The sequence below is a fragment of the Lagopus leucura genome, unplaced genomic scaffold, assembly GCF_019238085.1.
Source record: "Lagopus leucura isolate 7727_CA_CO unplaced genomic scaffold, USGS_WTPT01 Super-Scaffold_100022, whole genome shotgun sequence".
Taxonomy (NCBI): domain Eukaryota; kingdom Metazoa; phylum Chordata; class Aves; order Galliformes; family Phasianidae; genus Lagopus; species Lagopus leucura.
Window position 1 is genome coordinate 3723156 of NW_024962275.1, and position 131641 is coordinate 3854796.

The 131641-nt window shown below is 43.6% G+C and overlaps 4 protein-coding genes across 11 annotated transcripts; 2 read left to right on the plus strand and 2 right to left on the minus strand.

The window, feature by feature from the left end:
- Positions 1–1588: 1588 nt before the first annotated feature.
- SPACA9 (sperm acrosome associated 9) lies at positions 1589–6815 on the minus strand. Of its 2 annotated transcripts, XM_042878659.1 has the most exons (5): positions 6750–6815; positions 6125–6287; positions 3466–3668; positions 2956–3094; positions 1589–1727 (listed from the first exon to the last, which is right to left on the minus strand). In XM_042878659.1, exons 2-5 carry the CDS (start codon positions 6266–6268, stop codon positions 1719–1721), a joined length of 495 nt encoding a protein of 164 aa, XP_042734593.1. In that variant the 5' UTR covers positions 6269–6287; positions 6750–6815; the 3' UTR covers positions 1589–1718. The 2 variants fall into 2 exon arrangements, with proteins under 2 accessions (XP_042734593.1, XP_042734592.1); XM_042878658.1 differs by lacking the exon at positions 1589–1727 and having other exon boundaries at positions 1784–3094.
- Positions 6816–6971: 156 nt separating this feature from the next.
- AK8 (adenylate kinase 8) lies at positions 6972–69948 on the plus strand. Its single transcript, XM_042878657.1, has 13 exons — positions 6972–7052; positions 8131–8215; positions 12170–12219; positions 12854–12967; positions 17812–17880; positions 24464–24545; positions 26177–26248; positions 26769–26966; positions 29713–29844; positions 31614–31703; positions 44442–44583; positions 67402–67482; positions 69505–69948. The coding sequence occupies exons 1-13, from the start codon at positions 6975–6977 to the stop codon at positions 69752–69754; spliced, it is 1443 nt and encodes a 480-aa protein (XP_042734591.1). The 5' UTR covers positions 6972–6974; the 3' UTR covers positions 69755–69948.
- A 2754-nt stretch (positions 69949–72702) lies between these two features.
- Positions 72703–84758, minus strand: GTF3C4 (general transcription factor IIIC subunit 4). 5 transcript variants are annotated; one of them, XR_006180507.1, is made up of 6 exons: positions 84471–84574; positions 81862–83682; positions 80328–80458; positions 79304–79392; positions 77962–78402; positions 72703–76130 (listed from the first exon to the last, which is right to left on the minus strand). XR_006180507.1 is itself a non-coding variant. In XM_042879036.1 (5 exons), the coding sequence occupies exons 1-5, from the start codon at positions 84522–84524 to the stop codon at positions 78338–78340; spliced, it is 2160 nt and encodes a 719-aa protein (XP_042734970.1). In that variant the 5' UTR covers positions 84525–84758; the 3' UTR covers positions 72703–78337. The 5 variants fall into 5 exon arrangements, 1 of the variants encoding a protein (XP_042734970.1); XR_006180506.1 differs by having other exon boundaries at positions 77432–78402; XR_006180505.1 differs by having other exon boundaries at positions 72703–75168; positions 75972–78402.
- Positions 84759–84877: 119 nt separating this feature from the next.
- Positions 84878–127454, plus strand: DDX31 (DEAD-box helicase 31). 3 transcript variants are annotated; one of them, XM_042879037.1, is made up of 20 exons: positions 84878–84963; positions 86005–86258; positions 86413–86488; positions 86947–86990; positions 87442–87512; positions 88098–88162; positions 89074–89118; positions 90674–90715; positions 92207–92271; positions 93014–93133; positions 93504–93610; positions 94228–94463; positions 94753–94926; positions 97023–97082; positions 103039–103089; positions 104825–104964; positions 109678–109759; positions 115274–115385; positions 119090–119270; positions 127013–127454. In XM_042879037.1, exons 1-20 carry the CDS (start codon positions 84925–84927, stop codon positions 127164–127166), a joined length of 2118 nt encoding a protein of 705 aa, XP_042734971.1. In that variant the 5' UTR covers positions 84878–84924; the 3' UTR covers positions 127167–127454. The 3 variants fall into 3 exon arrangements, 2 of the variants coding, with proteins under 2 accessions (XP_042734971.1, XP_042734972.1); XM_042879038.1 differs by having other exon boundaries at positions 86002–86258; positions 115274–115384; positions 119088–119270; positions 127013–127099; XR_006180508.1 differs by lacking the exon at positions 115274–115385 and having other exon boundaries at positions 86002–86258; positions 127013–127099.
- The last annotated feature ends 4187 nt before the right edge of the window (positions 127455–131641 follow it).

A 131641-nucleotide genomic window follows, 5' to 3' on the forward strand; every position in this document is an offset into this window, starting at 1 on the left:
TGCACAGCTCTTAAGAAGCGTGCTGCTGGAAAGCTGAATGTGCCAGTGTAAGAATGGCAGGTGTTAGCCACAGAACTGTGGCCCCAAGGTACAGCAAGAAAGAAGAAAGAAAAGCTACTATGTAATAGCTTGGTACTTTGTAAACCTGGCTGCGAACAATAAATACGCAATAGGCACCAGGGGAGGAAATCACTAACTTTATTTCATGTCTTTTAAGCACTTCTGCTGGTTGATCTTGCTTTACTTGTACTGCTTCGCTACCAGTGCAATAGGCTGGAGTTTGGAAGTTACAGAGCTTTGTGGGGGAAGCATTGGCATTCAGAGCCCTGTATCAGCATTTGGGGCTGCAGGGCCGGACACTTAACTTGCACACTCACAGAAGTCAGAGGTGAGCCTTACCCCAAAGCAGTGATGGGTGCTGGGATGCCCTAAGCTGTGCTGCCCTGCAGCCCTCAGCATCTGAAAGGAATGAGGCGTTTACTTTGTCAGCGTACATCAGCTCAGTGCCAGCAGTCTCTTGAGATTTTATGCTCTCAGAGGCTGAAGTAGAACTTTATGGCACTTCTGTGCTTGGCATTTACATCCTGTTTATGTAAATGCCTCAAACAGCTTGATTTGTAAGAGAGAAAAACAATTCTTGCTGTATCTTTTTCTCTTTTGAAGTGTCCATCCACTCTGGAAGAGAAGAACTTGTATGGAAATTAAGTAATTTGTCTCTCTGTTTTTGTGAGGTTTAACTTTGTGTCTTTCCTACAGATCCTGGTCGTGTCATTACCAAACCCCAGACTGCAGTTTTATGTGCTCGTTTTCCTGCTTGTGTCTTCAGATTTTGCTTAAGACTGATTGAAAGGATAAGGCCAGGTTAGAGACGACTGCTAAGGTCTGTGAATTGTGTTTGTTGTGTGTGTCAGACCTCTGTCAAGCACGAGTGCTAACAGCGGGGCTGGAGAGGCAGCAGCTCTGGTGGCACTGCTCTGACGTGCAGTTTGTGCTGTCATGTGCTGTGGGAACTGAAAGGAGCTCTGGAGTGGAGGGTAATTGCACTCTGATCAGAGCCTGCATATTCAAACTGAAATGTCTTGGCAGCTGGCGCTGGGACAGCCAGAAAAGAGAGCTGGGAATTGTATCCCTGGTGTCCCAACACTTGTTGCCCTGTAGACAACATAGCTGTGCTGGGTTTGGAAAACTTTCCAGGCCAGCAACTGTTATCAGACACTTGTCTTTGCAACACGAAACACAATGAGGCAGCTGCAGACAGCTTTGATTCCCTTCCCCCAAAGCTGCCTCTGCAACACAGCTCCCTAATGAAGCACATCTTGCTGCTGTGGCCCCGTTAGTGCCCTGGAGTCTGTGTCATCTCAGGAAGGTTTTGGAGTTCAGTTGGAGTGCAATGCCTCATAAAAATCAGCTTCTTCTCCAGATGGGCAGATGTATTAGAGAGCAGCACATGGAGGCAGGGGAGGAAGGAAAGTGGAGAAGAAAGAGGGTATGTGTGAGGAATCACAGTGCTCCTGGAACTACTTATTTCATCTGAGCTATCATTCCTTACTATGTTCCCTCCTCTGTGTTGTGTTAATTTTCCCTTCTTTTTTGGCTGCTTGTTGCCAAAATCTGGTCGTAAGGCAACAGCTTTCCACAATTTGAGCAAACTGAGCCAAGTATGCAAGGGGAAATTGTTTATTCAGGAGTGTCTTCCAGCAGGAAGCAAAGAACAGGAGCTAATTTGCCTGTGGGAGGGGAAAAGAGCAGTCAGATACAGGGAAGACATTGCATTAGTGAGATCCTAAGTTTGTAGCTAACTGCATTTGAATAAAAGCACCACCACAGATGCATGTCAGCTGCAGGGAGTGGGGGCTCTGTAACTGCTGAGCCCCCAAAGAGGGCTGGGAGGAAAGCTGCTCTCAGCAACTGGGGAAAAGATATTGTGCTGGAATTGCAAAGGGCTGTTATAAAAGCAGTGTGAGACCACTTCCAGTGCCTTTCAGTTTTAATGAAGTAGGTGTCATAACGCCCTTGAAAATCAAGGAAGCTGGGTTCTTTTCTTGAAAAGGGGGAGAGGCTTTTTTTTATTTTTATATAACTTGCAGTCTGTAAAGAAAGGAACCATCTGAAAATGGCCACTGCTTTCTCAATCTCTGCTTCCCTTATATTCCCATTAGTCATGCTTAATGAAAAGGACCTCCCATTAGCTTTGCCTGGGTCTGGGGAGGAATCCTTTATATTTCCAGCTCTGCTGACAGCGAAGGAGTCAAAGTGGACATAAGGAAAATGTTCTGGTTGGTGTTACTGGTGATGATGTGAGGATCTGCAAGGACCCTGCAGAGCCCAGGCAGTGCAGCTAAACCATGCTGACCTTTCCTATAGCCAATGGCATTACAGTCCTGTCGACACTGATTCTTTGGTCCAAAAAGCTGGTGATTTCCATGGGATCAGCTGGGGTGGGGAAATCTTAGGGATAAGCCCAGTATGATTAGAATATGATTGCTCCTCACTGTTACTCTCACCACAATACTTGTCAAAGGGACCATAAGTGATAAAGGTGCTTCTGTTGAGATCTGACATTCAGGAGGAGAGTGGAAATAACAGCAAGGAAGAGGAAGATAGATCTGCCAGGACTAACTCTTCAGATCTTGGATTTGCAGCGTTCATTTCACTATCTTTAATCAGCCACCTGATTAAAGGTGGTTAAGTGGAAGATACACGACCTCCAATCCTTTAAAAGGCATGTCTGCCAGGTGGTTTCCAGGGGCCTTTAAGTTTCCCACAGTGGTTTTCTCTGTCAGTCATGTGCTTCTTTCTGACACGCTTATTCCCCTGCACTTGTACACAATCTTTGTTACTAACTGAGGTCTGAGCTTCAGGATGGACGGAAGGTGTTTGGGGGGAAATGGCTGCCCTAGATGGTGCATCCTGGGGTGCCCTCTTCTCAGCACTTGTATCACTCACGTTACACACCATGTGCCGTGGCAGCTTCTCAATGTGGGACAGCCACTCCTTCACGCCATCTAGGACAATGGGGATGAGGCTCACCACACCTCCAAAGTGATTCTTTGCTTCGTCGCAGCTCAGGTGATTCACAACATCGTGAGGATATCTGTGGGACAGAAGGAAGCATTCATTGAGTAGTCCAGGCAACGCAGCCCTGGTGAGTCCAGCAGTGCCACCCTGAGCCCACGGGGAAAGGTGGAGATGTAGGCAGCAATGTCCCCAGAGCAAAAGGGTGCTGATAGAACTTGAGAAAGGAGCTGTGTTGTGCCTGCTGGACTCAGCCTGCAGGAGTTCAAGAGCAAATACAAACATCTGCTCCATGAAATTAACTACACACAGAGCAGGAATAGCAGGGAGGAGCCAGAACGATGTCATAACAGAAACCAGCAGGGAGGTCAGGTAGGAATATGCATTCTTGTGACAGTCTTCCTGTATCCACAATTGCCTCCACAGAACTCAGCTGATGGAAAGACGTACTTGGCTCGGATGGTGCTCAGATCATTGCTGTGGTTAAGGAGCAGCTTGCATCTTTCCAAAATTTCATTGGTTGTGCTGTTACCACGATGCATAGTTTCCAGCTTGTGGCAGAGATTGCTCAGGTCATTACAGATGTTTAGGAACATGGTGAGGATACGCCTGTCCGTTAAGTTGTTACAGTGGTGGTCCATGTAGGACTGTACCTGCAGAGTGCAACGTGGGGAAAGAAGGGGTCATGCATGTTAAATTACACTGTGATATGCTGCGAAGTTGCTTAAGTCAGTGAACAGCAGATACTTTCTGGTGTGACTGAAGGAATGAGCCACTATGGAAAATGATACAGAGGCAAGCAGTAAGCTTTCTAGGGCATGCCTGAGATTGTTTGCTCATCGTTCATCACAGCTGAAGAGGGCTGGGGTAATGGATCTGCTTGTCAGCACAGCAACAAGCCTTCCTTCCTTCCCTCTTTGGAGAGTAGTATGGCAGTACTGCAGCCAAAAACAGCTCTGCTACGAGCACTGCAAAGTTGGGTTGGGTGTAAGCAGGGGAGTTTACTGTCTTCTGTACTGCCACAACTGCTTGCATAGAATGGGGTGGGAGATGGGGGTGGTGGCCAAACTGGGAGTGTTCTGGAGTAAAGCATGGATGTGCTTGCATACATGCACGTTGTTCATGGTTCTTTATTTGGCACTATTAGCTGTGACAACAAAATTAAAAGCATTTAACCTGAGTTGTCCTTACTAACCTATTATAGCAATGACAATTCCCTATTTGCCTTGAATGGTTTTGTTTCTCAGAGTAAATGGCACTGTGTGGTGAAAGACTATGACAAGAGATTCAGTATCTGCTTCAAAAGCATTACAGATGCTTCAGACTTGAATGGTAGGAATGTAAAACACAGAGGGGGGGTTGGCAGCCATGGCTGGACTGTAACACCTTCAGTGCTTTCTGTAAGACTACAGCATAAGAATGAAGGAACCGCTCCACCACCAGCATGCTCTGTGCATACAGAACAGCCATGCTATACACCAGGGCAAATTCTCAGCAGGTTTGTAAGAGAAATAAAGAAGGCCCCTAAGGATCCATTTCCGCTACGAATTTTTCCTTCCTCTGTGTTCATGCTGTGTTCTGTCCACGTGAGTGGCAGGATTTTTTTTTTATTGCTGCTCTGAGCAGAAACAGTCCTAAAGAGAATCGCGTTTTAGCCTGGGTGTTCATCAACAGGATTACAGGACTTCTTTCTGTCCACATCAACAGAAGAGAGTTAGTGCACCAGGAGGGGACCAGGACAACGTGAGCAACAGCTTGCAGTGACCACCAGGTTCTGCAGCAGGAGTTGCTGGCTCTTAAGCTGCAGCCTGGGGAGCTCAGGGAGAGCTGGGCTAAAGCCATGAGCACAGCCAGGCTCGGCGGAGGAGGCACTTGCTGGGTTATTTGAGTCTCCGACTGAAGCAAGTGACAGCACAGGTATTTGCTGGTTTTATTCCTATGCCCTCCTATATACAATTCAAAACAAGATTGGGATAAGGCAGAAGAATGGCAGTGAAACTAAATGTGTGACTGTTTTTGTCCCAGTGAAGTTTCTTCGTTTCAGTTCCCACACAAGAGCCCACCACCACGTGCTGTACCGATGTTCCCTGCTCTCCCCAGTAACAATCTCTTCCTTTTTCTCTCCTTTCTCTAAGGTGACATGGTGACATCCCTAGGGCTACCCATGCAGTAAGGTTTGCCACTGCTGAGTCCACATCCCTGTATCACTGTATCACTGTGTCAGTGTCACTGTCACGTATGAAGTAGTTGCTAGGAGGTTTCATCCCTACAAAAAGCAGGTCTTCCACCCCACCAGGAAGCAGAGTCTGAGCTTGCTCTATGCTTCTACAATACCTGTGCTTTTAAAAACAACATAATGCTATACAAAACTTCAATGTCTATTTTTTTGGGGGAAAAAAAAGAAATTAGCTTAATGTCTGTGAGAATACCCTTCAATGTTAGAACAGTCAGCCCTCTTCAGTTTCTTAATCCTAATAAGAGCTTGGCCTTCAGTCTGGCTTTGGCATGCTTCTGGTCTTTGTGCCTGGGTTCTGCTTTCTCACATCCACTATTCTAGTTCTGTTTGGATTTTTCTTCCCCCTTTGTTTTCCAGTGATTGAAGTTTGCACTACTTAAAACATCCCCTTATCAAAATTCCATGACATTTAACTTACCAGCCCAGAAAACACCTTAGCCCACTTGGGACTTTCAGCCCTCGATCCATCATACTATCTCTGTAACACAGCCATTATTTTTAATAAGCCCTACAGAAAGATACAGTAGCACCAATACCAGGGGAAGAGGCAAGCAGGCTGGTTACTGCAAGTTAAGGATTACAGATTCCATGTGTGGCTGAGGAGGAAGGGTTGGTTTGTTTGTAGTACCCTGTATTTCTGACTATGCCTCAGCAGTGAAATGACAGCATTAAGCTAAATTCTACAGCAATGCTGAGCAAAGTACTTCCTTTTCTGTCACTGGGAAAGTCTAACAGAGGTGTTCCTTTCCCCTGCTTAATCTTTTGCCACTGCTTCACAGTTGTGCACACACATTAGTACCAAGTTTCTGTGCATTCTTGCATCGCTGTGCCCAGTTCCCATCAGCAGAAACCTTTGTGCTGAGCGTTCTGTACCTGGCTGATGCTCGCCACGGGCCTGATCATGTCGTGTGCGTTCTCTCTGGTGTGTTGCAGAGCTCCAATAAACGTGAACTGCTGCTGCAGGAAGAGCTTGTAGTTGTCTTCTATGACTTTTAGGGTATCCCTTACCTCATTCATCTTTTCCCACTGTTGGAATCTGGAAGAAAACGAGAGAAAAGCAGCTCCTTTTTAGAAATGACACGATTCTACGTGTGTAACTCTATGTTTCAGCAGAGTTGGAAAGCAGCACCACCACCAGAAGGATAAAAAAGAAGATATACGACGTCAAAGCACGGTGGTCCCCGGGCCCCAGGCAGTAAGTCATGGCAGCGGTAACGATGCTGGAAAAGAGGCAGAGAGCCCGGGGGGCCGCTGACAATCAGCTGCCATAAACCCGAGCGGGGCTGCTGTAAACATAACGCGGCACTGCATCAGTCACGGCGCTGGGAAATGGCCGCAGGGAGAGCTGTCGTTTTTTTGCCCGTGTGAAACCATTGCCCGAGGGGGAGCGCGGGGCAAATGGAGGGCCTCTGCCCGGCACCGCAGGTGGCTCCAACGCCCCCCTCACTCCTTCACCGCCGCAGAGTACCGGGCCGGGCCTCCCCCTGCAGCTCCGTACCGGCGTGTGGGGCCGCGCGGGGCAGTGGGGCCTGGGCCGGGCTCAGCACGCACCCCGAGCCGGGTCCCTAGCAACCGCCGCCGCCGTCTCCGTAGCAACCGTCGCCGTTCGATGACGTCACACTGCAGCGTCTCCCTTACGTTTCGGGGCGCGTGTCGCTGCGTCGCATTGCAGTGACGTCACTCCATAGCAACGCAGCGCCGCGGACGGTTGCTAAGGGCGGCCATGGACGCCCCCGCCCGGTCGTGGCCGCCGTCGGTGGGCGACTACGCGGAGCGACAGGGGCTCTTCCGGCTCCTGCAGGTGAACGGGGGCGGGGAGGGGCCGGGGGGGCCCGGCTTTCCTCACAGCCTCCGGCGTCGCAGGGAAAGTGGGCACGTATAGCTGGAGTGCCCGCGTCAAACTGAACCCCGATGTGCAGAAGTGAATGAAATGGAGGGGAGGCACGTGAGGGTGTGGGCGCGGAACGGCGAGGGTCCATCGCTGCCGGCCTGAACAAGTTCGATAAAGCTCGGTTTGCTCGGCTCGCAGCTCGAACAAACGCTGCAAAGCGATGGTCGTGGGCTGAACTTACGAGAAGCCGAGCTTTGTGCTGTGCTGTTTGCTGCTGGGTGGGAAAGGAGACGGTCGTTCACTCAGCACTGTTTGAGATTTGCTTTTAATTACAGAACTCCCAGCTGTGCTGAAGTTCCTGATGAGAAAACGGATGGAGTGGTGTTTGCTCATAGAGCTGCAGTCAGCAGAGATCTGTGCTGCTGGAGGAGCTTCAGCTCAGCTCAGCTCCTCCACAGCCTCCATTCTGCAATAAGAGAACAGGATCCAAAATCAGAGTTCAGAAAAGGGCTTTAAACCTTTTTTTCCCCTGCTAGTTTTATGGCAGGACAGAGGGCAGCAAGATTAAAGCAGCAAAATGTGCTGCTTTTGTGGTTTTGATTGCTTGGTTTGGGGCAGTCGTGTGTATTTCCTGTGGGCCCCATCTATTCCACTGCCCTCTAGGCTCGCTGGGCACTTGTGGGGATGTGCCACAGGTTTAACTTGCCCCAAAAAGGCACGAAGGAGGCTGGTTTGGTGTTGTCCGTGTGGGTTGATGTCAGTGCTGGCTCAGCCATTGCAACACTGGGGCAAAACCCCTCAGGTCTCCATATGTATCATAAATAAGCAAAAGCAAATTGCTGTGGGGTTTTCATTTAATTCATTTCTTTATTTATTGTAAAACCATATTTTGCTTTTTCAGCCTCTCAAATAGGGTCTATATTCCCTGCTTTGTCTGTTGAAGGGGACCTAAGAAAATGAGTGACTAAGATCCTCATCACCACCTTGTTGTAACATTGCTCCTGTGGTGACTTTAATTTTCCTCTGACTTTGTTCTGTTGTTTTTCAGAACATGCTTGAAGAGCTGTTAATTCATAAGCCGGAGGACCCCGTTCAGTTTATGATAGAGCATTTAGAGCAGCACAATGATGATGGTAAGTGAAAATTGAGAGACTAGAGACAGTGCAAGGCCTTATTTGCAATGAGCTGCTCAGAAATGGCATTTTGGTTGGCAAAGGGTGGATAAAAGGTTTCAGACCGTTCCCTGGAAGGAATAAAAAGGATTGAGCATTATGCAGTGGTTATAAATAAGGTGCTTTTAATTTCATCATCATCTTTTTTTTTTTTTTTTTAGTGGGTAATCTAATAAAAAACACACTTATAACAGTTATAACAATGAAACCCTCTCAGGGAATAACAAAGAGTTCTATTGTATCAATTATTAATGCGTTCCGTGCCCCATCTGATATTTCCTGTTGTCTTTAAGCTCACTAATTACTCCTTTTGTCAGGTGTAAATTTGGTTTCCCATTCTACCTGGGCTGGCAGATTCTCTGGTTTTTGATTAGTGAGTTACTAGCTGTTGTTAATGAGTTCCGCCGCTCAGTGGCATCTCAGATGAAGGAACAGTGAGTGTGCCTACTTGTGTGGATAACAAAACCTGCTAAATTGAATGGGAAGGCTGTGCTCTGCCCAATAAAAGCATGTACACTCAATCAAATTATTTGATTTACAAACTGTTCACCCTTAGGCAGATTCTATTTGGATATGCACAACGGAACTCTAATTTTTGTTCTGCGTGAGCTGTCAGGAATAGCTGGCGTCACGTTGCTTTGATGTTTCTTTAAAACCAGAGTAAACCATTACGAAAGTTCTGCTGCAGCATCAATGAAGTCATTACCACTGGAGGTGCTCTGAGATCTTCATACGTCGTGGTAGGGATCAGATGGATGTTGATTGAAACCCCGCTCAGGATCAAAACCAGAAAGAAATGTCCAATCCTGCAAATTGTGCCTGACCCTTCCTGGTGTGGGCAGCACCAGTAATCAATCTGTTTTATTGGCCCGTGGGCAATTTGCAGAGGAATTGCAGCTTGATAGAATGCTGATGAGATTTCTCTGCATTACTCGAGCATTTGTTGCTGAGCCCCACAGAATTATTTGAGCGCATTTAGGCGGGCTGCCATTTTGTGGCTTCAGTTCTTGGAGGCTAAAGATAGAACTACAGCAGTTGTTTGTCAGAGGAAAAATGCTGTCTGCTTTTGGTCTGGAATGAGCTATTAAGAAGGGGAAGGCGCTCCAATTAAAATTAGAGACTAAATGTTGTTTTAGAGATAAATTATATGGAAAGTAACGTAACAGAAATCTGTAACAAGGTTGATTTTACCTTTTTGATCACGGCAGAAGGTGCTGACTATTTAGAAGAAAAAAAACCCTTATTAGAGCCATCAGTAAAGCAATGAATTTTCATGATCCTGCCTTGCTAGACAGCTTTAGCCCTAGAGAAAATTTCAAACAGAGACGTGTGGAAAAGGAGTATTGCGTCTATCCCAGGTGTGAAGTTAGCAACCCTTTTTAATTAATAATAAGATCTAAAGTACTCTTAAAAATATAAACAAGTCTAATGATGATTATAGCTCACAACTGCCTCCGAAAGCTCCGAGGTCAGACGCACACCAATGGGTTTGTGCTTCCAGTTCTGTGATGTTCTTCTTTCCTGTGATCCTTCTGGAAGCCCTAACGAACGATACGAAGATTGAGAATTCTTTAATATACAGAGATGTGAATTTTGTGTGTTGCATCTTGGTTTTTGTTAACAAAGAGAGCTTTCAGGATCCAAGCAGCGTTTCTGTGAGCTTTTGCTTCACAATTCCTCTGAAGGAATTTAACACAGTTCTGTAAGAATGTTCTTCACATACTGTGTGCTGTTCCTCTTTGGCATGGAATTTCCCTTATAAATCAAGCAGATTTTATTGCATTAATATTAATTGTAGACTCTTTTGGACCTAAATGGAATGCAGAGAGTCCAGCCGTATTTCATTATTCCAGAATTCATTTTGTTTATTGCTATGAGCATCCTTGGATGTTAAAACTTTATAGTGCTTGGAAGAGTAAATCCTGTAACATCGGGACTAAACACAGGATGAAATGTGATTTGTTGCTGCAGGAAAAGTCCTTTTCCAGGCTTTTCTCACTTTGTTTAGGGATGGAGGTCCGGACCTGCAGCATTAAGCACCGACTGTCTGCTGATGGGAGGGGGTTAAACATGACATCCAGCCGTGTCCTGCTTGTGCCCTGGTGTCAGATGTTTGGGGAGAATGCTTTAGAAGAGCCTTACAAGTGTGCAAATGAGTAAATCAGTGAATTACGCTGCCCCATCTGCTGCGAGTCACTAAGCAGAGAGAAAACCAGATTTAGTACAAAGTGAGCATTTACAGTAGCCCTGGGCAATATTAAAGCATGATATGGTGTATATAATGGTATGTTTCGTTTTTTATCAAACGTTTGTCCAAGAAAGCTGTGTATTAAAGCTTCAATACCTAAGGGTTTTCTTGTGAATTTTAAATCACGCTCCTAGTTAAACCTCAAAAGAATCTGTGGATGGAAAGGTTTTTTGATTTTCTTTGAAGTGGTTTGAAGAAGTTGATTAGTGTTGGCACCCGAGCACTCTTTTATGACGCTGTTTATAAATAATTCCTAAGTATCGGGCTGGAGTTTCAAGGTGTTAGATTAAAAAAAAAAAAAAAAAAAAAAAAAGCCCTAGGATTTAATCACATTACATTTGAAAGAAATTAGGTGATAAAAACAGCTGATGTATCCTTTTAAAGTATTTTTCTACATTGTGTACTAGTTCTGTTGCACTTGCAAGAACCAATAAGGGGGAGTTTTTCTTAAACCTTCCGAGTCGGAGGACTTTGTAAAGATGAATCTGTAATTTGGGTTTCATGTATGTTTAAAAATTGCACCTGCCCAATAACTGGTAAGTGCGTGGAAGGCCTCATAAAAATACAGTTCACATCCTTCCATGTCTGCTGTCATCACACGCTGCATTTCCCTCGGTTACCAAGAACTGAAGAGGTTTGGGGGTGAGCAGATCCCTCCTCTGTGCTGCCCTGTGTTACTGCTGGTAAAGCCCTTGTCAGCCCCTTCTCTAGATGATCCTTTTTTTGTTATAATTTTCCTGAGAAAACATCAAAGGCATTAACAGAAAATGTCAGCTCCAGGGATTGCAGCCCAAAATATGGTTGTGCAAAAAGTCCCAAATACTTTCCTGAGAGTTGCTCCATTTTCCCCCTTTTCTTTTTGCCTTGCTCCTGCTCTGTTCACATTACAGCTATCAGTGGCAGGATTGAGAATTCTCCCCATCTTGGGTGGGGGACACACAGCAGAGAAATAACAGCTTACAGAGAGGGGGAAAAAAAAAGGCCTTTCAACACTGACTTGAGAACATGAAGGCAGCTGTCAAAGCGCAGAGGAAAAAGTGCTTAGTTTTGCAACATCTAAATCTGCTTTCGACCCTGACACGGCTGTTGAGTTGCAACTAAAATGCAGAGTCTCCTTTTTTTGTGATGGGAGCCAAAAGCTCTGCCAAAGTTTGGTGGTTTTGCTACCGTATTTCATAAGGAAAATGAGAAGAGATTAGATGATCTCCGAAGATCCCATCCAATGTCAACAACCCTGTGATTACAGCATTAGTCACTTTTAAGTAGTCCTGCAAACGCAAACTATCTTCTTTTTTTCATTGCAAAATATGCTCTAAATCAAACTTCTGGGAATAGAAGTCAAACTGAGATAAGAAAATGTTCCTGTTTATGCTCTGGTTCACCCCATAAACTATTTATCTGTTGGAATAGATAGAAATATGCTTAAGTGACGTGTTTAGTTAGGATATCAGTCTATTTAGCCTTGGAGGTTAAAGACAGACCGAGGTGGCCCTGGCTGAGTGTTCCCCCTTCTTTCTCCTTAGCCCAGTCCTGAGCTTTACGTTCAGGCAGATTTCCTATTGAAATAATTGTTTCTATGTGCTTATGGTTAGGCTGTGCAATAACAAGGAAACAAGTTTGGATTCTTCTGTTCCACATCTTAACATTGGCATGTTCTCATTTCTTAGCTCCAAGGATTTTCATACTCGGTCCACCTGCTTCTGGTAAAACTACAATGGTAAGTGTGCTCTTTTCAGGGCTCTGACACTCCCCACGTACCTTCTTGCTTTTTACTTAGCACAGCACTTGTGAAGATCAGTTATAGAAGAGCACAAGGCACGTTGAAGGGTGCCATTCATAGGGTTATCTACCATAACCCGTAAAGTTAAATGGGAGCATTCCCTTGAGCTCTGTGAGAACCTGCAGGGTAGTGGTGGTGGTAGTGCTGTAATACAGAACTCTGCGTGCCTTTTCAGTGAACCTGGGAGGAGTTTGTGGTGTTCCCACATTGCTGGTTGCTTTGTTGGCATGGCCGGCTGCCTCTCTTGTCCACACTGAAAATGTCGAAGCTGTGTTTGAACCACAGAGAGAGCTGAGCGCAGAAACTTCACAGATGATGGTGCTGTGTGCATGCTAGGAAGAATGCTTTCTTCTTTAAAATCCGTGTTATAGTAAGGTAGATGAAAAAGGCCTTATTCAAAGCTTTAGATTCTTGAACGTCTTTGTATGATACTGTTTAAAGTTACACACATAGTCTGCTTGTTTAAATTGAAGGTGAGGAAAGCTCCCTTTCTTTCTCGAGTCTGCTGAAAAAATGCTGCATTTTCTTGCCAGATATTTCATCCTGTACTTTTTTTTTTATCTTTCCTCAGGCAATACGGCTTTGTAAACATTTGGATGCCATACGTATCTCTCAGGAGACTTTGCTTTCCAAGGAAACATTAGCTCTGACAAAGGAAGCAAAGGCATATAAAGAAAGAAAGCAGGTGTGTAAGAGGATATAATAATGGTAGCTCTCATGGCACAGAAGGAGAATTATGTGGCATTTCCATGATTTCCACTGCTATAAGTTGAGCAGATCAGAGTAAGTGTTCTTGTATCTATGGAGGTTTATGCATCAATTTATGTTTACGTAGGTGCAGGGTCCTTCCGAGAGGAAGGGTAGCCTCTGCTTGATAAGAAGATATCTACAAGTATAAGAATATGTCAGGGCATAGAATTAGGGGCGAGGGAGGAAGAAAATGTAGAATAATGGAGATCTTGAAAACATCAACCTTGGACATGAGTTGATAGAACTGAGAGAAGCCCAGGAATGCTTGGTACCATTTAAAGAGCGTTTCATTATATCATCAAACAAAGCACCTTCTGGTTTCAGCATATTTGGTAATCTCCATAAAGTAAGCATTAATCTCTGAGGCTTCCTTCAGTACAAAATATGTACACAAAGAACTCTTTTTTGATCTGACAGAGCTACTTAGTCGTGCACATTTGATTTCTCTGTAGCATGACACGAATAACTCAGTGCATCAACTCAAAATTTGAATGACAATTCAGTCAGTTGTTGAAAGCTGTAGAAGCTTTCAAACTGAGGCAATAGCAGTAACTCAGGAGATCATTCCATTCCCAGGTGCACTTTGTCCAGCTGTGAGTGCACTGTTTGCTCTATTCCAGGTTTTCCATTGAAAGCAGCATGTTTTTCTGTGACCATCTCTAGCAAGTCCACTGCTCTGAGTTGCTTTTCTCCTTCATCGCTTGTTTTCATGAAAATTGAAAGAATTTCATGTCTGTAAGAATTTCGTATCCCTACTAAATTTGATTTGAATTGGCCAACAGATTCAGAACTCACTAAGATGGTAGGTTGTGTAATTTCAGAGTTTTGGTTTCCTGGGAAAACTAAGTTGAAAATGGAGTGGTGTCTGTTACACTGAATTGATGAGTGAAGGTTGGAGATACCTCAGGTGATATATTTAAAGATGTGAGAGGAAAGACATTGTTGAAATCATGGAATATGCTGGCAAAATGTTTGCTTTTGGCTGGGATGATAGAAAATTATTCTTACTGAGCATTATGTACTTTGAAATTTCAGTTCTAATTATTAGAGATTGTTTTACTGGATTCATAAATTTCAGCTTAGATGGGGGAGAATTTAAAACAAAAATTCCCGTTGGTTTAATTACTCTAATTATTAATGTATTTCAGACTATACAGATGTACTTTCAAGGGTGTCCTTTTGGGCTTATTTGGTTTAGAAAGATGGATGGTGTGGAAGATGAAAGGCAAAAATGTCAAGGCTAATCAGGTAGTGAGGGCTGTGAGGAGTGCCTGAAGAGCAGGATTTGTTGGTGTTTCAGCACTGTGCAGTTTGCCTTTGTTTCTGAGATGCTAAATGCTAAATGTTAAATCGCTCACTCATTTCTTTTGTTCTTTCACACTAATTTGAATCTTCAGATGTAACTCCTGACGCTGGGAGGGAACTCCTTGCTTCCTCTAAATCAGCTGAACCTTTGGAGTAACTTAACATGTAGGCAGAGCAGCATCTCAAGAGCTGTGTGTTCTCTTCCTGTTTCATGGCTGCTGGCTACATCTACCTTAGCAGTAACTGACCCTAGGTTCTTCTGAAGCAAGCAGTAAACTTGATTCCTCTAGCATACGTAACATCCATTAGCACTAATAGGTTTTGAGTGTCTGTTCAGGAACAGAACAATAGCTGTTTATACAATCTTCGATACAACCAGGGCATTTAAAACGTTGTACTGCTGGCCAAAGCAATTTAATAAATGGAGAGAGGAAAAGCATGAACTAAGACTGGTTCTGAGAGTCTAGTGTGAAGATCACATGGCACAGTTTAATGTGAGAGGAACGTTCTGTGTGTGCAGGGTTTCTGGGGCTACATTAACCCCAGTGCCAAAGGTCATTTGTTTTGGGGTCAGTAGGCCAATGTTACCAGATTGGGGCAAATGCTCCAAAAAGGTCTGCAAATATTTGTTCTCGTATTTTACTTCTCTTTAGCTATGCTTTCATCCCTTTTGTGTTCACTTCTAGGAAGAACAAAAAAGAAAAAAAAAGCATGAGAATTCGTGGTATTTAAAGTATGTGATTATTCTCTTTAGCTCAATTTTTAAATTTGGACATGCAATCATCTACTAACACACCTGGCCACTTACTAATGAGCACAGCTGAAGTAGTGAATTTTAAATATTGACTGTTCAAAGCAAAATGTGATCATTCTGCATGTAAAAGTATTCCAAAAAGAAGTAAAATATTTGAATATTCAATAAATTTGAGGAACCATGAGCTACCAATAAATATTCCATGAACAGAAAAAGAGGCTACATTTTTTGATAAATCATTGCAAATTATTCCCTCATCTCTAGTTATTATAATGTTAATAGAAAGCACCTTCAGGTTTTTCCTATAGTGGAGTCTAATGATGTGCTACTGCATGTTTCACTTCTCCTGTTAGATGGGTAAAATAAGAAGCTGACAGAGCTGTGCTGCTAGCTGTGGGCTTGTGAGATGGGTGTGCTTTGAATTCAGTACTGAGTTACAGGTGTTTGTGTACTACTGCATCATTTAGAACTGCTCTACGGTTGCATCATATCCTCGTAATTTCTTGGAAGGCATAGAAGAAAGGAAAAGCCACGGTTTTATGCATGGGCTTTATCCTTTTTTATGCATGGTCAGTGTTCTATTCAAGCAGTCACTATGAACAAATGAATAGGAACTGTTCCACTCTTCTGTACGCATTAAAAAAAAAATCAAACTAAAAAAAGCCCATCCTTGTTGGGTATTTTTCTCTGATCAGTCTAAATGCACACACTCATGGTTTTCAAAATGCTAAGCCAAGTTTCTCGTGCCTTTTGGAAGGTTTGACATTTCAAGCAGCTTGTCTTTCCATTAACCAAACTGGATTTTGGTTCAGGCTCAGAGTGCCTGCAATCAGATGCACTGCTGTAGTCATCAGATGGGTTTGTATCATTTCCATTCTTGCAGATTCCTGGGAGGAGAAGTCCTGCTTTATCATGATGTATTCACGTGTTAATGTGTGAATGTGCTTTATAGACCACATGTGCTTTGGACTTAATGGTTTCTAATGCAATAATCAGGTGTTCTACAAGCCAGCTGTTCAAAGTGGTTCTGTAGGCAGCTGCTCAGTGGGAGGAAAACTGCCCAGGAAATGAGGCTGGAGTTTGTGCCACAGAGAGCAGAAGTAGCTAAAGCACAGAAATACCTGTGTGTCACCTGAACTGCTTTTGTGCAATAAACCCTGCTCAAAAGAGTGCTAAGAATACCGCTGCACTGAAAGAAGGTAGTATAATTTAAATTGCTTTGGCAGAGCTTAGCAGAGTGGACCCCTGGCAGTTGCTAGCCCGTCTTGACATGACACATCAAAGGAGTAAGCAAGACGCTGGCTGTTTCTGATAGCAGCATGATGCACCTTTGGAAGGTGACAGACTCAAAGCCACAGACCCAGGTTCCAGCAGCGAGAGACGGCGGGAGGCTTTGACACACCGTCCTGTGGGACCTGCTGGCTTTCAGGAGACGAAGCGATTCCTTTCCCTTTCCTCTTTCACCTGCTCGAATGCTGCCTGATGAATGGCTGACAATACCACAGGTGCTGAGGCCTGGGGACAGCAGAGATGAACAAAACAAGGAAAGCAGTGCCTGGCTGGGCCACCTTGTTGCTTCCCCTGCTGGGCGAGGACTGTTTTCTGCAGCGCTTTCTCTGCTCTACTTTAAAGTAGGAATCGTGTGGTAGTGTGTTCAGTGCTCCTGGTGAAAGTGTTTTGTGACTAGTGTGCTAGGAGACCTTCTGCCACACTTCCACCAGGCCTGTTTACATCCCTCAGTACGATGTAAGCCTACAGAAATGCTTTATTTCAGGATCATGTCCATCAGGCTATTTGGTTAGACAAAGAGATGGGAACCCACAGTGTATGCAAGTGCTTGGAAGAATGAATCTGGTTCACACTGTCAGGTGAAAGATAATTCCATGCCTCGGGAGGCAGGGAATCTGACAGCAGCATTTTTTCTAAGCGATGGCAAAATGAATGAGGCTGAAGCATAGCATTCAGCTGAATGGTCATTGACTCAGAGTGGCTGGGAAAATATTAAATCTGCAGAGGAGGATCTTCGTTCTCCTGCCCAATAGCAGATACCACGTTACAAAACGTCCGTACGTGTGGGCAAAGTGGAAGTCACAGAAAGAAAAGCCGCAGCAGAAAGTTTTGGGACGTCTCATTTCAATTCCATTTGGAACTTGTGCGTTGAAAATTAAACCAACATTAAAATGAACTTTAACATTACCATTTATTTTAAATAAGCTTTCTGGAAATTGAAAGAGAGTTAACAGAAACCGAAGCAAACTGCCTGAAAATGAGGCTGTCTTCATATTTCTGTTGTTGCCGTTCTGCTGAGATCATTCCATGGCTGTTCATTTCACTAATGCTGTGTGCTGATGTGACGTAGGGGGTCTGATAATTGCAAAAGAAATTACATGTGGATGTGATATCCTTGTGGATCCCTTTGCCAGTTTGATGTCCAACATGGTAGTCAGCGTGCAACATTTGGCACTGCCAAATCGGTTGTGCAAAGTACATGGAGGTGGGCTTGGGCAAGCAGAAGTGTGCTCAGCTTCCCTTCATTTTTATGCCTTTATTAACTCTCTGATCTATTATGTTAACGACTTGGGGCTTACGCAGTGTTATTTATATATTTATTTCAAGAAGACATCTCAGTTCACCTTTAACCGGAATATGCCTGCATGATAAAATTCCTTTTGAACTCAATTGTGAATATGCAGCCTTCTTTTTTTTTGTTCTTTCTTTAGCAAATTCCCAACGTGCTTTGGGCCAATCTGATCCGGGAACGTCTGTCAAACGTGGACTGCATCAAACAAGTAAGAATTGCTCCTCGGAGGACCAGTGGATAAGCACTTACACAACTCGTGCATAGTAGTTAGCATTCTGAGTCCTGAGCAGAGGAGGGAATAGGGGCAAATCTGTGGGGGCTCGGGAGCGGATTGCTTTCTTGAACATCAGCAGAGGGAGTTTGGAGCTTTATTAACAGGATAAAGGGGAGGATGAGAGTATGCATATGCTAATCTTTTAGCACTGAGATGATCAAAGGCTGAACAAGTGTAGCTTTGTTGATTGCCTGGGGCAACTGGCAGAGTTGAAGTGGACAAAACAGATAAACAGAAAATATATAAAAATCAATATGTTAAGGCTTTAACTCTTATTGAGGAAAAGGGGAAAAAGAGTCTAATGCTATTCATTTCAATTTGCTTCCTTTCTTACTGAATCTTTTGTTTCTTACCGTGTAACACTGAATTTGAATATATTCTCCTCTGGGTAATAATTAATATGTTCACTGTTAATTACACAAACAGGCAACTGCATAGGTTTGGTTGTACCCACAGATGGGTGGCTTTCCTTCTCCCCTTTCCACTCCAGTATGCTCGATCTTAATGTAAGTAGAGACTGTTAACTTGGAATCAAAGGAGACCTTAAGTAGATTAATATTGGTTGAAATTAATGGCTGGACTCAACAAAAGCAAAACTTCCTTTCTGTGTTTCCTTTAAAATCTCAGGTGTTGTCATGGCTTGTTGACTCCACAGTCAGACCATTATAAAGGATTATTGGTGAGAGACAAATCTGTAAGGATAAAAACCTCTCCCTAAACGGTGCCAGAATTATAATGTATATTACTTGTTGAGAGGAAAAAGCCCATTGACCAAAGCAGGTGTTGCACTCATGAAGGACTGAGCAACATTTCCAGAAGACAGTACAAGTGCTTAGAAGGGTTGCTCTGTCTCTTCAGCTGGTGGTCATAGGCCAGCTGGTACTTCTGACCTTGCAGGGATGTGGCAAGCTCACAGCTGTACTGAAATGTGTTACTCCTTGATATCATTCTCTACCTTGTTGCTTCAATAAAGCAGGGCCAGTAATTAATATTTCACTGAAGTGTGAAAATTGCTTCTTGAATTTGACCCAGCATCAGCCCCAAAAGAAACTGAACATGCTGAAACCTTATGTCCCATGTTTCTAGATCTGTAAAATTAGCAAGAAAAAGGAGCAAAACTAGCAAGAACTCAGATCATTGTTTTCTGCCCCTGACTGAAAGTTTCTGCCTTACAGCTCAGGTGATGTAAATGATTGCTATAAAGGTCTTGTGCGGCAATGCAAAGTCAGTTATTTCAGCCTAGGCCACTGGTGGAGCTGTCTTTCAGTGGACCTGCCTTGTGTAAGCTAGATCAGATGGTCAATTACAGTCTATGAACTGTGGAAAGGATAACTTGATCAGGATGGTAATGAATAGCTGGAGATGTAATCTCTTAAATTGTTCTTTCCTGGCAGGTTTGCTAGGGGACATCTGTCTGTGTCATATATCTGTTGCAGAACTATAGCTGTAGCAAAATGGGTGGCATGCTGCTCTCCTTCAGCAATGCTTTAGGACTAGCAGTAACTAAACTGTGACCTATCCTGTCAGATAACCCACTGTATGTATGGGAATTGAATTTAAAATTCTGCCTGCTGGTATTTAATGTTACTGAGAAAAGTCATTAAGCTGAAATAAAACTTGCCAGGTTTGGAAGAAGCGAGCATAGTGCCCTTATTTGTGTGACAGTGCCCTTATGTGTGGAGGGAGAACCTCAGTATGGAAGTCCTTCCATTCACATCTGTAGAGAAAGCTGTGAAAGAGTAAGAATAAGTTAGGGTGGGTGATTTTTGAACATTTCATTGAATTTGTAGCATAATCCAGGTTTACCGAGAGACTGACCGTAACAAAAAGCTGGGGTGCATCGTTGGTTTGCATTAATATTTACAGATGACAGTACTTCTGCTCCCCCATAGGAACACGTGCAATTGTTTTATGACTGGTAATGTATGAATCAAAGGCCTGGCTTGTCTCTAGGTTATAGTTTTCTAGAGGTATGGATCCCACTGATGGTAATGGGGCTGAATCTCTGCAAATTTGGAGTGATGAGTTGAACCCTGCACTTTTAAATTACACCAATATTTGCTTACATGGAGAATTATTTAGATACTCTCAGCTGCTCTAAGTGGTTCTCATTTTTAAGTACCAGGTCATGCAAAGTCTGAGTGAGGTGACAAGATGGTTCAGATGCCAGCAGCTGCACTGTGTCCTGCCCACGTTTTGTGCCTGCTGTTATCAGAGCAAGATGGAACTGGCAGCTCTGGATGTGTTACAGGAGCAACAAAAGCAAAAACCTTTATTTCTGAAGTTTCCCTGGCATTCTGAAAGAATGAAATTCTTCCTATTAGCCTAAGTTAAGATTTCAGCTATTTTTAGGAAATAAGCATAACTGGCTTTTCGAAGTAGAGATGGATATTAAAACCATTTTGTTTAATAGAGAGTAATCTACGATCGCTAAAACTTCCTCGCGTTGTGCATGTCTCCTCCGGGGGAGAGGGGATCTAGAGATTTCAATTGCCATATTCCCCCTGTATGAGTGGAAGTCATGCAGTGGATTTTGTTCTTCGCTGAGCAGATTTATGCCATCTCTCTCAAAGCATGAGTCAGCCTTTTTTTTTTTTACTGAAAATGTTAATAGATGAGGAGCTGGATGTTGGACACAGTACCACCAGCTGTTTGTTTTATTTCTCCTTGTGGTGTCATTGAGTTGGCATTAATTGCGCAGCTTTCATCCCACTGACAGTAGGAATACAGGATTTTTTGTGCCATTGTTTTGACACTCGCAGGTTTATAGATGTCACAGGCATTCTCTGAGGAGAACATTTTTATTGATCAACGGCTCTGCTGGAGACTGTGTTGTGTGTTCTTCTAATACAAATGTCGTTAGGACTGCGAAGGATCAGATGGGTAGGTCTTCCAGCTCACACACAGAAAACTTATTGCAAGCATTATGTTAGAACCTGGGACTTGGGAAGTTGATAGGAAAACTTTTCATCTTTCAGGGTTAGTACATGTTGGTTATAGCACCTCTGGCTGCTGTGTAACTCCCAGTGCTGGGACTGAGGAGGGAAATCACAGAACTGGGGAAAGCTGGTGAGGAGATTGCTACATGATGAATTGGTGAGAGAGAGCTGAGCAGCCTTCATCCTGCCTCAGACCACTTTGAAACTAAGCTTAGGCTGGTGATGCACATGAATAGAGGCAGAATTACATCTGATTGGTATTAAACTATTCAGAAGGGTGGTGGTTGCCATTGAAAGAGAAGGAAAAGAAAGCAATGGCTACTGGTTCTTCTGATCTTGCCATGACAGATAAAGATCATCATGATGTCTCTGTGAAACTCCATACCAAAGATAGTGAGGGTCTATTTTTTTTCAAGCACAATGTGGCATTTTTATATCTTCATAGTTAACTAAAGCTACAAAAATACTTTGCATGTGGGAATGAGGGGTTTCTTCCTAATGGAGAACTCGGTAAAGTTGGAGCTTCTTCCATCATCTGTACTCCTAATGCTGACAGGCTGCAGGAGCCGGGTTGGCAGTTTGGGATCCATTCTGGCAGAACTATTACTGATATCGTTTTGTTGTGTTATTTTCTGTCCCCTTTCTTCAGATGGCAGAGAAGGATGGGGTAATTTTCACAACCACTGAATGATGATGATGCGGAGAATCTGTTGCAGTGATCTGCTTTCCTAAGGGCCAAGCTGGTTGTGCCCTTTGGTTGCCATGCTTGTGGTTAAGATTTCTTTCAGAGGTGCCATGTAATTCAGAGCTACATCTGTGTGCTATCCCTTTGCTGTCTTCATTATTCCAAGCCAGTCTCAGTTCTGTCTTTTCTAAAGCATTTTAAGGCTGTGCTGGTCAAATAACAAGAGAGAATTGAACGTCTAGGTCATTCTTATTGGGGTGGAAGGTGTGAAAGTCTGTAGGCTTGGTCTTACAGCTGAGAGCAGTGTGCCAGTGAAGGAATGAGATCTACATTTCAGAATGACCTTGAGGTTTTCCTTTGCTCCAGATGCCTTAAATCTGGAGAGGAAAGTGATGGCTTTGAGCGTACTTCCTTGTCACTGAATTTTGGTGTGGTGTGGGTCTCCAAGGAGCACTTCACTTGGCATTAAGGCACCAGCAGAAATTTGTATTTACAGCATTCTTCATGGGGGAAAGGATGGAGGTTTGCAGTCGGTGACCACAGAGTAAGGCACCGTGGAATTACTCGTTTTTAGCCTTTGTTCAACCCTTGATGTGATAAAGTGCAATCGTGCTTGGATGTAAGGTTACTGCTATCAAGAACAAAAAATAGATGACTTCTTAAAGAAGCAAATTTACCATGTGAAGTTACTAATTACACTTTAATGATAGTCAGGAGGGCAAAAAAGACCAGTGTTTGCATAAAGCATGATAGGCATATTTTAAGTCAGGTCTTGCTCTGCTGTGTGTTGCTTCCTCTTGCTGGTTCCCAAGCCACACTCCTTTTTACTCTTTTTTTTTTTTTTTAATAATTTTTTTTTTATCTGTGACATCTGCTTGGAGCTTGTCCCTCCTGTGATACCATACTACTTGCAGCTGTTCAGACCTCCAGCTCTGAGCTGTGCACGGGGTGCCCTGAGCATACGGCCTTTTTGATGTGTGATAAAACAGAACCAAGCCACTGGGGGTATGGAGAGGGAATGCAGCAGAATATCAATAAACCTGTTCTGAACAAAGCTGCAGCTCTGTGGTGGAATAGACATTTCACTGAAGTGTCAAGTAGATGGATAATGTATTCTAATTAGGGACTGACTGATACCCTGCAACTCAGAGACCTTTGGAAATAAGATCCAAAATGCTAACTATTTCTGTAGCAAGTGGTTATTATGCATTTGTTTAATGCCTTGAAATGTATTTGTTGCAGGAAGCCATTTATTGAACTACGTTTTACTGCACTGCAAAAAACTTTCATTTATAAAATTCCTTATTGCCTGCTTTAAGGACCTTTGAAAGGAGTATAGAAGCATCTTGAAGCTTACGCTGTTAAAGAACAGGCTTCTGTGTTTCCTGCCTGTTGCTCAGGATTTGATTTTGAGCACTAAGCTGTAGTGACACCAGAAGCAATGGTTTTGTGGCATGCTGGATATTTTTGTATTTTTTTTTTCCTTCTGTTTAAGTTTCCAAAAGCGCTGTGCTTGGACTGAAGAAAATGAGCCAGATTTGTAGTCTGTGTAAATAGGCACAGATTTATTGCCTTCCAACCTCTGATGCCATTTCTCCTAAGAAGATTCGGGCCTGTATAACTCCATACAAACACAACATATTCAGAAGTAGCACTGAAGTTCCTTGCATACAGCTCAAAATACTGTGCAGCCTTGCCTCCTGCAAGTCCCAAGGGATAAATTGATTTCTTAGCACCTGCGTGACCTTAGGCAGTGGTTCATTCTCATTCGATAGAGCAAACACTGGGAGTGGCAGAAATGGCTCGCGGTTTCTTAAGGCTCTTATTTTCTACAGCTATCAGCAGGATGACATGTTCCTGAAACCAGGCTAATTAAGGAATTTGAAGTAGTCTACTCTATTTTCGTGTATAATTGGAATGTCCCAATTTCCTCTTACAGAAGTCATGGAGATATGCGAAAATGCTTCTAAAACCTTTGGACCCCATACTGGCAGAGCTTCAAATTTATGTGGGAGATGAGAATGATTGCTAGCTAATGCAATATTAAAGTGTCTTATTTCAGTACAAAGATGGTTTTCCCATTTACTGTAGTATCTCAGAGTTGTCTGGGGGTATGGGATGTAGTGACGAGGACGCCTGGTTCAGGCACTGATAAAAATGAGAGAAAGTCCCAAAGATTCAGCCTTGAGTCTGGGAAGTGATTACTTCTCAAATACTGCATCACACAGAAGCAGAGTGAGGCTGCTGCTCTTCTCTGCTATTTTGCAAATCCGTAAATGTTTTTTTAAAGATGCTCAGTCCAACACTTAGCTGGCTATAACAAGGACTTAAGGGAGCAAAAGGCTCTTTTTTCTTTTTCCTTTCTTTTGCTCTGTTGCTTCATTAGCTTTGGGAACGCCGGTTCCATTACTGTGAGTTTCCCTGTATAATTTAAGAAAATAATGAAAGCGTGCATGTTTTCCTCGCTGTTCTTGGCATTAAATCTGTCTTTAGATTTGTTTAGCCTCTTTTTTTATCCACAGTGTGGGCCGGTATCCTTTTGAATATTTCAAAACTGTAGAAATTGTTTTGGGGTTGTTTTTATTCAAGAGAGAAGTTTCCTTTTATTTAAGACAAGTATGGGGAAAAAACAAAACAAAACAAAAAACAAAAAACATTTTTGCTGCAAGACAAAAGTGCCCACTGGACTGTGCTGGTGGTGATAGTGCGTGCCACTGCACAGAAACACCAGTGCTCCATGTTTGTGTTCTTCTCTCATAGGCGTCTATAACAAATATTGTGCAGCTGTGATAGAGAATGAGGCAATTTGTCTGCAAGCAGCGCTGATATTTAGTGCTATTTTTTGGGTTTTCTCTTCCAGTACCAATAACACTTTCGTGGTTCTGTTCAATAGGGCTGGATTTTGGAAGGCTTCCCTGAAAATCAGGAGCAGGCACGGTTGCTGCAATCATCTGGCATCATTCCGAGGCACGTTGGTAAGCAGTGCGAGGTTGATGCGTGGCTGCAACCAGCAGGTGAAAGCCTCCAGTGTTCTTCCCCAAACATCCTCTTTAAATTCAGTATCAAAATTGGAGACAACAGAGTCACCAGACAGCCAAAGGATGTTTCTGTGTAGTTCAGTTTCACTCAGAACCTTGAGTTAACCTGGAAATCTTGAGATCCTGTCTTTCATACATGAACCCCTGTCTTCCTAAATGTTAGAGAGAGAAAATTCCTGCAAGTATCTCTGAGCAGCTGTATGTAGCCTTGCTTCAGTACTAGGCGTGGGTCTGAATTTTTTATGATTTCAATCTCTAGATCTCTAAATCAATCTCTAAATCTGTTTGGTGATTCTCAGATCAAAGCAATTTCCTCATCCCCTAAATACAAATTCATTCTTCTGCCGAATTAGAGAATACAAACTTCACAAACTGCACCGAGTGAAAAAGAAGCATCGTGATTTTAGACTTGATCTTCACCAGTGAGGATGAATTTGAACTTGATTTGAGAGGAACGTTTCTTTACTGAAAAAGAGCTCACAAACACGACCTGTCCAGCTGCCATTGCCATCTAGAACAGCCAGCTGTCCCGAAGTCATACAGTTAGAGAACCTATTTAGATGTAAGAAATGATTGCAATTGCCTGGAATACAGTGTGAAGTGATAGATGTACTGCTTTTCAGTGGATGCTGAACTTAACACAGTGTTAGAGAACTCAGATTGTCACTTTGGATTTGATTTGGATGAGGTTTGACTGCTAATGAAGAATTTGGAATCACTGCAATAGAGTCAGGCAAAAATGTTTAATGTCTGGTACTTGCATGTATTTTTAATATAGCTAATAACATTTGAAGTCAAGTTTTGCTCACAATTATATCTGTGCAACCACGACCTGAATGAGAATCTTAAAGCTCAGTCTGTCTAGTTAATCAAAAAGAAGATTGAGAGGAGATGAGATTTACAGTGTATGAGTACCTTAATAGGGAGAAAAGTGTCTGAAAGTGTTATTTGATACTGTGAAGAAACTCTTAAGAAGAACTGGTTTGAAACTTGTAATCAAATGCACTGAAAACAGTAATTAAATTACAACGTTTAACTGTGAGAATGATGAGCTGAAAGCAACCGGGGAAACTGACAGATTCTCCATCTTTTGATGCTTTCTAATTAAGCTTGAACAGTTTTCTGGGAGGTTATCCAAAAATAAGTTTCACTGGTTTCACTACCAGAATAGCTGGGTGTAAAGGAATTGCTCGTGGTGCAGAAGAGAATCAGTGTTGGGTGATCTGTGGCTGCTTATGTGTCCTAAATTCTGGATATAATGTAAGTGAGAAAGAGCCTTGTTAATGGATGTGGTGGCTGGGATAGCCAGTGCTCTTAGGTTATTATCATTATGTATTTTCTCCTGCTATACTGTTTAGGAGAAGGAGGAAAACTCTGATTAAAGTGAAACTAATTATTTGCAGTAGAACACTGGGAAAGGACAATGAGACAAGCAGAGACAAGTGCGTTTGAAATGCATTTACCCATCTTTAAAACTAGAATATAACTGACCAGCCGCAAGAAATAAAGCAAATAACTACACTTCTTTTCTTTCTTTTTCTTCCTACTGTTTTTTGGTGGGGGTCCAGTTGTGCTCTATGCTGCAGACACTATGCTGATTGAGCGGAACAGTGGGAAGAGGCTCGATCCCCTCACAGAAGGTGCAGTGTTTGTTTCTTCCTGTTCTTGGTTAGAAACGAGGCTAGGATACGTCTTTTAATACATCCCTTTAAAAAAGAGAAGAAATCTATGATTATAAATGCAAAATTTATAGAGTTTGGAAAAAATGCGTTCGCTTTATATTATTTTCTGTGCCAGAAAAGTATGGCAAAATGTAAAGCTCACTATTGATTTTGTAAACAGCAGAATATGGCAGTACAGAATCATGAAGGTTAGGTCTGTCCATATCAATTTACATCAAGCATCTGTGCTGGATCCTGATTTTTTTCCTGAGCTTCAGGCATGCTTTTGCATGTCTTCCATTGAATGACTGTCACACAGATTTAGCTCCACATCATCTCTCGAGTAGCTGTCAGTACAGCTAAGAAGTGTGTTGCACAGATTATTGCTTGTGCTACGATTTGAAGCTTAAACGTAGACCTTGATATCCTCTATGAAACTGGAGCTGAGCAGCATAGATGAAATCATCCTCTTAGCTCCTAATTACTCTCTAACTTCCAGAGGTGTACCACACGACCTTTGACTGGCCAAGTGATGTGCAGATACAGCAACGTTTGGTGAAACCAGATGTGACTGAGGAGGAGATGTCAAAGCAGCTGCTGGAATACCATAGGAACTTCCCCGGGGTGTTCCACATCTACCACAAAATTCTGCGATCGATCAACGCAGACCAGCCTTGTGTGGATGTCATCTCACAAGGTAATTGGGCATGTGTATGGCAAATGGTAGTGGACAAACTGTTCTCTGAAAGGTAGCTCCTAATTGTTCTAGGATTAAAATCAGTCAACGTGGATGGCTCCCAGCTGAGTCGTGTTCTCTCTATGGCAGAGTTTGGGCTGTTCCTGATCATTATTTTCAGAGGGCTGCGTAAATGCAGATAACCAGAAGGTCTTGTTTGCACCCTCCTGTCAAGGAGCAGCTTGCTCAGCACAGCAATTGTCAGTTACTTCTTTGGGGGTCACTTAAAGGCTGCATGGTGGCTCAGCTGCTCACCCCCCAAAGGCCACTGCCTTCCACAGGTCTGATAAGAAGAAGGAGTCGTTGAAAGCTGGTCACATTTCATGATTTAAAAGCTGCTTGTGCTTGTAGCTTTTCTCTTCAACAATCCTTGTTTGCCTCTGCTTGACTGTAATGCAATCTGACTTCTAGTGTTGATACTTGAAGAAGAAAAGAGGGAAATTGCCAGAACACCCAGCTGATAATGTACTTTGCAGCTGCCAGTCTGTAGATGATCTGTTATATCTCAGCAATTTTGCATCTCATAAAGGTCTTTTTTTTTACTGACAAGTGCAGCACTTTTAAGATAAACAAGTAGGAAGTTTATATTCTGAATTTACGCATTAATTACCTCTAAATTACTTAATTAAATTTAAAAGTTCGTATCATAATTCATAAAGAATTCATGCCTTGAATTGTAAATAAAAATGTGAGTGCCTGAATATTAATTATTATTAATTAATAATGTAGTGAGATAAATTGAAAATTGGAATGAAAAAATCCTCTCCAGATCCTTTTTTCTGTAGTGCATCAAGCAGCCAGATTTTTTTTTTTAAAGAATAATTAGATGTGGAGACTGTCTAGGGGATCATTACTCCTAATTAACTTGGTTATTTACTGCAAATTAAGCATCATTTGTAAGCAGGGTGCTTTGCCTGTAATGTTTGTGCTTTTCAATACACAGGGTTATGGAAAATGTTCAGAATAACTAGAGCACTCCTTGGTTAGCTGATATTGGGCTCTGCAGCAAACAGACTTTGCTGCTGCCATTTTCCTGTTTGGTTTTGATTCTGTGGTGGCTTTTCTTAAAGTATTTGTATTACTGCAGACAGAGATTAAACAATACAGAGATGTCAACAGCACTGGGATTTTAATGGATTGTTTTATACAAGGATGAGATTTTGCAGATTCCTGAATTTTAGTGGAATTACTGCTGGGATGTGTGACATCACATCCAGTCCATGTCGTGGTGTTGCAGCACGGCTTGCAGTGCTGGAAAAAGAGATGTGTGTGATCCTATGTGGTTGCACTTTGAGGTAGTTTCTCAATTCTCTGGATTCTCTAGAATAGCAGAGTGGGAGCTTTCTTGAGCTGCTGTTTTATTAATTAGTCCATAATGATACCTCCATGTCCACAGGAGGGTCCTTAGAAAAATTGTTAGTATGCAGCAGCATGTTAACAGCAGTAATTCAAATACTTATCCTGATGATGTTCTTCATCAATCCTTTTGCATTATTTCAGTATAGAACTATGATTCATACAAATCCCAATGCCTGCCCTAATAAGATTCTATTTTATTGCAAGGACTCTTTAGAGCATAGACCTATTGGGATTGGAGATGCCTGGGCTGACACTTGGCTGCAGGTGCAGAGTAAACTGAAGAAGTGCAGGTGTGCTTATGCAGCTTCTAAACATGGGTAGCAATGGCAGTCAAGATGCAGTAAGCATGAAGTTGAACCTTTCTGTGTGGATCTGTGATGCTGGAAAGCTCAGGTAGCTTATACTGCAGCTTTAGCTGCTCTCCTTAGTGTTATTTTTGGCCTGAATAGGGGTATGGAAAGTAAGACTGCTCAGCTGTGTACAAATACAATCCTAGTTTGTCCTCACTGTCAAGCCATTTTTTGCTATAGCATCTTGGTGTCTACCAGGTTCTACTGTTCTACTGTGGCAGAGTTCAGGTCTCTTTAATGCAGCTACAATTATACTCCATGCATCCTGTGGGCCTTCCAAGCTCTTGTAATTTGTACATTGATACGACTGTAATTTCTAATATGCAGTAGAAAATGCTGAAGAAGGAATACCATCCAACACAGAACTGAATCAGACAGAAGAGATCAAATAGCCTTTCCACGTTATGCAAGAATGATGGACAAAGAAAGAAACTTGTGCTCAGTTATGTGTTGTCAGTGCCATATTGTGACATGATACATTACAAGTCTGTGATAATGTAATTAGGAGTGTGTTAATCACAAACGATGCTCTGTAAATGTCATATTAATTTAACATCCTGAGTTTTTACAGTTAAATATTTGTTCAGAAACTGCAGAAAGTATTAAGTGTAATTATCTCCCTCTGTAATTTGCATGGTAAAATTGTACCTATCAAGCAAAAAAAAAAAAGACTTCTGCTAAAAACAACATGGTGAAAGAGCAATTATTAATTGAATCTGCTCTTTAAAATGATTTGATGTCTGCTGATGAAAGGAGGTACAGGAGCCTAATGATGGTAAGATTTCTAAAGTGCTTCTCAGTGGAAGTTGCTGACACAGGAGTTTTATGAGTCTTGATTTGGGCTGCAATCTCTGGATGTTTCTGTGGTAAAATAAACGATGATGATGATTACAGCCTTCAAGGGAAAAAAAAATAGAAGTTAATGTTTATACTATAAGTTAAAAAAACTGAAGAAATAAGGTATGAGCAACATTTCTTGCCTTTCTGTCCTTTTCTAGCTCTTACCTACGTCCAAACCCAGCCCCGATCAGCTGCCCCTTTTACTCCACGTATTCTCTTTTGTGGCCCCCCAGGCAGTGGGAAGAGCCTGCAGGCAGCACTAATAGCTCAGAAATACGGCGTTGTCAACAGTAAGTTCTCAGTAAATATGCACTTTGCTCAATTCCTCCTTTCTGTCTTTTTGATCATTTATCTTCTGCTGTCTGCCTTTCTTACTCGCACCCAGAATTTCTCTGCCCATTGCTATGGATGTCAGATTTTTGAGGGAAGTGAAAAATATTTCAGTGTAGAAGTATATACCAACAGAACAAACATTCTGTGACAAACCAGCTCTAATGTTTTTTTAGTCATCATTTTTTATATCCTTTACATCAGTGCTTTTTCACATGTTGCATTCTTGTAGTGCCGTGAATTCTTCAGTGGATCGGGGGATTGTGAGTGATAGCATTGTAGCTGCAGCTGTCTGACTAAATTTGGGGCACTTTTAAGATAGAATTTGCTCTGAAATTGTACGTTTTCTTTCTTTTCTGTCAGAAAATTCAGTTTGAGGCTTCCTGGTTCCTGCTTAACATGCTGGTGTTAAAAAGTGCTACAGTACAGGCACTCAGCTATGTGATGGGATCAGTGTAATGTGTGTCCACATTCCATAACATTTTCTAATGCTGGAGTAGCCATCAATTATTTTAAACAAATGTCTGATTTCTGTAATATTTACCAGCTGGCAATATCCTCTTGGTGAAGTAAAATGCTGATTCGTTTCACTAGTCTTCCTTCAGCATACACCAAACAACAAAGAAACAAACCAGAATTAGGGAGGTAGTGGGGTTTTGCTTTTCTTTCTTTCTTTTTTTCCTGCAAGTTTGGCACAGTGTTTTCATCTAGGTCAAAATTTGCATTTTTAAAAATAACTGCTATGTAAAAGAGTTGCAGCTCTTTCTACTAAATACCACTGCCACTGCTTTACCCACCCATTACGTTTTATTGTAAGTATACTTTAAACCAAATATTGCTAAGAATTGTCTATTTAAGACAAAGTCAGAAGACCATCATTTTTTCATCAAGTCAGTGGTGCTGCTGGTGTTGGTGCCACTGATTTCAGGGCAGAACTGATTTACAGCTGTTGGTTGAAAGGTTGTGCAGTAATGCATGCTGCTATCCAGTACTTACCAAAAATGAAGTGGAATTAGGACGTGCTGTGATATCACTTAACTTCTCCATACCTTGGTTCCCTCTCTGTAAAACGAGGGAACACGAGCTCATATGGGGCAGCCAGACACAATAACTCAATAACTCAAGTCCAAAAGTGCTGTACAGTCCAAAATGGTGACATTTCGTGCACTGCTGGCCTGAATGGAACTTTCAATCTGTGTCTCCTGGTATTCTGTGTATTTGAAGTCAATGACAAGATTGCATTAGCACAGTTTTTAAAGTATAATTCTTGCATGATCATTAAATGACCCAGGGAGTCACTGCCTCGAGCTGCGTATGATCCTGCGCCCCCAGCAGTGCGGTTCAGCTGCTGTTCAGCAAGCGAAACTTTTTTCCCCTAATTATAACTTTATAAGAAGTGAAAAACACTAGCAATCCCTTGAGTTACTATTTCAGTAACATATTTGATTAGTATCTTTCCCTCTGTTTTTAATATGATCTTTGCCAAATGTATTCTTTTTTATTCGGTATTCTCCCCTGCTCAGTCTTTTTGCTTTTTCCTCTGCTTGGCCAAAAAGAAAATAATCCTAAACAACAAACCCAAAGAACCTACAACTTTTATTTTATTCAGTGACCTTATTCCAGTATGCAGCTTCTGTGTTGTGCTTTTTTTTCTTTTTTTTTTTTTTTTTCTTTGTTGGTTCCTTTTTAAAATTTAACCTTGTGTCTTTTTGTTCTTCCTTCCTCTTAGTTTGCTGTGGGCAACTGCTAAAGGAAGCTGTTGCAGACAAGACAAAACTTGGAGAACTCGTTAAGCCTTATATTGACAATGGATACCCAGGTAGGGCACCTTGTTGTCTCATTGCACTGTAGTTACAAATTAATGGAAAAAGATCAGTGATGAATGATTTTTTTTCTTGATTGGAGTATGCATTACATTGATCTGGAGGCTGCTTAATTCCATTCATTAGATGTGACTTACAGTACTACACAGTTAAAATAAACAACAGAAGTTAGATTTTTAGGCTCCTCAATATGTTCAAATAGTCCACTGTTCCAGTGAAATTCAGTATTTTTGGTACACATTCCATAATTTAATTCCATGTTTTTTATCTCTAAATCCAAATCAAAATTCTGATACAGATGTGCAATTTAACAATATTTAAAGTGCCTCCTAAAGCACAGTATCCTGTTTCACTTTTATTTCAATTTCAAGTAGATGATAATAAGGACTGCCTGCTTTTATGTAGGTAGGTATCGACTTATAAAATGCTACTGTAGGTTCATCTGGATTCACACAAGCATTTTTAACTCAAAAATAAAGTTTCCGTGTCCTTCATTTCTTATTAGCCTCTATGGTGGTAGGAGGGGCATACCACAAAGAATATTTAAGTATATATTGCTTCTGGATGATGGTTCTGCAAGTGATTTCAGATAAATCATAAATACTGTAAGCTCCTTAGGGCAGCAGTTTAAACTTGCATGTTTGTTAGCTTTCTTGCACAAAGATAGTTCTCTGTGGTGGATATTAAAAATCAAAAAAAGATCTATAGTTCTAAAATATAAATTGCATTTCAGCACGGTTCAAGCATGTTTATTTTGCCAAATTACAGTGGCCTGGAAGAGGAATTTTTAGTCCTATTTCTAGCAACAGGCCACCCGGTTACCAATGAGACAAATGCAGGGGGAAGATCTTGCTGAAAATTGAGCAATCTCAGTCCAGTTTTCGTATTGACAGAACTTTGAACAAAAAAAGTCTTCATTGTTTTTTTTTTTGCTTTTTGGCCAGCTGAGCCATTTGGTGAGATGGAAAGCTTAAAAGGCTGTCTCTTTTTTTTTCCTCCACAATAGTTTAATTTTGTGACTGAATTACATAGATCTGAAACGTGAGCCTATAAAATTAACTGATCCCTCAATACCATATGAACAGATTCAGTACTTTCCTTAGCATTTCAAAAAGACCTTTGGCAGCCTGCAGCTTTGGGTATTCTGTCTCTCCATCAAACCACAAGGCAATGTATTTTAACTCTAAACTTGCTCGTGGATTAATGGCTCGTGGCTGCCCTTGCTTGGAGAGAACATTCTGATCTAGAGATCCAGCTAACCAGTGTTTAACCCACAGGCAAGTGTTCTGAGCCTTTGTCATTTGCAATGTATCCAAGGTCTTGAAGTATGGAAGCAGCTTCTGTATGGGTGCAGCCTGATGGACTCTGGACCTGTGCCTGCTTGGTATCCTTTAATTTCAGGATCTTACCTAAATACCCTTGTTTCACTTTTTTTCTCATCCCTATGAACTCTCTAGGAGTGTTCAAGGCCAGGTTGGATGGGGCCCTGGACAACCTGATCGATGGGTGGCAACCCTGCTTGTGGCAGGGGGTTGGGTCTGGGTGGGCTTTAAGATCCCTTCCAACCCAAACCAATCTGTGATTTCTATCATGATTCTGTGGGGGGAGAGCACTGCCACTGCAAACACCTTCCTCTCTAGATTCCAGTTATGTTTGAGACTGGAGTTTGGATGATCTGTCTATTCAAAGATAAGTCCTAGAAGAGCTTTCTTTACTGCATGTATTTTATAAACTTCATCTAACCATTGAAGATCCTTAAAGGGGATATCAAAAGCATTCCCAGGAGAGTAGAATAATTGCACATGTAGTGTTTAGCCTTAAAAATACGCACATCCTTAGTCCAAGGGAGCTCCTTTTATTTCAGGAGCACGCAGTTGAAGTGATAATCCATTTCTTCCTCCAAATTAGAAATTATTTCAGATTTAGACAAATTTTCTAATATAATATGCAAGGATAAAACTATATGGTGCTTTTGAATGTTAATGGGAATCATAACTATATTTCAGTGCATCGTGCTAAAAAAACTTCATCTCTTTTGCTCTGCGTGCACATATATTTTATTTAGTTGGACGCACTACAAAATTAATGGATGAATAAAAATAAATATTATATAGCAATACCAGAAATAATAAGTTCTGTCACTTTGCTAATCCTCCTCTCCTAGGGATAACAGAGAATGAATTTACATTCGTAAACACTAACAAGAATTCATTAATGCCCTCACAAGAGCCTAGGAGAAAACGAAAGAGCATAGGATACTGAGGAGGAAAGAAGGGCTATAGAGTCACAACCAGGTTAATATGAGGGAAAGATTCTTGTGCTACTATTGACTGTGTTCTGTTCCAAGAAAATGACATTTTTATAGAATTAGTTTAGCAAATAACAGTAAATGAGGACACATACAGACTTTCACAGTGTTATAAATGTGAAAACAATTGAAACTCGAAAATGTTCAGTACATTTCTAGTTACAGGTAAGCTTAGTGCTTCATGTGGACTTGGAATCATGGCAGTGACTGCATCACAGAATAACCTGGAAACAAAGACCAAGAGAAATGTGACACTCAAATCATTGCTAGTCAAAATCAAACCATAGCCATAAAATCCTGAGGCATGCCTCATATATTCTTAAAACACTTGCCTTGGGGACAGATCTCAGTGTGATTTCCCTTCTTTTGGACCATTGCATACAATTAGTCAGTCAAGACACGCCAATGGAATATGTCATGGTGTCATAAAAAGGCTCAAAAAATAGCTTATTCAAATCTAACTCATTATGGAGTTACTGAGGCTGTCCGCTGCCTGTTCTGTTCTAGTTCTGGATGACTAACTCAGATCTCTCCTTGTTTTCAGGATTCACAAACATTCCTTGTTATTGTTTCTTTCCTGTACTGCTGCTTCATGTATACTACATGCATTTCAAGAACAGCTCAAACAATTCTGTTATTCATCCCAGAAGGCAACTCAGTGCATTCCCGTTTTCAGTGTTTTCTAGTGCTTGTTTTCTCATAAAGACCTTAGCTCTTGTTTCATCAAACTCATCAGGTTTTTTGTGGGGTAATTTATTTTGCTTAATGAAGGTAGCATGAGCATTTTGAACCCACTCCTTTTATTAATTCCCAGAACACTTTTTTTTCTTGTGCTAGATATTTTAATATGTGTTCTCAGCTAAAAGTTCAACAACTAGACAGCCTTCTTTATGTCACAAACACAGATTTATTCTTTGGACAACACGTCTGAAACGTGCTGATTTTTCCTTTAGTACAATGTGGTTTTCTTTGAATGCTGTGCAATTATTGCTAAATATACTCTGGGCAGAAAAAGACCAACCTGGAATCTGATACCAGTTTCCTGGTCCCTATCTCCTGTTAGCTTAAATCTCGGTCGGTAAAGCTGGATTCAGCAATTACTGTTTGTTTGGTTGGGATGGGAAGACTAACGTGTGAGGGATGAGATGCTCTCAGGAGCTTTCCCAGGCAATGACCCTTCCCCAGGCAGCAAGACGGCTCCTACAAAAGAATTCTTTCCATTTGGCTGCTACTGGAACGTTGTGAAAAGTCTGTTCCTTGGGCTGCTCCTTCCCTTCCGGTATTTGAGAGCAAATGTGAACAAGGCACATGTATAGACAGTCCACATTCACAGACTCCTCTGGCTTGATGAAGTCCTTGAAGGCCTTTATGCAGGATTTGTTGATTCAGATTGCTGTAATTCTGAGGGCTATTCTGCACCTTAGTAATGAAAATAGCAGAAGAATTTGGGCAAGAAAAAGAAAAGCCATCAGTCAGTTGAAAAGAAATTTGTTCAGTCTGATATGTCGTTGTGGTGAAACAGCACGGAGTGATCACTGCTAGTTAATGCGTTTGCGAGGCTGCAATAAATGGGTGCAGGAAAAATGAAACGACAGGAAAACAGCACGAAGGGCAGAAAAAAAAACCAACAACCCTGAAGCAGAAAGATTTTGCTTTTCAGCTGGGAGAACTGCTATTAGTTTGGGTAACGTTGGTTTTTTTTCCCCACCAAAATGAGCATTCAGGTGGTAAAGAGATTCACGGAAGACAAATAACACGGCGCTGTGTGCAGCCTGTTAGGATCGAACGCACACAGTCCGTGTTGGTTTTTTCCCTCTTCCTTTTTCAAGCAGTAACATACGAAGCTGTCCCCAATGGCAGTCTTTGTGTGAGGGGCACAATCCGGAATTCCCTAATTTCTCCTCTTTTCTAATAACAACCATTAACTGCACAAACGATGATTTCTGCCCTGATTTTCAACTGGGATGGATGTAAAGGGGCGCTTTTTGGTGCCACCTCTGAAAGTCGGGGTCCCCTGGTGACAGTGATCACAGTCTCCCTGAAAGCACTTGCGGGGTTGTTTGTTTGTTTGTTTTATTGACATCAAATTAATATCCTCATCGCTAAGTGCGAAGCACAGGTTTGACAACAGAGCAGCTTCCTCTTTGTTTAAAAACTTGCAAAGAGTTTGGGGGTTGAAAGGCTGAGTAAATCCTTCTATCTGAGGAGGTAAGCTCCGTGTTATTTCTTGTTTTTAGCAGCTCTGTACTGGCGAGCTGCAAGCTGTCTGAACATCGGAGAGAGACCCTTTGGGAGCTCCATTGGTTTTCAGCAAGTCTTTGCATGCAGTGTGTTTGTACTAGCTGAAGACAGCGCATGGCTCTCTAAATAATTTACAAGTTGATTAATAGACTCACATGGGTATAATTAGAAGAGGGAGAGACAGCAGCTACAGTAACGGGTACAGTGCTTGGGGGAACTAGAGACTTTATTTTTTTTTTAAGAAACTTTCTAGGGTGCTGGGCGTTTGAAGATAAGTTGGGAAGAGCTCAGTGCCTCTTCTCTTTTGAAGTGGAAATAGGACAGTTTGAATCCGTCGAGTTTAATTTTTCACAAGCTTTAGGGGCCCTGCAGTGCAACTCCCTTTTTATTATTGAAAAAAACTCCCCATTTTTCTTTCATTTTTCACACACATGCGCACACACACACACACACGCTCAGAGTCCAAACAGCACCTAATAAACAAATCGATTTCCTACTTTATTTACGTTCATTTCATAACAAGGGCGCGCATTCATTTATATACACCCCTCAGTCACACACACACCATAGAAAGTTAGGAAGGTATTTGTGAATGCACCCTCCTTTAATTTATGCATTTTTAAGGAACCTTCACCTCTGTTTGACAATGCTTTTGAAGTAGCTCCGTTTTTCAAGTCAAACTTTTGACTTCTCCTCTGGGACCTCTACAAAGGGTTTTTTTTATGGAAAATAGGTAGCAGCCTTTTTTCCTGCCAGGAGAAAATTGGTGGTCAAGAGAACAAAATAAAATTTAAATATCTATATTTTTTTTATTTTTTTTTCTGGTTTAGGTGTCCGTATTTTAGTAACAGATGGAAGGTCGTAGAATAGAAAGCTTCACATGGGGGCACGTGGACAGTAAGTTGTCATCTCCTTTTCTGATTTTTTACTTTTGTTCTTTAATGTGTTGAATCACCACAGTGTGGTAAATTGGAGCCGTCCCCCATTTCCTTTATTTGGCAATTGCAATATGTTGACTTTCTCCAGCACAACATGCAAACAATGCAAACCTCTGCATGTGGTCACCAGACCTGCTGGGTGACACTGGAGAGACCTGGGCACAAAGGCATTCTTTAATGCCGCCCCATTTGGGATTAAGAAAAACAAACAAAGAGAAAAACCAACAACAAAACAAACCACCACCAAGCAAACAAACAGAACCACGCACACACAAACAGGGAGGCAGATCAGAAGCAATCTGTAGAGTTGGTGTGAATTTAGAGGCTGGTGAGGCTGTGCTCTGAGCTGTTGTGAGGATGGCAGTTAGTGGGCACGGCTCTGCCCATACATGTGTTGCCATCCTCCTGGTTTTGCAGCAGTGTTTACCATTGTCCTTGTCACCAGGGTATCAATAGGTGCCTTCATTTCGCAGAGACGCTGCTGGGCTCTGTGGGTTTGCATGAGGAAGGGGCTGAAGCTCTTTGTAGATGACAAGGTAATGCCCACAGTCACCCTTTGGAGTCATCAGGGATCACTGTGAATCGACACAGAGCCACAAAAACCTCCTAGATTGGAGGGAAGCTGTGGCCATGCTGGGCCTCGTGCTTATCAGGGCTTTTAAACAGCAAAGCAGAATATCGATTCCGAGTGCTGATCTTCTGTTTATTTTGATCTCTATTGCTGACTGTCATTCTTAGAAAACATAGAAATAAGTTCTTTATTTTCTTCCTGGCTGCTCTTCTTGCAGCACCAGCTGATGGGCAAAAAGCTTGAATTGTTTGTTCTGCTGTTTGGAGTTTGGGATAGTGAAATCAGTGTTTTTATAAGATAAGTGGAAGGCAATGCACATTGGCAGCACCCCTTTCTAGGATCTTTGGAGTTTATCATCCAATTCTGTCTTTGGCTGTGTTTCACTGGGAGCTGTATGAATAGAAACACTTTATTGTGACAAGCAAAACATTAAATAGCTCTTATGCATCACTCTACATTTTGGAAACGTGACATTCATTCACTGTTTTCTACCTCAGTATATGGTGAGCTGGGGTGGTGTGAGGTGCTGGTCTGGTGGTTTGTGTGGCTGGGAGCCCCTGAATGAGGATGGTGGGTGAGGGAAGCAGCAAGGGGAGCAGGCTGGCACCAGGCATCACTGCTGGAGGATGACAGACCCCTTAATATCCTACTCATCATATGATGAAATCTATATTTGGTATAGAAAGACAAGGTGGCTTTCAGCAGGGCTGTCAGAGTGAATTTCTTTTTTTTTTTTTTAATATTGTCAGTGTAAAAAAAAAAAAAAAAAAGTGTTTTATAGCCCAAATTCTACCACAAGCCCTGTGCTCTTCAGTAGAGCTGTTGTAGAAATAAAGAAGAGATAGGGAGCTTTGTTGAGTACCCTGGAAATGATGCATTACCTGGGTGAGAACTGTGCTTACTGCCTGAAATTTAGCTGTATTCTACCTGCAGAAGCTGAAGGAGTAAGAAGCAGTGGTGCAAATACACGATTTCCTGCTAGTTTTAGAAACTTGCAGGTTAGAAACATCCCTTTGAGGCAATTCAGAGCAGCTTTTATCTTGCAGGTGGTAAACTGAGGCAGAAGACCTAAATCAGCTTGAGCCGTGCTGCAATCAGCGTGTGTTTGGGGATGGGAACCCAGGTGTGTGGATCTGACCTTGCTGTCAGCCCACTAGATCATCCCAGGGCTCGCTGATGGCTGCTGCCATTAGGCAAATTATGCAGAGATGCTTGAAAACACCTAAAAACAAGGGGCCTGTTTTTAGAGGAGAAAAGCTTTATTTGTTGTTGGTGGATGCAGGACTTGGACTGAATTTCTGTTGCTAAACAGAAGGTGCCTCTGGCAGGTAAAGCAACGCAGGGCTGAGTGCTTTCCCCCATCCCTGGCTGTGAACAGGAGGAGATCTGCCTCGGTAATCGAGAAGGAACGATGCGCTCCTTTCACTTCATCATACGGTTCTGAAAGTCTGAATTTGTCACACATCATCTGCTATCGTCTGATTGATGATTTGGGGTTGTACCTGCGTTAAAAATGCTGCTGTCACTTCTCTTGAAAACCTTTAATTTTTATTCAATGACAACAAAACTGAGGGGGGAGAGGAAAGAAGGAAAAAAAAAAAAAGGAGGCTCTACTATGTTAGAAGAGACAAATATATATATATATCTAAAATGCGGCCGTTTTATTGTATTAAAATAATTCCTGTTCTTCCGGGGAGTCGTCCTCTCAGCGCTGCACACGTGAAATGAGCGACCGCAGGCTGTATTTCTGCGTGCATTTTCCATCCGATGAGAGATGATTAAATACGCGTTCACAGCTCTTCGCAAACACCGCGGGCCGCTCTTCTCCCTTACCTTCTCTCCTTCTTTGCCGCCTCTGACGCAGCAGCCTCAGCGCTCGGGAAGGAGCGACGCGTGCGGTGCTCGGGCTTCGAGATTCCGAGAGCCCCGCAATTCGATTCTGAGCGCCCCGCTATTGAGTTCCGAGGGCCGCGGGGCGGCTGCAGTCAGGCGCTGCTCCCGCCGTGCCGCCGCGGCCGGCAGGTGGCGCTGTACAACCGGGAGCGGCGCGCTGCCCTCCCCGCGCGGCGCTGCCCCGGAGCGGGTCGGATTCCGCGCATCGCCACCCGCAGTAGGGATGGTTGGTTCTGTCCAACTGTGAGATGGAGGGAGAAGTCCCTGCGTGCTGGAGGTGTTATGTGAAAATCTCGGTCGGGCTACGCGATCGCGTGTCGCTAAGGAATGCCGTTTTTGGATGTCATTAAATTGGGGCGAACGTGGGTGTGAAAATGGAGTGCCTCTCTGAAAGGTGCAAATAAAATTACCTAATGTGAATAATGCGGAGTTTATAGAGCAGTAAAATAAGCAAATTGCGTGCTTTGCTAATTTTAGGATTGACACCACAATCCGGGAAAGCAGCCTTTGGCAGTAGCTTCTACTCAGGGCAAGATGTTAACTGTCAGGTACTGGGATCGAGCCTCAGGCATCTGAATTAGCAGTGAAAGTCTTCTGCTAAAAAAATCTCTGAGTGAAGTATAAAGGGCAAATGGACAGTATTGTCAAAAGGACCTTAAAGTTTTTATGGTGCAAAGCTGACAGAATTTATGCCTGCAAATGCTTTTATGCCCTCCTTAAAATCAAGGGTTTATAGCATTGGAGAAGTGAGTCAATAGGCTTCAGACATCTGTTTTAAAGAGAAATAGGTGGAGGAGGAATCCATTTAAATATGATAATCGTATAGCTGGGAGCACTGACAGCACTGAAGCTATTGGGGAATGGTGCCCTGTAAGCTCTCAAGCACTGTTTTTGCCTCTCAGTCTGTGCCTTTAATGTTCTGTTACTTTTGTCTTGAGCAGATGGTATGATTTTGTCAACTGATTGCCTGATAGGGTTTTCTATTAGTCCTGCAGATCTATGGGTTGGGTCAGAGCTAATAGGCCACACTCCTTTGAGTTTCATGAGAAAGTGCTTTTCATGCGAAATACCTTTTACCTGTGAAAAGCTTTGAAGCTCTGGGAAGTAAATTTATTTTTTAATGGTCTGCTGGAAGGGGCTGATTGACAGTCGTGGAGACAGGAGCTCTCCGGGTGTCCGTGCAGCAGTTCCAGCTTCTGTTCCTGTGCTATGCATGCCCTTACCTTTGGGCTGCTTAGGGTCATGGCCAGCTGTGTGGTCTGGACCATTAGCACAGCCAAAACAGGCTGAGAGCTGAAGGGGATGCGCTGTGCGCTATTGACGTTAGGCAAGAATATAGTTCATTGCTGCATATACTTCTGCATGGAGCTGATTGTGGCCCAGTCCTGCCATGTGTGTGCCATTTTGGAGGCTCACCGTGCCCCTGCCCCACTGCTCTCAGCATAGGGTGCCATTGGAGCTCTGAAGAATTACTTCTGAGGGTGGGTTTTACTCCTGTACCTTAATTTCGCTCCTTAATAGAGATGTGCTCCAACTGCCTGCTCTGGATACCTCTTTGTAGCAAACTGTAATTTTTACAAGAAACTTATCTTTGGACCTCTCTAATGATAAAGTAAAATCTCTCTAGAGCCTCGTTCCCCCAACTTTCAGAGTTGGAAACTCACACAAGCTTATGTTGAAAAGGAATTGATTATTCAAAGCTCTCGTGCTTCATAATCTACTTAAAACATGTAGACTGACTGCCTCATCAGAAAAGCTGTAGACTCTACTTTGCTGTATAGCCCTCTGGGTCGTGTGCTAAAGGCCAGGAGACCTATGGCTAGCTGCTCACAGGCTGTGTGCCACTCCAATTACAGGTTATTAATTTCCCTTGCATTCCAGAGACAGTTCCACATGAGTGAAAAGGAATACCATACTGCAGCGTTCTTCGTTACTTACTGTCTATACCACGGCAAAATACTGATTTCTTTCTCCCCTCCTCCCCCTTTTTTGTTTCTCTGGCCTGTGGAAGATGTTTTACAGTTTTAATGCAGCCGTTTTAAGTGCGAGTGTTCCTGTTCAAGGGCAGCTGATGTACTTTGTAATGCCATTGAACAGCCAACAAGCTATGTTCCCCCATTGTGTTGAAGTGATAGGTATGTTTGCTAATCAAGAGGAGAGCAGAGCTTGCTGTCTGACTTGTTTATGTTTTATTTCTCACCATCAAGCTTTAGAAGGAGGCACAGAAGTATGTAAGCATCTATATTATTCACTGATACATGGATGTACGTGAGCACACAAGCAATGTGAACAGTATTGCTGATCTCTTCTCATCAGTCATCACCAAAATTAGCAGGATATCAGGGTTACCACGTAATCCCCAGTACTCCTCAAAAGACCCATCAACCTGGTGTATTGTTGGCTGTATTGTTAATTAATTGTTACTTCAACCTGTTTGATTTTTTTTTCCTCTTGTGTTGGCTTCAGTGCTTTTTCCAAAAGCAGTCACAAAACGGGAGGATTTTCATCCTCAGGCTTCGTAGAAGACTAATGGGAAGTGATCAGATGGATCAGATGGTTCCCATCACAATTGCATTTTAACTGCTTGTAGGCTGTGGTGTTTCTCCTCCCCTTATGCAGGATGGGAGCAGTTTGACCCCTGGAAGTGGAGAATCTCTGAAGATGTGCTGGCAGCCCAACAGCAGAGTGCACCCTCTTGTGTTTCTGTGCCATTCCAGGGCTCCAAGCTCTTGCCCCGGTTCCCTGGAGTTCATCTTGCAGGGAATGTGGGATCATGCAGTCTCACCTTAGCATGGGTTTATGCGTGGCTTTGGAGGCCTCATTCATTTCCCTTGCACAACCATCTTTAAGCATTCTGTAAGTTTCAAAAATCACATGTTTTGGCATCTTTACATCCATTCCAGCGGGAATCGTGACAAAACAATGCGCATGGAGCCTGAAAGTTTCGCGTCACAGCCAGAAATTCATGAGTACTGGGGAAATTCCACCCATCTTTGCATGGGAATACGTTTTCAGGAAAGAGAAGGTGGGATTTTGTTCTTGTTTTCCTACTGGAATGGCTTGGTTTTGTGTTAGATCTTGAAACCTGGAGGGCGGGGAGAAGAGCTGACCGGCAGACAGCTCTGCAATGCTGCTGCTACTCCCAGCCTGCAGCTCAGCTCTTGGGTAGTTAGATAGGTAACACTGCTTAATAGCATTCCCGCCTGCTGTTAGTTTTATCAGTCCCATTTTTAATGCAATGCCGAGTTTTGCACTGTCATTTTACCCCCTGTCAAGTGACTGGTGATGATTTTATTCCATACCTTTCCTTTTTCATTTAGCAGATGGAGAATAGCGCTCTTTATCTTGTTGGGTTTTTTGGTTGGTTGGTTGTGTTTCCTTTTGTTGTTTGTTTTTAATAATGTGAAACGAGTACCCTCAGTTAATACACTAATCTGTTCTGTAATTAATTCCCCGTGGTTTTCCTCCATTTTTGCTGGTACATTGAATTCTGAGTGCAATTCTGTAAACTCAGTAATTTGATTACTTAAAGGAGAGGTAATGAATTTCATGATAGAGGTATAAGTCTTTAGGAAATATTAAATTTCAGGGAGCAAATGGATTCTATTACTGCAGTTCAAACCCAGCTTGTATCCAGGGTGTAAACGTGCACTGACAATAATATACTCCTCTAAACACAGGCACGCTGCTGTCAGTCAGTCCTAAAGCAAATTGCATTGTCAGAAATCTGACACACACACCCTCCTACAAAAACCTGTTGTATTTCTGTATGCAGATGTGATGGCAGGGCGAGTATCAGAACATCAGCATCCCACCATGTGGATTTATGTCGCGTTTTTTATTGCTTGCTTCCAGTAGAGGCAACAGTGTATTAAACACAGAGCACAAATGAAGAGGAGAGACTCTCACTGCTTCTTGCAGATCACTTTGGCTGCTTTGTGGGATGCGGCTGGAGGTGGTTTTGCTGCCCTTTCTTTGCATTATTTGACAAGAATCCCAACACAATTCAAGGCCTCTGGAAAATTAAGTCGTGGTTGTTGAAGCTGGTTACTGAATTCTCCAGTTTGTTTAAAAATGGTAAAAATATTTACAGTAAAATATTTTACGTTATGGGGTCTGTTATGCAGGATACCTCCTGTGTATGAATACCTAGAATTTAAAAGGCTACATGGTGATTGTAAGCCCAGCCAAGCTCTTGCAGGTATTACTCTCTTGCCTAAAAGATAAATAATAACAGAGGAAAGAAAACTTCTATCTCTAAAATTGGAGTCATCACTGCTGTAACCACAGTAGTTGACAAATGTTTTGGAAATGTATTTTTGCTTGTAAAAGCTTCAAGCCTTTGGGCAAAATGGAGAAGTAGCACATCCAGCCTGCTATTGCAGAACCATTATCATCTCCAAAGTTAAATACAGAATGCTGCAGACGTTTGTTTTTCCCCCTGATTTTAGGATCAGGTCATTATTTTTGCACTTTTATAAGATTATGTCACACACTTCATTGTGACATCATCCCAATATGAGAGAAAAAGGACAATGCAGAACTATCAAGGTGTCAGTTCTCACCAAACACTTGCTGTAATCCTATGGTTTCTTATGATCTGGGGGTTTCTGTGACAGCACAGTAGATGCTCAGGCTCGAAAAGATCCTGTCTCCAAAATCCATCATCTGTAAACACGTTTCTGTTTTTGTTGTTCCTTTTAACCAGAAGCAATGGCATGCTTGCCTCTTTAATTGCAGACTCAGTGTACAAAAGAAATGTCATCTTTGTAATCCTTTGCAGTCCCAGACAACATGGTTATGAAGATCCTGGAGAGACGCCTGAATGCACCAGACTGCATGACCAAGGGCTGGGTGCTTCGTGGCTTCCCGAGGGACATAGAGCAGGCAGAGAGGCTGCAAAAAGCATGTATTATTCCAAACAGGTAAGATATATATTTAGCGCATTACATACATCGCAAATAAGCCTGTGGAGAGATACAGATCTTTGCTGACATTACGTAGGCAGCTGCAACTCCTCTGTTTATTCCTTCCATATCTAGAAAGGGGGTCTCATTCTAAAGAGCTGGAAATAGAGCATTGGCCTTACAAAGCCTTATGAATTAGAAATCAGATGGCTAAACTGTGGAAGAGAGAAGAGGTTGTTCTGCTCGTTTGTCTGAGTTGCTTTTAAAGGCACGCCATAAAACCATAAGAAATGGATTAAAGTTTGGATTATATCAGGAGGTGTATTTTTATTTGCAGCAGGAGGGGGATCAACATCCTCTTGCTTTAGCATTGGCATAATATCATGGAATACATTAGTACTGCAAGGACTCGTTATGAGAGTTTTGGGTTTTGTGAAATAATTAAAGACAACATGAGAATTATATTTTATTGGAGCCATAAAGCATTGTTCAGAAATGCAATAGAGGAGAAATGAGCATCAAAAGAGAACTTGTAATACAGGCAAGTACAGCGGGGTTACTCTTCACAGCTGGTCCAAAGGTGGTGAGCATTTGAAATGTTGGTAGACTTATCTATGCTGAGAAGCTTTTCCATTCTGCTCCAGGAGTTCCTGGCTCAGTCTGTGCGACTGGATGACACGATGGCCGCTCCCAAGGCACACAGTGGAAATACGTGGTCCTTGAGCTTCTAAAAACCTGTTTCTATCTAAGAACTAATGGTGGAAAAAGTGTTTAAGTTGGTGAGGGTATTCTTCCTGTGTCTTCTCTGTGGCTGCCTTTGTCGTGAAAGAAGTGGAGAAAGAATCTTGGTAGCAATGCTAGTGACAATTAAATAGCATTTCCCATGGATTATTCTTGCTGTGCACTTAAAAAGCAGATCCGCAGTCTCTGAACAAGTGTCTGAGCACATGAGATCACTGTGAATGCTCCAGTGTGCGCAGGGTGCTCCTTCACGGGGCTGGGACCTCATCAAGTGAGAAAGAACAACTCGTTCTGAGATCTTCCATGCAGAAATTCGGCACTCATCCATTTCCTCAGCCTCCATTTTCTTTAAAGAGCAAGGCGCATTCAGATCTGAGTTAAGAATTTGGCCCTTACTGTTTTACCCAGGGCTTGAAGTAGGGGACAAAAATAGGCATCATGCTACCTGATTGATTTTGGAGCTGTTATTTTCCATGCAGCTGAAGCAGTAGGTGTATGAGGGAGAGAGGGTGATTATAAACAAAAGGACATATTGCAGCATAGGATAGCAGGGCAGTAATTCAGTTGCAGTTGTGATGCTGGTTATAAAACACTATCTGCAGAGGTGGTGTTTCTGACATCAGGAGAAAACCCTGATAGAATTATAGCCCTGAAATCAATCTGGGAATAGGATGCAGAAATCTATAAATCAGACACGGAACAATCTGCAAAGTCTCATTTTTAGGAGGACTCTGTTGATGAAATTAGATTAAAATAAATTTACATATATATCAAGTTTATTATTAAAATCTAGTCACATCAGTAAACAAAATTATTTGTGAAAGAGTATGTTACTCTGTGTTTTGAACTCAAAGTAGACCTCTTTGGCTGATCAGAACACAGAGTTATTGTCTGGTTGTCAAGTCATAAATCTATTCCTTAGAGCTAATAAATGGTTAGTGTTCAAATACTATGTTTTATCTGACTCCCACCTCATAAAGCTGGTACACATAATACTAAATTATACAGCATGGAGCAGGATCAGTCTCCTGACTCCTCCATCTTATGGAAAGAAAAACAAACCCAGTAATTGATGGTAGAAAAGAAGGAAAATAAAGTTATTTGAAAACAAACAAAATGGGCCATAAAGTTTGTTAAAATGTAACAATAAAAAAAACTCATAGGGAGTCAGCCACTGCATCCAAAGAACTGCCCTGGAACAAAAAGGACAATAATTCATCTTCTGCTGAATGAGGAAGGTGTGAGGTTTTGTTTAAATTAGAATTTGCAGTAGAGCAAAGGCTGGCTGATGGGCTGGTGGTGCAGGAAGATCTCCTTTGCATCAGAAAAAACTTGTCTACCAGAGAACTCCTCTTCCTGTACTCAGAGAAGAGCCTTGTTCTGCTTTCTGTGTTCTTCCCCACCAAGCAGTACTGCTTAAGTGGACAGGATCCTCACCGCATTGAACTGTGGCGGCCTTTAGGGCAAATGAGAAGCTGAATCCATTAGTGGTCTCACAGCTATCCAGCAAAAGAACAGCATTAACCACTTAGTGACTGCAGCAAGTGGGACTCCAAGCACAATTACAGGTTGCCACCTGAAGCTCAGAACTTCTAAGGCAAGAGGCTGAATGCAGTTCCTCATCCAGATGACCACAAATAGGCATTTTAGCTTTGTTCATTGCTAATGCTTGAGCAACAACAAGAGGAAACCCATAGCACAGTGCTGGGCAGCTCTAATATTAAGAAAACTCTACTTAATGTTTTGCAAAATCCTTCTTGTCTCTTTCTGCTCCCTCCCAGTGTAGATAAAACACAGTTCCGCAGCAACAATCTCATCTGTTATTGTTCTCTAGTCATTGGCTTCAGCTCATTCATGACCAGCTGTCTGCTGGTTCCAGGCCACTTTGTGGCCACCAGCAGTTTACAGATGCCCTGAGCTAGAGGCTCATCTGATCAGCTACGTCTAACAAGCCGTTTTTCTTGACTTCATAGCTTCTTCAACACGTTGTGCTTTGGGCCTCGACCAAGCAGGAATGGGTTTCACTTGTTAATTTGGCGTTATATGAAAATGCTTTGCTGGGGCTTTTTTGGGTTTTAAAAAGAAACGGTTGTAAGTATTTCCTGCGCACCCTCTCCTCACACTCCTGTTTTAATCCTCTTGTATGTCCCAGTTCAGCCTAAGCTCCCATGTAAAGGATCTTGACGTGTTTATGCTTTCCTTTTTTGGAAGTCATTTCACTTTTCTGATGATGCTGATTCACTCCTCTCTTCTTGTAGTTCTTTCAGCTGTTCCTTTTCTATGACGGAACAACCAGAACCACATTCAGCTTTCAACACAGTGCTGTGTACTGGATATGTAGATATAGGAGCACAAATACATTTTTAATTTATCTCCATTAATAACCACTCATATTCCATTAGATGTTACTGTGATACATATGTGAACAATGTCTCATGTTTAGATTGTGGTACCTATACAGTGTCTCCTTCACTGAAAGCATACTGGAAAATGACAAAGTGTAACCAATCTCAACTGAGTGTACAAACTCAGCAAGAAGGAGCCTGAGGACCCTTTAACTCAAGATCTCTGTAGTTAAAATTATAGCCTAGTTTGTGTTGGAGTTCCCCTCAAGATGATAAAACCATTCTTTCCATGTGTTCCAATGGGGGCTACTGCTAAGGGTGTCCTGAGATTCCCATTTGCTCTGCTACACTACCTGCTTTGTTTTTCCATCTATTCTGAATCCAGGGCTGATTGTTTTACATCTCAGTATTGATTAATTATGCTACAGTAGTACCTACAGACTTCATTATTAGACAGATAACAACGTTGTCAGTTCCCATCTCATCTAATAAGCAGAAAATTCACCCAGCCATACACCATGCGGACAGACAAAGCTGGGGAGGGATGCTGAACTTGAGGGATGATGTAGCAGTACAATGAAACAAGTGTGCAATATACTTCAAATACCCATTTTTCCAATACTAAAGGTTTTTCTTTCCCAGTGGAGAAAACAAACAGCAGTAGCTTCTCCAATACAAGTTTTCCAGTGCTGTTTTATCTGGTCTTCAAAAGGATGTGGCTGTATTTCCAATTATATGATCTTTTCACATAATAGATTTAAAGCTTCTTTTTCACCAGGCTACTAAGAACTTGTATCCAAACAGATTAGGGTAATGAAGTTCCCCATTTCTAACGTGGCATACGTGGATATGCTGAGAACAAAAGGAAAAAATCAGAATGGGGAAAAAAAAAAAGATTTTTTTAAACTATTTGGTCTTTACCTGGGGCTTTCATATTTCTGCAGCTGATCCCAGTGTGGATTAGGGATAATAAACAGCCTATTAATGGAGGCCTGAACTAGGAAATGGAGTTTGAATCAGCAGCAAAATTCAATGGCTGGTGAAGGTTAATAACTCCATTACTACCAGCTCTATTTTTGAGCCGTTTGAAGAGCTAGGTGTTAGCCTTATCTTACTCCTCATTAATTGAGCTAATAGAACCCCAGTGACCCTGCCGTGCTGCCATTATCTGAGAGTTTACCAGACATGGACTGGAATACTTATTGCTGAATATGTATTCCTCGGATTCATTTTTTATATCAGAAATATTTTTGTTAAAGACTGGCTGTCTTCTGGCTCTTTTTTTTTATTTTTTAATTTCCTGCCTTCTGTAACAGCTACATATTTGGAAATTAAATGTAAATGACTTAATTAAAATCCTATCAAGCAACAAGCTAAGTCCCAAAATAGTTGCATCAAAAAAACATAGCAGTGATTGAATTATTCTGACATGGAAAATCTTACAGGGCGTTTTTAAAACTTTGGCCTAATTTAAGTGATAGCTTCTGTGTATCTTTTTAGTTGTGATTTTAATTGATGGCATGCAAAAACCTTATGAGTAACAAAGAAGAAATGTTGTAACAATATCTTATTTTCCCCTCATTTTCAAGGGAAAAATGCAGGAAGATTGTTTGTTAATTAAGGTACTAAATCAGTACACCACAATTTGCCTGCACCAGGGACAGAGAGAAACTGCATGCAAGTCCAAATGGCCTATGGCTTAATTTTAAAAGGAAGTAGTAAAAATAATGGGCAGATCAATTCCCCGTTTCAATCATTCTTGCTTTCTGTCTCTTCTGATTAGAAAGCAGCTCTCTCTTACCAGAGCTGTTTTCTGGTTGCTGGCTTGCTGACTGTTGTCTTCACTAATGCTAATTGCTTTCCTTTTTATTATCACTTCTCACATCAGTGCTCCCACCCCAGCTACTCTCGTCCTTCTCCTCTACATATTCAACACCAAACTGACTCAAGTGGCCTGGTAAGATCTTAAGAGGCGAGTCATTAGGAGCTAAGAGGGCAGGACAGTCACTTACCTTTCTTTTCCTGTTTCATCTCTATTGCAAGAGTTGTCACTGAGGTCTTCATGATGGGCAGAAGCGTAGCTATGCCATTAACCTTACGCACAACAGCTGTGCATGGAAAGGCACTCTTTGCTCTGGCATCTGGGCTCTATCCAGCAGTCACACCCTCAGGTTTCTTCACAGTGACAACTAATGCTCCATGTTTAGTGCAAAAAGCAGCACACCCAGTCTTTGGTGAAACTGACAGAAGCGTCTCCTCTGACACACGTCTCATGTTTGGTTGATGGTGGAGAATCCTTATTCTCCTTTCTCCCTCTTCCTTAGCAGACTCTGTTATTTCTACCCTCATAAAGCAGCAGTAATCTGAATAGATGTTATTGCTACTAAGGAATCCAGTAGATCGCTACAGAGGAGAAAAAAAATCAGTCATTACAGGAATAGGGTTGTGATGTCACTGCTGCAGCCTTTGCTGATCGTTGTGCCTGACCTGCAGTGGTAGCACATCCTGCAGAGAGCCATTCCTGTCCCTCTTGAGCCAACAGCAGCAAAACATCAAATGCAGCTGTGAAAGCCTTCGCTGGACATTCTGTGGGATGCTGCACTTGCTGTCACAAACATCACTTCTTCTTTCTTACTCTGCTCCAGCAAGAATAAGAGGTATATTTGGCTTCAGCTGTGGGAAGCAGGTATTAGTTTTACAGGTTTCCTCTTCCAGGCTCCTTCTGATGGTTGAAGTTGGTTTGGTGAAGTCCTGGGTCCAGCAATTAAGGAGATCTCTGATGTCAGCAAGCTTCCAAGTCTCCAGGAAGAGAAAGAAGAAAAACTTCTACTTCTAAGCCAAGGTTTTTTATTATTATTTTTTAAGGACACAAAACCACACGCAGAATCCTTTCATTCTTTTTGCTGCAGAAAAGAAGTGATGTTTTCTTGCAGCAGCCACCTCTTGCAAACGAAGAGACATTAGGAAACCTGAAGACTCTCTACACTGATAAAATGTGTAGTCTGGGCTACTTTTCATGTCTTTGGCAATTGTAGCAAGTGTTAGACAAGACAAACGAAACCAGAAAAATCTCTGCATGGGAACAGATACAATCGAACTGTGCAAGCACTGAGCTTAATATTAATGCTTTGGGTGCTTCTTCACAAAGTGACATGAAGTATCCATACTGCCAAGGCAATGCCAGTGCTCCTAGATCCTCCTTTGGCTTCCAAAATTAGATGCCTTTGATCAAGGTGACTTTGAATAGCTGACATTGGGTAGTAATCTCTAAAATCAGCAAAGACAGTTCAGGATATTTGCCTACAACACAACTTTTGTTGAAGGAATGAAAGTCACAGAATCACAGGATGTCATGGGATATCAAAGTGTTATTGCTTCTCTGATCATACGTGCTTTTTGCTCCTGAATTATTTTTGCTTTGGTGACAAAAATGGGAATAAAAACAGTAACAACATCCTTGGGAGCTCACTGAGCTCACAGAGCCTGGGCCCCTTGGGTTTCTCAGCGTGCTCTCCTCTCATCCTTCTCCCTGGCCTGACCCTGTGGGCTGGGATCTGGCAGCAGCTTACGTGCTGTGAGAGGGCCATTCTGCAGCCCTTGGCTGTTTGGTGTAGAGCTACTTTTAAGTAATGTTTTTGCTGAGATGAGTGTGCAGGAGAAGATGGAGCTGCATGTGGCCGTGCACCCTCAGTCACATTTTGTTGAGTGTGGTATTGACTGATCTCACCAGGCTAAAACATGACACGCAGTGTCAATTCTGACTGTTTCTTCAGGGACTAAAGCACCCATTTTTCAAAATTTTACCTTAATTTCCCCCAGTAGTTCACACACAACAGAACCAATATGCAAATCTTATCTTAGGGGATGTAGCAGCTTTTGGTAAGGAAAATACTGGTTTCAAGAAGAGATTGGAACCAACAAGTTGGAGGAACTAAACTGAGGGAGGAAAGCTTCAACTATAATGGTGCAACAGAATTTTAATATGCACTGGAGAAAAGACCATGTATTGATAAAACTGATAAGAGTTGTATGTGCCTGAGAACTGTGGGTGGAGACGGTGTCTGAGAAAGCACAGGAGGAAGAGGAGGGTCTGCAGTGTTGTCAGGCATCTCAGATCATGGATCTCTTACCATTGATTCACTTCAGTGGTGTGGTGGCAGAAGTGGGCTGAATATTATTCTGAATAAATGTGAAAATTTAGTTTATGAAAGTCCCTGTTTGCTGTCTGATTTTGCACAAGGTTACATTAGAAATGTTCCTTACCTTTGAACTCTGTGGTTACTAAAATTCGGGAATGCTGGAATAAAAACGTAGGACAAGGCTTTGCCAGCTGCCCTCCTGTTTAGAAATCTCTCTGGGCCTGAGCCTCATCCCAGAGTAAGAAAGCTGTTACTCAGGTAGTGTGGCTGGCAGCATTGGGCCGTGCTGAAATCCACAGGCAGAACTGGCATTATGCTGCTTTTGCTTAGATTCTCCATGCTGAAGATCTGGGAAGACAAGTGCATCAGTCTGTAGCAAATGTAATACGGCTCGGGTGATTAAAACTGTCAAGTAATATTGCATATTGAACGGAGACTAGTTTGTCATTACCAGGAGGATTAGAAAGTGTAATCTTCATTAAAACATCAGTGGATTTACTGCTGTTTGCCTTGGAACAAGATATTTGCTCAGAATTTTCTAGTTAGTAAATTTAGCAAGCGCGGGGCAATTTGAGAGAGCAGAGCTGAGTGGTGTCAGAGCTGATCCTGCAGGAAAGGTGTTGGAACGACCCCGTAAGTCTGACAGATGCAGTGGATCTCGTTCTGTTGGTCTGGATCGTGTGCAGTCACATGAATGTATTAATTGCCATCACTTAGATTGTCTTCCCTTGTCTCAGCTGTAAGTGGAGACGCAGCGTTTTTGTGCTATGAAAGGATTATAATTTCTGTCCCTAAATGCATCGTGTTTACATATTTGTGTATTACTAAAGCCTGTCCTTTGTGAGGCCTGAAACACATTTTGGGTAAGGCTCTCATCTGTCCCACACAGGCTTCTTTCTTCTCCTTTCCTAACAGATGCTGTATTTTTGAGCTCAGTAAGACCAGTATTGAAATTTGCACGTGTTCAGAATTAAAAAAATAAAAGATTGTATGTTAAGGTTGTTTTGATCTGAATCCTGATAAATATCCCATTGACATAAACCACCATGATCCAGAGAGCAATTTGTTCTTTTGGCATAGCTCTCAAAAGACCAAGAAATGGCAAATTTAAAAAAAAAAAAAAAAGTTGTTTGATTTAACCAGAAATGCTGCTAATTTTGAGAACGTAATTGAAACTGATTTTCTAGCCAAGTTTATATGAAGAATTCCACCTCGTGTAGTTGCAGTCAAAAGAAAGGATTTGTATTGGCTGTGAATTTGCCCCAAAGTCGAAGAGAAGAGAAACAGAATAAGGAAATCACATGGCTTCTCAGCCCCGTGAGTCTTCTGGGCTTTTCATGTTGACATGTATTTTTCATGGCTGTGTTTCCAGTAGACCGCTGAACTGTCAGAGCTAAGTCATGGGTAAGGCAAAGTTGTTACGATTTCGTAACCCTAACCCTAACTGCCATGGATGAGAGTGCTTTGGTACAGCCAGAATAGGAGCAAGTCCTTGGCTTTCATCCCAAGGATTACAGGGCAAATCTAGGACTGGATTCAGAACTTAAGGTCTCATCTATGTCCTTCTTTATATTTGCCTTACATAGGAAGTTCAGTCATTGCAGCTTCCAAGTTGTTCTGTCTGCAAGAAGCTGAGAGTAGCTCCCTCTGATTTATTAAGCCTTGTGTTTGAGTGCTAAGCAGAGGAAAGCTCAATATTCAAGCTGAAAGTTTGTTTTCAGTTCCTGCCTTGCTGAGAATTTCTGCAGCAGTTCCCAACCACGCCGTCTTCCTTTCTCCCACCCCTACCTGACCCTGCCATAGATCTCAACGGTTGTTTTACCTTGTTGATGTTTTGTCTATATTTGCTTTAACCAGCTGCCCCTCTTTGCATGCAGCACTGGGACTCATCCCCTCTCTCCTATCAACAATAATTAGCCTTGTAAGACTAATGGAAGAAATCGTGTCTAATTACCCTGTTGAAGGCCCAATTATGTTATTAACATTTGTGGGCTATAAGCTAATGATGAGGAGAGCCGCTCATTTGCATAGCATTAAGTTAATTGAGCTGGAAGCTATGGGGTGGATAGCGGCGATGATAGCAGGATTCTGTTACAGAATGGATAATGATGACCAGAGCAGGACGATTCACCTGACAGGTTTATTAATTAACAGCTATCTGATTACCTAACAGAAATGGCAAGTGGCAGTCCTGAAAGAAGCGGCAGCATTTCTTTTTATTGAAAGATTCTGTATCGCTGTTGATGTTCTGGGATGATTTATGGTAATGGCAGTGTAAGCTCCTTCCTGGAATCCTACCCAAAACTCGTTTGGGTCCAGCCCCACGCCGTTATGAAACTGCCCAGTGAATGTCCCATAACTCTACATATGCCTAATTCCTACATCAAGTGGGGCTGTGCCAGTGAACTCGTACAGCTCTGAGAACAGTGTATTTTGGGAATCCTTAATGATGATACAGTCCTCGAGTTTTGGCTGCAGAAGAGCTGGATGGTTTGGTTTGGTAAAAGCTCTTGTTAGCCGTGGTGTTGGGAGGGATCCTCTGTTGTATCAGGGAGAAAATAACACTAAACTTTGAGCTTTTCAGATTTCCCTGGTACAAACAAAGCACAAGTGGAGGTGAGCGCCCTTACCTTCAATTTATTTCTAGGTACAAAGAGTTGTGCAATGTTGGTGGGCCTTTTAAGAAACGGGATTTTTTTGTTATTATTACTTAAAACTGTAATAAGTGTAAAAATGTCTTTTCCTTCCTGATGAGATGTCAGCTTGTCTTGTTAATTCCAAACACGTTGTAATTCACAACAGATTCAGACGGTCTTGTTTGAACTGCAGTATCCTTTAGATGAAGAAAACCCACTCTGTTTAAAAGTTGCCTGTATTAATGATTCCAAGGCAGAGCTGAGCTACTTGCTACACCGTTCTTCTCTCTTACAAATCCTCACCTTAGTCCTGAAGGTACCCTCATGTCAAATACACCTTCCAGTCAACAAATGTTCTTAGATTGTTTTCTTTTTCCTACTACTTCGAAGGGCCCATTATTAAATCATGTGAACTCCAGCCCTTAACTACTGGCTGGGACACCGGTTCATCCTGGAATGACCTCTGACCAGACTTGTTCCAGGCAGAAAGAGAATACTGCCAATTTTAACCTTCCAGAGAATGATCTTTTATCCATCCAGGTGGCACAATGATTAGGGTTTCAATAGTAAGGGATCTGTGAAGAGTAAAGACCTATGGTTAAAATGCCATCGCCATTATTGTGCTGTCAGAGAACCTACATTCATATGGTTTCCCTTAGTTCTGGGACTGAAATTTGTTGGATACCAAGAAGTAGATAACGTTATCTTCATCAGATGTGATAAGGAGTCCAAAAGCTTAGTTTAATAGATACTTAGAAACATTCACAAATCAGCACAGGCACATTTGGTCGTAAGGAGAAGAAAAGTAGAAAATCAAATATAAAGGACACAGTCTGGGAGAGCAGCTCCTGAACTGCTACGTCCGATCTGTTCCTACAGCCAGCAGCTGCCAGCAAGGAGAAAGTCCCACTGTTCACACTGACTGAGGGACAGTGACTCTGTGGCTGCAGAAACCTGTGTGATATGGAGCAAGTGAGGGTGAAATGTTTGTCCAGTATTTACAAGGAGCATCTTCTCTCTCCTTGTAGCGATGGCACAGAGGCTGATCTCCACAATTGTGTTAAAATTACCTAAAAGGTTGCTCAGGAAACGTAGTGCAATAAATGTGTGCTGGAATTTAAACCCTACGTCCTCCTGCTCCTCATTATCTTTCTGTAATCACTAACCCGTACAGTCAGTGTTGGATAGAAATATCTTTACTGTACAAATTAGTTTTTCTGTAAGGCATTGTGCAGTTCACCACAGTGCCTTGCTGAATAAAATAGACAAACGCAGCATCAAGCCAAGATCCAATAGATGAGGAATTATGTATTTAATTCAGAGTTCTGTATGGAGTGCTCATAAAAGCTTGATCATGACGGAGGGGCCAATAAACATTTGGGAACATAAATATTTCTGTAGGAAATGGCTTTGTGAAACATTTAGTTGTTGAGTAATAAGAACAGAGAAAATCAGAGGAGCAGAAATCTCTAGGTACTAATCTGATGGGTTATATATGATACAATGATAATAACATTGAGAGAGATTTTTTTTTTTACGGGACCAGTAGCAACAAATACATTGAGTCCTGCACTTTTTGCTAACATCTTCATCTGTTTGATGCCCCACTTTCTATCTCTAAAAGTCAGCTTTGAGCCTAGGAAAGCAGTGGATGAGACGGAGGAGTGCTGAGCTCCTGTGGACACGACCTGTAAGTTCTCTCTGAATCAACAGGAGTGGAGTGCTTTGAGCAGACAGAGCAAAGCCTTGGAATCTCAGGCTCACCCAATCCCACCCAGCAGCTCTGCTGTTGGAACAAAGCCTCTGTCAGAGGGACTGAGAGGGACGTGGTAGCAGATCTGGTGGCAGCTTCTGCCAAGGGACAACCAGTTGCTCTGCTGGCAACTCACCTGCTGCTGGCACCTTTCAGCAGCAGAAGGAGCTGGGGGAACAAATCTGATCACACAGCCCATGCATTGCAGATTGTGGTCAGGGATGGGCTGTGAGTGGATGTGCAACTGCCTGAGGATTTGGGGAAAATAATGCTCGCAGCATCTCTGTCTTTTGGCTTTTTTGGAACATCCATTACTTGAGAGTTTAGGCATCGATCCAGACCGATGACACAAGGAAATGTTTTTAGAGAATCACACATTTTAAATTGTATGTTAAGTGATCAAACTGTAGAACAAACACTCTGGCAACGCAGCCGGTGCCTTTGTCGGTGTGTAGGCTAAAAAAAAGAGAACTGCTAAGAAAAATTGAACCAACGTAGGAATGGCTAACCAGGCAAGAAGCGATGCTTTGGCTGCAAGGATCTTTGAGGGCTATAGAGAAAAATAGAATAAGATTAGGAAATGTTTGTCCAGCCCGGATGACAGATGTGTGAGAAGATGTTATCATTTGCTACTTCTCTTTTTTCCTCTGAAAACAGCAGCGGCAATGAGCTGGCAGGCACAGTGAAATGCAGTTAGCAAAAGTAATGGGAGTTGAAAGTTTGACCTTTTGTGATGGAAATTTGATATGAAAAAAGGGCCTTTTGATAATTTCTCTACCCAATCAGATATTGGAGATGTCTTGATCCTGTTTTCTCATTTGCATGCTGACTGATCTCATTTGAAAACCCAATCATTCAGAAATATTGGGACGTCAACAGAAATGTTACAAGCAAGGAGCCGTTTTATCTGAAAGGTCTGCAGGATGTCATCTCTTGTTTTTCACTCCAGTGGCCTGATCTCTTCTTCATCATCCCATGTTTTTATTGGCAGGATAAGTTGAACATATTGAAATGCAAATAGCCTTTTCCACATTGAACCAAAATAGAGAAGTTTTTTGCTGTATGATTGATTGTATCCGAGGTACTTCAAAAGCAACAAAGAAAATACTTTCTGCTTCCTTTCGTGACATTGCCAAGTTTTGACGTTTCCTGTCAGTAATCATGGGCAGAACATGGGCAGAAATCGTGGGTTTCTGGGCCCCCATCTCACCTCTGTTTTTCCCCCTTGTAAGGCCCACGCTGATGCATTTCACTGTTTCTGGGACAAGGCTGTGAGGTCCTCCCATTTCTCTCCATCGACTCACACACAGATGCTGTCCTCAATGTATTTAATAGACCTTCTGAAATTGTAGAGCTATATTAATCCAACAGTGGTATAATTCAAAGCCTACCAATATTGCATACTGACTTTCAGCTGTGTTAACAGATCCCTGATGCTGGGCACTGCCCACTCGAGTGAGTTGAATCTCACAAAGAATTTAACCTTTTTATTTTCCAGAGCAGGCAATTCAGTTTTCATTTCACTCAACCACATGGTGGGTTCATGGTATGTTCTTATACTCTGCAATTGGAATCACGTTCCCTTATTTCAGAGAATGCCTATTCATGTCTTAAGCCAAAATTCTCTATTTGTTAAGCCAGAAGCGAAGAACAAATGAACAATATATAGTAGTTTGAATAAAGAAAGTGATTGTTGGGGACTTTTTAGAGACATTCTGCTTTTTAGAAAAAAATAAATGCTCACTGACTGTAAGTCTCTTGCCTTGTGCTGGTGAACACCTGCACTGGACTGCAGAAGTACTCTGCTTTTGTGCTTTGGTGTGGCTTTTAGAACAGAATGATGCCAGCAGAAGTGAAAGGCAGAAATGGATGTTATTAGTTTAATGCTGTGGCACTTGGCTGGGAGATGGTTTGTGATTGGAATGCCAATGGAAGCTGGCACATTTTAAAGAGTAATCCTGTGCACCAGCTCCTGGCTGTCCCTTCCTAACAAAACCTGTCTTAAAGTGGTGTTTTTGTAGAGTTTTGCTTGTGGCAGATTGGCACACATCCTTGGGTTCTTTGGAGCCCATAGGTTCAGACAGGGGACTCGATGCCCTGTGCTGTAGTGTGGGGCATGTGATAGGGAGCAGCAATGCAGGAGTAGGGGACGGATGGACCAGATGATCAGCTTTACATCATGGGATGTTTTGAACTTTGTGTAGTTGGTATTCGTACAATGCTTTGAAAGGTAAAGCTCTAAATTAGGAGGTCAGGAATTACCAGTCTGCCTCAGGTGGGTGACAATTTGTCTGATTAGGGATGTGTAGAAGTTCAGTCTGCAGTTCTGGGCTGCAGAAATAGTACCCAAGTTAACCCAACTTGTTCTTTATTCGATAGGTGTCAAGGGCTGACCACAACGTAGTGCATCAGTTTGTGGTATCCATCTTCCCCCTATTTCTCCAGCAGTAGATGTAGTTCTGGGTGCAGGCTGGGAGCTGATGGAGGAATGCACGTGTGGGTGACTGAGGACAGGAGCACCCCAACTGACTGATGGGCCTCTTCCATCAAACCCCTCGGCCTGTCGGCCAACAGAGATGCTTTGTGGGATGGCAGCAGAGGTAAACCTCCTGTTCTTTGGGCAGAAAAGGTAAACCTCCCATTCTTTGGGCAGTAAACTGAAGCTGTTGGTATGAAGCCCAAGTGCAGCTCTGCATTAGACACCGAGTGTTTTCCCAGGTGGGAAAGCAGCCTCTTTCATCTCTCAGTATTCTAGAATATCGAAGCACGTAAGTTAAAACATGATGTGTTATCCTCAATAACCGCAGCAGTCAAACTCCTCCCTGCTGGATTCTTTTTTCGTAATATATTTCTCTCGCCACCTATTTCTGTTGCTCCTCAGTGTTGAGAACAAAAACGCAGCTTAGTTTACCAATATTTTCTCTGCGGTGAAGTCAGCATAGAATATTAGTGTCCAAAAAGTTGTAAAACAAAAGACTATCATATGTTGCACCTTTTAATCATGTAATTGCTGAGTGACATTTAACTCTGCAGCTTTAAGTTTCCCCTTTGTCAGCCAGCCTTCTCCTCCTGCCCCTCTCATCCCCTCCTCTCGAGGCAGCCTGCTTTTGCAGAGTAGTGCTTTAACTACACTGAAGTTTGGCTGGGCTTCTACATATTACAGCAGCAACACGAAAGCAAACAATTGAAGTATTTGAGAACAATGAAATATGTATGGCTATCTGTGACAGCCCTATAAAGCAGAGCAATTAGCCGCGTAATCCGAGAAAGCCAAAGCGCCCGGCAGCCCACGGTTCCCTATTAGTTAAATGCTTTTTGTACGTCCTCTTCCCATCAAATCAACTAACACTTCCTTTAATTGGTTCATGAATTATACAGCTTGGCTGCATTATAATTTAATCACCAGTAAACATTCCTGGGGCCCGCTGTAAAGCGTATAGCGCTCATTAATTCCTTAATTTCAGCAGATGGAAGGGGAGATCGGATGAACGGTGGCAGTACAGAGCGCCTTGGGCAATGGAAGAAGGAAAAAAAGGTGGGGGGCCGTTTAGGTTTTTTAAGGGCTGTCAGAAACTCAATCTGTGAGCTGTCAGCAGCTTGGACCCGCTTCCCCCCGCCTTCCCCTGCCTTCACCCCACCTACCGCTGCAAGTGACTGACGGATTCATATGGAGCCTTGTCAACCCGTCTTTAAACATCAAGCCAGCGGGTAAACCAAGCCCAGTGTAAATTAATTCTTGTCTTACGGGCCCCCCTTTCTCTGTCCCCATGAATATTTCATGGCGGGCAGCATAAATATTAATTCTAATAGCTCTGCACAGTGGTTATTATTTCTGTTTTATGACAAATATTCATAAAATATTCAGGACCCTTTTTTAGAACATTTACACACTTGATTGTGAAATTTTCCAGCTTCCTGGGGACACAGTAAACATATTGGGGTTCTCTTGATGGACTTTTTTCTCTCTTAATTAATACTACGCCGCATTAATATTTAATCGGATTTAGTTTTCTTTTCCCCAGAAGTGAACCCTATTACATTTGAGGATTTATTTGACAGTATTTAAACAGGGAATTTTTATTCCCTATTATGAAATTGGTTTCCTTTGACACACATATAAAATGACACATAATAATCCATTCTTTCATTCCCTCCCCTCGCCCCCACATTGTACACTTTTTGGTGTCGGTTCTTTCATTTATCTCATCGGCCAAATATCCTGCCAGCAACAGAAGTTTGTGTTTAAATGGTGGAGTGGGGGGACTCCGATGTAGCTTCTTATGAGAACGCTTAAGATTAAACATCATTTGCTATCAATTTGATTCTGTTTATTTAAAAGGAAGAAAAGTGTCAGGAAGAAGATTATAAGGAGGAAAAGTGCTTTTTAGAAGCAGTTGGTAGCAGAGAAAAGCAGCAGACAGGCAGTGAAGGCATTGCTTCTGATACGAGTTTCCAAGTGCTTAACCCCGGAGTTAAAATTTGCTCAGCAGAATGTAATTAAGGCAGGGAGGGCTGCAGGCATCTGAGGAAACGGGACTGCGCTGGGGGGAGTGGATTCAGGCTCCCAGCCGTGGGCCTCCAGGGCTGCAGAGGCTTTCGATTCTGGGAGATGGATCTGACTAACCTTATGGATGGGGGGAATCGTGGCAGCCACATCACTCCGAGGCAGTGCTGGCTGCCATCTTATTGTGTGATTCATAAAGCACCGCTGGAGTGAACTCCAGGCAGAATGCAAAGATGCTCGAATAACAGCTGAGAGTAAGGAGGAGGCAAAGAATGAAAATGAAGGGAGAAATGTAAAGCAGGTTTGAATGGAGCAAGCCACACAGTGCATACAGAAAGAGTTAATGTTGCTTTCTGAATTGAAGCTTTAAAACCCCATGGAAGCCCCTAGTATGAAAGCATTTGCTCTGTACATGTGTGTTTTCCACTGTGCTTATATAGCACTTACACTGCCAGCAGCTGGTCTCGCGTGGGATGGCTCTGGGTGCACATCTGTGTGATGCCAGAGCAGCATCTCTGCTTTCTCCCAGCTGAAGCCCCAGCCCATGGTTCTGCCCCACAAGGCTGTGCCCAATCCTGTGGGGTGAGCCATGTGGCACCTGCAGAGACACCGTGATGGCTGGAGGGTGAGCTGCCCAGAGACCCCATCCCTGCTGAGCATGTCTAACTGCTGGGTGGAGAGCACCTCATGGGGTCATTGCTTCATACTGCCCACTAAGAGAACATCTGCAGCTCTGAAGGATGATGTTCGTCTCGCTCCCCTGGCCTGAAGCCACGTCTTGGGAATTGTGGCCCACTTAGCTGCCCTTCAGAGTTATCCTACAGAAATGCATCCATTTGAAAAGGAAGATCCGATGTCTGGAAAGAGCTTGTTGTCAAGTGAGTCATTGTAGGAGCTCTACGTTGGGCTGATTAACCTGTGCTTTAGTCTTTATGCAATGTTTTTTCCCTCGTGGTCCAAACCTAGAGGGTGAAATTACTTCTCAAAATAGAGCTAAGCATTCTTCATCAGAAGAGATCCTAGTACTTGAAAGACATTGCTGAATAAAACCTCCCAATACCTCCATCCATAAATAAGAGATATGGTTCATTTCATCCTCTGCAGAGAGATGCAAAAGCGCTATTTAGGATAGGAGGTAAACTAAGATCCACATTCAGTCAGTAGTTCAGCCTTAGAAGATCATTTGTAGTCTGGGTACCCATGGGCAGAATACCTGGTTTATAGCTACACTGAGAGGAAGCTGAACAAGACTGGGGAAGAGGTAGGTGGGATCTACATAACCAGTCTTTATGAGGGAGTTTGGAGATGGAGAATGTAATTATGGAATAGGGTGTGCACAGAGTCCTGCGCATGGGCTCTTGAGAGGCTTAGCCAAGGTTTCAAGGGCACATTCTAAAGGGAAACTGCTTGATCCAAGCCTGGTGTCTGGCTGGCTAAAACATCAATAAAGACGAGGTGACCAGGCTTTTAACTGAGAGGAGTCACTTGGATTCAAATGTGAACCTCTTTTTCCCTCTCAGGTTGAACCCTAACTTCATCTGCCGTATTGTTGAGAAAGCTCAGCAGTGCCAAAAGCACTTTGCAGTGCAGATTTTACTTGTATCTTGACCAAGCCTGCTGCTTTACCCCTGCTTGGCTTGATCCAGAAGTTTGGGTTTTTTTTGTATTTTGGGAAACTTTTAAACAAAAACAACTGTGGTCAGTTTTAACAGTGGGCCCATGGTTTATCCATGGTTCTTATCTCTCTGCCAGGCCAGTCCATAATGCCTCCAGGGCTGCTTCATCCTTTTGTGAGAGCTGTGTTATTTCCTCCTCCACCTGCTTTGGCTCTGTTTTATGAACCAGAGGGAGGAGCTTGCACGGAGCCAATGATCACACAAGGATTCGACCTCTGGCAGCCCTTTAGGGAGCTGCTGCATCCATACACTTCAATAGCCTCATTTGTTTTCCAGCTTTATGTCTCAAATACAAAAATTGAAGCCGTTGTGCTGCCAGAACGAAGTCCTCCAGGTGAGTTCCTTTTCATAGGGAATTATGTCATAGCATCAGATAACGTGGTGTTAATATCTTGATTGTCAAAGATGTATCACACCCTATCAAAGACTCCATTTTCTCGCCTTGAGCTTAGCATTTTCTATTTGTCTGCCTAAAAAAGAGCGTAGTTTTAGGGTCCTTCCCTCTCCTTCCTCTCTCTTTTGCTCTTTCTCCCGCTCACTCTTTCCATTGCCTTTTGCTCCTGTTTAGCTGGGGCTTCTGTCAAAGTTCTGTCAGCAAAGTTAGAAGTAACTTTGAGATCACACAGACATCTGATCTTCACATTCTATTTTTTTCCTTTTTTATTTAAAGAAAAGCAGACTGATGTGGTATGTTGTAAACTGCCAGGAGCACTTGCTAATTTAGTAGTTAATGACAGTCACAGAGAGTGTTTTTCTTGCCCCTGGAGAGGTTTTAGACACAGCTGGGGTAGATTTGCCACTATCAATTATGCACAATTTTAAACAAGAATTGGCCAGCAGGGGCCTCTTTTTTTGCAGAGTGCAGAGCGTGAAGAATGGGAGTATGGCAGCTGGTACCTGCCTGCATGGGAGGAGATGTATAGGAGTCGAGAAAATAAGGGAAAGATTAATAACTTACTATTTTTAAAGTTGCAGTTTCAACTCAAAAGTTTCAATGCTGCATTAGAAGCGGCCCAGTGCTGTGCTTTTCGTGTTTGTTGTTGTTGTTGCCTTTTCTTTTTTTAATTCAAGCGTCCCAACTTTCTTGCCAAGGCTGTTCTGGCCATAGCACAGCCACAGGTGAGGCAGCACTGCCTGTTTTTAAATGCCAGTTAGGGAGTCAAGATTCTGAGTTCAGTGTTCTCAGATATTGTGTCACGTTCTCTTTACATCCATAAATGTAAACGAGGTATGAATTCCATTAGATTTAGTGGTGCAGGTCGGATTTTACTGGCAGTAAGCTTACAAAAAGGGCTTGGCTTTGTGCTCCCCTCCACTGATGTCAATCCAGAGTAACTCCAGGTAACAGGAAATGCCGATGAGAATCTGGCCTAAGTAAATAGCTCAGGTCCTGAACAGTCAACGGCTGCATCGTTCCTTCAGGTCAGCCTCGCAGAGCAGCTGTGATGACATTACAAGACCAAGACCTGTGGATGGCCGTGGTCTGACAAGCAGAGCTTTGCTTCTCATGGCTGTGAAGGCAGCTGGAAGGCAGTGGGGCCATCCTGGGAGGTGGCTGTCAGGACCTACCTGGGGAAGAGAAGCGTGCCCTCATCCCCAGCTCGATGGTGTCAGATGCAGGCACACAACACTTTTTTTAGTTCTGTTTTAATGGCAACACATTTTCCTGTTGTACGTGCTTTGAGACTGTGACATTATATCCACAAAACAGGAAAACCACCGCCAAAAAAATTCTCCCGAGGACAACTCTCAGCTCTGTCAGTTGTTAATAACTTGGGTTAACCAGGTTGCCATCTGGAACAAATGCATTGTTCAGGATTAGAAGAATGCTGCTGTGCAGATCAGAAATGCTTCCTTCTTATTTACTGCATGGCTGTGACATGTTTCTCCAAAAACCTCTGCCGTCACCACCTTTACCTTCTCTGTTTGTGAAGGGAAGCCATCAGGATGCTGCAGTGGCAGTGCTGAAAAGCCAGAAGCGATTGGAACACCGTTTTGGGATAGCAGATGGCTGGTAGGAAAACAGCATTATATTCCAGCTGTTGGAGGCCCCATGTGCTTCATCATCATCCAATGGCAGATAGTTCTCATAACAGGGCCTTTGACTACGTGCGCAGTGATGGTGTCATCAACATTATTAATTTGTTGGAGTTTAATGTCTCTAATGTATCTGAAAGCTGCAGTAGATTAGACAAGTAGAATCAGAGAATCGTGAGATGGTTTGTGTTGGAAGGCCCCTTAGCAATCACCACGTACAGTGGGAATTAAGCAGGGTTTTGACATAAGATTTTTTCCCTTTGACATTTGTTCCTGGTTTTGTTATCTGTGTAAGCCAGCTGGTGGGACTGGACCCTCTCTCCCATCCCTCTCCTGGAACAGAGAGCAAAGGAGAGAGCACAGAGCTTTGCTTACAAGTTGCTTTGTTCACTCCTGCACTTGGCAGCAGTGTGTCCACTCGGTAGGTTTGGGCTGAGTGTTCTACCAAGTTATATTCCACAGAACAGCCATGTGTACCTGGGTGCCGAGGGTTTGGGGCTGTCCCCAGGCAGGGAGCTGAGCTGTGGTTCAACAGGGAGGATTCCTGGAAGGTCTGTGCCCAGCCCATCCCAGAGCAGACCTCGTGCTGCTGCTGATTGATGTTATTCACCTGTTGCAGAGCTGAACTAACAGCTTGCCAACTCTGAAAGAGAAGCTGTGCTAGATGCTAATCTAGCAGTATAATGTAGTATCCTTTGATATGAGGCTGTGTTTCCTTGCCTCCCTGTCTACCGATTCTGATGACATCTGTTTCATATTTCCCCTTGATAGAAGTTGTGACACATTACAACATACAAAGCCTGGCTGATTCCTAACGTGAGCTTTACGGAGGATGCATTGATGTGGGGAAGAGAAACAAAGCACTGTATGCAGAAGGGGCCAAGCTCTGAGCCCAGTGCTTGCCAGGAGCTGCTCCCATTACAGCTCTGAGCTCTGGGGTCGTGGATGCAGCCCTTTGTCTCAATGCAACAACCTGGATGGCTTGAGGCTCGAGAAATACCAACCAGAAGGCCAACGCTCTGTAGAGCGCGTGTAAATAGGGCTCACTCATGTGGGTGACCTCCTGGGGCTGCATAAGTGTGCAGTGCGTGTCTCCTTCAAAACAATCACAACACTTTCTAAATGGAAGCATTTAAAATGTCCCTGATAGCTCCATTGTTTTTTCCCTTTCTTTTCCTGCCTCGGAGTGGCGTTACCCAGCCAGCCCTGGGGCTCCAGCTGTGTTGCACCTCTGGGGGCCGTGTGGTGCCTCCTTCTGCTGGGCCACGTCAGGAGTTTGTGCTGTGTGTCCCACGTGCACCTTGTTACCATGCGTTGGGGGAAGAAAGAAATCCGTATTAGCAGCAATGTCTGTTCTCTCCCACATCTTCCCCTGACACTTCTCTTTAATGGTGACACCAGCCTGGATAATAAGAAGCATCTTGTGTAGAAAAGAAGGGAATCTCAGACAAGGCTTTCAGAGTTCATTTTGTTGGCAGCTTTTTAAGTGGAGTTTTTTAGGCTCTTCTGTTTCAAACACCGTAATACTTCCTGAGTTGGTAACTATGAATTACGACAAGCTTTCTTGATACGCCAGGTTATAATCCTTTAGTGGTTTTGTTTATTTCAGAATATAATAGGAAGCCGTATCAATTATCATGACTGCATAGGTGTTGTTCCTCTCTACTAGAATATTCATCTCGAGATGCATCATCAGATGTTACCTGTTCTGACAATCACGTTTTTGTGCCATTGTTGGGCAACGGAAACAAAGAAAAACAAAATGTTCAGAGTGTATGGGATAAAAGAGTGTTGAAACTGTTGTTCTCTTCCTGTCTTTGGAACCTCCGAGATCTTGAATGTTTTATTCCTGGCTGTTGTTTTGTTACCGCGGTGTGAAAGGAAGTCATTATCTGTAAACATTTGAAAAGAGAGATGATTTTCATAACTTTAAATCCTACAAAGGATTCTAGTAATCTGCTCTGTGCACGCCGAGGCAAAGCTCAGCCTTTCATCTGGTTTGATCCCACCCAGGCATTGTAAAATGTTCCTTTGGTGAATGTCTAAAGCGTGCCGCATCGCTGCGAGAGGCAGACAGCCAAAGTGGGAAGTCGGGCCTTGCAGGGAGCAGCAGAATAAGGTGCTTTATAAAGAAACACGTGTGTACAGCCTTCAGGCCTGTTCAGTTGGTAGAAGTTTATTTTCCTAAGTTTTCAAGGGAAGCTTTACTTCTTGTTTTGCTCTAAATTCACCATTAAATGTGACCTTTGTTCCGGCTCTTCCAATGACTGTGGGACTCCCCCAGGCTGGGGGCTCACAGCGCTCAGTCTCACTATGAGAATTCATTGGGAATTTTCTGCTGAAGTGTTTTTGGGCCAGAATATAAAATTGACAGAACCATTGTGTGGAACCAACCTGCCAACAAGGGGTCACTGTGGGACGGGCACAACGGCACGGCTGGGCTCCATAGCAGTGTGTATTGAGTTCTGGTTGTGCATCCTTGATTCAGCTCAGGGCTCTCATGTAAGGCAGGTGGAAGGAGCTGACCAGTCCCACCCCATGTTCACAGCATGAAACCCACACTCCTGACACTGGGGGTCGGATGTTTTAGGGTGCTGAGCAACTGTGACTCGTACAGACTCAGTGAGAATTGCAGACTTGGATCTTAAAACCAAGCATGAACCTTTTCTCTTAGCAGCAAGGCTTGTTGCCAGAGGGGTCATGCCTCTCTGTGCTGCTTTCAGTGCCCTGGCATGGGTGTATGCTGAGCTCTGATGCTGCACTGTGCTACTCACTGCTGCCTTTGAAGTGCAATAACTGCTCTCCTAGCTTGGAGACTCAACGAGATGGGAGAGGAACCAGAGAAGAATCTGTGCATATACTACTGCCTTCTGATACACTAATGCATGATGGACATTTCCATGTCTGTATGTCCCGTTCCATTAGGATAAAGATTAACTCCTGTCTGAAGATTGCCAGTGCTGTTCTCGGGATGTTAATGCTCTTACTCATTATGTTCTCCATAGGGTATTTTTCTTCAATCTTCCCTACGAATCCATCATTGAACGACTGTCTCAGCAGAGGATTGATCCAGTCACAGGGGAAAGGTTAGCACTAATATCTCACGTTTAACTTTTTTTTTTTTAAGACTGCCAGCAAGATGAAAGCAGCAAGTAGACTTCATAGAAATCTAAGGAACCTCAGGAATATTGTACTCATGCTCAGGGATTCCTTAAAAGAAAAGTTAAAATTTTCATAGCTACTCAAGTACCAACCCACCCATCTGTTCCTGTATGCTCCTCTCCACAGAACAGGGCATTTTAAATTCCCAGAGACTGAAATGCACAGCAGCAAGTGGCTCCATTCTTAACATTTTAATGGCAACTAAATTGGTCGGTAAAAATAATGCTGAGGGAAGATGTCTGAAACCTAGCCTAAATGCAGATGGTTTTCAGACATTCCCATGAGAATTCTGAAGGCTTTCCAGCTGGGGAAGATGGAAATCTTGCTGTGTTTTACTTCCCCTGCTGCTGTGATGGTTCTGCCTACCATGAGATATTGAAACATTTCCCGCTCAGTAGAGCAAACTTGTTTGAGACACAGAGTCTCTGTACAACGTGGTTCTCAGATGTGCTGGTTTGTCTCACGGATGCTCACATCACCTCGTTTCATGGGGACATCAGGTTACTGCCTTCCCCACCCTCGTGTTGTGAGGGACCGCCCTACATCTCTGCTGGAAATGGGGCTGCAACTCCAACTGTCGCTTGTGCTGTTTTATTATCTCCAGTGGATAACTCCCCACACTGGAGTTGTACAGCACTGTTTCACATTCTTAACGTGCAAATGCCTTCTGTTGAATCAAAGACAAACACGGAACCCTCGAAGATAAGGCCCTAAATACTGGGTTTGTGCCAAAGCCATGTGATTATTCAGACATCTCACTCTAGGTGCAACATTAACTGGTGACAGCAGCAGTGATTTGCAGAAGTGTTCTCTTTGTTTTAGTAATAAGTGATGCAGTTGTTGAGAAGAAATGAACGGCACGAAGCAAATCATTCACACGTCTTTGCATTTCCTATCATTAGGATTAGCCTGTTTGGTATCTGCTCCAGTTAACACGTCTCCTTCTTCCAAAGTCTGGGTTTTATTCCTTACAAATTCATTGTGAATTGAATTGTTTTAGATGCTGTATCTAATCCTCATCATTATATTAAAGCTGCATCACTGGCTGAAATGCAGTGAGGAGGGCGGGTGGCCTTCAGCTGTATCCTAAATAATCCTCACGTGGAATGAATTTTGTTCCCACATCGTGGTACCAGCTGGAGCTGCAATGCAGTTCTGTGCAGAAGCTCCGCTTTCCTCCTTGTTGTTGCTTCTATCCCAATGGTTTCAGGAAAATTGGCTTTACTATAGAGGGATGCACTGTCTCTGTGACATCAGGAGCAAAGGGGGCAGGAGATGATCAGTCAGAAGCAGAAATACTGTGGCAGAAAATTTAAATACGTGTTTGCAAAAGAGCTTTTAGCAATTGCTGGGAGCCTCTGGCAATACAGAATCATTGTCTGAATACCTTCTGGCATCAGCTGTGTGGGCAGGCTGGGCTGGACTCTGCTGATGGAAATCCTCTGCCTCTGTAAATCCACAGCTGCAGGTTCAGGAGAGCCAAATTTCAGCATTTTGGAAATCAGAAGTAACTAAAATCTACCTCAGAGCGAATCAAGCTCTTTTTATTTCCAGCTACTATAAGAAGACACCAAGAATTACATTCTATCTTTTATCCTCCCAGAAGCAGGCACGGGAGAGCGGGGCCAGAACAGATCCAGAAGTGCTTCTTAATTTGCAGCATTGGGCACAGGGCAGGGGTTTATCTGCACCTTACGGGAAGCAGTGTTGCATTGCCTCCAACAAAGCAGATAGACACTGGCAGCAGTTTCTGCACCGCTTCAAGGGAACCTCTTGGTTCTTGAGTATCTGACGCTTTTGAGAGCAGGAATGCTGGTTAACTTACCTTGAAGTTTCCAACCTAGACCAGAAAGGAACAGCGGTAGGAGAACCATGGAGTGAGTGAGGCGATGGCTGCTGTGTCCTCAAGCTGAGCTGAAGAGGTGGCATTTGTATCTCATCTGCAGATACCACACGACACTCAGACCAGCACCCACTGCGAAGATCCAAGCCCGCCTCAAGCAGAACCCCAAGGACAAGGAGGAGAACATTGAGAAACGCGTGGACGCCTATCACAGGAACGTCAGGGATCTGCAGGAGTTTTATGAAGATGCCTTTGATGTCAATGCTGATCAAGATCCATATCCTATCTTTGAGTTTATAGAAAGCTGTATCATTAAGCCCCTTCCGTGCAAAAAATTAAATGCTTTTAATTAATTAAGGTTGATTTCTTGGATAGTTGGTTTAAATTTTTCCTTGTAATGCTTGCAATCCAGTCACTGATGTGGCACATTCACAGGGGAACAGGAATTCAACCAAGCAGTGTTAGATTCAGAGCTCACCAAGGTGAAGTAAGAGATAAGAGATTGTGGTTTTGGGGATTTTTGTTTTGCTTTTGTTTCGTGATCCAAATTATGAAGGGTGGCAGCTAAGGAAGCTCCTGTGTTTGATTCAGATGTCCTTTCCTGACTCTGCAATGGAGCAATTAGCAGTTTTATGTTAACCGTGTGATATCCATACATAACTTACAATATTAAAGCTACTAGATGTTCTTTGGTTTTTTATTTCCTTGTTCACTCAACTTGCTTAAAATATTCTGGCAGAGCAGCAGGATGGTCCCTGCGATCTGCTCTGCAATCACACAGCCAGGCAGAAACACTCAGAAGAACAGGAGATAGTTTCTAGAATCGTAGAAAACCACGAGCAGGTTCATCACGTTTAGAACCCAATTAAGGGCATAACGAGGCTCTCAGCCTGTGTTAGAGGCTCTTCTGTAGCAGCTATTCCCATCTTATTTCCTGCTGGCTGGGGTTGCACCTGGGGCTGCTGTAGCTTGGCTGGGGTTTGCTCTGCCTGGATCAGGTTGCCCTAAAATTCAGGTAAGTCTTTCTTAATTAGAAAATCACGAGAGGTGAGAAGTACAGCACTGTTAATTAGAGCCTGGCTATGGGAATGTGCATCTTTCATGCTTCCAAGGAAGGAGTGTGATTTGTTGTTGCGATTCACTGAGTTTGATGCCTTTATTATGACTGTTTCTGCTGTGTATGTGAGTGTGAGCTCCCCTTGAGCAGGGGTTGAGGGTGCCTTGACTTTCTCCTTGAAGTCTTTATGTCTAGGAAGAGGTAGGATGCGTGTGCCCCCAGGAGCCTTTTGGTTCTGTGACTTCTCTGCTCTTGCTGCTATCAAGTATGTCCCTGTTGTTGTCTTTAATCAAGTATATGGAGTACCATAAGGATATATGTGCTCAAATCCTTCCTTGCACCTGCGGAGTAAATTTGGTTGGGAAGGCCCTGCTTAGCTGGGTGGCTCCGGTGGTGCTGTGTTATTTGGGGTAGGGATGATGAGAGCTTAAGGTCAGAATTCTCAAAACCTTTGGGAGGTTTGATGAGCAGGGATTTGCCAGACTGAGGGACAGCATTAAAGATCTCAGGATAAATAAGTTAGTCTCTAGTACTGGCAATATGAGTTGAGTCCTCTGTGCCTCTTGCGCTGAGAAATTCAACTTGTGGTGCCAGGAACAGCCACGCAGGGCCTGACTGCAAACCCTTGTGTAAAGCTGGGCCAGAGCATTTATAACAGTTTTACCTGTTACAAATGTGCTGTTTGGTAACCTGTTTGGGCAGCTGTTTTTTATGCTATTACTATAAAGATATGCTGTAGCATTCATGCATAATTGGGAGCCCTTCTATTAATAATACATGGGAAGCTCATCTCGCTAATATCACCTTCATCTGAGTGTTCCAACTAAATATTTTGATAGATGAAATGGGTAGAGAGTGTATTTAAATACTGTTTGTACTGCAGCTAGGGTACAAAAGGGACGGCCTGTCTTTAATTAGACAGGTACATCTGCTTAATTAATTTAGCTGTAAAGCCCTTTTTCCTCTTCATTCTTTCATCTATATGCGGACGTTATATTAGTTCCGCTCTGCTGGTTCCATAGAAACTGAGAAAAAGAGCTTGTCTCATTGAGATGCACTTGGCATGTCTGGGTATGCAGTCTCAGGTCAATGGTCAACCCCCAAGGGTTTGCAGCAGGCCTGAAGAGCAGAACGTAAGGGTTAGCAGAACATGCTAATACTCGTGTAGAACTCTCCCTCGGAAACAACTAAAACAATTGACATTCATTTAATTACTGTAAACGAAACAGCCCCTGCATCACTTTGCATAGTAAAGCCTGTTAATACCAAAAAGGTTCAGCGGATGGGAGGAGGAATTAGGTTTTTATAATTGGAATGCAACACTTGAAAACCAATTTGGTAACTGTTCTTGATTTTATTAGCATCTTATTCCGGCAAAACAAATGTTAAGCAATGAGAGAAACACGGTAAAGAGGAGGCGGTAAGAACACAGCAGGGAGCAGACATTACTTATTGCACCGTGTGCCCAGTCCTGGAGCAGACATCTTTCATCAGTTTTCCAAAGACACTTTGCAGGGAGGGCTGTTTGGAGGCTGTGCTGTACTCAATAGATTATGCTGGTAATGATGTAACTCGCAACAAAACGAACGCATTCAGCTGTTCCACAAACTTCCCCATCTGCCTGCTCCACAGAGCGGCTCCTCCGTGTGCCTTGTGGAAGGATGCTCAGATGCTGTGGGTAGAAAACCCAATCCTCCAGCCCTGTCTCTGCAGGGGCGCCAAATCCTTGAAGGATTTACCCTGCCTTTTTTGCTTTCTCAGCTTTCCTTTAAGGGTTTAGGTGCACACATCTCAGGTGAGGATGCCAGCACAGAAATCTTAGCTGTACCTGGTTTTACATCCATTCATGGGGTGTTGAAGAAGCTGTATGATGGAAAGAAGAGAAGGAGGCATCCTTACAGCTCCTTAAGCTTTTTGTTCCTGTGCCTCAGGGTCTGCTTCTCAGAGGTGCAAACTGCGGTTCTGACCCTGTAACTGCCCATCTGGGTCAAGTTGCATAAACACAGCCTCAAAGGTGACTTCTGGATTGCTCTTACTCATACAGTGTCTATTCCTCTCTACAGGCAGGCTGTCCTGGGTTATTCTCCTCTTTCTCCAACCAGAACAGTTTCTTTCTATGGAAGAAAAGAAAAAAGTGATTGTCAGACCCCTTCCTTGGAAGCAAATTGCTTCTTTAGTGTAACTGTGGATCTGGAGAGCTGCCATGCAGCACTTAGGGTGTCAGGGGTAAGGAGCTGAACCTACACAGGTGAGGAGGGAAGGGCTGTACGGCTGAGGACCTCAGGTCATCCTTCAGGCTTTACCACCAGTGTTGTGGCACCTAGGAGTTGAAACTGCAAGTGCTATAGCTGGGAAGTCATCGTCCAGATGTGTGGAACTTGCCTCTAAATCATGTCTCAGACTTCTTACTTCTCCCTTCCTCTGTGTGTAACAACAGATGAACAGTGCTTATTCACCCCCAACCTGGTTATTTGGGTGTTCACAGACATGAAGAGCTCAGCATTCCGTATTTGTTTTAACCAAATAGTTTCCATTGTAAATAACTTCTCAGGATTAAATGAGGCACAACTGCTCCATTTCTCCAGCAAGCCACTTTGTTAGAGCTGCAGAACTAAAACTTTCTTTTCTTCTCATCTCTTTAAAGATTAAAATCAAGAGCTGATCTTTTTATTCTGTTTCGGGCAGCCTAGGCTAAAAACATTTATCCTTTCATAACACAAATGAGGCCCAGGGTTACAGCAGTCAGAGATTGAGAAGAGCTGCCTGTCTGCACCATACAGCTTCCTTGACACAAACAGCCCCTGGTTCTGCATTCACCTTTCCCACAGCTCCTGTATTTCAAATCTTTCATATGTCATAGCTGAGAAATCCCACTTTCAAAAGGCACGGGGTCAAATCTGCTGCTCTGTGTTGTCCTTATGGAAGTGAGACTTTTATTAAGTGCAAAGCCTTATGCTCAAAAGACCGTGTGCTTTACATGCCTCACCCTTCTCTTGTCCCTTCCAGCTCTTGGCACTCTGTGTCCCTCCCAAGAAGTCACTTCCTTAAAATACAGACGTTACAAACAAGTGCTTGATTTATTTATTTAGAATTTAAAAAAAGGAGCAGGATTACAATGCAGTATATAAAACATTCATCCGAGTTTGCTTCACGTTTACAAAATGTGCCATATACATAGCATCAATATTCACAGCAGCTTTGTCAGACCCTCTCGTGAACTAAATCTCCAAAGAAAAATCCAGAAACTGAAGATGAGAACTCATCTGTGCTTTTCATTTAGCTTGCACCGCGCAGTCTGCCAGCTACAACACTTACACTGCAGAACAGAATTTGAAGCAGCACGAAGAGATCCGTTAAATTAGCAGAGCAATTAAATTAAATCTTATGTGAACTGTTCTGTTTGGGTGGCTCTTGGGTTTTCCCCTTTGGGGGTTGGCTTATTATGCTTAGTGTTAAATAAGAGTGCTACAGGATTGGTGTGGCCCTGGAACTCTGGCTGTAGGCTCTCAGCAGCGCACGAGTCCTTCTGTGATGGAGGTACTCCAGATGAGATGCACACACTTGGAATGATTTAGCTGAAGCCTAAGACAGTGCAGGAAATTTGCAAACTCCCTTTGCTGCTCTGTAATGCACACAGATTGGATAGCAATGCAGTTAATGTTAGGATGGAGCCTTGTGTACCTGCTGTGTTGCAGCAATGGAAACAGCTCTGGCTAGTCATGTAGAGGCAGTTGTGACACTGCTGAGGTCCCTACGCAGGTGACAGAGCAGCAGGAGTTCTGGGTGTCTCAAATAAAGACAAATAAAAACTGAATCAGCAGTAGTAAAATACAGCTATGGAAAAAGAATATTCCTACTGACAGCAAGGGTCTGGAAACAACTCCAGTGTAAAGGATTAATGCACACTTTGTATGAGTTAGAACTGAGTATGGCAAAGGATTAGCACAGATTAAGTGACAGTGTGGATACAAGGCCCTCCTCCACTAGAAGTGAGAACAGCAGCTCTGCAGACACTGCTGTGCAGACGTGCTGACCTCCATGTAACTGTGAAAAGCCATCCTGGCCTGAGACTTCCAGGAGAATGCTGAACTCTGTCTTGTCAAGATTCCTCCATCTTCAATAGGCAGAGTAGGAATCTTGGTGCATAGAGCCAAGCTCACATCCTCCTTGTTTACCCACCCAGATGGGAAAAGCAGCTTTGCTAATCTCATGTAGCAGCAAAACAGTAAACTAGCAGGCATCCCACAGCTCTTGTTAAAGGATAAACCCTTTCCCTTGTCAGTGTACATTTAAAATGCAAGTGTAGCTTGTGCATTTACAGGCCTGATATAGAAAGCTTCAAAAGGGGGGTTGAGAAAAGCAGTCCTGATAACTACTTGGAGCATTTCACCTCTATTTACTGAGATCCCATCAACTTTTTCTTCCAGTTTAGAAACTTCTTATTAATCTCCCTTCTGCTGCGACCACCAGCACTTTGAGCCTAATTCTGCTATTGCCCTTGCTTCCAGCTGCATTGCTAAACCAGTGCACAGCAACAAACTGCGAGGCTTACTGTGGAGGGCACTGAACTGCTGCTGTCAGCACACTTACCATGTGACTGCCAGAAAAAATGATGACATTCTTCTCCTGGTTCTCTCTGATTTCCTATTCAGAGGTGGTTGCTGAGATGCCAGCAATTGTGCCTTCAAGTGCTGCCCACTGTTTTACAAACTGGATAAGCAATAGAGAAGGGCTTTGTATTTGAGAAGTTACACTTGTGAAAACAAGCCTCCTGTAAACGCTAGTTTACTTCCCCACCCCAAAGCTAAATTAATTAACAAGGCAGTGATGAGCTGCACTGTCACTGATTCCAGAGCAGGAGATGGAGTTTGGAGAACCAAGTGTCATCATCACCCCAAACTTTCACCTTACTACAAACAATGGCATTTAACATCAAGGCAAAACAACTGTCCAAAACCAGTCCAAAGCTGTTCTGTCCATCTCTTCAACAGCCTGGATTTCTTCTCTCCAGGATAAGAGCGATGAACTCTCGTAATTGCCATGAGAAGCACATCGTGGTTTCTCAGACCAGACTGAGCCTTAATGCAGAACTGCTCTGTCAGGTACCAGTTTGGGAAGGCAGCTCTGTTCACAGCAAAAACAGTGCAAGGACCCAGCAGCAGGTGTTTGTACCTCCTTCATCCGCTGCCCTTCTCTGTACATGGGGTGAAAGCAAAGGCTTTGATAAGGGAAAACACAAGGGATGATGCACTAGGGTGCAGCTCTGCAGGCTGCTACAGTACTTTACCAGGAATGGGACTAAACCTCCCATTTCTAGGCCTGCAAGCCACGTATCCAAGACAGACAAAAGGTTTCTTGAAGTTTCAGCTCGTAGCTGGGCAGAAAAACCCAGTAAGATCAACATCTGAGGTTAAATGCTACTGGTCTGAGGCTACACTACTCAATCTACACTAGTTAAAAACACATTCAGGGACCAATGACTGTTTAAAAAATAAATCACAATACCCCTTTACCTGTTGTGAATGGGTCAGGGTGAGAAGTGAAAACTTTGTGCTAAAGGATCTCCACTGGCATGCAGACAAAGCTGACATCGTTGGCTTTAAAATTCCGTTCTCCCAGCAGTCATAAATCAGGTTAAATAAAGTGGCAATGGTATAGTGAGTATCTACTGCCTTGAAAGACAAGGAAAATAAACATTAATGCTGGAACATTAGTGCTAGGTGTACTAGCTTCTACATGTCTAAAGCATTAAAACTCCAGGGAAATTCAGAACTGCTTGAAGTAAAACCAGGTTTTCATCTGATGACAGCACAGTGAACCTTGCAGTCAGCCAACCAACACTTCAGCAGAGCAGGGCATTAATCTAATATCAGAGTTCTTACGTGCAGCTCTGGAAAGCTCTCTCATCTCTGTCATCAGGTGAATTTCTGAGTGAGGATATTTATTCACTGAGAGAAGTGGTCAGGACTGCCCAAGTGAAGTCTTGAAGCTTCTACTTCATGTGCTTTCCCTGTCACCACCTTCTGTTCACATCAGAAATAAACGTTGCGCTCCCCACGCCCCACAGACACTGGGAAGGAGAACATCAGTGCTGTCTCAGGTAGATTCTGCCTCAGACTGCACACAAATTGGGCAGCAAGGTTTGACTTTGCTGTAGGAGATGCTGCCACGATCTGCCTTTTCTTTGCAGCCACCCCAAAGTCATTTCAATGTTCAACGCGCAGCAATAAAAAACTAAACATTTCTTTAATACAGTCATGGTATCACTTCCAAGGATATTTACAAACGAGACTAATTATGTTACAGATGAATGTGCTTCCGTTGCTCTAGTCTACTATCTCAGTATTATTCATTCAAAGCACTGTCATGCTTAATGCACGAACACCAAATAGTGAGGACAGCCGACTTGTTTTAATGTTAGCTGCGAAACATTTGCTCCTGCTAGAGGTTAAGGAACAAGAAGAAAATATGCATAGTCATTAAATGAAGGAAACTAAGCACCAATCCACACATGCACTGCTGGAGACTGACACTGTCACAAACAGAGCAGCACAGCTGAGTGTCCCAATTCATATTCTGAGGAATGTAAATACATGAACTTTGTATTATTTGACACCGTGATTTTTGAACAAGACAACTGTACCATGTAACCACATGTATTTCAGAGGTATCGTTCCTCTAGCACTGCATAGGAAGCTGAAAAGGATTCTCCTGCTCCTTGTGTGAACTAGATGCAAAAGACAGACTTCTTTCTGAAAGCAGAACGGATTTCTGGGCTCAGCCATGCTACATCACTGCCTTGTCTATGAATCTCTTGATGAGAAAGTCAGGGTTATACAAGAGCAGCTTCACCAGGCTCCAAGAGCAGCTGTGGAAACTTTACCTGGAGTACATTGGCCATGTTGGGGTTTTTGTTTTGCTTTAGCTGCATTATTATGAAAAGAGAAGCTGTCAGCTGGGAGTGATTACTTACATCAGATTTCTGTGAAACCAAGTCTGTATGAGGGGACTCAATTCATTTGAAATTAAGGTAACTTGGCAGTGGTTTTGGTACTGACTTGCACTGGAAAAGAGGATTCTTGTTGGTAAAGGGTTAAATGGAGTGAGAAGTACACACATTGGGAAGTAGTCAGAACTTCTTTTAGAAAGTTGGGCAGGAGACCTGAGATTGGGAATTTTATATATATTAGTGTTTAATTGCTAATAGTTTAAAATCTATTACGTTAAAAACTCTTCTTACTGATCTGTATTTGATCCAAGCAACAGTTTACTCTTCTAACTGCAACACTGTTATGACAGCTCAAAGGCAGTCATTCTTCAAGACTTTGGGTGGAACTAATACATCAGCCCATTTCTTTCCTATGGCTGCAACTGAGCCTGGCTTTGCTCTTCAAGAAATTAGAACCACAAAATGTTTTGTTCGTTTAATATTCTGCAGGAAGTGCCCCTATTGTGGGGGGGAAAGGCAAACAAGCACTACAAGTTAAAGCCTGCTCTACCCACCAAGGCTATTCAAGAGGCAGCTCCGCTGTTCCCTCCCAGCTTTTGGGAAATCACACAGTTGTCCTGCAGAGAGGACAGTTCACTCTGTGTGCTTAAGACTTCAGTTTCTTTTCGGTGAAAGGAAGCATGTCCAGCTGCTGACACATCAATGGGGTGCTTAATGAGCTCACTCTTCCAGATGTACTTCTGCTGCTGGAGCATGGAATGGCCTCTGGACACAGGGAGTTTCTAGAACATCCAGCGTTCTATTTACAGGGTCATGGACAGAGTCCTCCCCCTCCAGTAAAGTTTGTATTCCTGCACTTGATATCATTCTAGATTGTGAAGGGAGCTTATGCAGTAGAGAAAATAGTTTCAGTCTTTACACAGCTCTTGTCTAGAACACAGGAGAGTCGCAGAACGTGCAGGGTCCTTGCAATAACCTCTTGATCCACTCAGGATCTGCAAATAAGAAAACACTCTTTAGAACTGGAGATGCAGATGAACAGAAATGGTGCTGACATGGACAAACTAAACAGCAATCCTGAAAGTCTGCATACATTCACCATGCAGGATTAACTGAGAGTGCAGGGAGTCCAACTCCATTTCTGACTTGAAATTCCAAGTAATGACAGCTTAAATCTCATTTCAGCAGGCGACAAAACTAAGGTGAAACAGTCGATGCTTCATCATTACATACTCAGCTAAGCAGTCTCAGATGGGAAAAAGTCACATAACTCAAACAGGCAACAAAAATTGAAGAATCACAATGCCAGAATTTAACATCCTTGGTTTTTAAATGAAATTACATGCACTGCTTGCAGTCTGTAATTCCTTCTTCTTTGTCCTCCTCCAACGTGGAGGTAATGAAGGTTACAGCCTCTCTCTATAGAGGTTTCAGTTCTGTAGTTGATCTTAGTGATGACAGGAATTCTCACACCTTATAGAGGAAAAGTATCAACAGAATTTGGGGCCTAAGCCAGCAGGATGCTCATTTTTTCTTAGCTTGTGCTGCATCAATACAACTTGCACTGAATGTCAGGGACATCCCACATCTGCAGAACTGTGTGTTAATTCATTTCTTTAGCTTGAATATAACCTAACTGTTGTAGCACCCTACTGTAGTTTACATGTTTACCAGCTGTCATAAAATACAATACTAACAAGTTAATTTCCATAGTAGCTATTTTGTAATTAACATCTACCAATAAAGCATGCCAAAACCAGGACAGCACGCAGTGCATACTAGTACCTTCATACAGCTGCCTGAAAGAGAAAAGTCAGTGAAATTAATTCAGGTTTTTATGCAAATAAGATGTAAAAATACACAGTCCTGCCCTTTTGGGCCACAGGAATGGTTTACCTTCTGGGGTTGGATGCCGTGCAATGCTGTCGTGAAGCAAACACCTCCTGTACACCAAACTCTGACAGGACTGGTAGGTTAGAAAGCACCTGAGAAAGGACAAGTTGCTTTCAATCCCAAAGCTTGGGGTTTGGTAACCTGCTCACACACCCTGCCCACAGGCTGGCTGGGTTCTGCTCCCAACAGACCTCGCCTCCTGAGGTAAGGGCAGCGTGAGCCACATCAAACACAAGAACTGACAGTTCATTCATTCAAGTAAGTGAAACTTCACAAGCACACATAGTTAAAAAGCCCAAAACCCAGCTTTCTAGCAAAAAAAAGTTCATTAGTGGCCCAAGAACTCTAGTGGACAGTAGAAGAGGCAAAATGTCCCACAGCCACTGCACAGGGGAAAAACCACAGTGTCTCCAACCAAAAGCAGTGACAATTTAGCCAAAATAGCTCTTACATCTGCTAAGAAAAATGTATGTGGGAAAGGCTTTTCTGAAGTGAGACTGCTGCCATGCTAAGGCTCCAGGGACCAACAGCATCCTGATGCGTTGATGTGGAAATATTTCCTTTTCTAGATATTCCAGAATATGTCTGACTTCTCAGCATGGCTGCTGCCTATCATTTTTCACTTTGTTTTCAGTGCTGAAGTAGCTAGAATTCTTTTACATGCTGTTCCAAAGGATGACATGTGCTTCATTTCTCATCCTCCCCCTGCTTTCTCCCTGTCCCATCCCTCCCCGTGCTTGAAGAAAAGAGTTAAATGATCAAAAGCATTTTATTTTGAAAACAGTATACTGATAAAAGATCCAAGTCCAAACTACAGTGTTTTCTCTAACTACAGTGTTCTTCTCTTTCAGGGATGAGGACACATAAGAGCCAGCAAAAACAAAAAAAAAGCAATTAATTGCAGTATGGCAACACACTTCATGACTTTGTACTCCAGAACTACAAAGAATTAGATGTTAGCTATTGAAACACATTTAATTTATGTAGGGGAGGAAGGGGAAAGGCAAAAACTCTAAGGACAGATTACCTGAGCCAAATATGTCCATTGGAGCAGACTGCCTGTTTGCGATCAGTGAATGGCAGGATCTCCTTACACAAGCTGCAGTGCTCTGGAAAAGTCTGTTTGTTCATTTTCTTTAAGATATGCCCAATCAGCACCTGGGAATACACAGCAGTCAGCATCGTTTATAGCAAGACAGCTGCCTACTGAAAGGTAGAGGAGTCTCTCAGGATATAGTGATTTTAGAGCATGATACAGGATGCAAAGACCTATCCACTTCACTGAAGCACATCCAGAAGCAGAAACATAAGGCTGTCAAAGAGACGTTAATTTATTCTTGCTTTATCAGGATCTCCTAGATTAATCTGTCCTGTACTAAAGGGGTACAGAAAGCAACAGTGTTAGGTTAATTATAAATGTAAACACCACTGGAAAAGTTGATGTTGTAGCACTTTAGAAGATCTTAGTGTTACAGTGACGTTTTTATGTGTATCACAGTGAATGTGCTAAAAAAAAAACCAAAAACAAACCAAAACACCTATCCAGCACCTAGTGGGATGTATGTGTTCAGCAGTCATCACAGAGGATACACAACGTTTACACTAGAACATCTACATGATCAGATTTGTCATTTCAATGTCAAGTTTGTAAACCACATCCCAAGAACCTTTAAAATGTGACAGCAAACCAAATAGATGAAATAGAATTTGGAAGCCAGCTTTTAATCACTGTAAGAAGTAGAATCTTAAGCCTTCAACTGATAGTAACTGGGTCCTGGAAAAGCACAGCAGTTCTGCCAGAATGCTTTTCCAGTGAACTACTGAAGAGCCCACGGTGTGCCCTGCTTGCTTGCAGAGAACACTACACTGCATCAGCAACAGAAACTGTGCTTGTTTGTACTTCTGGATGCAGTGTAAAGATTGGTTTTTACAGCTCAAGTGGTTTGAGAATTTAGGTACAGAAAAGCATTGTTCTCTGCTTGTACAAAGAGGCATAGACAAATGTGAGACAATCCTGTCATCCAGTCTTAAGAGCAGGGAGGCTGAGAGCAGCATTCCCACTGAAGCTTCCTTGTCTGAAGGAAACCTCACTGCCCAGTGCAGGGTTCACTGATCACTGATTTCCTGCCAGAGAAATGCAGGCCTGCAACTCTTACATCTGCAACTGCAGATGTAACATTCTAGAGGATACAGCCCCTAGGTTTAGTTTTAGAGATGCTAAATTAAGTGAACTTAGCCACGAAAACATTCTTCTCAATCAGCAACCTTCTACCAACAGCTGTGGAATAACTGAGCCTCTCCCATGTTCTGCCAAAACTGTGTTTACACGTGTTTATTCTTTATTGTACCTGATCCAGATTTCAACATCTGTACTTCCATTCCCTCTTGTTCCACAATTTCAAGGAAGCACAACTTAAGATGTATGCACTGTAGGAGCTGTCTAGTGAGGATTACATGATTACAGCTCTCTTTCCTACGCAAGCTGTGTTCTCGTTTAAGGCTGTGGAAGGGGGTGAAAGAACTTGTAACACCAAATCCCCAGAGCATAGAGGTGCACTTACTCGTGCTGTTCTGTCATCATATCCATCATCGGACATTAAGAAATCACAGACTCCTCTGGTGGGAATACTGGTGTTTTCTGTAATCCATGTGTGTAGATAAACTTCTCCCAACACCCGTTTCATGTGTTCTCGTGTCAAGTGCATTTCTACTGCCTCAATTTGTGCCTGTATTTCAAGAAGCTTTTCTTCCATTGGCTCACGGCCTCCTATGTCACTCGACTGAGGAAGAGAATCATCTGCAGTGTCATCTATGTCCATACCTTTGCCTGTGTCACATAGGCTCTGCTTGCTGGCTTGTTTAGAAGTTCCTTCCTCTTGATCGTCTTCAGTGCTGCCCATTCCAGGGGAATCAGATATCAGTATTTTTGCATCCTCGTGGGAAGGTTTCCACATCACCTCTGAGGGAGCTTTCTGCATTGACTGGTATAAAATCCTCAGGAGAAACAGCTTAAACCGCCAGAAATAAGTAGAACCACAGCTCTCAATCTTTTTATCCAGTGCTTCCTGTAAAAATTGAGGAATATGCTTATCCTTCAAGATTTTCCAGCGCACAAGATCTGTCAAGTCCACTTGCCGGAAAAGGTTCTGTACAGAAGATTCCAAGAGCTGTGCAGCTGCCTCCTCAAAAGTCTTAAGGGTAACAAACTGAACTTGGTAGTTTTTGTTAACAGGGTGAAGGCCGTTAGTCATGCCCTCGGTCGTAATAACTGCTAAGTATGCACCGCAGGGGCTAACAGCTATTCCGTGAGTCCTTACAGAGCCAAACACTTCTGAGAGCTTAATCAGCTGGTGCTCAAACTTTAAAGCAACATCTGTAAAGATAGGAATCAGCTGCCTTACCTTTCCATCGTTGGAGCACGTATACACTGTGCCGTTCTGTTTGTCCGCCGTCATAGATACAATTGGCAAAGAATGTAGCCCTGTCACGTGGGAATTATGGACATTCAGACCTGCCTTGGATATCAACAGAAGACACCAAAACACGTAAGCTCCTCTTGCAGCCACCACTAAGCTACAACTACATTTCTGGTAGGGATGGTAAAGAGGAATACATTTGATACTATGCACTGGCAACTGGTCCATTTCTTGCCATAAGACTACGGGCTGCCTGAGCGTAAAGTAGCCTTTGACTGCTTTCAGATTGACGGGAAGGATTTTAACTGGTCCAAAAGCACTGCCTACAATAAGTCCACTCATCTTTCGGTTGTTATGTTCATATTCCCACCAAGACAGGACACTCGGAGAACTTATTCCGGACTCTATGGTATTGCAAGAAGTAATTGATTCCTTACCCAAAAACGGAAGCTGAAATTGCCAAACCGCAATGTTACTGTTTTCAAAGAGCACTGCTAAGAGCACGCTGCCAACATCCCGACATTCGTTGTTGTGTTTAACCTGCTGAGTGGTACAGATACCCGACCACTCCATGCGTACTGGGGTCTGCATGCTGTGCCGCCGCTGAAATTCAGAGAAGTCTTCTAATTCTCCCCTGGGAGTGTCAGCCTTCATCAGTCTGTAATTGGCTTCATACAAACGTTCCCCATAGATTTCCGTCAGGTCCACCAGCTGCACCCACTGCAGCCTGTTGAGGTTTGCGTGGATGGTCAATCGATTGTCCATGGTTAAAGCTGCAAGCAGGCACCTTCCGTTGGCATCGCAGCCCAGTGGTGACCAGCTGGAATACTTGAATCCTCGCATCGGTGGCAGCGACTTTCCCTCTGGATTGAACACACGATCCAGCATAAAAGTCTGACTAACAGTTGGATCCATGGAATTGGCAAACTTCTCTTTGCATTCCGCTACCTCCTTTTTTGGGCCAACCTGAAAGATGACGAAAAAAAACATAAGGTTTTTTTTAGAATGTTATTTGAAGAAGGCTTTTTTGGAGTTAATAACTGTAGAAGCATTTGAGTTGGAAGGGATCTTTAAAGGCCAATCTGGTCCAACTGCCTGCAATGAATAGGGACACATACAGCTCAGTCAGGTGCACAGAGCGTGGTCCAGCCTGAGCCATCTGAAACAGAGCATTTCTATCACAACCTGTGCTACAGCGCTCAAGTTATTTGATGTCAATCTTGGTGACTGAAGCTTCTCCGTTGGCCAAAATTTGTATAAGTTCTGACTTAGAAGCACTAAAGTTACAAGAGACTGCAAAGATCACATCCAACCATCAGTGTTCCCTCTGAGCTGCGTCCTTCCAGGACTTCAGGTTTCTGAATCTTTGTTTGCTGAACCAAAGAATGTTTTCATACAACAGCTCTGCAAGCTGTCCAGAGGGGGATTCCAAACAACACTGAGAGTGGAGTAAAATGAAATATGAGGTGCTTTACATAATCTCAAGTGTTGATTTGGAAATATAACATTAATGATCAGTGACACTGACTGATTACTGAGATGCTCAGCCGGGGCTGAGTGCTGTGTGGGTGAGGAACGTAAGAGAAACGTGGAAATCTTTCCGCTCCAACAGCAACACGAGCAGCATTTCCACTCAGAATTACACTCGCAGCTCTCAGTGTCGGCGCTGAACCGATTCTTGGAGCGGCAGTTCGTCCTCGGAGCCGTTCCGTACCACGTCCCCGTACGGCTCTCGGAGCCTCGCAGCCGCTCACCTTCAGCAGGCAGGCGGCGCCGGGCGCGGGCACGGCCGTGCGATGGATGACCATCTCCTGCCCGCCGCCGTGCACGTCGCTGAGCTGCTCCAGCACGGCGATGCTGCGGGCGGTGCTCACCGACACCCGGTGATCCTCCGACCAGGCCAGCGGCTCCAACCCGCTGACCCCGTGCTGCAGCCGCACCGCCGGTTCTCTCCTCACCGCCGTCAATCGGAACCCCGCGCTGGCCGCCGCGGTCGCCGCCGCTTCCTCCACCAGCGAATCGAGTCCCAGAGGCGGCTCCTCCTCCCCCGCCACCGGCGCTGACGGGCCGCCCCCGCTCTCCGCCGTCGCCGCCATCTTACCGCCGCCTCGCGGCCGGCCCGCCCGCACCGCGCATGCGCCGCCGCCGCCGAAGGCCCCGCGTTGTGCGGCTGCCCCGGCGCTGCCTGAGCGCGGTTACCTCGGCGCCATGGAGGAGGACGGGCCGCTGCTCCTCAACCTCGGGCGGGTGGGTGCCTTCTCCTCCCTGAGGGGGGTCGCTTGGGAAAGGAACCGCGGGGCGCGTGGGGGCGGCAAAGCGCGGGCCTGAGGGGGCTTCTCCGAGCGCTCTGATTTCCCGCGGGGACGCCGAGCTGCGAGCGTCGTGAGTCGCGGCGGGTGGAAAGACGGGGGTTTGTTGGGTTGGGTGAGCGAGGATGGCGCTGCTGGTGGCGCGTCAGCCTCCACAAAGCGGGAAGGGGGGGAGGCCGAGGGGGCTGAGAGGGTGACTCCCTGTGGGGGGAACGCTGAGGGTAACGCGGGGGCCGGGTGTGAGACCTGCGGAGCTGGGCGAGCGGCTGGGATTCGGTCGCTGTGAAAAGCTTGGACAGCCGAGAGTCTGAGCTGAGAAGTTCTTTAATGCCAAACGACGTGAAGAGGAGAGTGGAGAAGACGAACAGGGCTTGAGAACGGTGCGGTTCACAGGAGGACAGGGAGAAGTAGGGAAGAGAGAGGAACGGGCGAAGCGAGGCAGTGTGGGGACGTTGCCTCGCTGGGGAGTTCTGCAGGTGTGTCAAATATTCATTGAGAAAGGGCTGAGGAATACGAAAGAGCTTTAGGGACAAAGGAAGCGAAATTAGTTTCCTTCCTCGCTGTTTCTGGAGGGAAGAATCTTTCTTCAGATTGGAAGGTAAGGAAAAGAATCCAATTGTAAAGGGAAAAGAGCTCAGAAATCTTGGAAGCTGGCAGGAGCACGGGTTGGAGTGAAGGATGGGGTTCTTCTTCCTAAGAGAAATAAAGAATTCCTATGAGCTTGTTTTGATGATGTGAGGACGTTTGCAGAGCTTTTGAGAGTGATTTTTTTGTAGCTAAACAGTTCCTAGTTTATTTATGACTATATATTAAAAATCTACCTTTGTTTCTTTAATTAAGGTGCAGAGGATTTAAAAAAGAAGGGATCAATTTTGGGGCTAATATTTCTGTTGTTCACTGTGAGATATGGTACCATTTACTCAGTCCTCCTTCATTAATGCATTCTTGCTGTCTGGTTTGTTTGCTAACATCAAAGCAGCGTAATGCTCTGAAAAGAAAGCTCCAGTCGTCACCACATGGAAACCCACCTCTGAAACGTAAATCTAAGCCATCAGTAAACAACTTCAAGAAATGTGCTGCAGAGACTGGCACCAGGGAAAAGGGAAGCTCATCACGAAGATCTCTTCCTAAGAAGCAACTGACTGCCAACCAAAATGAAAGCCAGAAAAGCAAACTTTTCATTAAGACATCCAGCCTGTTTAAAAACAACCCTGATATCCCAGAAATTCACAGGTATCTTACAAATTTCAGTGCTTGAGATTCAGTCTTCAATTCTAGCCCTTGCTTTGGCAAAGCAATTGCTTGGCATTTGGTGCCTTTGCTTTCTACATGAAATGCTCATGTGTAATTGTTTACTGTATGCTTTGCTTTGTTTTCCCTAACTCAGAAAAGCAGTGCAGCAGGTGCAAGAAAATGTTTTCACTACAGACTCCTTCAGCCAGTTGGACCTCCATCCACACCTGGTGAGTGCTGTGAGGGCTTTGTGCCTTAGAACATGCTATTTAAGGGAGGGTGACTTTTGAAAGATGAGAGATGTGCTTATATTCACGGCGACTTGGACAGACTCAACAGTGCTTTGATTGTGTTGCAGTCTCTTAGCTCAGTGTGCTGACCAGTATCCTGACATATCCCTGCACACAGTGACTCAGCACCCTTTGCTGTTTCTATCTGTAATGTGGAAACCACTGAAAACTGAGAATTTCAGTATTTTGACAAATCTGGTATTTCATGTTGCACCAGCAGTGATGTAATTCTGATGAACTAGTAGAAGTATTTTGAGGATGTTGAAACTTTTCCATTTGGTTGTCCTGGGCTAGCAGAGAAGGTGTTTTCTGTTTTTTGCTTTGTCTTGTGCTACAGAAGTAACAAAAAAGACAGTTTGACAAGAAAACCTGTTTACTCCTGTTCATTCTCTCTCTAGATAGCCACAATAACTACAGTTCTGAAGATATGTAGTATGACCAGGTAAGCAAATACCATGTCAAAACTTCACGTTTCACTGGCTCTTAAAGCCAATCGTGTGTGATTGTTTCATTACATATAATTGGTTTGTGAAGGCAGCAGCAACTGTTAAGCTGACCCACTCCATGGGGTTTGTTTCTTTCACATATTAGTACAGTAAATGACTTCTAAGTTACGTAGCAATTCATTGTCATGGGTAGAGGTGAAACCTTGGAATCCTAGCTCCTAATTTGGTACTCAAATCATAAAATCATCTTTTTTTGTGATTTATCATACCTAACTTGTATCTGTAGACTTTCCTCAAAAGCCACCTTCACTGGTGTAGCTGTACAGCAGAGATGAACATGCAGAATTAAGAGTAAGCAGTTTTGAAACAGCTGTTGTATGTTATAACCTTAGGTTTCTATGCTCTCTTGCATTCTGTATTTCCTGACCTGCTTTGTTTGTTACACAGTGTTCAGAAGCAAACAATTCCTGTGCTCCTGCAAGGCAAAGATGCTCTGGTGAGATCTCAGACTGGTTCAGGTCAGTGCTTAATTGCCAGTTTCCATTCCTAGGCCATTTTAAGTTAGATCTGAAAAAAAGAACCAAAACATCATGTTTCTGGTACAGCTTATGAGAGTGACAGGCTCAGAACCCTGGGGTGGGAAATGCTGTGGCACAGACAGATGCTGTGCAAACTTCTGTAATGACACAGTGCCCAGTGGTGGGACTGAATGGTGCTGTGCAGCTGCCAGCTATTGCACATGGGCCAGTTCCAAGGCTTGTGCTGGGGATGCCAGTCCAGGATGCCAGTGGAGCTAAGCAGCACGCTCTCATCAAATAAACTTGTGTGCTTACTCTACAGTTAACTGTCTTGATGTCACATTTTCTTGAGTGGAAGTATTTATTTAGATGGATTTATTCTGCTTTCTCTCCTTTTTAATTTAACCCGAGTGTATGATCTACCAGTCTTTCTTCCTGGAAACATTCTACTTAATTAAGACTTTTCCAAGTTCTGACCTCAGTTTAAGAATAGTGGGGTGAATTATTTTATTTTCTGGAGTACCACAATTTCCTTTTTTAATTTTATTTCTTGAATACCCTTCCAATTTTCTTCCTTTTATGAAGGTAAAACTCTCGCCTATGGAATTCCACTTGTACAGTCTTTGCAAGGAATGAAATCCAAAATACAGGTAGGTGCAACAGAGTATGTTTGGTTTTGATACTAAGATTAATAAAAAATTCTGTCATCTTGAAGTCATCAGTGCCTATTATTGTTACAAAGATTAAGCAGTCTCACTTTTTTTCATTCGTGGTTGTGGCTTATGTGATTGTCCTGTACTGTTGAGGTACAGATGATGTAAGAAAAATGTAGTTGTTCTCATATATAAAATGTTGCACGTTTGCTTTCACATCCTGCAACAGCTAAATGGGCTATATGGTAAAGCTGGAAGCAGGTGGATTGCAGGAGAGACAACAACATTCAAGGGAAGGCTGGATGTTGTGTTGAGGGACATGGTTTAGTGGGAGCTATTGGGAATAGGTGAATGGTTGAACTGGATGATCTTTTAGGTTTTTTCCAACCTTGGTGATTCTATGATTCTATGAACTGTTTGGAATCTTGGAAAACTGAAAACAAAGGTTACTGCCATGTCCATTGAAATAATAGGCTTCTAATTTTCAACATCAAGTGAGATTTGTTATTTGCTTTGGATCATCTGGTTGGGCAGAGAATGCTGCTGCCTTCATTTATGCATTGTGTTTTGTGGAAAGCCTTCAACCCGTAACAAAGTTGGGGTGATGCTTTTCCAGCCCTTGGAGTAAATGGGTACAGTGGAATAAATTCCAGTATGTGGAATAAAACGTGGGGTCTGACTGTAGGTGGGTGTCAGAGCAAAGAAGAGGTGGCAGTGAGGTATTGATATTTGAAAAAGTGGTGGTTTTTTTAGAGCTTCTTTAAAAGGGGAGGGGAATACCTCAAAGCATGGTGTGCAGGTTTGTACTAAAACCCATGAGAATTTGCTTTGTCAGCTATTAGTGCTAATAGTGGAAATGTCACATGTATGAGCACTGCATTCTTCTTAGCAGTCTTCTCTGTTTGCAGCGAAGTGATGGGCCTTATGCACTGGTGTTAGTCCCTACAAGAGAGGTGGGTGACCCTTTTCCTTTCAGTCTTGCTGAGTGTTTGAACGTAGGGCAGATGTGGATCCACGGGAGCCTAAAAAACCTTAAGAAACATTTGTCCTTTTGCCCTCACAGAAAGAAACACTGGATGTGTGTTGGCATTTTGCTTGCTGCCATACTGAAATAAGTCATAAGAAATGTCTAAGTTTTTCCATGCAGTGAGATATCAGTTAGCAAGACTGGAGGAACACTCTAATTCAGTGCATGGGAGGGAAAAGCTTGCTTAACTCATGCAGGGGTTGTAAGTAAAGCTATTGAAATTAGCTTTGCAAGTGCATAGGTTTATGCAAACACATCATTTTTAAAGCCTCTCTTTCAAATGTGTGAATGCTGAAGATGAGGCTATCAACAGTTGGTTTCTCCACTGAACTGTTTGATGTATATGATTTGCAAGTGCCAAGGCAATTTCAGAGTAAGGTATCAACCTTTTTTTTGTGTGTGTGTGTGTGTGAAATAATAACAACTTCAGTGTGGAGAAATGATTACAGGCATCCAGTTTGGGTCACAATATTTCATACAACCTGCAGTGCAATATTTCATCTCAGTTCCATGAGAAGATAAGGATCTGAAGCTGTTTTGTTTTTAAATTTTTACTGCAGTAAGCTCTCTGCCTTGCTAGGATGCTCCACGAATACTAAGCATGTAGGAAGCTGCTCATGAGTTTGTTTAAAGAGCTTCCATTAAATGCACTGACGCAGATAACTTGTAATTGCAGTTGTGTCATTTTTACTTGCTATTGAAGGCAATGGCCTTTCTGGAGAGCTTGACAAAGAGTGTGTAATGTGTGTAGTCAGAGCATTTAAAAAAACTTCTCTCTCACCACTAAGCCCTTTTCACTTGTGTTCCATGAGTGAGTCAGAGTGGCACCACTGCCATTCTCAGTCTTCCTCATTGCCGTGGCACAGATGTCTGTTGGGCAGTACATGAAACCCGACAGTGAATTGTTTCTTAAACCAAATTTTTTGGTGACTTGCAAGCTTTGTGCGTACCATCTGTGTTGTGCTTACTGGGATATGAAGAGGTACTGATATCCAGTGGTGTGATCAGTCCGTGGTCAGGGGAGGGAATAATGTGGCCCTTCCTGACTGCTGGAAGACAACTTGTTTTAACCTCTGGGCTCTGCATTTCCTTTTTGTAGCGATTTTCTTCCAGAAGTTGCAGAGCTTTCCTTTTTGCTCCTCCAGTGGAGCAAAATCTTCTGTGCCTCCAACTTATTTTCTCCCTGGGGCGTTCACAGAGGCCAGCAGAAGTCTGTATAGTCCTCAGAGCTGCCTTCTGGACCTGAACAAATAGGGAGGTTTTTGAACAGTTGCAAATACAATAGAAGAATTATTCAAGGTAATAAAATAATAGACAACTTCTTTAAAAAATAAAATAAAATAAATCAAGGATGTTGTTAGGATTCTGAAAATCTATGAAACTGAATTATTTTACAGATTTTTTTTTTTTGAGCCTAGAAGGGGCTTAATGTCCACAAGCAGGCTTTCTCAGAACTCACTTTCTCATGTTGATTTCCTTAGCTTGCACTCCAGACTTTTGATACAATACAGAAGCTACTCAAGGTAAGAATGCAGTTCCCCGTTGTTTTCTCGTTTGGTTGTGTTGTGTGGTTTTCTTTATCCTTTGATCATCTTGGTGATGCTTACAATGACATGTACCATTTTACTGAAACTTGTAGACTGATGTGTTTCGGAAGGGAAGCAGAAGTTGTTTTGCCAGTTGAAAAGCTGGAGGAGTCAGAAGGCTTTTCGAAGTTGTTTAATGGTGATGTGCTCTTTTTACTGAGGCAGAGGTCTTATAGGGGGGTTAGAAGGTACCTAACTGGTTTATCTGATCCATATTCTCACTCCATCTTTTGGTTTTCCTTGAAATAATTATGGACTTTCCACATCTTTTTTTAATGCTGGAATTAATATTTGTTTGTATCATGGTGAGGTTTAAAGTACTTCAGTCTTTCACAGTAGTTACAAATTATGATGAGCAGTCTCTTGGTGTGGAATTTGCACCTTTTAATACTGGCCAGTAGCATTCTTTCATGATCTCAAGAGATTGAAGATGATCTGCAGAGATGAAGTCTGATTGCTGCCCTTTTCCCCTCTAATTTTTTGCTTGATTACATACATGTCATCACTATCAATTGCCATTGTGACCCAAACCAAAAGATTGAGATCATGGTCTGACTGGACAACTGGAGAGTGTAATTTCTTGGGTGATCACTGAGGGAGGAAACAGACGGTTGATCTCTTTTTGGCACTCTAACTTTGCCAGCTGCAGAGATGACATTGTATGGATCTTGCTTAGACATCTTTCTTATTTTAAACCTTATAAAGAAGTGCTTTTTGTTAAAAACTATTTTGTTGGAGTATTTTTGGCAAGCAGTGACCCATGCAAACTGAAACTTACTTCCCAGTCACGCATTTGTGCAGTCCTTCCAAGCTGTGCTGTGTCTGTCCCGCATTTCTTCTCAAGCGAGGCAATGGCAGTCCTGTGCTTTGATTATCTCCCCTGTAAATATTGGGCAGTGTTGGATGTGATGAAGAGCTGGGCCTCATTGAAGTAAAAGGCAAAAACTCCTGCTAGTATCAATGAGACTGACGTTTTATGTGCAGGCATGGTGACTGTGTGCCTGTAGGGCTGTGTACATACCAATAAACTTCATAGGTCTTGTGTCTTTCTTAAGTCTTTCTTGGCCACAGGAGGATATTGCTTAAAGGCAAGATGAAGAAATAGCAGCATAGTTTGTCTTTGAACATTTAGACTTCATGGGGAGAAGGAAAAGAAATATTATTATGTGAGTGGAAGTGGTGCAAAGATGATTTCATTTCTATCTTCCTAGGCAATGTGGGGAGTAAGTTACATGCCTAGAACTAGAGGTGCCATTGATATTTAGCTGTGGGTGAGATAGAGCATGTAGATTGGGTCTGTTAGATCAAATCAGGAACGCTCTGCTGCCAGCCCTGTCTTTTCTTTTTGCCAAGAAGAATAATTTTTTGGTTAGGCTCTGTTTCTTAATAAAGAAGAACCTATGTTGTTCTTGGTTTTCCTTTCTGTAGCCATTTACCTGGATTGTGCCTGGAGTGCTTATGGGGGGAGAAAAGAGAAAATCAGAAAAAGCCAGGTAGGAAGCCAACTTCTTAAATTGCGTTTTGGATTCTTCTGCTCTACAGCCATTTTATCTGTTACTCTTCTTCGGAGTGCTTTTCTTACTGAGCAAGGGAGTTGTGAGTTTGGATCTAGCTGTGATCCCCTTGGATCTTACGTAGGTAGGTTGGCTGGATCAGCAGGAAGCATTCACTTTCCTCAGTTGGATCTATTTCTAAAGTGTTGATGAGCCTTCTGAGAAGATGATCTCTCTTGTCAGTATTTTTTCTCTTCCGACAAACACTTATATTTGCTTACCACCAAGTGCTGCCTGTTGTATTTGTTACGGGGGAAATTGGTTTCTGGAGAAGAGATTTCCTGGTGTTAAAAACCTTTCTTTTCCCTTTGCAAAAATTGAACTGTAAGCCAGTAATCCAGAATGGAGTTTTCATTTGTCTATGTATAAGCATACACAAAAAGAAGTTTACTCTTGACAGTAAAAAGTACTCGATTTGAAAGAAAACCTGGCTTGCGTGCTGTAATATTACTGATATTTCTTTCCACCTTGTCTGTATCACTGAGTGTGCTGCTATGAATATCAGTGATGATTAAAGGTGAAAGTTGGCAAGGAATTCCAGCTTTCATCAGTAAGAAAGTACTGTTCTGTTCATCTTACTGTGGCAGTGATTTTTCCTCTGTAGGTTCAGTTCCTCATTCCAGGTTCCTATTCCAGAGTTTCTGGTGATCAGTGTGTTGGGTTTTTTCTTTTTCTTAATCAGATTACGGAAGGGGATAAATATCCTTATTTCGACTCCTGGTCGCCTGGTTGATCACATCAAGTCCACAGAATGTATTCATTTCCGTCGCACTCAGTGGCTGATCGTTGATGAGGCAGACAGGTAAACTTGCAGGTGTTTGGGTACAGAAAAGAATGAAAATACCCCCTGCATCCACATGGATAATGCATTTAAAAAAGTAACGAAACCGTTCGTACTCAGGGCCTCAGTCAAGCAGCAAATGCCTGAGATTAGGAAGAAATGTCCCAGTTGGACAGATTATTCTACAGTCATTCAACTACAGAGGTTCTCTCAGTGTCTTCTGACATCTTCTTTGGGCAAAACCCAAAGACAAGACATACAGCTAGATGGGCAAAAGATCTGATCAGCTCTAACACTTCTGCTATTTTTAATTGGATTATGTAGGCTTCAGACTTTTTTTTTCCTCATTCCTTCCTTACGGCGTGTTTTTTCATTTCTGTTCCTTTTGTAGGATCCTGGACCTGGGCTTTGAGAAGGATGTAACTGTGATACTTAATGCTTTAAATGCTGAGAGGGAAACGCGTCAGAACGTCCTGCTCTCAGCCACACTCACTGAAGGTAGGTTACAGACAGGTGGTCAGCAATGTTAGCTGAAAAATTCACAGGGAACTGCAAAATAAGAGACTTAAATTACATTGTTGAAACTTACTAAATTATAGCCCAATAAGAAGCCCTTTGCTGAAGTGGAATAATACCTATTGATGATATGGGGTTTATGACACTTTTTTGTTACTGGAGTTTCTGTCAGTGTGTTTATGTATATGTCGCACATGTTCCAGAGCCATGAACCTGGGAAGTGCTGTTTTTTAATGATATTTCTTTCCTTACATGTGAGTTAAGGCAAAAAAAGGACAGGGCAGGGCTGTTGCTGTGTTGTTTGTTCTAATCTTACAGTCAGCTGGGTGGAATTGAGCCATGCCTAGTGACTCTTATGCTCTTGGTAAATGCAGAGTAACACAGTTGGCTGGAGTAGGGTCCTATGAGACTTTTGTGGAGTCCACAGCAAGTATGCTTGGCTGAGACCTGAAAGGTCTTAAGTCTGTGCAAGCGTTCTCTCAGTGTTTGAGGCATTACACATTAATTCCTTGCCCTTCACTGTTTTTCACTGGAATTGCATTGTTGTATGATCACCTTCCAGATTGAGCCTCATGTATTTTTCATTTCCTGTGCTGTAGGAGTAACACGGCTGGCTGATATCAGTTTGAATGATCCCATCAGAATTTCCATAGCAGATGAAGTCCGAAAGAGTCTTAAACCAGCATTACGAAGAGAGAAAGAAGCCAACGGTTCCTCAAACTGTATGGAGCAGGAAAACTTTGCTGTTCCAGAGAAGCTTAAGCAATATTTCATGATGGTCCCCAGCAAATTGAGGCTTGTCACGTTAGCAGCTTTTATCCTGGAGAAATGCATGGTGAGACTCTTGTTTGCATTTATGTTAAGTAGCCTTTTGCTCATTTCACCTCTCACATCTCTTAGTCTGTCAAAGTTAGTGTGGATTATGTATAAAGCTTTGAACTTAAGGCTTTCATGCTGATTGAGTAATTTCTTCAGTGGCTTAGCCTTTGGCTTCAGACTCTTCAATGTATCCATTCCTGGGTAATTGTATCTACAGAAGTGGAAGTCAGGTAGGTAAATGTGCTCTTGGAGTTGGGAGAGGCCTGCAGGAAATGGTTAAATGCAATTTTCTTATTTTCTTACAGTATGCAAAGCAACAGAAGATGATCATCTTTTTCTCCAGTTGTGAACAAGTAGAATTCCACTATGAGCTCCTTGTTAATGTCCTTTCAGGAGAGCTAGAGTCTGAACAGCCTAAACGTTCACCTGTCTCTGTGCAATTACAGTTTCTACGACTGCATGGCAACATGGAACAGGAAGTAAGTATTATCAGAATGGCTGGATACACAGTTTTGTTCCTTATTCACTGTGATTTATTTTGTGGTTATTTTTGGGAGGAGGGCAGAAGAGAGGATGTAGAATCATTTCACCTCTAGGGGCCTCACTCTTCCATCTGCTAATGAGAATAAGGATATTGTCCTGCTTCTAAAAAGTACTTTGGTAGCTATATCCAAAAAGCACAGCTGAAGAGGAAGGAGGTACTATTTCAGCAGGCTGAGGCAGCCGTTCAGTATTCCCAGTGGGCATGCTTAAAGCATTTATGTATCCATGCTGCTTTTTCATGCAGCCAAAAAAGACTTTTGATGCCAGAGGCAAACTTCATCCAAGCCCCAAAATGTTACTACATGATAAGTTGACCCCCATTAGATGTGGATGGAGCAGTTTGGCACTGATTTTAAAGAACAGTGTCTTGACAGGCTGCTCTTTTCACTGGGCTGGAATAATAGCAAGATAATGATGATTACCCCAAAATAAATGGGTTTTAGCAGGGTGTGCCTGGATGATGAATTTGGAGTTTGCTGCAGGGAGCTGAGAGGCCAGGAGAAGAGCACCAAATAAGCTGTCACTGCAGTGTTTTTCTCAATAACTAAGAGAGCTCCCTTGAAACTTCAGCCCCTGATCTTGCCCTTAGCCTGTGATAGAGAGAGCTGCTGCTCCGCTCTGAGCTGCACAACAGAGATGGTAAATGAATAGAGCTTTTCTGATGAAGCAAGAGGTGAAGAGCCATTGTTTTTCTCACTCATTCCCATCCTGTGGAGACCAGAAACATGTGCTTTGCTGTCCCTGCATTCTGGCCTTTCCTCAACCTGCCTGTCTGAGCGAGTGAGCAGGCCTGGTCTGGCCCAACTCTACCCTGACCAGCTGTTAAGGCAACAGAACACCACTAAGTAGCTGGCACCAGGGGAAGGGTTTTGCCTTTTTAGTACCCAGTGTGTAATTAGTGCTTGATGTCTTCAAATTAAGAGCATTAATGGAGCTAAATTGTGGATCCCATATGGTACTGCTGAGCACGGCTGCTGTCATTGTCAACAAGATACAGCGTGCTCTCTTCTTTAATTTTTGTCAGCAGAGGGTTCAGCGTGTCAGCAAGGCCCAAGTTTCCCTTCTTTCCTAGAGCAATGAGTCTAGCTGGGATTCAAGTGTGTAAAGCTGTTTTTATAGCATCAATGTAGCAGGTTGTTCACTTAGCCTCTAACTCGGGGAGAAAAGCTTGGAACATGGAGAGTGAGGATATTTTGGAAGAAAGAGGAAAGTGGCTCAGGAAGGAGGTGGGAATGATATATTGGAAGCCAGGGACAGGACAAGAGTAAATGGAGTAAGATGAAAGAAGTGTGAGTGTAATGCTGTTTCTTACAGCTGGGGCGGGCAGGAGCAGCTGAATGGGTGTTACTCACAAATGTGAAGACCAGATGCTGTTGAGGCCTTCAGTTACTGGTCGTCAGAGGTTGACTAATGTGACAGCAAATACATCTGTGATGTCACGTGGGACTGCTGGCAGGGCAGTGTGGTGTCTGGGGCTGTGGGCAGCCTTACTTTGGAGACTGACCTCAGTTTAGAAGTGGAGTAGCAGGAACCGTGTTGGTACAGACTAGAGGTGGGGACACAGCTGTGGAGTTGAGGCTGGGGTCCCATCCCAGTGTCATCAGTCCTGGTTTTCAGGAGCCTGTGGAGTGGCCCTTAGAAGTGCAAGGGCCCTCCTCATTGCTGGGGCCACGGGAGGGCGCCCAGGGAGCTCTACGGATGCTGCCTCAAAGCCTGGGAGCCCACTTCCTCCTTTCTCCTGCACAGGAGATTCTGACCAAGGTCTCCTTTCCCTCGTCCTGTTGCTTTGGAAACTTATCCTATGGTTCTCGTGTGCAGCTGAGCATCTTTGGGACTTAATAATTTGATTTGCTCCATTGTGCCTTCCGGGCCACGCATCTGTACCATTACTTTGTCATTTGAGCCCAACTGCTCTTGAAGCTGTACATGATAGAGTTGCAGGAGGTGTAGTTGTTGTTACTCTAGCTAACTTGCTTTGAAGTTGATTGTAATGTGCATCTGTGTTCTTCATTTTTCTGTTCTAATCCTCTAGGAAAGAACAGAGGTCTTCCAGGAGTTCCTAAAATCCAATACCGGCATCTTACTTTGCACTGTAAGTATCTTAGTCTCTTTGCAGCACCATGCTAATGGGCCTGCCTGGTAATCTAATGGTAGGACAGAGGACTTGGCACTGAACTGTAATTCCAGCTCTCTGTCTGACCTTGAGGAAGGTCATCTCCTTTCTCTGCATCTCACATGTTAAATAAGGGCTGGTGCCCTCTTTGCAAACTATTGTGTGATCTTTTGCAGTAAGGCACCATATGCAGAAAAAAGCTTGTATCTTATACAAGTATCTTATACAAGAGCCTTTAAGTATGTTGCATGGCCGTATGTCTGCAAAAATCTGTTCAATTGAAGCTGGAACTTTGCCCTCTGTGTGCAGTCAATAGAGAGCAATCCTAATTTGTAGCATGCCCCGTAACTGCCAGGTAAATTGGATGTGGTGTGATATTTTCCATCTTAATGACTATCCCAAGGTTAAAAACAAAAACCTGCGGGGATGGAAGGGAAGCCCTACCAGAGAACGGTGTCATTAGAAATGCACATACTCTGCTGCTCTCCATAGTTTGCCCTTCAAGCTTCCTTCACGGGTGCTGAGGGAGAAATTCTTGTCCTCTACTGAAGTTTGCTGGCACCCTTGTGTTATGGTGGCACCTTCTACTTCTCGTTTCTGACCTGTCGGTGCCACAGCTAGCCTGCTGCAGTGGTGCAGAAGGCTGCACGATTTGCTCTCTAATAGTGGCAGCTGTTGACCTGAAAATGTGTGAATCTTGGCGATTTCTACCCACTGCAAACTTGTAAATTACAGCGATCGGGAGTAATTAGAGCTGAGAAACCCTCTCTAGCTCTGAAGTGACTCCTGTTCTTGCAGCACATTGTTCTTAAAGGAAACTAGTTACGATTTATTTTTTGCAGAGAATGGGGGCTGATTTTTGTCTTATTTTTAAGTGCACAGTTATGAAGTGGGACTGCCACGTATATAGGAGCATTTGACTTAGCACTGCCAAATTATGTTCTCTATCACTTGTGAAGATGCATATATGACCTGCTCCTTGTCTGTGTGAAGTCTTTACAACAAATTGATCAAGGTCAAAATGCATCTTTGCAGTTCATAAATGTAACTATTACTTGATTTTCCTGTATCTGGAGATAATACTTAAGTGTCTCAGGTGAGAAACGTACCAAGCTTAATCATTCACTGGTGCAGATAAAGTATTTTGAAGATAAGTAGCATATGGTAAATGCTGTATACTAAATAGGTAAACTGTGCTATCCTTCATGCACACTCTAGCTGTAACTGAGAAATTTCAAGGACTTTGTTGCTGAAATTTCTGTTTAAGGAGTTCACAAAGATGCTGAATGTTTGGTTTTAGACAAAGATAAAATAGAACCATTGCAAACACTCTTCTGTCTTTCATTGGGATAACAGTTCCTGGGTAAGATGATCTGGAGGGGAAGTGCAGCCTGTGTCAGGAAAAATATGGCAGGAAACATACAGCTGGTGGCAGGGTAGGAGGAAAAAAAAAGTTAGGTAAAGAAATCCCAGTGGATGGGATTCCCTTCTTGAGACACTGGAGATGTGGCTTGATTTCTTGCTATGCCACAGGCTCCATACAAGTGGACGAGGAATTGTGATGACAGGGCAGGTAGCCACATGTCAACTGAGTGGTGATAGTTGTGCGTTTGCTCCTGACCTGTCATAAATGGGAGTTAATGTGTATTAGCTTTGGTTGCAGTGAAGAGAGTAGTGTAAGGTGATGCATTTATCATAACCCTTCTTCATTTTCGGTCTAAGCTACTTTGCATTTACTGCAAGGTAAGGATGCAAATCCTGACAGCTACAGTTATATGGCTCAGCTGGCACATGGTTACCATGTTAAGTACAGTAAGTTGTATGTCTAGTCCAAAATAATCTCTGCACTTCAGTTCCCCATCTGTAAAATGGGGATAGTAGCACTCTTCTGTCTTACAGAGATGTTGGGAGGACAAATGCATTGAAACCAGGAGGTGGCCTGTTACCACAGTAATGGGGACCATATGGACGCCTTAATATAGAGATAGGCTTTGCACTAGTCCCACATTACAGGTGCCTCCCCAACGCAGATGTCCAAAGGGCAGCCAGGCACTATGATCACCTCCTGCCTCCGAGGGCATTGCTTTTTTTGTTTGTTTTTTTAAATGCTTTTATTCATATCAGCAAAAATCTGCAGTGAGGTGGATCTGCTCTCTTCACTGCAAAACCACGTTTGGTGCCTGCGAAATTTTGAAACTTGGCTCACAAAAGAGCTGCACAAATAATGTTACTGTCCTTCCCTTGTCCCTTATGCCATGTTCTCCACCCATCTTTCCGCTCCAGTAAGCAACGGGACCTGCTGTTCCTTTTATTAATTTGCTCTATGTCATATGTATATTAGTACAGACCATGAAATATTTTGTGCAGACAGGAAAATAAAGAAGGGCTGTGTATCTCAGAGGGTCTCATCCAGATTTATTTCTCTCTCCTTCACTGAAGTTCTTTGCGGCTTCCTTTGGGATGTGCCTTTTAAACAAGTTCATCTCTTCCAGGGAGAGAAGAAAGATCATTTGGAGATTGTTTGCTGTTTACTCAGTCACGCTAACTCATCTTGCCAGTTTTCTGGCGGCCCCAGCCAAGAGCTTTCGCCTCTGACAGCTTCTGTGCTCTCTCCTTCCTCCTCTGATTACGCAGCCCAATCTGTCACCCTGCCGACGGGGGTCTCTACCCTGCTGATGGCTTTCCACACTCGGCAGTAATGACTTTTGGCAGGCCGGGAAGGCGCGAGAGCTTCTTCCCCAGCTTGGAGAGCCGTTAGGCCCTCTCTGCCTGTTAGCTAAAGCACTTTGTGAGGTTCTTTGGTAAATAAATGAGTCATTTTAATCCAACTGACAGCCTGGCACCTGAGCAAGCTGCCTTCCATCTGTACTTCTAGGCCTCATGTAGGCAGCCAATTGTCAAGCTCAGGGCCTTCAAGACCTCACCATTGAGTGTCTTTCAAAAGCAACTTTAGCAATTTCCTTTGCCCTAATTAGATTGTGAGCAGCGAAGGCCACTGCAAAAGTTTTGTGGCTGTGCTGTTTCTGATATTCTGCAGCAATACCCTTTGCTCTCTGTATGGGGTTTCTGCCCTTTGTTCCCTTGCATCCAACCCCTCTCTCTCTCCCTCACACCTCTGTCGTGCCATGAGGATGGGCTGCTGATGTGCATTGTTAGTAGCAGGAATTTCAGCATTTCTGCAAGTCTTCAGGTAGGCTGGATTTTTAAATTGTGCCATTCTTTGACTGGCAGTTGGGATCGGGGCAGGAACGTGGTGAAGGCTTCAGGTTATTATTTGGTTGGCATCAGGGTTTTCTTTGAAATTATGCTGGAGTGGTTTCTTTCTCCTTGCTCCTGTGAGATGGGCATTCAGTTCTCCCTCTCACTGCTCATTGAGAGGAAACAGCGGCGATGTCATCAATCAGGTGTCATATTCTTCATTTCCCTGTTATTAAGGAATGGTGGTGTGAGAAATATATGGGAGGGATAATGCTGTCTGGGACAATGGGGAAGAAGTGAAAGTAGCGAATTGGAAATCTGTCAGGTTTCTTGAAAGAGCATTGGCAGCAGGTTAGTGCTTCTGTGTAGGAAATAAATGTAGTGCTAGTAGAACAGGATAATTGTTGTTTGAGCTGTATTCTCTTTCCTGATACAATGACCCGAAAGTGTTTTTCTGAAGATGTGAGAAGCGAGAAGCTCATGCCTTCCTCAGCAGAGGAAGGCAAATCATCTCAAACTTTTAATCCTAATTCTACCCTGCTGCTGCCTACCAGGGTCTTTGTGAAAAAGGAGCTACAGGAGACGCAGGTGGACTGATACTGAGAAATCTTTGAGAGTTTGCAAAACACTCCAATTACCAGTGAATCCCAAGACACTTCTGAAAGAAAGCCAAGTTAAACCCCAAGAGAATAGCTGCTGATACATGTCAGTAACAGCTGAATGGAGTTGGTGGCATTGTGAAAGCAGTAGCGAATGTGGGGCTGATGATGGCAGAGAGCCTCCTCCTGAAACGTCCCTGGCTCTTCATCATGATTTGGGTTAACCTTTCAACTGTTCTTCTTCCTTTGGCAAAATGTACTTGGAAACAATGGTGTCTGCAGTAGTGGTTTCCCAGCCAGATGTGTTGAGAAAAGGTATCGTAGAAGAGGAGGGGAATGGTCCTGATGGTTGAGAGGGCAGGTCCCTTTTTCTGCTGGTGTCCCTGTGTAGGAGCTGTGTGCTTGTGACCACAAGGATAGCTTGGTTATCTGCATGTTTCGGGTAAGCTGCCCTTGTCCCAAGGTCAGAGCCCTCTGCTCAGCTACAGCCTTCCATATAGTGCTAGGTGTGAGAAAGAGCACAGAACAGGAGAAGACCAAAGACTTGTCAGCATGGAAGTACATAGCAGAACCAGCAAAATCAGACATCAGCACTCCTATCTGATTGTGCTGTAGAGTTCATAATCTTGTTATCCCAGTAACTGCTGTTCCCTGACTTCTCTTGATTTATTTTCTCCAGCCTCCTTTAAATGGCTTTTTGTACATCTGTTCATCTGACTCTGGGAACAAGTCATTTCTTAATGAGCGTGTTGGAGTGGAAGTACATCTTATTTCAGAGTGGGAGCTGTGGAAACTGTCTCCTCCTTTACTGCACTTGGAGCCACAAAGCAGCCTGGCTAGAGCTCATGGAAAGGTCTTTGCTGCCAAAACATCAGCTTCCTCATCTTTTAACGTGTGTGGGAGTCACATGAAAACACTTCAGTGGGTGGCTGACACATTTTTAGTACATTAAGCTCCTGCTTACATTCTTAATATATTCTATTTTGCGACTAGCTAAAAGATACACATGTTCCAAAACATTACCTAACAGAGTTAAATCTGCACACCTGCTCTGTTACTGTGTGTGGTGAATGTAAAATCCAAGGAGTATGTGAGGACGTTGCTAATGAACAGAGCATCAAGAAGGGACATTGAAGCACGCTTCTGCTATCTCTCCATTTTGAACAGTATTTAAACTGTTTCTTCTCTGACAGGATATATTTTTGAGCTGCACTTGTCTGCAGATAACTAAAGGGTCTCACTCAAGCCCTTCTCCAAGTTGATGGGTTTTCTCACCAGCTGGCACATCAAACCATGTGAATGTCAATCACTTCAGACTGTTTTCTTCAGGGCTGAGTTTTGTTTCTCCAAATTAAAACCAGACTGGTGAAAATCTAAAGCATGGCTGGAGTCTCCTCCCCTTGGGCTGTCCTTCAGCTTCCTGCAGCTTCTACCAAATTCTTTGCTGCCCTTTTTTTTTTTTTTTTCTTTTTTTTTCTTTTTTAATCACAGCACCAGGTGACCTGCAAGTCTTCTGTTCCTCAGCTTCATATCATCACTTAGGACACTCTTAGTTCTTGGTGGAGATCCGTGCACTTTTGGATGTTGTACTCTAGGCCTAGGATCATTAGGATCTCTAATCACTTGTTTTGTGGCCGTTTTCCTTTTCATCATTAGCAACCTGGTTTTAGTTCTTAGAGTTGCAGAAGTTAGCTCAGTGGCAGTATTGCCTTCCAGGGTTTTAATTCTGCCTCTCTTGTTGTTTGGGTGGTATATGCCTCAAGCGGGTTCTGTTTCATCAATGAAACAGACTGAAGAACCAAAGGTGTCGGTACCATTGAGGTAGTTGACCCTCTGATGTAATGCAAAGGGTCTGTAATTCAACACCACTCTCCTGAAAGAGTTGTTTTTATATTCTCCAAGCTTTGGCCCATGGTAGTGGAATGCTTTTCATTGTGTTAACCTGATAACAGTCTCCCTTATATTTAAAGCTCTTCACTAGTTGTGACCTCCAGCCCATCTCACCCAAAAACAGGCATGTAAAATTCCTATACGTGCAGCCAGTTGTTCCCCAGCATAATCACTGTCCCGGCAGAGTTCTTAATTTGCTGAGACCTGTGAAGCATTTTCACTTGATAATTTCCTTGTTCATTTTAAAGGACGTCGCAGCACGTGGACTAGACCTGCCTCAAGTCATGTGGATCGTGCAGGTAGGTTTGCTGTGTGTGTATGTGTGTGTGCATTAAGTGCAGTCCTGCTTAAATGAACTCCCTTTCCAGTCCAGACCCTCATTCTGCAGTTGACTTGTCTTTGTGCTGATGCCTCAGGTGTGGGAGACCCATGTATTTCTGACTGCATCTGTGCATTGGTCTGAGTGCTTCAGGTTGGGCTTTACTGGATTGGGTTTACTGGGTTAGCTGTAAGCATTCAGCTTTCAGTAGAACTGTATAGTTCAGATTTCTCCTTCAAAAACAAACAAAAACCCACACCAACGCTGCATTGCTGTTGACAGAAATATTGTCTTTAAAAAAAAGCCTTGAAACTAAGAGAGATGGATTGAACCTTAAAAATAGCAGCCTGTCACTTCAAAGAGGAATCTGGGGGCATGAAGCATTTCATTTTTTGTAAAAGATCAATAATTAAAAGAAAGTTAGTTGAACTGGGGAAAACTGATTTAGAGATTGTCATGTATCAAGTGACGTGGGTAAAAAGAACAGGGCACAAAGCATCGGTGAAACAACCTTTTAATTTCTACCTCATCAGGTAACAAATTTGATTTGAATTCAGTGTTTTTAAAAATGAAAAGATTTTGTAGCAGCTAGCTCGTCAGAGAAGGCTGGGGAAGTAAAGTCTTTAATTCCCAGATCTGTATATTAATATAATTTACCAAAGATATAGTTGCCAGTGTTAGAACGCAGTGCAAATTACCTCGAGCCCTGGGAGACTTCTGTGTGTCCAGAAGGCGAAATCTCAGCTGTCCTGAGAGCTGTGTCCAAGAGCAAGGACCTGCAGGGAGCAATTAGATTGCTCACAGCATCTTACTCACACCTCTAGCCAGTAGAAACTTTGCCAGAGGGCACAGGTATAAACACTAGAGTGGGCTTTGGTTGTTGGTTTTTTTCCAGTTAAACTGCTGAGGGCTCATTTCTGAGCAGTATCTCTGTGCATGTTCATTTTTCTAGGAAAGGAGGGGGGGAAAGAATGGGGGAAGGCTAAAGGGAGGGAAATATGTCACCCTTTATCAGACCTTGCAAATAGCTGGGCATTTTCTCAGTCAAGTAAATGAGAGGCACTGCTCTACTGGGGTTGGGTGGGGGCCTTTAAGCAACATCTCAGTTTGGACTCACAGTCGTAGACGGAAAGACAACTGCTACCTGTATCATATGCTGCCCAAAGGACTTAATATCACATCTCTCTTAGGCTTCTTCTATCCAAAAACTACCTATGATTTGCTTTAATCACAACAAAAACATAGCCAAATTTAGATTGGCCATATTTAATTGCATGGCTTTTCTCCTAAATGCGGCACAGGTGGCATCCCACTCTGTATGGGTACTGATGGGCTTTGCTTGGTTGGAGGATTTAGTGAGAATTTATTTTTTGAGAGGGGAGAAGCAAACAGATTCCTGATGTGCCTGTATAGAAATAAAACGTAAAAGGCAAAGAGAGACACTGAGATGGGGAAAAGTGTCCTATTATCTGAAAGTTGGCCAGTGTGTCACATTCACATGTCAAAAAACTGCTGCGGCTGAGGGGGTTGAGTGATGGTTACAGCGATGAGTCCGATGGGCTCTTGATAAACAGACTGATTCCGAGGGAGGTACAGCAGGTGGGTTTTGCTGAGATCCCCTTTGTTTCAGACGAGCAGACCGAGCGTCTCGTTTATAATTAACATGCTGTGTTCTGTTAATTCCTCCCTTCCCTTCTCATGTTCCCTTTTTGAAGTATAACGCTCCAGCTTCACCTGCGGAATACATCCACCGGATCGGAAGGACGGCTCGGATTGGCTGTCACGGGAACAGCCTGCTTGTCCTGGCGCCTTCGGAGGCAGAATATGTCAGCTTGCTGGCTTCTCACAAGATTAAGTGAGTCAGAAACGCGAACAAAAGTTTCAGCTCATCCTTGCTAATTAACCTTCCGTGGCGCTTTCAGCGGGACTGTAGTTTCGTGCAGGTTTTAATAAGAATTTATTAATTCTTGTGATCCAGAACCAGCCCCAGACTGGTAAAAGGAGAGGGGGATGCGTGTGGAAAATCATCCGGCTGGCAGATTGTATGAGAGTGTGTGTGTGTGTGTGTGGTGAGGGGCACGGAGGAGATGGGAGTCGGAGATCCTTTGCGTTTGGTTGTTATCTCTGTGGCCCTGGGTTCAAGTTGTGGCTATGCGGAGATCACAAGTCAAATGAGCCTGTCAAATGCTAGCTGGCCATCTGCCTGCATAGCACCATATTGTCAGAGATTGTGCTTTCTCTTCAGGAGAGATCCGGCAGAGAAATAGCTGGGGAGCAGTGGGTCGTATCTGGCAGGTAATTGGCCCAGATATGTTGTGTAAGTGCCTTGTGGCAAAAATAGAAGAGGTTTCTGTGAGTGGTGAGTGCCCAGTATGGTCCTGGAAGGCAAAGGAGTGGGGGGGACTCAACAGACCTAAAGTGGGGTGTGTTTCCAGGCTGGCTGAGAATGCTTCTCTCACACCGGCTGTGGCCAGGACTCGGGAACAGGCAATAAGGAGAGCAAAGCCAGGCTGGTGAGGGAGCTGACTGCTCTTTGGGCTGCTACTTGATGGCTGGCATGCTATGATATTTCAGTCCAGGTCTCCTTGCACAGTGGTCCCTTTGTGGGGATAAAAAACCTTCAGTATTGCTAGCAAGGAGCATTACCAGGTCCCAAGCCTCCCCAGCAGGCAACTGGAGATGCGACTGCTCTTGCTTCCTGCATTGCTGTCTCTTTGGCATTTCAGAGCAGCAGCTGAATAGAGTCCCTTTAGTGTTGTTCTAGTGTTGGTGGAGTCCTGTAAACTCATGCACAGATTAGTTCTCTTTTATTTGTTGTGTTTATGTCGGGTGGAGCTGCTTGGAGCCGAATTTGGTTTTGCATCCTTGAAACAAACAAATGTTGGCAGTAAATACGGGCTTATTCTAGGCTGCGAGCCATTTAGTGGTCTAACAAAGAGCCATCCATCATCCCAGGTAACTATCTATTAAGCAGACACCAGCAAGACATGGAGGGCTAAGCTGACAGGGTTTTTTTTCATGTAACAAACAGCACTGACATTTAAAGGTGAAATCCCACATAATTGTGAATTTTTAACTCCAAGTAGAAAGTTGTATTTTTCCACTTTATAATATTTGGGAAGGGTTGGAGGAAGGAGAGGAAAACTTCCTTTTTTCTTTTTTTTTTTTAATTGTTAATGCTTTTATCCACTTTTGCTGGATTTTTTTAACAAGTTTAAGAAGCAGTGTCACTCACTCACACTGCTAATTATATCTGCTGAGAAGACCTGTTGTTGAGCTAGCCACCGTTCTTCAGCAATCTAGAAGACTGTGCTCAGTGTGTAAGAGAGAGCTTTATGTGAATATTTTTTCTCTGCTTCTCAAATCAGTACGTCCAAACAACTCCAGGGATTGTCTTCTCTTGTTTGTTTTATGTTCATCATAAAACTTGCTGCCCTGGAGATAAGGGACTGCCGAAAAAAAGGAGTGTGATTTTTCTGCCTTTGACCTCTGTCTTCAGATGGGAGAAAATCAGTGTCTAATTGGCATGGGTGGGCGATTCGGCCTGTTTGCAGTCATGTGTCCTCTGCTCTTCCTACGTAGCAGTGCACGGTGTGAGAAGGGACAGCGGCAAGAAGAGAGAGCTGATGAATTACAGAGAAGATGCAGGAAGGCAGCTCGAAGCTAAAGGCAGCGAGTGCCATCAGCACAAATTGCCGTTACTCTTCATAAACAGAGCATTATGGTGATAATCCTGACAATTTAATTCAGTGCGAGGCTGAAAGACAGCGTGTGTTGGGCTGTCACCGATCCTCTTCAGCACTGGTAATTTTTTTTCTTTATCCTGGGTCTTCACAGCTTTTGACCCGGGCTGCACGAGTTACCAGAATTCGTGTCGTTTTTAATTCTTAGCCTTTTGTTTTGTGTTGGTTTCAGCGTATGCTGTGAATTGTTTTTAATTTTTTTTTTTTTCCTTTTATAAATGAAATTCCCGCGAGGTTTATTGAAATGTAAATACTTCATAAAATATGTATTTGTGAGAAGACAAAGCACGAGACAGGTCCCTGCCATCTTCAGCTGGTGTAAATGAGTTAGTGCCACACTGATTTACAGGAGGTGAGGATCTGACCCAGAGGTTTTTTTAAACCCCTCCACCCACCCCAGCATGCATGGGAGTAAGTCCAGAAGTGTTGAGAGTCGGAAGTAATGAGAGCAGACGTGGCTTTGTTCCTGGATGAAAATCCACTTCGGAATTAGGGATGACTGCCTTTGAAATTGGAAATCGCTCGCAATTAATTTTCACCAGTACCTGAAGCCTCTCCTTGGCTTCCACTGTGGAAAAGCAGCTTTAGCCGTTGCCAAAACGATCTCACTTTGGCTCTGCTGAGATCAGAAATTCCCAATGGGTCTCAAGGAAGCCGTGTGCCTCTGTAACTTTCTTTTCAGTCTTTGTGTGGCTTGAAGTTGTGGCTCCTCTGTCCAGCTGTGTGTTCATGCATGCTGATGTTTTGTGTGCATTTCCCCATTTTTCTTTTTCTTTTTAAAGGTTAGACTCCAAAACATTCTGTCTCAGCATAACTAACACATTTTCCTCTATAGGGAAGAGGCAGGAAGCAGCAGAAAGTCAGTGAGGTTTACTTTTTTTTTTCTTTTTTTTTTGCTTATGTCTCTTTTAGTTCCTTCAACTGCAATCTAGCAGCGCCTGCCTCGACAGCTATCAGATAATTTCTTTATCTCCTAACGGGCGGCCTAACTAATTTATAAAGGAGGGAGCATCACCGTGAAGGCACGAGTCATTTCTCTCCCTTCTCCACGTTGTGCTCCCCCTCCCCTGCTCCCCTCACATGCTGCTCCCCGCTGAGAACCGAGTTCACATATCTGTTAGGCTGCGAGCTGGCAGCGCGCCGCGAGAGGGGAGGATCGGCGAGGGGGTGACATATCAGACAAATCAATGTCAGAGGTTTGACGTTTTCATTCATAGCTGTGTCAAAGAAACCTTGGGGGGATGGGGAGGTACACTTTTCACTTGCTTAAGCGGTTGCCATTTATGTTTTAATTTACTGTTACACTTTTCAAAAACAAACAGAAACCCTCAGTTGTCATTTTATGCTCCATTTCCCTTGCTCTCCATCTTTCCCCTACCCCACTCCGCATCCCCTGTGGAGGAATTTGTGTACTGAGAATCCCAGCTGCACAGAGATGGGGCTCCTCTCCCATGTAGGATATCTTATGGCCACATTTGCCCATGCCTCTGAGTCTGGGTGACTCTTTGTGCAGGCCATCTCTCTTCCTTTAGTTGCGTTGTGATGATGAGCCAGTGGAGGTTGGAAGTGCAGATTGCAGGAAAAAGGTATTTGTTGCTTTAAGTGGAAAGGACACTGCATCCTGTTGTAATGCAGAACATAGCAAGGAATTATTCATTCCTCCTTACCAGGAGTTTTGAGATCTCTGAGTGAAGAGAAAAGGAAGATCCTTGTTGGTACAATTTGTTTCGGTACTTCGTAGAAAATCATCAGTGCCTGCTTTCAGAAACTGCCTGCATCTGTCTGACCATGTGAGATCTGGGAATCTGAGGAGTGCTGGGCCCCCAAGATTTATCTCTTCCTTACCCTCTAGTAAACCCCAATGAACTCCTTGGCTTCCATGCAGTATTTATGATTTACTCTGGTATAAAAAAGGGAAAGAATCTCTTTTTCTAGAGATGACCTTTGCCCACGGCTGAAATGCAGCGACTGGAAAACTTGGACCCACAAACCTCAACTTTTATTATTCGAGCAATTCCCTTGGAAGTGGGGCCCAGTTTGGATGCAGGCATGCTATTAATTGCCTGAAGCTGCACAGCTGTTCTTGTGCTGTGTCACCTGGTGTGTGTGTGCCCCACAAGACAGTGTTAAAGAGGACGAAGGATATCTCATCTCCTTTACATGTGTCTCTGGATGGGACCACTTGCATGCTTTAAAATGAAGCTGGCTCTTAAGAATTCATTGGTATCTAGGCCATAGCAGTAGGCCAGCAGTGTCTTGCAAGCAAGCAGGGCTAGAGAATAAATCATCTGGTTGAAGCAACAGGAAGAATGTGAGGTAGAATGGAAATAAATGCCCAGTGTGAAACATGGCTAGGGATAGCTAACTGAGTTGCCTTTATTTAAAAAAAAAAAAATGTTTTAAAAAAAGAAAATAAAGTATTTTAAGTCCCTAATGTGCAGGGCTTTGATTTTATACTTGTGCTGAGGGAGAAAGAGGGTGAGTCCTCAGAATGGAAAAGAAAATCAAACTGTGTGTTTGGTATCAGAACTGGCTTTTGAAGCAGTAAATGAATGTGAGAGTAGGTCCATCAGGAGGAGTATTTCTGGGCTCTGAGTCCAGCAATGGAGAAAGAGGTTGGAGTGACATAAGTGGGGTATGATGTGACTGTGGAAGAGAAGAGTTGGCTTCGTAGGAGAAGTTCCTTTTGATCCTGTTGTTTCTCCATAAACACCTTCCTTCTTTGGATGAAGGTTGAGTATCACCTCCTATCTTGGCATCCATTATCAGCCTTTAGTTTCTTATTCAGAATAAATTGCAAGTTTGTTTTGTCTTTGCTGCTTCAGTGTCTCAGAGATAAAGATGGAGAAGGTCTTATCCACCCTGATGAAAGACGATCGCTTCAGGCTGCACAGACCAGGAAGCAAGGTGAGTTTCCTGATTTGGAATTGCTGCCATTTTCTTTTACCAGTTAAACATCATAAATATTCCTCCCTTAGCTTCCATCTTTGTGGTGTGGTGGTTGGTATATCCATCATGTCAGGCAATGCAAATAATCATAGAATTGCCTTATGTCACAGTTGTCCAATCTTTAACCTGCTGTCCAAAAACCAGTTCTTTCTAACTCTTCAGCATATATTTTGTAGCAGACAGTAAAGCTTTCTGGCTGCAAAAGTTTTGTTTTTGTTTTTGTTTTTTTTCCCCCCAGTGCTTCTCATCTGCTTGGCTTTTCTGCACTATAACTGTTGGAGATGGCAAATAACATAAAATCGTTCTGAAGAAATGAGCAAAATGTATTTGGTGATGTGCTGTGTAGGCTTTTTAATTATTACCTGTATTTACTTGGAGCCTGAAACAAATCTTGCTGGGCTGACAGACATCTTTTCATTGATTTCTGCAAACTTTGGGTCTGCCGTCAGTTTGCTAATTCACAGCATTCAGTCATTTGCAACTGATGGCTGGGGTGTTTCTGCATTCTGTGGAATTAAATCCTTGAGGAACTTTCAGTCAAGAATGCTTCAAGCATTTTGCAGAATGCTTTTTTCTTTCCTCTTGATGCAGTTTTGCCTGATTGTTCTTTCTGCTTTAACATACGTGAGCCTACAGCCTGTCCAGTGCCTTCTCATTTCCTGCAGATGGCTGTTAAGAACTGTGGTGCTTTTGGTAGATATGCTTTTGGAAGTTGCTGTTTTCCTTAACGCCCTGCATTTCACAGAAAGCCGCATCTGTGGCTGCTGTGAGACACAGCTGTACTTCAAGCTCTGAGCTTTTCACTGAAATCACCATACATCCTCTATTTTAGATGTTTGGAACATGCTTATGGCATGGTCTGTCAGCTGGTTCAGCAAATACATAGAAGTGTAGATGTGCTTTGTTAATGCAGGAATTATTTAAAATAGCTTTTTGTGTCCTTTTCTGTCTAGTAAGCCTGGTTACTAGCAGGACTGATAGAATTTGTATTTCTACCATGCTTTCAAATTGCAACATACTCTGCACATATAAATGTAAAATAGTCTGACTTAAATACTCTTTTTTTTTGTCTTTCTTACTCTTCTCAAAACAAAAACAAAGGAATACACAAACAACAACAAAATGTATTTGGAAATCAGTTGTTACTCTCATTTTTGTGCTGGGTGCTGCTGCCTAGCCATGCCCTGTCATGCCAGGTACTGTGCATAAACAGGAGCTGATTCCTTTCACCTGCAGTCAAAAGTAGGATTGAACTTCTCTTCTCCCTCTGCCTTCAAAGTGAATGGTATTTGGCTGTTGACTGCACTGAAGCTGTGATAGATCCACTCTGGCTGTAGGATGGTCTGAATCTACTGTGAGGACTTAAAAATACAGAATTATCAATTTTGATATGACTCAGAATCTTACAGAACTGAGAGTGAGAAATAGTTGATGGAAAAGAAATCTCTGCGGTTTAATGGGGATGAGATTGCAGTACGCCTGTCAATATCACATAGGCTTCTTGAGGAATTACTTGAAAAATATACTAAATGCAATCAAGGATGTTGAATTCTATTTTATTACCATCAGAGGCTCTGTAAGAGGTCTAACGCTTTCTCAGCTGTTGCAGGGACACATTACCAAGTTTTAAGGAAGGTTAATCTCTATTAAATTCCCTAAGTTTGCTGTAAAGGCAGCAGAGTAAGCTGGGAATGAATGGACACTGCATAGGACAGAGAGTGAAGGAGGTCTTGTTACGGGGAGCTGAACCTGATCTAGTTGTGATGTTCCCATTCGAGAGAGAGTTAGCTTTGCTTATCAGCTCTCCATGCATTGAGTCATGTATATATTATAGTTGTGCACACAGGAATCTCATTATGATGCTCTTCGGTTCTCATTGCCTCAACTGAAGTCCATTACAAGAACCCCGTTGGAACGTGCATTTTTTGGGCTTCTGTGTGCAGCCAGGGAGCAAGCTGAAGTGCCTGTAAAATGTATATTTTATATTTAGGTGTATAAAATATATATGTGGCTATGTCTGGGTGTGTGAATGTTCACCTGCCTACAAAGAGAATAAATTTGATCTTTCAACTTTTATCGAGGGGGGCAGGGGGACTTGGTGAGTTCTGGAGGAGGTGTGTGGAGGTTAGTAAAAAGTTGTTATTAAAACAAAATCCTTCATTTTGTTTTGAAGTATAATGGAAGCAGGAGATGTTATAGCCAGGGTGTTTGGGGCTGGATTTTTTTTTTTTTCCTTCCTGCTTTAAGAAAGAGAATTTCTCCACCTCAGCCTGGTTTTATTGAGTTTCTGTCCTTTCCACCATTAACAAACCTCCTAATGAAGTGAGAGGCTTTCAGTTCTTACCCTCAGCTCCCAAACCTGAAAGCTGCAGTCTTTATAATCACAAGTTTCTTCTGAAAGAGGTAAGTGTGCCTTTTCCAAGCGTAGCTGTGGGGAGGTTCCCGAGTGTCCTGAGCTGGTTAAGTCACGTTATGGCCAGGCCTTTTTCTTCTTAGAGATGATAGATGCTGTTATTGATCGCAGGTTATGCTAGTGGTTAGGGATCTGCCAGAATAGGTTCATTCCAAGCAAATACAGGCTAGAAAATGCTCTTCTATCCCACTAGTTCTCCATAATGACAATCATGCTTATTACTTAAAGGATGTAACAAATTCATCTATGTGGAGAGTAGATCAAGCAAACCTCTGGAGTTGGCTTTTATCTTCTGGGCCTTGGAAAAGCTGTAAGGGTCTCAAATTAATTGTCCTGCTTGCCTGAACCTGGGCACAAGCAGGATTAAAGCTTGTAGAGCATAGGGCTTGGTTTCCAGTACACTTCCAGTAGCACTGCTCTGCTTGATCTGCCCAGACACTCGCATGGTGCACTGGTTTTATTTTCAGTTTGGCTCTGAGACAGTTTTAAATTTAGATTTTCGGGGGTTTTTTTAATTATTTTTTAAGATGATCCTCTCTGGAAGGCAGGAATCAAACACAGATATTTTTTTTTCATGCCCATTAGGGGGCAATTTTAAAATGAGGTCTGTCTCAAGGGGCTGGAGGGGATAAAAGATAAGGTGGAGATGGGAGGAGGGGAGAAGCTGTTTTGTGAGTACATTATGTTTCCTGCCATTTGCTTTTTTCATTTATTTCTCTTGGACTGACCTCACACTTTGGAAATTATGCACCTAGTTCTTTATCCCTCATTTTTGTCTTACTTTTTTTTTTCCCCCAGCACCAGGAAGAAGAGATGCCTCATTTTGAAACCTAAAGGGGGGAATAAGAAAAGTCCTTTGTAATATATTGCCATATTATCACTAAATCCCCTGACAGTTGTGACACAGAAGCAAGTCACCTGTCACTTAAGCTTGAGGTCTCTTTAATTTTCTCCTGGAATTCGCACCAGGCTGTCTTTAATTTGAGGCCTTTATTGGAATTCTGAAACCTTTCTGCCTCCCCGGTGCTCAGATCTATTCTGAGTGCTGTTACAGAATGTATACAATAACCAACAGAGGGATTCAGAAGGGGCTGAAGCACTGTTTATTTAACACTCTGGAGGGATTTTCGTGCTTATTCGGTCCAGGCTACCCGGCTTTCAATATCGCTTTGACAACCGTTATGCCCTTCTCATTAATTTTAAACAGTTAAAACACAGGAAAAAGAGAAAAAGTTTTCATTATTAAAGTGCTTTACTTTTTAATAACAGAGGATTCTGTCCGCCAGGGGAAAGGGCAAACCTCACTAATTTCACATTCATATTAAAAAACGCTGGGAAGGTGACACTTTGTGCTGCCAGGAGGCTTAACAAAAGAAAAGTGATGGGGGCTAGGAGGAGCGGGCGGGTGGGAGAAAGTTTTATGTTTCACGTCAGTGGAAACTTGTTAGTCACAATGACGAGTGTCCACTTGGAGAAGGCAGCACCACTTGTAGTTTATTAAACCCTTACAGAGGCCCCTCGACTGGAAACTGTCTCAGCTGATTAATAGGAGTGTGTTAAGTCGAACCAGAAGATGACGACGAAGCAGTCTGTATTGGCCATCTCTGCGGTGCACTGGGAGATGGAGAGCAGAGACTGGCAAACTGGGAGGCTCTTACAAGGCCTTAAAACACCAGCGTTGATTTTGCTGGAGGTACAGGTAGTTCAGGCAGGGGGAGAGCAGGAATTCTGTTCCCCGTATGTGTTTGTTTCACTGGAGGATGATGCAGTGGCTGGGGGCGGTGGGATCTCAAGTTCCAAGGAAGGCACTGTGCAGGGACTTTGAACTGCACTTGGGGTCTTTCTGCGGGTGGGTTTTCTGTTAGGATACAGAGCAACAGATCTGGATCAGCAGAGCTTTTTGCATCGGGTGTCAGCAGCACTGCCTGGCTTCCACAGTCCTCAGGGTTCCCAGTCAGCGTGACGTGGCACCTCTGGACTGGCAGCAGGGCAGAGGGAAGTGAGGGTTTGAGCAGCATTAGATATGCTGGGGAGGAAGATGAGGAGTTGACCAGCATCAAATTACTGTGTTGGCTCATGTGCTCCAGCTTGGATGCTGGTTCCTATTTGAGTAGCTTTTGAGAGTTGTGGTCCTTTCTTGAGGGAGGTTCGTATCCATGGATGCTTGACTTTGCACTTTGCTGTCAACTTGCCATCGAAAATGTTTTCTTCTGGTCCCCATTTCCTCTGCCTTGGTAGCTTAGAAATAGAGCTAACCTCTTTCATCCTCCTAGTAATGGCTCGTTCCCTGCCATGTTTGCTCTCCATTTCCTGAACCAAATCCTACAGTCCAACGATGGGAAACCTTGAGCACATTCCAAATTGCCTTTTTGGTTTAAGGAAGTTTCTTCTGCCACGCATTTGGTGCACGGGACTTACCTTACCCTAGAGGAGTCGTGTGATAACGATTAGTTACATATGCCTTGTTGACAATGAGGAAACTTCATGTAGCCATCAGTAATGAGAAGTTCATTGTAGCTAGGTTTGTTCTCAGGTGCTGAATTTGGTCCAATCAGGCATGGACATGAATGTAGATCTCTTGTCCTGTGCATGCTAAGAAGGGGCCAGGTGCTGTGGGGAGCTGCTCAGGAGAGCTTGAAACATCAATCTGAAAGTCCTAAGAAAAAAAGCTCAAGTCTGGCGAGGCTGGCATGGAGCCTGTGGAGAGTTACTCCAGATAACTGCAGGGGAAATGAGCAGTGGTATCTGGCCTGTTGAATCAGAGGAGAAAAAAAGAAAAAGAAAAAAAAAAAAAAAAAAAGAGGGGAAAAAGAGACGTGAAAGATGTTAGAAAACACAAAATTAAAACTGATTTGCTCTCCTCACCATGGAGTGCTTACTGGCTGCTTTGACTTTAACGTCTTTATCTATAATTTTTTTTTTCCTCTAGTAATATTGAGAGGATTACCTTTGTTGGCCCCTGGGTGGTTACTGTGTGATTTTACTGTTATTAAATCTATTGTAAACTGCTTCATTATTCCTGACTCAAATTCTCTCTTTCCTCTAATCCTCCCTTGTAGAAATCCTATGGCGTGGACCCTCAGGAAGTCCGGGAGCGGGCCACGGTCCTGCAGACAAAATTTGAGAATTATGTTCACTCCAGTGAGGGGACCATCCAGTGGGCCAAAAAAGGTCGGTGCGTTTCTTCTCCATTATTGCATTATAGGAGTGGGGCTCGTAAGCTGCTATGGTTTGCTTCAGGATTGGAAGAAACCTTTTTGGGTCCGTTGGGCCCTGCAGGGGGTTGGGATGGACCCAGAAGGCTTTGTGATGATATTACATGTTAATTTCTCGCATTCCCATATTAAGTGCAAATGAGGTTTAATCTTGGCTTTCAGCAGGATTCACATCTGAGGGCTCTGACCCAGTCACTTGAGCGAACAGAGAGTGTGTTGCTCTGGGAAGGTCAGCCTGTGCAATACCTGCTTGGTGCTTTCAGTTTTGCACCGTGGATGTTTGAAAGCTGTATGGCAGGATGTCTTAGGAGCAGCTCTCAGGCTGGTTGTTGCTGTGTGGGATGGGAGAAAAATGGGAGATCACAACTGCATGCAAAAGCAAGCAGGAAGTAGAAAAAAAACAGGGTGGATTTAATAATAATTGTACCTAGGAATAAATCTGGAGACTGTGTATCCATCTTTGCCTGGTCAGATATGCAGCTGCTGTGACTGCAGCCCCAGAAGCTTTTTCCTTCTGCTTCTCTAAAAAAAAAAAACAAGTGAGGTGGATTTGGGGGAGAAGATGGGAAACTTGACAGAGATGTGGTGGGAACTGTACTGCACATACAACAAAAGTCACATGCTAAGTGGTCCAGAAACAAGGGGGGAAGTTGGCCTTTGAGCTGTACGATGTCATCGTGTAACTGAGCATGAGGAGGCTGTTCTCCACATAGAATTTACATTCAGCATTACAATTGTATGAAATCAAGAGATGTGATTGGACCTGTTAAAGAGGTCAGAGGGGCTGTTTTTTCTGAATGTTAGCAAAACTTTTTTGATTGCACTCAGAAAACCTCTGTAGGCTGTTTATCCAGCATATGTCACTGCAGGTAAGCACACACACACACATTCCATATGCACTTGTTGCTGACCTCAACCCCAAACTTTTCCTATTTTCCTCTTTTCCTCTTTTCCTATTCCACTATCTACATATGCAAATTTTCCACTGCTGAGTGGCTTCCATAAACCCCCTCTTCCTCCTCTCTGCGCCAGGCATCATGAATAATTAACATGGCAGCTGGCTTTTGCTTTCATGGCAGACAATCAATTGGAAACTGTGCCAGAGATGCATTTGTTTCTCTCTTTTTCTCTTTTTCCCCATTTTCTGACCCAGTCAATGTTAATAAGCACTGTTTTGATTGCAGCTTGCTTTCAGAAGGCGAGTGGCTCCCTGCCCGCTCATCCCTTCTGCCCTTCAGATCCATATTTTTCTAACTCAGATAGTTTAGAGAAAGTGCTGCCCTTCAAACTTGATTGACTGACCAGCAGTGCGATAGCATGGGAGGAGAGCTGTGGCTGAGCCCTGCTTTCTGAAGGACAAACTTCATGGAGTGTGGAGCCCTTTTTGGAAAGCTGAGGTCTTACGTGGTGAGAGGTGTGCTGCTCTGAAGCTGCAGTGACAGGCAGAGCTCATTCTTCGGAACCTTCATGCTGCTGTGGTTACAGGAAGGTAGGGAAGCAAACCACTGTTTGTGGTTGGTAGTTGAGCAGCTGCTCTCACCCTCTCTGTCCTCAGCACTGCTATGTGCAGAGGCACAGCAGCGTTACAGGAACCCACTGCTGTGGCACAAAGCCTGTGTTGGTGGTGGTTTTGGTGTGTTCTTCCTTCCCGTTCCCACATGCTCTGAACAGTGGCAAAATGTCCCCACCAGCATATCCAGCCATTATCCACAAACCTATCTGACCTCTACCGTGTGTAGTTCTTTGGTTTTTCCCTTTGTCTTTCCACAACTACAATTCCATTGAAAAAGAAAGAGGAAATGGGGAAAGGACCAGCCTAAATCCATTCTCTTATATCAGTGCAAATCTGAAATCTCCCCAGACCAGCATGCATCTCCTAGGGCTGCTGTTGGGTCTTCATTTAAATCTCATGGGTGCTGTGATGAACGTTAGCAGCTCTGAGCTCCCCAGAGGTAAGACAGTTACATGAGCTGAGCTTTCACCCTGCTGATGTGGCAGGGCTGCTAGTTCAGATTTGGATTAGTCTCTCTTTCACATGCTCTGAGTCAGCGCTGGGGCTGGCAGTTTTCTGGCTGGACTTTGGGAAGTCAGGGGCCTTTGGCACTTTGATTCTCAAATGGTGATCTGGGGAATGAGTACCAGCAGCCTTTGCCATCTGAAGAACTGTGGGAGATGAGCTCAGCCTTCATAATAACAGGATCTTTAGTATCAACCATTTCAAATGCTGAAAGAAAGACAGCTATATTAACTCCAGTGGGACTGGATTCAGTGCGGGAGAGAGCTCGTGTTGTTCCTTTTGAGGAGTTGCACCCTCTCACAGCAGGTGAATTCGACCAATAACTTTGTGAAAAAAGCAGCAGCAGAACAGGTTTGTTGAGAGCATGTGAGCTGGTTTATAAGCCCTCCGAGGGATGGCCTTCAGATGAGACAGTGAGACTTGGTGTTTGGACTTTAACATTCTCTTTTTGGGAAAATACAGGTCTCTTGATGTTCAGATGCCTCTAAAACAGTAACGTTGTGAAATTGGGAAGAAGGTGCAAAAAAACTCAATCTTTTCTTCTCATCGATTGGGAAAAGGAGTTCGCTTTGCTCAGTAAACAGAGCTTTGATGGATTCCCTGGGTCCTTCCAGGAGCTGATCTGCTAAAATGACATTTTTATTACTGTTCATAAACTCCAATCTCCTGCTGCTGCCAAGAGATTAGACATAAGCTGTGGGCAAACTTGCTGGTCCGGTGGCTCAACAGGCAAGGGCAGGAGAGGTTAGAGTTTAGAGCTTGCTGCTGTCAGGGGCTGAGAGGGAGAGGGAGATGAAGGCGGTGGTTGGGGTGAGGGCTGAGGGGAGGCACAGGAGGTTTAGAAGCAGAGAAGCAGTCGGGGGATTGTGGGGAGGCGTTTTCTGAGCTGTAGAGTTTCCTTACTGAAAGTCCTTGTATTCCCTGTAGCAAAGAGGACAACCTGGGTATAATGTTACAGGTACATTGAAGAGCAGTGCTGGTGTTCATATTAGTGGATGATTGTCTTTGGAGCAATGAGCCCTGAGGGAAGGGCATTACAGGAGTATAAAGATGTGAAAGAGAAAATTCGTACGCTATCCTATTATTTTTCCCTTCTGAGAAGGTGAGCTCTGTTCTCAGAGCGATGATGAGTCAGGAAATCCATCTGGTTCTCATATATTTATAAGGGACTATCTAGTAACTGGTGAAAAATGCATGGACTGCTGGGATTGTAATATCGGAGGAGCCTTCCTGTGCCACTTCCATGCTTCCATTTCCCTTTCTTCATCCCTCTATTCCCTGTTTCCCCCTTTCTGCTACCTTTTGATGTCAGCAACTCTTCATATGAGATGTGCTGCAGACGTTGCCCTCTGTGGCAGAAGGGGCATCCTTACAAGAGGCAAACCTAATGCAACTTAATGTAGTGTTGTTTCAGTTCCTAACCCTTCTTCACCACTTTTCTTCTCCTTATGGGATTGTACCAGTGCTATATACAACCTTCACAGATTTTTAACATACCAACCTTATTCACCAGCTGCTGACCAGAAGGTGTCCCAAAGGACAAGACCAATGTCCTTTCAGCTGGAACAGCTGAATCTTTAAGTATATATATATAAAGATGCAGTAGCAAACAGAATTCACTTGTTTTTTTTTTTTCTCCCCAGCACTGCAGTCTTTTCTTTGTGCCTACACTGCCTATCCCAGAAGCCTCAAGCACATCTTCCATATCAAATCTATCCACCTGGGTCATGTGGCCAAGAGCTTTGGCCTGAGAGATGCTCCCCAGAACCTGACCACTCTTCCAACTGCTAACTCAAAGAAGAAAACCATACTAAAAGCAAAAAGGTAGGCCAGCTTGGTGTTCTCAAGCCAAGGGATGCCATGTGCCAACCCAGGGTATGCATTGCTCCCTGAAGTTCTTGTGGTTGCTCCAGGAGTTCATATGTGATTGCTGAGAGGCTAAATCATGCTGAGCCATTGGCTTAGGTTGTGCTCTGAGCTATTGCTTAATTCTCTGTTTTTCCCCAACAGCTGTAGAATGCCTAAAAATTATGTGTATTAAACCAGCTTGGTTAAACATTTGAATGCGAATTTAGTTTAAAAAAAATAATAATAATAAATAGCTCACTTTGTAGTTTTGCTTCTGATGATCTTTTCTTGAAGGAAGGCGTTAAGTGTGGAGCAGTGCCTCCATGGACTCGCCTGGGTTTTGCTGTACCTTTTCTGTTTTTTTAATGCTTGAAACACAAGCAGAAGCAGCCTAACTTTTATTTATTTATACTTAACTCCAGAACTACTTTGAAGGATCAGGAAGGGCACAGGCACTGTTCCAGAGCGAAGCATGAGATTTCCCATATATTGGAGTGGTTCTGTGCCTTGCACAGGCCGTGGTTGTGATAGAGCTCCAGCAGCAGTCCTGTTGGAGCCAAACATTTCTGCAGTAGAAGCTGCCAGGGTTTTCCATTCACATCCTCGTTTCCAATCACACGGTCCTACACAGATCTGTGATTCCTGGCTTGGGAGCAACTGCAGTAGCATCTCTGCCCTCATCCCTGACTAGGGAAAGTCTCTCAGACAAAGCTGTGTGCATAATTGCTTGCTGTTGGTATATGGAGCAATAAAAGCATCAAGGAAACTGCAGAGGAATTAGTATTTTCCCTTTTCAAGTTTGACCGTTCTCCTTATTGTAATCCAAGGCAGTGTGAGTGGTGATTTATCTCACAATACACTTCTTCCTTCCTGGCCTTGACAAATACCAGTTATTCTCCCCTGTCTTACATCTGTTCCAGTCTCCTAGGTGTGCCTTTCCTGCATCAGGAATCTGAGATTCCCTGTCAAACCTGGAGGAGAAAAGCCCCAGGTGGTCTCCTCTCCCTGAGATGGAGCTGAAAATGCTCGGTACCTCTCACCCTAGGTGCTTTGAGGTGGTTCCACGAGACAAATAGTCCTCCCTTCTGAGATCATAATATTAAGCTCTTGCAGTCTTCCCCAACACGACAGCGGACTGCAGACTTCTGGCTTGCCTGTAAAATCACTGCAATAATTCAAAGGAAGAAAAATCTTTCTTTTCCTGGTATCAGTTGTGACTCCTTCCATGTAATTGTTGCTGCAAACCCCATTAGCCATGCAATTAAAGCACTAATCCACTTAATTGTTCCTAGGCTGGTGACATCTCTTGCACATGTATGTATTTTGGAGGGGGGAGGAAAAACAAAAAAAAAAAAGGAAGAAAGAATGGGGAAAGGATTTTAAAATAGAAAGTCGGAGACAGCATTGTCCTGCTTTGAGAAGCCACCAGGGACAGAGCACCGATCTGCCTCCTGCTTCAGCTGACCCTCACCAGCAGATGGGCAACAGGATGGGAATGCCCCTGTGAGGGGGGATTTAACGGAGCTTTATTTCAGGAAGAATAGCCTGATTAGCTGATAAAGAGCATGTAAGATGGTATGGGGTGGGCTTTGATGTCTTGCTGGCCCAGCAGGGTGTCGAGCTATGACTGACAGTAGCGTGTCACAGGATTACTTGGCCTGCAACAATGCCTCTCTGTGTTCCTATGATGTTGCTATTCTGTTAGAGCTACTTTTTCCCTTGTTACGCACCTCTTCTAGACAGCATTCCTCCTCCCCAAGTCTTCATCCTATTATAGTACAGACAAGCTCAAGATACAGTAGGTAGTTCAGGCACAGGATGCGTGGGGTTGGGGGATGTGGAGGCGTTGGAACAAATGGTCAGAGTGATTTGAAAGCTCATTTGCACATGGGTCATGCAATTGCAGCTCAAGGCAAGTGGGCAGACTTTGCACGGGTTTGTCACTGCTCAAGCTCCAGGACACCTGAGAACATCTGGGAGGCTAAAATGCTGCAAAAATACTCCGCTGTCATACAACAGTTATTGCCTGTGAAACTTAGTTCTAATTAACTTTGGTTAAAAAAAAAAGGTATATTAGTATTTAAGGGACAGCTTAGAAAAAAGGTGAATACAGATTCAAATTCAGTATCTGCTAACATAAATCCAAGATAGCTCTGTTCATTTGCAGAGGATTGCTTCCGAGTTCACACTGACATAGCAGAGAGCAGAATTTAGACTGCCATAAATGGTTTTTAATTGTAATGTGTGGAGCTTGAAATGATAGCACTGTAGGCACGGGGCAATCTTTTTAATTGTATTTCTCATGTGGTACCGTGAGTGTTGGTTGTATTACACATTGTCTCCAAACATCTGATACTTGTTTTAATCAGTCTGCTCACTAAGGCCTCATCTCTCAGCACCTGCCCAGAGAAGAAAGAACAGTTGAAAGTAAAGGCAATCATTAAATGTTTCCTTAAGAGGACAAAGAAAAGTTGTCCTCGTTTCTTTTGAAGTCTCCTTTTGCGCTTAGTTCCTCCTTAGGGAGCCTGGTTGGGGAAGGTGGGACAGGAAGATGTGGCAGCCAGGTGTGTGATGGTTCAGTGCTGGAATGTGGAAGCAGCCCTCTCATGAACAAGGGTATAAAACTTCCATGGGTTTTTTTTCTTAATTTTTTTGTGCAAAACTGTCCCCTTAGCCATAGCAGGCTTTGGAAAACCCAGTCTGAGGATGGCAAAATCACCTGCTTGTGAATTCTTTGGAAGTTGGAATGCTGTATTTATGTAAGCCACATAAACCAGATACTGTATATTGAGTTACAGTACATCAGCTTAGTAAGTGCCTGGGCTCGTGCTTTTACCGAAGGGTAGATGCAAGGAAGCTGATCCCACTTCCATTGAGGGATTAACTGTCTTTCACTCACTGCAGAGAAGCAGCTTGCACAGGAAGCAGCTGACGTGCCCAATAGACATGTCTTTTGACTCCTTCACAATGCAGATGCTGAGGACCTATTGCCATTCCCCCAAGCCTCCCTGTGCTGCTCTGGCGTTTTGCACTGTGAATCAGCAGGATTTTATGGGATTCTGTGGGGTACTGGTGGCCTGTTTCTTTTCCCTATTGATCTCTCTGGAAGCCAGAGGGTTTCACCATAATGGGGAGTCACAACTTAATTTGCCTGGTTTGTGAACTCATGCCATTACAAAGAAAGAGGCAAGTCCTTAAGTTCAATGGATTCTGTGGAACTCATTGCTGCAGGAATGCTCAGGAAGATTGAATATTAAATATAGTCATTGCTGCTGCAGCATCTGCATTTAAAAATGTATATATAAAAACTAAGGTGAAAATCCCCTCTACTCCAAGGTTAAGTCAAAGCTCAGGTAATATGGGATCAACGTAAGGCACACAGGATGGCTCTGTTTGAGGGGGTTGATTTACATCATTATTACACCAGCATTGCTCTGGATATGAGTATTGTTAGGCCCTTAAGGTTTTGGCTGCAAGATTGTTATCCAGTTTTGTCTCTATGTGTAGCTGAAATAATCGACTGTCGGTGTGCAGTGAACTTTACTGTTTGGCTGTCTCAATGTGGACACTGCTCTGCTCTGACTGCTGCAACAGCACTTGATGCTCGATCTGACCAAGTGATAATTATGTGCATTCTGCTCAAGGCAGTGTTTGTATCAGCAGATAAGAGGCCCTAGTCTGTCTGTTGGGAGCAGTGTAGGATTGCTGATGAATTTCTTGCCCCCACTCCACTAAAAACAGCAATGGAGAAACCAACGCAAGCAGGGTTGCGTTGGCTGCAGATGGTTCGTCCAGCTCTGTAAGTAGAAAAAGCAGGTGTTGCAGCAGCCTTGGCCCAGAGGTAACCCAGCTCTGCTGCTGGCACAGTTTCAGAGAGCTGCTGGAGATGCTGTCAGGCAGATTGATGGCGCGTTCCATGTTGAAATGCCTTCTGATAAATGAAACAACCTACCTCAGTCTCCTCCAAAGACACACCATGAGTTCTGGGACTGTGCGTCAGAACTTTTTACTCCGTCTTTCTCAGCTGAAGCAATTTGGGAACCCTTGGTTGCTGCAGATGCTGCAAGTTGGCTAAAGGTCGTCACACTTGCTGCACTGCATCACACCAGCATTCCACAGAGCTCAAGACAAAGGAACAGCCAGCAGTAGTGACCGAGAGGAAGGAGAAGAAAAAGCATGCTCTTCATCTAGGTAAAAAGAGGCATCTTCTCAACCATCAAATGATGTCTGAGTAACCACGCACACGTGGGTGCAGTGCTCTGGCTGTGGGAGCTTTTAGTTGAGAGATCAGCTTGCGATTCAGCTCTGCAGTGAGGCAGATATGTCACTGTGATGCACAGACTGGGATTTTGGCATGAAAATCAAAAATGGCTTCAGATGCTCAGTCCTTTTCTTAGCACTGTCCCTCGGTCCTTTCACACCTGAGTGTGTGAGAATCTCCCCATCCACGATGAGGTTTAGTAAGCATGGTGGTGATGGGTTGTGGTTGGTGTGGATGATCTTAGTGCTCTTTTCCAGCCTCAGCAGTTCCATGATTTGAACACACGTGTTGCAGTCATGTTAGGAGGTTTTTTGCTTTTTTTTTTATGTCAACAAAGATCTGCGTGGATGTTTTTTTGTTTTGTTTTGTTTTTATGATACTCTGAAGCAGAGCAGTGAATTGAATTATGGAATTGAAAGGAATTGCAATCCAAAATTGTTAGGATTTCCTTTGGGTGGAAGGCTGGGCAGCTGGTCACTGTGGACAGTGACACAGGGAAGTCAAATAACTTGTGTGCAGGGATAAGTTGCTCCTAATGTGCACGTTGGGGCTGTTTCATTTTCTGAGTTACGGTTTCTCTATTCCTGTCTTGCTTTCCCCCAGCTAATAAAACCAGCTATTTTCTCATCCATTTGAGCCTTCCTTTCTCCTTTAAGCCCTGCTGAAATCTTGGCACCGTAGCACATCGAGATGGTCAATCATTACTGATTTTTTATATTTCTTATTTTTCTCTGCAAGCTCCCCTTCGTTTCAGTGTCTTGTAGCTCCCCACCAAAACACTGACTCTGGTTTGGAAGGAGGAATTTAAAGGGCTGTGGATTTCTCTGCCCGTTATCAACATGATGTGTTCTCATTAGAGCTCAATACAGCATGATATCTAGACATGAGATCACAGAAAGAGATGCTGACAATCCATGTGTTTATCCAGTGATGGGAACATGGGTTCTGTCTGTGTTGCAAATGTGTCTTACGTTTCCAGCCGTTCTGTGAAGCTTTTTGCCAGGCATTGCCACACAGCTCTGTTCAATTAGCATCACTCCAGCCCTCGGCAACTGGGAAATACAGACATCCTGGGTTATGAGGTGGGAGAATGGACACGAAGGACAAAGAGGTTAAATACTTTGCCCAAGGATGCTCAGAGTTGAGTGCTGAGGTCTCTCTCCATTCTCCTGGGCTTTGCGTCATAACCACAGGGCACCTTTCCTTGTTAGCTTGGCTCCTTTAGCAGAGCCCTGGAGACTTCGGCCAGTTGAGCAGAGAAGGGAATGCACAGTTAGCAGCAGCACAGCAGGGTTAAGGATCTGGACAAGGATCCTGACCTGATGCACTTCCCCTGCATGCTGTCACTACAGCCTGTCACTGTTGCTGGTGCCTCTTACATCTTGTGGTTAATCGAGGCCTTGACAGCTGTTTTTCTGCTTTCAGTGATCAGCACAGGTTCCACAGCACAGCTCCATTGATTTTTGTGGCACTCGTTAGAGGGGCAAGCCTCTCTTTTTGCCCCCCCCCCTCCCTCCTACATCCTTATTTTTCGGTGTACAGCTGATCACCCCAGCAGGAGGTATTGATTTACTAATTGGGCAATGATTTCACCTGATTGATAATAAAGTGTTGGACAGCCTCCCTGCTGAGCTGAAATTCAGCCTGGCAGCTACTGGTGGATTGCTTGTCCTTTTGCAGCAGATAGTTCCATGTTGTTGAGTATACTGATCTGTTGCTTGGTAACCCTGAATTACTGTAGTAAACACTTGGGGACACACCAAAAGTGTCAAATAGAAACTTTGTCAAGTGATGGAGGGGTCTGGGCAGGGAATGCAGCTGCAGAGGTACCCTACAAAGTTACTCCAGCATTGCTGGGTGGCTGAGGGCACATCTTGCACTGGCGCTGTGCCTGCACCCCCTTGAGCCCCTCTGTGTAGCAGTGCCACGTAGGTGTAGGAAGGCAGTTTGACAAGGTGCATCTGTAGAGGTACTGCAGGTAGGGCTTTACCAGCAGCATAATTGCTTCACTGGAGCTGATTCTGTCTTTTTCCCTTAGTTTCTTCTGGTTTCAAAACAGGCAGTGGCTGTGTGCCTTATTTCTCTGCTATGTCCAGTCTCTAACCCTTCTGCCAGCACAGAGTTTGGGTCTTAAATTAGTGAGAGAATGGAGGCTGCACCAAAAATAGCAGTTTTCTCTCCCCTGTCTTCCAGGTTTTATATGCTAGAGAAACCATCTTACAGAAGTAATCATCACACCATCCTTCTTACCATTCAGAGCCTTCCTCTTGAACACAGTCCAGCTGTGGGAACTACACAGGGATGGAAAATGAGATGTGGAAAAGGGGCGAGCAGATATCCCAGATAGCCAAGTGTTTGCTTCCCTTCCCTTCCTTGCACATTGGGCCTAATGAATGAGTTCAGCTGTTGCTGCAGCCAAGGTTCTGTGGTCCCCACCATGGTTCTGCACACCTGAAGGCGCTGTGAGGGGCAGTGCTGTATGGCTGAACCCTTTAGGACTGCTGAGGTCCCTGTGTTATTAATGATGTGTGCTGGAGTGCATATGGAGCTTCTGTTGTATTCCTTCGTTTACTTAGGTGGGCTCCTGTTTACTTTTCAGGAAAGGTTTGAGATCTGGTTCTGGTCTTTGCAATAAACCAAAGAGTGGGATGTGCAGATCCAGTAGCTGTGGATGTCCCCTCGTGCCCAGGACTGTGGGACTGCTGTTAGGAACAGTGGTCCTGCGCTGAAGAGGCTGCAGTTCAGACAGATAAGAGGGAGGGAGCAGCAACAAGGATGAAATTTGCCCAAGGTCACAGAGCAGGACAGTGGCAGAACTTGTGGTAGAAAAATGCTGAGTGGGGTTTTTATATTTATAGCTGGCAGTTTAGGGCTGCAGGGAGATCCACGTCGGAGTTTAGAGGCTGGGCAGAATGTGGCTTCCCTTGCAAAAGCTGGTCTCTGGAGAGGGAGTGCTGCAAGGTGCATGTGGTGTCTGCAGGACAGTGCAAGGGAAGAGTCTGCTGTGTTACACTCTTGAAATCATTTTTTGTTGATTGTTTGTTTGGGATTTTTGCTTTCAAGCTATGGATTTCAGCCCTGTTTGTAAAATGCTTCCATTGTTCGGTGTCTTAGAGCTCTTAGTCTTTTTCATTATTATTACAGTTTTCAAACTGCTGTGTCACCTAATTCATCAGCCTTCAGCACAACCTTCCCTCCTTCTCCCCACCACCCCTGCAAGAGCATTTGTACAGAACAAAGGCTTGCTTTTAAAAACGGCATGATATTTTGCCACCTTTGTGAAAACCTGTCACAACAATATCTAATTTTGCATGAGACGGAATTTCAAATCAAGCCTCAAGAAGAGGAAGCTGCTCTTCTGCTAATGCGCAAATGTCACTTTCCACAGCTGTAAAATAAGTAACCCACCTAGCAGAGCAAAGCAAAATCTAATTCCTGTTCTCTTCCTCCTGCCCAGGTCTGACCTTCTCAAGAAGACTCATGGCAAACATCGCCTGGCTGAGATCTTGCGATCTGAATATTCCAGTGGGATGGACAGTGGTGTATCCAAGGTCAAGAAGAAGAGGAAGAAAAAACAGAGAAAAACTGGCGACCAGCAGACCCCAGTGTGAGCCAGGACCTCCCAGTCATTTGCTGCACAACCTGCTGGAGTTACCTCAGCCAGAGGTCAGGCTGGTCTGCCAGACTGACTGACGTGGTCCAGTTTGTCAGGCAAAATGGGGAGGGGTCTTGGGGATGCTGACCTCCTCCTTCTTATCCCATAGTTCCAAATGGAATTGAATCCAGACGTGTCCTGTTGCACTGCTACAATTATATGTGGCTTCCTGAGGATGCAGCTTGTTTCTAAGGTGATGTTTTGCGAGAAAAATAAAAGAGTTTAATTATGGTTTTCTGAGAAATGTGGTGTCTGTGTAACCTCAGAGTGAGACAAGCGTGTTCAGAAAGGAGACTTTCCTATGTAAAGGACCCATAGAAACACTCTACAACCTGTTTGCTTGCTTATTTTTAGCCAGAGAAGCAGTGGTGGAGAAGGTGTTCAAGGTGCACATTTAGGAGGAGGGAGAGGAGGCTGCTGCTTCCCCTGCTGCTGTCCAAGAGGATACTCTACTCCTGTTACAGGTAACAGAGTCGCTGCCACCTTCCCTCTGTGCACGGGGGCAGAAGCTGCCCCTGGACACCATTACTCAAATGCTGCCACCTCCCAGCAGCGTCCCCAGTTTCAGTGAAATTGGTCTGCTTGTGGAGAGCTCTTCAGTGTGATGACACACGGTCCCTTTGGGGCAGAGCTCATGGGCACAGAACTTCATGTCAAAAGTCTGAGTTTGGGAACAAACGTTGTCACCGTAGGAAGGAGCCAGAGTGGAATCCAGCAATCTCCAAACTTCTCCTTGCCTGCAGCGTATTGTCATCCCTAATTATGAAATGCAGAATATGTATGAAATGTCTCACCTCTCTGAACATGAAAGCCTTTGCAGAGCCTTGCTAACGCTTCCCACTGCTAAGCCAGGCTTTCAAGGTTCTCCCTGCTTTGGCTAGGCCTCGCACTGTGCTTCATTTCAGTGTGTCCCAAGCCAACAGTTTTCATTTTGTGCTTTTACCATGTGTGGTTTTTTGGGTTTTTTTTCTTCATTCTTCCTTCTCTCATCAACCAATACTGACTGAGAAAAGGGACACGGTGTGATCCTGAACACACCAAGGATGGCACTCGTTCCCCGTTGACCAGCATGGGGAGACTGAGCTCAGTTGGGTCAGGAGTTTGTATGGGGCCAGCCAGGTTCCAAGCAGGAGACTGCAAAGCCCTACAGGTGCTCACCCACCTCACCGTGCTGCTCCCAGCACCCCAGCAGTCCTGAGCCTTCCTCCAGGCTGGGGACAAAGCGCAGCCCATCGGTGTAACATGGGGCCAGAGGGGGGTTCCAATCCAGCAGCAGAAAGGGACAAAGTCACGAGAACAAAACCCACTTTGTGAATACAGAATTGAGGGCACCTCCTGTTGGGTTGTAGTGAGTCATGCTAAAGGCTGTAGGAGGGAATAAATCAGTCCGAAAGTATTTAATTTCTCAAGTGAGTGCAACTCTTGAGAACCAAAATGCTTCTCCTTTCCTCCCAGGCAATTACCAAACAGAACGCTGATTTTACTGCAGCACTTTTCTGACTGCTTAAGAAAGATGTTAAAAGGACTCAAGCAAAGCATTAATTGTATTTTTGCAGAGAGAGAGAAAAATTAATAATATTTATTAGATTAAGATAAGAACAAAACCCACCTGACTCTGTGATTACTGCTTGGCAGAGCAATCAGGTCTAAGCCAAATGTCAGCTTAGAAAACAGAAGAGAAACCCCTGAGGATGAAAATGACTCAGAGAGGGCAAAGCAGAGAGCAAGTTTGGGAAGAAGTGATCTTGTGCATGAAGGGAGAGCACCTGAGCTCCTGGCTCACTGTTAAATACGAGTCAATGGAGACTATTGGTCAATTCACACTAACAGCAGCCATGGCCATCAGCACATCAGTGAGACTCCAGGACATTGCAGTGCTGCTGGCATGAAGTGGGCATGGGAACCTTACGAACAGTGATGAATAACGTGATGATGTTTTTTCAGCTTCATCTTTATTAGCAGGGGGGTCTGGGTTAACGGGGTGGTTAGGGAAAGGAGGAGGAGATTGTTAACAGGAAAAAGAAAGTCTTAGAGGTGGTGGGCTCACCTGAAGCTAAGCCCAGCTGGTTTGCTCTTAAACTTCAGAGCCAAAGTGCAGAAAGCTGTAGCTGAGGCAGCAACTCTGCCCTTATTTACACCTGAGCAGCCCTCTGCTCTGAGCTGCCTTTATCTGTGTACCTCCCCTAATTCAGCTAGAACTTAGCTACCTGTTTGCAGTTCATTTGTGCTCAACACCCCCTTAACAAGCCAGGGCTCTGGACATGGGGCCAAACTGTAGCTCTGCACCCAGACCAGGAGGAGCTGCATGGTGGTGTGGCTGAGCTCCACCAGCAGTGCACTGGCAGAGCGGTTGGATGCAGCGCTGAGGTATGTGTGCGTGCTGCGGGGTTTGGGCTGGAGAGCTCAGGAGTTAGATTGGCTCACTGAGGTGTTCAGTGGAAGCATGGCCTCGTGTGACTGTTGGCTTTCAGGCAGGTTGGTTCTGGTGGTGGCGACAAGCAGGACCTGGTTGTCCTGCAGCCTGAAGTTGGGTCTGTAACGGCGGCACTATGGAGCCTTCCTTGAGCTCCTCTGCAAATGTGGGTTTGCCTTCCCTGCTGCTTCTCCTTCTGGCTCCTTGTCCTTCCCAGCAATGGAAGCTCACATCCTGTGCTCCATCAGGCCGGACTCCTTGCCCTGCAGCCAAAGCACCCTGAGTGTGGAAGCTTTGGGAGAGGGAAAAGCAGAACAGGGACCTCAATGTGGAGGGCACAGCTGAGCAGTCAGACACCAGGCACCCTGTGCCCTGCTGCTGAGGTCGCTGATCAGGGGAGAAAGCAACAGAACCTCTCTGTTATGTTAGTTTATGTCCTCCATCAGCATGGTGAGGGGACTGGAGCAGCTCTGAGCTCTCCATTTTGGTGTAGCATCGCCTGCATTCAGACAGAACAGTAAAACAGCAGCTAAAACCATTTCTGGTGGTTTCCTTCCATTTGTGTGTCTCTCAGTGTGTTGGCAAAGCAGCTCTCAGCCTTCACCTGCTCCCCATGCCCCGGTTGAGGCTATGGGGCCAGGAGGGGTCGGCAGTCAGGAATGGATCTGGGGGTCGTGGGTCTGCACGGGGGCTGTTAAGATTCCCCACAGCCGATGCCTCTCTCAGAGCAGAGCCCAACGCGCACAGCACCTCTCCCAACCCTTTTCTCTTTGGGAGCTGCCTTTGTTTGGCTGCCGGGAGGTCCCTCGAACCCACCACCCTTCCAGATGCGAAAAGGCAAATTGGGATACCGCAATTAGCGACGTGTAACGAAGCCTTGTACTTCGTTAATGTCGGAGGAGGAATCAGCCGCGGCTACAAGGACAATTAAATCTTAGATAGCTCCTTTGATTCGCGTTCCTGCTGTGCGGATGGGAGGAAGGCTGCCTGCCCGCTCCTCGCCTTCCCTTACGCCCCGCGGAAAGCACACCCACTGCAAGTTGTCCTTTGATCGATTTTTAATATGATTTTAAAGAGTTTTGTTTGGGCCTCATTCTTATTCAATGAGATTAATTTAAAGCACTTATCCCCTGGGTTTAAGTCAATCCATGTCGGATTGGGGACGGGGTTTGTTGCCCGCGGAGGGGGCTGTTTGCAGGGCGCTCTGAAAGACTCCTTTCCCACTTCATTAACCCGGAGCTGGGAGAAACCCCCCCCCTGCCCTCTCAACCCCCCCAATTCTTCCTCCTCGCCGAGGTTCGGGGATTTACCAAACTCCCCCATTCACATGCAAAGGATCCGCTCCGGCCACAAAAGCCGGGGCTCTCCGCTCGGAGCGTGGCCGCGCATTTCTCGGAGCCCCCAACCCAAAGCTCCGGGGACGGGGCGGGGAGAGGCGCGGAGTTTTGCTCTGATTCGGGGGGGAGGCGGGGGGGGTTCGGGGCCGACCGCAGCCCGCAGCCCATCTGTCGGCTCCCGGAGCCCGAGAGCCGCTGCCCGGCTGTCCCGGAGCAGCTGCCTGGCCCACGGCCTCAACCATCTGAGCGACACTTTTCAAGGGTGGAAACAATCCATTTTCCAAAGCGATCATTTAAAGCACTTAGGCAATTATACGCTTAAGATTAGCGTTAATAATTCACCGGGCGGATGCCGGCAGTGGGAGCGAACCCCGCTTTCCCCCGAGGGGGGGGGGGGGGGGGGCAGAAAGCCCGGCGCAGGCAGGAGCCGTTCGTGTGTAAAGAAGTTTATTTTCACATTTAAAAAAGGGGGGGACGGAAGCGGGAGCTGCCCCCGAGCTCCCCCCGCCCCGGCCGGGCCGGCCCCGGGATACAGACGGACAAAGCATCACTTACACAAATACGCCCTCAGGGTTCACAAATAAATAATTCATATACATTTTGCGCACCGTATTTACATTCGCCGCTTTTTGTTTCTTTTTTTTTTGTTTCTTTTTTTTTTTTTTTTTTTTTTTTTTTTTT

Bases quoted from the DNA above. Each gene is read 5' to 3' on its own strand.
- GTF3C4 (XM_042879036.1), bottom strand. From the start codon at position 84,524: ATGGTCATCCATCGCACGGCCGTGCCCGCGCCCGGCGCCGCCTGCCTG. The intron at 79,393-80,327 runs GTAATCTGTCCT...GTCCTTTCTCAG, and splicing joins AATGGACATATTTGGCTCAG to GTGCTTTCTAACCTACCAGT. The intron at 78,403-79,303 runs GTAAACCATTCC...TCTTATTTGCAG, and splicing joins ACGGCATCCAACCCCAGAAG to ATCCTGAGTGGATCAAGAGG.
- DDX31 (XM_042879037.1), top strand. From the start codon at position 84,925: ATGGAGGAGGACGGGCCGCTGCTCCTCAACCTCGGGCGG. The intron at 88,163-89,073 runs GTAGGTGCAACA...CTCTGTTTGCAG, and splicing joins GAATGAAATCCAAAATACAG to CGAAGTGATGGGCCTTATGC. The intron at 94,927-97,022 runs GTAAGTATTATC...CTAATCCTCTAG, and splicing joins ATGGCAACATGGAACAGGAA to GAAAGAACAGAGGTCTTCCA.
- SPACA9 (XM_042878658.1), bottom strand. From the start codon at position 6,268: ATGAATGAGGTAAGGGATACCCTAAAAGTCATAGAAGACAACTACAAG. The intron at 3,669-6,124 runs GTACAGAACGCT...TGCACTCTGCAG, and splicing joins CCGTGGCGAGCATCAGCCAG to GTACAGTCCTACATGGACCA. The intron at 3,095-3,465 runs GTACGTCTTTCC...TCTGTCCCACAG, and splicing joins CTGAGCACCATCCGAGCCAA to ATATCCTCACGATGTTGTGA.
- AK8 (XM_042878657.1), top strand. From the start codon at position 6,975: ATGGACGCCCCCGCCCGGTCGTGGCCGCCGTCGGTGGGCGACTACGCG. The intron at 17,881-24,463 runs GTAAGAATTGCT...TCTGTTCAATAG, and splicing joins ACGTGGACTGCATCAAACAA to GGCTGGATTTTGGAAGGCTT. The intron at 44,584-67,401 runs GTAAGATATATA...TGTTCTCCATAG, and splicing joins GCATGTATTATTCCAAACAG to GGTATTTTTCTTCAATCTTC.